The following is a 143,545-nucleotide window of genomic DNA, read 5'->3' as shown; positions in this document are numbered from 1 at the left end:
GAAAAATCACAAGTTGAAGAAACAGGCAGAAGTCTTTCTGGTTTTGATTAGCTGTCTGAATGCACAAACAAACTGGAAGAAAACAACAGCCCTTGTTTCCAAAACAGCACACAGCCCGTGGTGGACAAGTTTGTTAAGCCACAAGACTCCCATTAATTTTAGAGGCCCAGACACTGCAGCTCCACCGGGAGCACATGGGCAACATCTGAGCAATCCAATCCGTCGGCCAATGTGAGAAGAACAAACTCGCACACGGTCAAAAGCATAAAGGAAGTGCAGGTAGTATCACTGTTTGCACTGCAGCAAAGCTAACAGGCCCCAGCTGAGACTATCTCAGGTTTTCTTTGTAGAGTGATATTTGCAAACAACAAAGGTTACCTCCTGCCCAGTGCCCTTTCAGTAGATCTCTTGGTCAGTAGACCAAGACAATCAAGGAAAACCAGCCATACAGAGAGAGAAGTAAGGCATCACACACACTTTTTAACACAAACACAAGGTCTGCCGGCTTACTCGTGACCAAGACAGTACCGCTCTTCTGAGTAAAAAGGTATCATGTCACAACATACCCATCCCCTCCAAGACAGCAATTGCCTTCTTGACATAATGGCTCTGTTCAGTAGTCAGTTTTTACACAACCAATAAATGGCAGCATTTATCATTTATTGAACAAAAAGTATTTTTCTTTGTGTTCTAGACAAAAAGTTGAGAGAGTAACAGAATCCACAGCCACAGTGGTTCCTACGTAATAAGTCTCTCAGCTGCTTTCTCCACCTAAAGCACTTTCATTACCAAGCTACAAAATACGAAGTCAAAGCTCTTTTATTTCTAATTTGTTAGTATTTAATTATTGAACAAGAACTCTTCAAGGTATGTTTACAGAAACCCAGCATGCAAGTACGCAAGTACACTTATCAGAGTATAAACAGCACAAGCATTTTTTTTTTCTTCCCCACAGCATTAAAATAAAAAGGTATTTCTGATCAAGCAGAGGATGTAAAGCAACAACAACAAAAAAAACCATATACACACACACTCAGAGATAAAAAAAATATGTTAATATTTAAGATGGTGGTAAATAATGCATAGCATGTTTTTTTAATTTTATTTTAAAAGTTTATTTATGAGCATGTGTGTGCATTCACATACAGAAAAAACTTGGTGGAAAGAAAGCCAATCAGACCACAAGAGAGCTTTACAGTGTGGTGGTCATATCTTCAGTGCAGGAAAGTAACTCAGTTCACTGGCCAAAGGTACAGGAAACCTTGAGGCAGAACCACACCAGCCTCACGCTCAGGCTCCTCACTATCTTGATATCATGGAGTAACACTCAGTATTGTGGAGTACAAAAACACATTCTAACACTTTCTAAAAGCACCTCTAATCTTACCATGGTCTTCTGCCACCAACAGGATGCCAGCTTCAGCCATTTGTATGCAGATAATGCACTCTTGTGCACAGCACAGACATAAATGTCTGTGGAAATGGTGAAACCAGAACACACCATGCCACACGTATTTCATACAGGTTGCAAATGATGCATGCAAAAACACTGTGGTTATGGGACTCTCAGTTCAGAACAAGACACTACATAATTATGAAAGACCTCTGGATGGGGAAGCCAGCTTAGCATAAAAAAAATGAATTGAGCAAATTATCAAGAAAAGGGAGGGGAGGAAATGAAATGGAAATGCAGTTAAAACCAATTTAAATACAACTGATGGGAGACAAATTGAGTAAAGCATTAAACACAAGGACAAAGGACACAATTATGATGGTCAATAGATTAATGAAAGAGGCAACACAGGCACATACAGTTTTGATGAGCGCCAGATGGAAAGTTATGTTTTCACTGCAAAGATGTGACTTCAAGTCCAGTGAGCCAGCTCCTTGCAACCTGCAGTTTTCATTCAGTTTAGCCAGCCTGTATACCTGGGGTCTGGAGTCTACTTCAGCCTTGTAACCCATACTTCATTTAGTGCTAATCAGGCAGAACATCCTCCCACCTCATGGAAGCAGGCATAAAACAAATCCCCAAAGAGCTCCAATGATAAGCACATTGAGGCCGAGAGCAGGACAGAGCAACGAAGGGCTCTCTCAGCCACGAAACCTAAAAGATTTATTTCCTGCAAGTAAAAACATTCTGTCCCAGCTCTGCTATAAATACAGTTATATTGTACTTGGAAGAATGAAGAAGCTACACAGTATGTTTTCAGTCCCTGCTATTGACAAAACTAATGGGAAGGGTTCCTGCAGTCCAACTAATATTGGCAACTGAACACAGCACCATGCAATTCGAGAGAAGTATGTTGTTTTACACATAAAACAAATTTTCGTTAGAAATACAGCATTGCATAAAATGTCTGTTACATAAATTACCATCAAATTGCCATCATTTTCTCCCTACAGCATTTGACAATTGTCATCTTCACCCTTGCACAGACATGCTGAACTGTAAGTCCTCTCTTATTAATTCAAGCTGTCAGCTTCAAATCAGAAACCCTGAATAGAGGTTTCAAGAGGACTCATCACAATGGCATCAGAATTAGAGGTAGCAGCACTGTAGGTGGTAACAATTGGCTTTTGTTCATGCTCTGCAGAAGGAAATGGAAAGTGCAGAGGTGTCAATCTTTGCCAGTCTAACTTTCTATTTTAACGTAATATAGTTCAGCTGAGGGGTAGAGACAACACGAAAGTCCCAGAACTCAAGCTTGGAAAAGAATAAACAGAAACATTTTGCAAAAATTAAACAATCTCTGTCTGCACGGAGGTTACAGCCACAAACTGCAGCACCTGGAGGTCTCCCCCCTATGCAAATCTAGCACTACTAGATTCAAATTATTTTTTCTGAAGAACCTGATTCGTTTCAGTTTTTTATGTGGAAGCGACTAACACAAAACCAAAGCTGGTACAGAAGCTGCTGAGATAGAATCAAAGAACAGCTTAGGCTGAAAGAGACCTCAAAGTTTGCAGGGGCAGCTACAAGTTGTTCGCGGGTCCGAACCCCACTGTGCTCTCCAGGCAGCCCGTAAGCGCGGGGCTCTCGCGGCAGCTTCTTTCTGGGGCAGCGCCGCCCCGAGAAGCGCGGCACCCGCACGCGGGACGGACGGTCCACAAAGCCGATAGGAACGTCGCCTTTTGGTGGGAGGGGAGGAACGCGGCTCATGGGGGAAAGGCGAGTGAAAAAGGAACCAGAGAAATCAGTCGGTCAGTCGCTCAGCAATCCAGGAAGTTCTGCGCGTTTCACCGCCACTTCCTCGCGCAAATCAATCCCCTCCGCTCACGAAGCGCCCGGGCAGCGCGGGCGGGCTGCGGTCCCCCCAGCGGCACAAGGCCGCGCTCCTCCCGCCTCCCCGAGGGGCCACCGCCGCTCCTCCCGCGCCGCAAACAATGGCAGCACTCCCCGCCGCCGCCGGGAACGGACCGCTCTCCCTGGCGGGACGGCCGCGGCAGGGAGAGGAGAGCGGGAGGAAAGGCGCCCGCCCGCGGCCCGCTTCTCTCCCTCACTCCCTCGTTCCGCCCCCGAGCGCCGGCGCTCCCCTCCCGGTCCAGCCCCGAGTCCCCGCGGGCCGGGCCTGAGGCGCGGCCTCGCGCCGTCCCGTCCCGCCCCGCGGAGCGCCCTGCGGCGCGGCGGGAAAGCCCTGCGGCGGGGCGGCCGAACAATGGCGGCGCGGCGCGGCCAGGCCCCGCGCGGAGGGCCCTGCAGGCGGCGCGGCGGCGTAAGGCGGGCGAGGAAGGAAAAAGGAAAGCGAGGGGAGGAGGGGCCGGGCCGCGCCGGCCCGTACCTGGTTGAACTCCTCGCCCACGTCGGCGTAGATGTCGATGTGGTCCACGCCGTCCGCCATGATCCCGCCCGGCCGCGCCTCGGGCTGCCGCCAGCCGCGCCCGGCTCCGCCGCCGCTGCCGGGAGGGGGGAAGGTGCACGCGGCGTCACTTCCGAGCTAGGAGGGGGAACTTCCGGCGGCCGCCGCTTCTCAGGGGGCCGCGCCCCGCCCCACCCGCCCCCTCGGGGCCGCCCTGGGGCAGAGGGAAAGCGGACCGCACCCGCCTCGGCCCCAGGTGCTGCTTGGGCCTGCGCCCCAGGGCCCCGCCGTTCCCCCTGCGCGCCCTTGCCGGGCCGCGGCGCGAGGTGCGAGGCCCGCCCTCGGATCCTGGAACGCGGAGCACAATGCGCCTAACGCTCTACGCGGTGTGTCGTGTTGTCCGTTGTGTGTGGTGTTGCTCATCCGAAAATAAAGCTGCCTTCTGACAACGAGAAGTTTCTCTTTCACAGACCGAATGGAAAGAGCTTTAAAGACTACAGGTGGATTCAAAATTCTTTTTTTCCGTGAGTGGGAGTGCATCCCAGCTCCTGGATCAGCATCCATGTCCCAGAGCAGCCCTGCTTCATATTGGGTGCAGCACTCGCATGCCTGTCTTGGTGCTCTCACAGTGTAGTTTTATTTGAAAGGAAAGATTTGTGTTTTCCTGACAGAAAAGAGGTGAAAAATCAGCCACAGCAATGGATATGCTGTGGAGTATGCAGTGTGATGGTCCTGCTGTACCTTGGGCACGGAGATGCTCAGGTTGTCCCTGGAGTTCTCATTCAACTTGTGGCACACAAAAAAAAATTGTAACATGTGCAGACCTCTTGTGTTGTTCTAGGTGTTAACAGACAGAAAATCTACAGCTGGGTTTGTACTCGGGTGTATGGGCTTTCCTGATGGAGGAACTAAACCCTCCTTCGAAAGAGCTCTTTGGAAAGGTTCGGAATACCACCTGAAGAAACATTTGCTAAGGTGTATCTAGGCATTGAGTATGGAGATTTAAACCGGATCATGACTGCTTGATGATGATCTTGTTACTTGTAACAACATGAAGCACTTTGATGCAATACTTCTGTCCATCTGTCCAAATTGGACAAAATTACTGAAGAAAAATTAACCCTTCCTAGCCTGACAAGAATTCATGGGAGACAGCAGAAAGCTCTCTCCTGAGTGGCTATCTGGGCACTGGGACAGGCTGTCACAGGAAGAGGCCATAGTCTCAATCACAGAATCACAGAATGGCCAGGGTTGGAAGGGACCTCAAGGATCATGAATCTCCTACTCCCCTGCCACATGCAAGGCCACCAACCTCCACATTTAACACCAGACCAGGCTGCCCAGGGCCCCATCCAACCTGGCCTTGAACACCTTCAGGGACAACCTCTCTGGGCAGCCTGTGCCAGCACCTCACCACTCTCTCTGTAAAGAACTTCCCCCTGACATCCAAGCTGATGGAGTTCAAGAGGTATTTGGACAATGCTCTCGGAAGTGTACTTTGAATGTTGGATGGTGCTGTGTGGAGCCAGGAGATGCACTCAGTGATCTGTGTGCATCCCTTCCAACACTGGATATTCTACGGTTCTGTAATTATATGATTCTATGTTAGGTTGTGTGCACCTAAATGTTTTATGTGCATCTGGATACCTTATGAAAATTGCACATAGATTGTAATTATGTTTCAAAGGGCAAAGAGATTAAAGAATGAATGATAAAGTCATTATGCTCACCTCAGAAACCACCTCAGGGATCACCACTAGCATTTCAAGGACCCTCCAGGGGTCTTTGAAGAGACAGGAAAAGGCATTGCCTCTTCTTTGCTCTGTGAGAGAGCAGAGAGTGATAAACTTGGACTCCCGGCCCCATGCTGTTTTTCTGTGCTCAGGAAGCTTCTCCACTTTGGAGCCTTTGTAAATAGATTCAGCAATTTATTGCACACAGACATGTACAAAATTTAGTATGATTATTTTTGTTCTTGTATACATACCATTAAGCAAATTCTGTAAACAATGTAGGAGACTAAATGTCATGCAAGCTGTTCTATTTACGCTGTGCTATGTTTTCATTCTTTTTGTGAGTAGACTCAATAAATACGTCTCCAAGTTTCTTGTAGTCAGCAACATCTTCTTTATGAATAATTCCCTCTCCATGGAACAACTTAAGATAGATCCACTCTAGTGAAAATGTTAATGCTTCGTATTTTGTGCACATGAAAATCATTTACACCATATGTTGCCTTCTCCCAGTAAAATTCAGCAGGCTGAGCTAGTGTGAGGGCTGAAGCAGAAATGTGGTTGTGAAAGAGATCTTGGTGGCACAGCCTGGTCTTGGAGATGTGTGCTTCTGAAGTTTGTTGGAGACAGCAAGTGATCAAGTGACTGCAAGCCTTCCAGACCCATCTCTGAACAAGAGAGCACACAGATGAGCAGGTGTCTTCAGTCAGTTCTTCTTTCACACTGGTTTCCAACTGATAAAACAGCTGGAGCTTTCTTCCTATCAAAAGCAGGAAGGAAAGGGGGCCCTGACAGCTATGCATAAGAAAGCAGCCCATACCTTAAGTCTGTGTTTCTCATGGATCCCCAGGAGCCTATTTACTTGTATATTGCTCCCTTAGTCTCTGGTGCTGTAATGATGCAAATTCAAGCCTAATCCTGATTTTAAACCTAAAAGCAGCAGCTGGTGCTGTTGAGAGTCTCACTATACATGCATCACCTGCCCACAGACCTTTGTGCTCTCCTCCCAGAGCCCTTCAGGGCCTCTCTATGAGGATGTAAACTGCTGCAAGACAATAGGGAGAAGAAGGCTTTTCCACCCATTTTTATTGCATGTGAATATTTCAAACTGCATGTATATGTACTACTTTTGCTAAGAGCAGCAGAACCAGTTTCAGTAGTACAGAAATTTTAAAAGTGATCTATTTTTGCTAACATCAACACAGGAAAAATGTCTTTTTATATTAAAAAAAAAAAAAGAAGTAAGAAATTTCCCCGAGGAATCAAGACTGAGAATGGCACATGAATTTTCAAACAGACTACTCCTGTAGTAGTGCTAAAGACAACTAAGTGAGAAGTTAAACAATTCAGTAAAATGCTGCATAAATCAACGTGGTGCTCAAAATCAGAAGAGGCCTCAGCCTCCTTGAGATGGACAATGTATGCTTTGTTATATAAACTTATGTCCAAGCTATGTTAGTCCAATGGTACTGAATATATGTTTTGTTTGCTCAGCTGTAGTCCTGAAGCTTTTGATCTTTCCAAAGCTGCCTGGAGCCATTGTACAAGCACTTTTATTGTTGTGTTGTGTTTTGTTTTGTTTTCTCCCAGTAAAATAATCCAAATGGTAGAAATCCGTACAGCTCCAATGGTAAGAAATTGTCTTTTCCACTGAAATTCCTCAGTTTATAAAACCACACAGAGAGCAACTGAGGAGAAAACAAAACAAAGCAAACAAACAAACAAAAAACCAACACAACCACAAATAAAATGCAAATGGGCACAAATCCTTGTTCGTATACTTGCTTTCAAGGGCTGAAATTTTTGGATTTTTTGATGGTAAGATAATACAGGCTGACAAGGAAAGGGGCAGTCATGCTCATGCCCAAGCAAAGGTAGCAACAGCCTGTGCAAGAAAAGAGAGTATTTCCTCCTCACAGGTAGGTGGAGTAAGTCTAACATGAAAGTACAACAAAAGGGCATCCACAAGACCCTCTGCTGACAAAGCTGCTGTAAGAAAGAAGCAGGTGGCAACCCTGCCCACAGCAGGGTATTAGAACTTGCTGATCGTTAAGGTCCCATCCTACCCAAGCAATTCAGTAGTTCTGTGTAGTTCAGTAGATTCTATGGTGCCTTGCCCAGATTTGCCTTTTTATAGGTATTCAGTTCTGTGCTCGGAGTTTCATAGTTTACTCACGCTGCACCTGCCCATCAGTCTGCTCGCTCTCTTGGTTCAGCTACATTCCCTGTAGTTCAGAGCCAGGTTGCAAATTATGGGGAATCAGGAGATGATTCACAAATGGCGTGGATTTCCCAACCCACAAGGCAGGGAGGCGTATTAAGAACAGCAATTACAGGATGAGATATGATAATAGATTTTGTTACCCCATTTGAATCTACCCTGATATAATAAGTTAGAAGGCTCAGTTAGCTTCAGAAGGAGTATGATATAGGATTTTCAGCTTTAAATCACACACTATTTTGTATAATTAGCTTTGTTTAAAAAAATTTCTCATGATTTTACCCTTAAGAAAAGCACTAGAATATTTTATGCAATACCTTATTGCAGCAAATTTCCACTTCTAAATCAACTGAAAGTTTTTAAACTCGTTCAGTGCATTAAACACCTTTGCCTCTGAATGGGCTACACAAATATGCAAATGAAACATCCCAGTACAAGTCACTTTCAGATGTTCGTCGTTTTTCAAAAAAATTTAAGATCAGGAATAACTGAATTCCATGGTTTTTTGTTCATTTTCTAATTTATTTTTCTTAAGGAGTTCATCTGAATTAAATATATACAGATATCTACAGGTCCTGTGGGTGACTGGGGCCATTTTCTGCGACAGTACTATAGTAAAAGAAATGGGAAAAGAGGAGAGGAGAAGAGGTTGGACAGGTAAAAGCCACATCAGGGTTTGGAGGAGTGTATCTCGAAAGAAAATTTTGGGGAAGTAGTTGAGGCTTGCCTGAAATTGTGAGCTAGAGGAAGGGGACTATGTAGATGCAGTGGTACAATGAATTCCTAACTAACATCGTGCCATCCATTATGGCACACTCTGCACATGTGGCACGCTGCTCTACCCATCTGGCTGGGAGCAGGTACCCCACTTCCCCACAGCAGTGCACCAGCACCACAGCAACTTCCACCTCTTGCTGTGGGACATGTCTCCAGCCACAGAAAAATGGCGAAGGAGAGAGAATATGAAGCTAGGGGCCAAAGCTGCAGAAGATGCACCCATGTGAACAGAGGTGAACAGCAGGGCACGGAGGTGTTATGGCTGGGGAACAAGCAGCACTCTGGCAGCTGCCTGCAGGGAGGATGGTGGTTCAGAGGTTTTCCTTCAAACATCCCATCACTATGCCTCCCTTGAGTTCCCTGGGTCAAGGCTGATGGACTCACAGGGGGATTTGGTGTCAGGGTGCTGCAAAGTGAATCATGGCAGTAACACTCCAGGCAGCTTCTCGCTACCCTGCTTGTCAGAGTGGAGGGGGCTTGCGCTAGAGAAGCCCTGCCAGCTCCATAATGATACGTGCACCCATTGCAGGACTAAGGTTTGTCTTGAAAAGGAAGCAAAAGGAAGTCTCTAAGCAGAATTTAAAATATTAATACGTGTGCCCTGGTGACCTGGCACCATTAGACTTACTATCAGAATACTGTTATATAGCAAATTCATATTTTTCAAGGCCATTCTCAAGGAGTGTTTTGATGTTGATTTCAGTTCTCTAAATAGAATGTACTTCTGCTGTTAACAGCTTAGTGGCAGAAATAGTGGCCTTATTCTGACCAGGATTGTTTCTTTAGGAGTCTAACAGATATATTAGGAATAAATAATTTTTGTATGCAATAATTAACTCCTGGTCTGTAAGGGATTCTGATAGCTCAACTTCATTTCATGTTACAGAAGATACACAAATACTCATCATAATTTTGCATTTTTCCAACATTTTACATCTGAGTTTACTACATGCTTTACAAATTTTAGTATACATTCATTAACACTCTCCCTTGTAAGTTAGCTAAGTATATAATGATATTTATTTTAATAAGGGAGAAATATTTGAGTTCACATTTCCAAATACACCTACTGAATTTGTGAGGATCTCTTATCCAGTGTGCCAGCCACTACAGCTGGCATGTTGATAAATCAACATCGATAAATGCTGATAGAATTTAGCACCTTCACCTATTTGAGCTACTCAAAATGAGCAGACATTTTAAGAAACATTGATTTTTCCTTCCTGCAAGTGTGAGGTCGTAACATATAACCAAAGCATATAAGAAAAAGAAGCATCAAATTTCAGAAATACTGGAAGAGCAATTCAAAGAATGAAAATAATAACAAAAATTGTATAGTTTGATGAATTTTTAATGCAAGTAAGTGAATACAAACTCCACTTTTGTATTTGAAATCCATCTGAATGATTGAAGATGAGAAAACTGCGAGAAGAGATGAAAATATATATTAGATTCTTATAAAGGATGATATCATCCCAATGTTAATCTAATACTCCATTAAAACAGAAAAGCAAAGGAACAGCGCCGACAACTAATTTTGTTTCTTATGTGTATCTTTATTCCTTTTGTTTGCCCAGTCTAGCTAGAAATAGACAATTATTGTAGATTAAGCAGAAATATATGAGGAGTGATGGAAAGCTTCAGAGATGATATAATAAATGTATATTTGGGCTTTAAGTAAGTATGCATCTGTAAGTCATTTTGCATTGAAATGGAAATCAAACATGAAAAGAAAGAAAGGAAAGCAAGAGAAATCAGAAAAGCAGGATCAGGAAATGTGAGGTTTGTCAGCAAGATATAAAATGGCTCTAATGGCTGTTTCTATGGCAACTAAAAATGAATGGCTCGGAAGATAACTTCAGTTTTTTTCCTCAGCAGGACGTTAACATTGCTGTCTGTTGTCACACTCTCCAGATGACAAGGTTGGCTCCAGAATTGTACAGGTGAAGACTGTTTTACAGCAATGACCAGCACCAACTGTCACGGATGAGGATGGACCCCTGGCAGAGATTTGGCCAGGCCACAGAGTGGCTGCAGGCCTTGCTGCACCGTCTGACACCCCAACAGCAACAAAGCCATAGCTTGGCAGACCATGGTGAACCAGGTCAGAACAGTGGTCCGGCTCCAAATGACCTTGGCAAAAAGAATAAGACTGCATGAGGCCACGTGAGCCTTTGTGTGAGCAGGTGGGAGTTAAGGGGTCGAGCACACCTGGGGATGGGCTGCTGGGTCTGGGAAGGGTAGCATGACCTCTTTCATTGGCAGTTCTGCTTTATCTGCTTTCAAACACCTGTGAAACTATGGCCTTGCTTAGCACCTCAGTTTGTTATTTGGTTTGTTAAAGGTCTTTTCCAGAAGTTCTGGCACCTTACTTCATGGAAAATGGCCATTTTTTTTTCAGCTCTGTATATTATAAATGTATTGAACAAAGGCTTTCAGAGAAGAGTGCCTTTTGGTTATGTGTTTTCACATAGGCATATTGAAATTTAGGAACAAATTCTTTACTCAGAGGATGGGGAGGCACTGGCAGAAGCTGGCACAGGCTGCCTAGAGAAGCTGTGGATGCCCCATTCCTAGAGGTACTCAAGGCCAGGTTGAACGGGGCCCTGGGCAGCCTGAGCTGGTGGGTGGCAGCCCTGTCCATGACTGGGCTGTCAGAACTAAACAATATTTAAGGTCCCTTCCAACCTAAGCCATCTGTGATTCAGTCATTCTGTGAAACTATCAGCATCAAACCCAACAAGCTGAAGTGAAATTAAATTCTTAGAAAGTCTGATCTGGGTCACAACTGACTTGCAGCATATTTCATGTTAGATGACCTCTCAGTGAACTGTAATATCATGTGTTTCTTTAAGGCTTTTTTTCCATTGCTGAATAAAACTTCCAACAGAAGAATCATTCACAATACCAGTAAGGAGAAGAACATACAATGCAATTCTCTGGAAAGAGGTAATTAGCTGGCTGTAAATCTCCTGTCTTTGCAGTGCAACTGTCAGCTGCTAAGCAGCCTGAGAAAGCAGCAAAGAGACTGCTTTAAAGAAGTAGGTATCAAAAAGCACAGAGAGATTCAGATGCGCTAGCCCGAGGCACAAAGCAGTAGGGGCTTATGTCAGATTTCATGTTCAGTGATGCAACAAGTTGTGACCTGCAGCTGTGAATCCACCTAACCTGTAAGCTAATGCACACATTTTTAGGAAGAAATGAAGTGATACATGGCTGCAGGTTAAGTAAATTAGTGGATCTTGTCTGGAGTGTGGACAGTAATCAGAGCATGCAAAAGCCGTCTCACTCTCCAGTATGAAGATTTCTTTCTTTGCACTTAGAAAACCAAATACAGACAAGAAATGGTGCTATGCCTGTTTATTCATAGTGGTATGTGATGTAATTACAGACTTACATAAGTGTGGAGGGTCTCTGGAACATAATTCTGCTCTAATGAATGTATAGAAAATGAGATGCTTGGATATCACTAACTACTCCCAGGGCTGTCCTGACTACAGCATCATGATAAACATCTAGGCTGCAAAACTGTGTTGGCTATCCTCATTCCTAAGAACTGTTTGTGTCCAGTCATGATACCAACAAGTCAGAAGGCGCTCAGATGGCTCCTCCACATCTTCTTGAACTGGGGAAACTGTCTCTGACTAGCTTCCATCTCTCCAATGTGCTCCAAGTGTCTACACAAAGACAAGGGTTTCACCCTCGGTTCCGCTTTTGCAGTCTCACTGCAGGCACTATGTTCTGTCAGCGTCCTCTAGTATTTACTGGTATTCATTGCACTAGGGCACTGGGGGAGAATGTATATGTAAATGTACAACTTTGCAATCCTGCTGTAGGGCACAAACTTCAACTCTGTGGCTTCTTTTGGGGGAGGTAGGAGGTTAATTTTGGCAAATAGTGCATTTAATAGTACAGAAAAAAATGCTGCTGCAGTGGTTCAGAGGAACATTCATCTGGTGTAGGAGCCTCTCCAACAGCAGCACTCTTGTAAGTTACAAAAGAAGCTGTGAAAGCTCCAAACATGGCAGGTACAGGAAAATTTAACAGCAGGAAAAGTTCCTTCTAATTCAGAATTTTAAAACTGGCTGTTTTTGGCCATTCTGAACCGCAAAGTAATAGTTATAGCCACTCAAGAAGTCATTTTTGTAGTCTCGATGTTTGTCTAGTTTCCTAATATCGCACTCTAACCATGTTTTTATCTCTGGATGTCCCTTCTTTTAATATTCATAGCTGATAGTATTTTGTATGCTCCTAAGCTCATAACTTGATTTGATTTCAAGTGCAGCGGAAAGGATTGAAAAATATGCTCAAGACTGTGGCTGTTACTACAGTAGGTGGCACTACAGCTTAAGTCAAACAAGCAAGTCAGCTGAGCTGGGATCTTACATCCCTCTACACAATAGGACTCTTTGTGCAATTTTAAAGAACATTCCAACAAACAAAGTAAGGATCAGGCCTTTGGCATGCATCTGTGCTGGGACCAAATTCCAATTTTAGGTTTTCAGGTCAAATTATTTCCTTAGGAAAACTCTGAATCATGCATAATATTTCTTTCCATCTGCTTGCATTTCTTCAGTTTAGATTTTTTTCTCTGTTCCTTACAATATTTCACCTGAAAAAAAACCAAAAACCAACCAAACAAGCATATATCTTGTTTTCTTTATTAAATTCTGTGAAAACCCAGTTTTTATTGACAGCATATAACATGATCTAATCTTGCTATCATAACAAAACCAACCACCCCTTGCTGTAATTTGTGAAAATCACATTCTAGAATGATACCACACATACTCTATACTTTGTATAGAATGTATGCTAGAATGTATACCTGACTTTTTTACCTGTAATATTGGAGCACCCTAAAATGATTGCTGTTTCCTCTGTTGTAAAATCTCAGGAGGTAAGATGGAAGTGTTTCCAAGTAAAAAGCCAACAAACAAGAAGGCCAAATAGCTTCACTTCATTCTCGTAGACACCGTGTTACAATGAGTACTTGAATTTTATATGGAATATTTCTGCATTTCAGATGTACATAGAGCGCATTTTTGTTTGCACCCCTTTTAAGCAAAATAGTGCACATTCTTCTACTGTGTTGTTTAGGCTCTTGTGGTGTTTTGAAGCGCTAAGACTTGATCTGAAACGAGTCTTAATTATAAGTCCTATATACTTTGGAAAGAGCCATAAGGATACCAAAGATTTGAAATAAAAATGTTTGCGTAAGGCAAGAGCATTTGTACATGTTTCCAGTATATTAAAAAAAAAAAAAAAAAGAGGACAACACAGAGCTTTAAACAACTCTTTCCCTTCATAATGTGTTTAAAACACAAATCTAATAACTCGAAGGAGAAGAGAAAGAAATTATTCCTCATGAAAGCATAAGAGATGTAAACAATTCCCATGTGCATCGTTTTATTGTTCAGTGTGTACTGAAATTCAGCTGTGGCAGCTACTGCATTCCAACAGGGTCATAACTTTCCTCAGGATAATTTTGGATATGTATGGACTCTTGTTTCTTCAGTAATACACAGGCAAAATAGATTTTGAGGTGCAAAGATTTTGGATTGTGTTCAGGAAGAATGCTTGGTATGATTTACATCATCTTAATTGGAGAATGTCACATTCAAAAGAAAAATGAAGGAAACAGCCTAAATAATTTCATTTTACACTACCAAAAAATTGGTATTTTCTCAGTTGATCTACCTAGACTAGAGGTAGATCTTTATCTATGCTCCTTTATTACGACATTGACTTCAATGGAGAAGCAGTGCAGAAAGGACATGGTATTTTTTATTATATTTCTTGGCATATATATTACTATGTTTGTCAGAGCTAGTTTTTGCTACAATGCATGGACATGTTTTTCTAGTATGAAAAAATGCGACTTAGAAAAAACAAGAGCTGAATCTGGAAAGTCATAGAGAACAAGGAACTGCTGCCTTAGGAATATTATTAATTTAGTAAAGAGGTTGTCACAAAGCCTTTCCAAAAGCTAAAACTTGTGTGATTCAGGTTTACATTAGAGTACGCTAGACTGCCAGAATGAAGGGAGATAGAACATTTTGATATAAACAAAAAACTGTTCCGTAAAATGAGAACTGTTATTCGAAGTGTACGTATTTCTGAAGATTGTTTTCTTTTTCTTACATTAGCAATCGTGTGGGAATTCTCAAATGAACAGTAGTTGAGGACATAATTTGAACCAGTGAGCGAATAGCTGTCAGTGAGACAAATGATTGAAACAGTGAAGTAGTGAATCTAAGTGAATAAATGCAAACTGCAGGCACATTTTTTTATTCCAAAAAGATCAGCTGCTAACAACTATTTTATGAATAAAATCTTACAGTGCAAATTTTGAAGGAAATTATATCCACTATGAAATACAGTACAGTTTGCTCATCTTCAGTATCATAGGTGTCTTCTTTCTATATAACCTGTCTTAAAAACAAACACAGTGAGGGTTTTCATATCATGTCTTTATACAGGCACTGGAAATAAATTTCTCAGTTAGGTTCCCTGAGTTAACCAGGAGAGGAGTCTCACTCACTCCATTAAGAAGAGGCTTCAGAAATGAATGCCTTAGTTCAAACAGCATGACTGTCCTTCTCAGGGTACTCTTATTTCACAATGCATTTTGTTGGAAAATGACATACTATTCAAATAACTTGGATATTAGATGTTACTGCTACATCATTAAGCGACACATACAGTAGAAGACTCAGAATGCTTAGGCTGAGGGTACTGCTTTAAGAAATGTGTCTCTGGCAAATCTATGGCTTAAACCAATTATCTATGTGTGAAAGAATAATCTTGAAAAGACGTTTTTGAAATAGCTTCTTTTCCAGTTCTTCAGCCTTTTCATCATCTGTGTCTGGAAAAAATACTATTTTATGCTTATTCGGTGGGAGTGTAACACCTACACAAAGCCGGTACTGAACGGAGGCCTTATGAGCTAAAATTTTGGCTAAAACACTGAAATGGAGTAATGAATTGGCATGAGTTCTGATCTAGTTTTAATCCAAATAGGTAGACTTTTCTGCCCATATGATTATAGATGTAGTTCGTAGATCAAAATGAAAATGATTATATTTATATCATGGAAGACCAATATTGTCTCATACAAGGATAAGTGTTTCTGTGCCAATAACTGCTTTTTAAAAGAAAAAGTAAATATAAATATTTCTCATTGCATTTAGTACACTTTCCAAAGCATTGAGTTTATAATAATTATTTGATTCCAGGTATTACCTCATGTATGACCAAACTGACCACCACTGGCAGGAGAATTACTGGCATTTTTTTGTTTGTTTTTCTTTACTTTTAAAGAGAAAATCAGCATTTGATTCCTCAGCAGATGCCTGTTCTCCTGTGGGTATGTTGAATTTAACAGACATAAGCTGAACAAAGCACATGCACTTATCAGTGCAAAGAAAAGCTTAAGAACCAAACAGGAACAGAGCAAAATCTCCAGGGTGACACTTGCCTTTGGAGACAGTAGTAACAGGCAATCACATGGTTTCTTGCATTTGTCATTCTTGGTGCCATGCCAAAATGATCAGGGCTGTCAACTGATCTTTTTTCTGACTTCAAAAGAGCTTCCCAAACGCTGAGCAAAGTCTTCAGCTTTAATTGAAAACACCTCATGCCTGTGTTTTCTACAAAGCGAGACAATGTCAAAATATTTATCTTAGAGACAAATTATTGGAAAAGTGGTGGCCTGAAGATAATTTGTTAGGACAACAGGATAATTGGTTAGAAAAAGGGGATGATTATGTAAAAAGATTTATGGCTTGTGCTGTTCTCTGTGCTGGACTGTGGTATTCCCATAAGCAAACTTCTCCTCTGGTTCTGCCTCATGCCGTGTCATTTCAATGCCTATGGTGTATGGAGAAGGGAAGAAATATTGTGAGGAAATAGTGGGCAGTTCTGCAGTTCTGTTTGCTTTCAGGCATTTCGTTAATGCATTTCTATTCTTATAAGTATGAACTTAATTACGAGTGAGATCTCAAAATATGCCAACCACAGAGGGAGCAGGTAGGAAGGCAAAAGCCCAGACAGTGTTCTTCCTTCAACTGTCCCATGAAAAACAAGGAACAAGTGATTTAGCAGCAGTATTTCTAACCCATACAACCATCAGGAAGTAAAAGGGAGAAAAGTTGAGAAGGCAGACACCAGCAGCTGATTAAATCCAGCAGAGGAATAAAAGGGCCGCTTTTGCAGGAGGTAGCCGATACCTCCCAGCTACAGCAAAGTGCTCGAGTTTCTTAAATGAGCTTTTGTTACATTCATGCTCACAAGGGGAATGCTTAACGTGGGTAATCTTTCTAATCACTATGCAATCTGAAAGTTTATTTTTTCTGGAAAGGTCGCTGCTAGAGCTCTGGAGAGAGGATGAAAAGGGTGTGAACTCTGAGAGGTTGTAAACTGAGAAAAGAAGAAAATCCTGTCCTTGTGGGGCTGTTCCCTTGTGGAAAAGCAAAAAGCAAAAAAAAAAAAAAAACAAACAAAAAACAAAAGAAGGAAGGAAGATGAACCAGAGAACAGAGAGTGTAGCAAAAATGTCACAAGCTGCGTGAACCTTCTGTAAGGGAATCAATGGGAGCTGCATGCAATCAGTGTGTAAAGCTGGCCACGGAGACTCTCAGGATAGCAATGAGTGCTGTTAAATCAAGGAAAAATATCTCCAGATGTTGTTTCTTTTCTTTTGCACTCCTCGTTCTTTTGTCTATTCTGATCTCTCTCTCTCCCTTGTGGAGGTCTATATCTTCTGCTTTTATCCTTCTATGTGTGGACAGATGCATTCTACACAGAAAGAATTCACAGCCATACAGAGAGCAGAATTTTCAGTTCTAGTAACTAGAAAGACTAAGATATTTCCCCCCATGAGTTTCAGGGGGACAAAATAAGCTGAATGTGTATCTTGATGTGTGTGTTGTAAAGTATTTACACTCTGTGCATTGTTAGTTAAGCTTATCCTGAACACTCTAATTTCAAAGAAAAGCAGTGCATTATATTTGTTTCATTGGCAGGACTTACAATGTGGCAGTATGGAGTCTGTTTATTTGACGGCAGAAGTCCCGAAACCCCACTGTAAAGGTTCCTCTATCCAATGTAAAGTCCTAGACTTTCAGGATAATGATAATTAAGGTTGGAATGGATGCCAAGAAGCCCAAAGCCCAGTCTCCTGCTCAAAGGAGAGTCAGCCACAAGATCAGACTGTGTAACTCAGGGTTTAATCCAGTTGGGTCCTGAAGACCTCTGAAGATGGAGGCATCTTTGGGCAACCTGTTTCCAGCGTTTGAGTGTTGTCATCGTGAAAAATATGTGTATATGTTGGTGTAAGCCAGTATCCACGTTGCTCTTAAGGAAGGTTTATCAGTCGGAAGTATAAACAAGCACCATTTTAATATTCAAAATTTCACATTCAGATTCCTGAATTACTTTCTTTAACCACGATGTAGGAGTGCAAATGTGTGTGGCTGAAGAGCGTTCAGAAGACAGCTGATTAAACAGAGAGCCACACAAATACCCAGCTGGCTGACAGCCAACCCAGATTAATATTAGGGTCTAAAAAAGCATAGAATTTATACTTTTAGCTGTCTATTTTATGAAATGTCAGGCAAGAAACATCTGTGGCTTCACCTTCTAATGAAAGGAAGTCCGGATTACAAAGCTGTCATAGTAATATACACTAATCTATGCAGTTCATGGAGATTTCAAGGAGAGGGGAACACTGAATGGTTCTCAACCTTCGGAGCTGGGAAGCGATGTGAATCACAACCCTTCAAAACCCCAGAGACAGAACTTAATGTTTCATGAGATTAGTTTAAAAATAGAGATTTTAAAAATAGTAAATGTTCCTTTAGTTGGTATGCTGGTTTTCAGTCCATTTAGGTCACACTTGCTGGCTACAAAGGCCTGAAATCCATTGAAAAGTACAACTATTTAAAAAGCAACTGAGATAGCAACTGAGACCATTGCTTAATGCAGTGGCACTAGGAACAGAATTTGTACTGCTGAAAGGAGCTGTTATGCTGCAAAAGTACAAGCAAGAGTCAGGTCCAAGAGAGTCAAACCAGACCAATACTTTCTACAGCAGGATGTTAAATTAAAAGCTAACATATTGAATTAACGAATCTGACTCAAGACAGAAGAAAGCTTGAGCTGGAGCCATTTTAAGCCACCATTCTGAACTCCTGTTCTACAGATCACCCCTCTTACCTAAATAACAGAGAGAGGCCAGCTGGGGCGGATGTTGGCTGCCTTCTGCATGTTGACCTGCTAGCCCTTGCTGCTCCCTGACTGCAGGGCTGTGTACTGCAGTGGCATTTCTAACATGCCATCCTCTGCTCTGTCCCTGAATTGCCCTTTGCACTGTGACTTGGTGGTGTTATTAGGAGACATCCTTACAGCCGCTTCCCATGATACCTGCATGCACTCCAGAAGCCATCTCAATTACAGAGTGCTTAGGACTCTTCCACAATTTCAATTTCTTTTTCTATTCTATCCCCGTCCCCCGGAGCATAAAGGTTTTAGAGTGCTGATGAGAATCTTGTGATAAAGGGTCCCTTCCAACCCAAGCCATTCTATGATTTTACAATTCCATGATAAACCAAACTTAATGTCCTCACTCAGATACTGTTTAAATTTTACTCAATCAAAACTCCCACTGACTTCACTAACTCTTCTGAGATTTGGCCCTATCATATTAGCACGTTGCAGTCAGCTATAAAAATAACGATAGAACTGAATCCCAAAGAGTAACATCAGAGTAGCATGCATAATTTCCATCCAAGCAAAAAGATCTTCCAAGATTTTCTTTTCTGGACAAATCTAAGCTAAACACATTCCTCATCTGTGCACAAGTCTGCTTGCTTGCCAAGTCAAAACTCACCAGAAAAACAGGAAATAATAAGATTGTGATATATAAAACTAGGTTGCTCTATTCTGTTAATTTGTTACAACCACAGAATGTGTTTTCCATTAGCTTTCAAGTACAGGGTGAAATGTTTAGCTCAACTATCCATCCTTCCATCCATCCATCCATCCATCCATCCATCCATCCATCCATCCATCCATCCATCCAAACATCCTTGTTTTTTTCCTGAGCAGAGCAGAAGTTCAGAGCATTTTTCAGCTATACAATCCCCATGAAAAAGAAGTAAATGAGAATCGAGGACTTCGTGCCTAAAGGTACATCTCTGCTGGTACCAGACCAAACAGTTTAGAAAGTGTGACTTCCTACAGGAAGCTAAAGGCTAAGGAAAATCATTGGAAAAATCTTACTGAACTCCAAGTGCACTGCATTATTTGGATCATTTGCCTTTCATTTTCAAGCTCCTTAACCTGCATCCTCTCACTGGACATACAGTGATCAACCTCCAGATCTCTTCACTTTCTGATCATGTTTTCAGAACCAAATGAAATGATTCGGTTAACTGGTTTTCAAAGACTATTACAGATGTTTTAAGAGTATGCATGCTGCATTTAAATCTTGGAAGCTGTGGCAATTTTGTCTGCCTGCATAGAAAACAGGGCTTAAAAAATGTAACATAGGTCTTTGATTTTGTAAACTCCAAAAATATTTATGATAATGCTGCATAGATGTGGAAAATAGCAGTCATTCCTGAGAATTAATACACCCAAACACTCAATTTTTTAATAATTAATTGTACTAGAAATAAATGGTTATGTCTGGTATTATTTTTACTTATGCATCTATTATTAATTGTGCTTGTAATGATTCTATGGGAGAAGTCAGAAAGTCCCATTTACTTGCAAATACATTAATCCTAAAAATAGAGCCCAGGTAAATCTAACTCAAGTCTTCCTCTTAATATACTAAACTTCTGGACAATATTAAGCCTTGCTAGTGTCTAAAATGTTACTAAACACACTGGTATAACAGAACCCAAACTGTCAAGCAGATATATTTAAGATAACTTTTCTATGACTCTGTAATGCTGTAATGCTATAAGGTGATGGAAAGTACAGCAATAATAGCAGAGTGGCACAATGTTAGCCTACAGCAAATGAGAACAAGTCCAAATGCAGCAGCTGTGGATGCAGAAATGAAGAAAAACTGCTTACATTCAGAAGGCCTCTGGTAGGCATACAGATTGAGTGATTGCAGCAGATCATCCTTACAAAACTGAATGAATGCTGGGAATGCTGAATGTGTCTTTCAACAGATTTCATGAACATTCCACAAAGGATATGGATGTGAGGATATCAAAATACTAAATTATTAATTGCTTTCATTATAAAAATAAAAGCTACAAAAGGACAGAAGCTGTAATGAATTTCAGAACTTCTGAGGATCACACAGTGACCAGACAGTCATAGATGTAATTTTGGAACTGGGTGATGCCAGAAAATGTCAGGTCAGTGAGAAATACGCAGATTTATTCAGGACCAACCTCATCTTTGTCCAGGTGAGCTACAAATGTGAAACCCAAGCTAATTATAGGCTTGGCTTCATGTTGTAGAATAAACTGTGTACTAATATATTAAGTAGATATTTACATCATGGTGCTAAATTTCTCACTGACATGTACAACCCCCTCTGCCAATAACTGAATGCTACATATGGCATTCAGTGCCATTCAATGGCAATTACAGACATGTAATTGCCATTGTTGGTATTGCTAATTTTTAATTCATTAATGATTTAAGGGACAAAACCAAGAATGTTTGCAGCTCATGTGTGTTGCTGAATGCCATATACTTCAAAGAATGTCCAAGAGTGTTAAGCAGTTCTGCAACTCTTTCCAGAAGCGGAGTTGCAAGGTAGGCCCATGTCACATAGATACATAACAGTCTGTTAGGCTGGAGGCAGCTGCAGGAGAAAGCATACAGAGAGAGGAAAGTTGATGCTGTAGAGGCTATCTCATATGGGAGAAAAACAATTACAAGATAGGACACAACCCCAGTGCATAAGCTGAACAGCCGTACCTGCAACTGTGAGCTTCAGGTAGGGCCTGTACAACAGCAGGAGGTCCTTATGGCATGGAAGAAGGCTCTGTGCTCTTTTATAAGACTGGGATAGGATACAGGCAAGGCATTGTTATATCTCTGAGGGTTCCATATTGTTTTCTATTTCATGCAAACTACTCTGTACCTCACCAGAAACAGATTTTTTCCTGTCAAACTCTCTTTGGTGGTCTGTTCCAGGAAGTCTCCCTCTCGTACACCAATGGGACAACCATGGCGGCTGCTAATTCCACTTAAGTCGTGTTGTAGTTGCTGTGGTACCATTACCTTCTTTTAACAGAAATGCCCCAGAGTCGCAATCCTTGGCCCACTACTTTGCCTGGGAGCATTAATGGCTCCCTTTCCATATCTCCTGTCTTTTTTGAAGGCTAACTTAACCACTGATCTGTGAGTTACTCCACCTTCCACATGAATCTGTGCCCCTATGAAGAAAAGAATTAGTAATTTCTTTGGCCAGAGGGAATATCCAGAGAGAGCCTGGCTCTGATTGCAGCCCTCACTCTGGTAAGGCAGGATGCTGCTGGTCTCTTGGCTACCAATGAGCAGTACAGAAGCCATAATAAGGTCAGCATGGGAAGAGAACCTGCCCCAGAGGCTGTTCCTGTGATACTGGAACAGAGACTGATTCCCACGAGCTGCTGTTGCTCCAGACAGTGTCTGAGACTTGCCACTGGGAGCAGCAGGACAGACAGAGGAAGCTGGGAGAAGCTGGGAAGGAGAACACTGGGGAGGGGCCACCAACAGCAATGGGAAGTAACTCGAAATGGCTATAATGACAAAGAAGGCATATCGGAGGACTGAGCATGCTCATCTTCTTCCCCATTCCCTGCCCCTTGCAGCCTCCCCTGACGCAGACAGCAGCATGGCCAGTGGAAAGACATCAGAGACTTGCATTTCATGGGAGACAGCATCAGTGAAAGCCAATCAACATGACACTAAATAAATAAAAAATTTCTCTTCAGAGAGCAGATGTTGGAGTTGAGCTGACTGCCTTGTCACCTGGGCAGCCATCACCCTATTGCTGGCATTTTTGCTCCGTGAACTTTGCCCGCAGCATTAAGGAGGTAAGCGCTTGAACAGTGAGCACGCTGTGCACCAGATTCACACTCTGCAGGCATGTTCCTTAACTGTGATGTGTCTGCCCATTATGCTGGCTCTGTGATTTATTGTTTGCCAGACTGAAAACCCTAATCAACAGCCTTGTGTTCTCAGCGAGTTGTTATGTGCTGGGGGAATGGGAGGGTTCAGTGGAGTTCTTCTTTCCCAATCTTCATAAGCAAGCAGCCTCTTTCTTTCCTCCATGCAAAGCAAACATTCAATTATTGTGGGAAAAAACTCACTGCAGGGACAAACTAAACTTTTTCAGCAAAAAGCACAAGCAAGTCTGACTCTTTGTTATAAGCATTTCATTCCAGGTTCATGCATGGAAGGTCTGGATTCATGCAGTGTGTGAAGCTGAGTACAGAGGCATAGAGAATGAGGGATTAAATCAAAGGGAGGGTGGGGAAAAGAAAACCATGGGAGTGAAGAACAAGTGGCCAAGAAAGACTGGAGGCGTGGAGAGGGGATGGGAGAGGGTACAGACAGCTGAAGAATGGGAACTGGCTAATGGATGATCATATGAATGGTGTGAATCATCCTGTGCTAATCTCTTCTTCCACTTGTTTGATACTGCAGATACCACTTGGCATTTTTCCATGATGTCCTTCCGAGAATAGAAGTATCTCTTGTTTCTGGTGTGCAGGAACTGAACTATTAAAAGTTAAAGACTAGAAAACAGTAGCTTTTGGAAGACATGTGGCACCTCACAGATCTGAAAATAGAGCTGAGCTGGAAACTTCATTAAAATGTTTAAGTCATTGCCACCTGGCAGGTTTCCTACTTTCTGAGGGGGTGGTTGCTGTCCAGTAATATATTTTGCTAAACCGTGGGAAATGATTCATGTCTAATGTGGCATCCCTAAAAGAATTCTTTTCACTGAGTTGCATTTTTGCCTTCTCCTAATTGATTTGAGATGTGTAAATATCAGTATATTATGTTTGTAACTGGAGTCAGTTCCAGACTTTTTGCTAAACTAAATGTACCATCCACCAGACATCCGAGCATTTTCATAAGGAATGGGACGACAAATTTTAAAGGTTTGTATTTCCTCAAGGGCTGCAGGATTTGGCTAGTCCAGTTGCATGTAGGACGTATCTGTCTTTAAGACTTTTCTGGATCTGGACAGGGATCTCTTGTACTTCATCTTCTACCACAAATATCCCCCTTGAGATATATTCATCTGTCCCAGTAGTACTGCCAAGAAGAACTGATTGAAGTAGCAACTAACAGTATTGTTGACACTGTGATTTTAATTTCCAAAGTGACTACAATAACTTTTTTCAGCTGAGCCTCAGTGCCCTTGCTGGCAGCCATCATGTTGGAGAGGATGAATGTGTTCTTCTCAACTGTCAGTAATCTTCTTTTGCCAAATACTTTCTTGATGGTATTTAGAACAGTTTGAATGCATCTGCTGTTTTGTTCTGGAGGATTGGGTTGGAAGCTCTGGAGGTAAATGGATATCCAGATACACGTGGTCTTGGCACAGCATGTCCCTCTGTGCCATGGGGCCCTTACCCTAGCTGCACTCCCCAAGTGGACTACAAAACCGGCAGAATTTGACTCTGTTTTTCTTCTTCTGCTTAATGTAGTGGTAGCTTAAGGTCGAATTTTATTATGAGTATAAAATTTTGAAAAAGTGGTTAGTTAGAGGGATTTTTGTTTTACAGAATCATAGAATCATCAAGATTGGAAAAGACCATTAAGGTAATCTAGTCCAACCATCAATCCATCACCACCATGTCTACTAACCACATTTCTCAGTGCCACATCTTCACGTTTCTTGAACACCTCCAGGGGTGCTGACTCAACCAATTCCCTGGGCAGTCTATTCCAATGTATAACCACTGTTTCAGATATGAAATTTTTCCTAATATCTACCCTGAACATCCCCTAGAACAACTTAAGGCCATCTCTCATCCTATTGCTGTTATCTTGGAGAAGAGGCCAACCCTCACCTCACCACAGCCTCCTTTCATGTAGTTGTTGAGACAAACATGGTCTCCCCTGAGCCTCCTCTTCTCCAGACTGTGCAATCCCAGTTCCCTCAGCTGCTCCCCATAAGGCTTGTTCTCCAGATCCTTCACCAGCTTCATTGTCTTACTCTGGACATGCTCCAGGGCCTCAATGTCTTTCTTGTAGTGAGTGGCCCAAAACTGAATGCAGTATTCAAGATGTGCTCACGTACAGAGGGACAGTCACCACTCTGCTCCTGCTGACTACACTGTTTGAGATACAAGCCAGAATGCCATTGGTCTTCTTGTCCACCTGGGCGCACTGCTGGCTCACGTTCAGCCAGCTGTCAACTAGCACCCCCAGATCCTTTTCCCTGTGCAGTTTTCCAGCCATCATTCCCCAAGCTTCTAACATGGGTTTGTTTTGACCAGTATGCAAGACCCAGCACTTGGTCACGTAAAGCTCACACAATTGGCCTTAGCCCATTGACCTATCTTATCCAGTTCTTTTTATAGAGCCTTTCTACTCTCAGGCAGATCAACACTTCCTCTCATCTTAGGTGCACTCAATCCCTTCATCCAGATCTTCAATAAAGATATTAAATGGGGCTGGCACAATTTTGCCACAGTTTTGCTGATGAACCAGCAGTGACAGCCATTGCAGAGACAAATTTAATGGATAGCAAATACAACACCATAAGTTAGATTACCATTAATATGTCTAAAATATTAGAAGGAATGATATACACACAATATAGGGAGATCATCTAGCAGCCCAAGCTTGAAAAAAGGAATGCAAGATCCGTAAATGAAAGCAAGAAAAGCTGTTTTCCTCGTTTTGAGCACAACTGTGATATGTATTGCAAAGTTCCTGCCAAACAAAAACAAGGAAAGCCCACCCAGGGACTGCTAATAGGATGAATCAGAAATAGCCTTCACAGTCTTTAGGTGTTAGATTTACCTCTGTGATGCTGGAAACCAAAAAGGTATGCAATCTTAGAAACGAAGGTCATGGCATATTTCCAAATAAAACTAGAATCATCAGGTTAGAATTTTTTCAATTATTTATGTCTTCTTCATCAGCTTAGTTTGTCTGAGGTTGCATTTTATCTGTAACTAATTTGAAAGAATAAATAACCTGGATAATGTTGCATGGGCAGGTCTTCCCATAACCTCAATATCAACATGTGGAATTGCCTTAATCCGGACCTGGAACTGTTACCTAAACAGAAATAGTCCTTTTGTTTTTTGCTTTTTAAAACTGATTCCAAATTCCATGTCCTTATTTCATGGAAATCCTACTCAGCTTTCCAGTAAAACTAGAAATCTTTATTTATCATTGGTACTTCATTTCCAGTGAGACACAAGGAACAGTGTCGTCTAAGCCTGCTGTCAGAACTTTTCAAACACAGAATTATCAACACAAATCATGCCATATGTTCTTCGTCGCTGCAAATTGCGTGCCTTCTGACAACAAGATAGAAGAGGAAGATTTATCAGGAGAATGTTGCCAGATGCTGTGCGGAGAACAGAGGCGGTCTGTAGCTCTGAGGCTAAAAGCTTATTCCATACCAAGCCAATAAACTTCTGGCATTGTAATAGATGTGTATGAGTATTTAAAAGTTTGAGAGGGAGACAGTGAATAATAAAGTCTCCTAGTTGAATAGGAATAGTGTTAGCTTTTAAAGCTTCAAAAGGTTTGTTAATTTTGTTTTGTTTTGTTGTTGTTTTTTTGCAGATATTCAAATTAAAGTACATCCCATTATAAAAACAAAACAGAAACCCTTAGATGTTCCAATTATCTATTAAAATAGATGTTTGGTATAATTTGTGGAGGCTGTGAGCTTTAGAAAGATGTTTTGCCTGTTTGGTCCCCCTGATGATGACGTTGGAATAAACAACAAACTAACTTTGAAGGTAACAGCTAAGTGGCCTTCAGCTAGTGATCGGTAAATTGCTAATTATCTCATATGAAAGATCAGGTTTGTTTCTGTGCTGACCATGTTTCTGTTCCTACTAAACACACAGCACTTCCAAAAGATGGAAATACTATTCCCTATTCCCAGCCTAAAAATCACAAGAGATAAATCACGTGAGAAACTAGCAACAAGAATAAGAAAGGCATTATGAATTTGGAGAAAGGTGACTGAGTAAAAGAAATGAAGAAACTTGGGGAAAATATACTTGCTCTGTTGAAGAAAAAAAGAGGCAGAATGGAAAAGCCATTAAACCATTTGCTCTTCTTCCCGCTTTTGTTGTTATCTTTTCATTTGATGTTTTTTATTAAATTTTATTTCTATTTTTTTGCATTTGTGCGATCTGTAACATGGCTTCTAAAACGCTCTGGAAGAGAGAGTGCAGTATGCAAGAATGTTCCCACTTGTTAATAAATCTAAAGCATCTGAAATGGGAGATTCAAGATAAGCAAATCTAAGAGGTAGCAGCATAAAAATTAATAGATCACGTTTAATGATGGTAGCATTATGAAAATCAGTGTGTTTTCAGTTGCGAACCATTTGTGTGATTACGTGCTTAAATAAGATCCTGCAGCAGTCCATACATCAGCTGCACAGTTGATAGGGAAAAAAAAGAAGATTAAAATGAATATGTTCTGTGAGTGCCAACTTGGGTAAGAGTTGAAAGAAATGTGGGTTAAGGATATGCATTTGAAGATTTGAGATGGAGAGAATGAATTATCTTCTCATTGAGCAGGGATACATTTGGCTTTGGAAGATGGAGCTCAGCTGTAGTTGTGTGTTTCTGACCACTGATGTTACAGTCAATTTTGCTGTTTATTTAAGGAGGGACTGTTGATTTAAGTTAAGCTGTTTCTGTCTTGTTATAGAAAAGAAATGGAAATAGTGGGTAATGTACTTAAAATGAGGACTGATACACAGATCAAAAGAAACTCCAACAGTAGCTTAGATTTGTTTAAATGTTTTTTGTTCTATTTTCATCATCTCATATGTGCAAACAGAAGAGAAAAGATGTGATATTATCAGATTGATTTCTCTAACTGAACCTAAAAAAAAATACAAACAGAATGAGGTGTACAAATAGATCCCATATTAACCATGCCATCTCCAAACACATTAAAGTATTTCTCTCAGTAGGGATAAATGGATGTCTGTTATTAATAAGAATCATGGCTAGCAGCTCACTAATATGTAGGTGAAATGTCTGTATATGTAGCAAAGTACATACAGGCAGAGGAGTAAAACATTGAGCACTTTAAAAAAGAGGAGGCACATCAGTTAAGAATAGAAATGATTATTACATTACAAAGTTCCTTAACATTTTGGAATATCTTACATCATTCTACAGCAGTGGGATTAGGAAAAAGCAACACTGTACAGAGTTACATTGAGTATATTTTTTAATGTTGATGAGTGGTAATTGATCAAAAGGAAATATCTCATGGCTAAAACCAGAGGTTTGTCACTTGTGGACGGTAATATTCAAAAATTTACGTTATTTGTACACTGCAATTTAATAAAAAGAGGCATTTGGATTTTTTTCCTTTTTTCCTTTTTTTAATTAAAAGAGCCAACCAGGTAATTTGAGAAATGTACAATGGTGTTTTACACTTCACACATTGCTAATGCTGTCATAAAATCTCATGTTCACCTGCTTGCTCAGGTATTATAATCCAAAACATGTACTTTTTTAACCCTGCTATTTGTCTATGAAGATGGATGAGAGCAGGAGTAAGCTTTCTGGAGAGTTTTATTGGCCAGATATTGCTAGCTCAAATTGCAGATCAACCTGTGCAAAACAGCTGTGAAGACCTGCATTTACAGGTCAGAAGACCTGCATCTCTTTTGATACATGAGGACATATTCTGTAAAAATTTGCTTTCAACACAACAAAGAGATTCTGAAGCCAAATTCCTGTCTGCTAGAATGGGAAGGGCATGCTGGTAGGAAATGGCATTACAAAGCATATAGTCAGAGAAATGGAAACAAAACTGCAGTGTCCTAGACGTCAGAGCAGGCCAGATACCGTCAGCGAAAGGACAAGATTGGCGCAGTGATATGCATCCCAGAAAGGCAGGACAACAGCCCCACTGTAGCTTATTTCTATGAATACAGAGAACTAACACAGTAACAGTCCGTACCAGAAGGCAATATGCTGTGTTAGTGGCTTAAGGACAATATTAAATCTTCCAAAACATACGAAAATCTCCCTGCAAAGCAGGCTTTACACAGACTGATAGAGGATAATTTTATGATAAGGAAGACTGGCTTGTGATCCTTCACAGGAAACCTGTTCAAAAAACTATCTACAGAGTCCTCATCATTACAAAAATATGCAATACCTAACACTGGTTTGTGGCAGCCCCATAAGCCACCACAGAGAGAGATGACGTTCATTGACACAGGACAACTGTTGTGCAGCTCTTCACTCAACGCATTTATTACACGGAATTTTTCACACTATAGATTGCAAGAGCCTGGTACCCTTAAATTAGCCTCAGCATTCTTAGAGTCATGTAACAGAGGATCCAACAGTCTGCCTCCCAGTAGCAGCAAAAGGCCACCCCAACCTCCATGTCAGGGCCTGATCCTGCACTGCAGTGCAAATAGCCTTCTCACAAAGTTGTAACAAAGCATAAACAGATAAACCCTCCCAAATAAAGATCTCCATACGTGTTAAGTCTCCTACCAGCATGTACTTTTCTTTCATTTACCATTTGTAGAGGTAGAGCACTTAACATATGATAAAGTGCAGAGAGCTCCTGCAAGATGAGACCAAACTGATTATACTATGCTTTAGGCAAAATAGTATTATATCCAGCACTCTGGAAAGGGCTATCCAGGTCCTATCTTGGTTTGCCTATAAACAACAGATTCACTATATAGTTGTTATGGTTTTTTTGTTGGTTTTTTTTTTTTTTCCAAAGCATTGAGCAGACCCTTTTGAAATTTCTGTAAAACACCTCTCTTAAGCAAACAGGGCACCAAGCTGAAGTTCAGTCTTTGCTTGCATACACAAACTGAAAGAGCTAAAGGTGTAACAGGGCTGCTGCAAACTCCCTTCTGTGCCTCGGAGGAATCTTACACTAGAATGATAAGGATTTTATTTGACCTTTCAATTTAAAGTCTTTCCTGATTGTGATGAGTGACAGTATTTTCAACAACATGAGAGTTTGTTACAGGAAATTTTAGTGAAGGGCTCTTTTGTTCTGCCTGTACTATTCTTAAAGTATTGTCATATTGAATGCATGTATCTGTCAATTTCTTTTAATGGTTTGACTGAGAGTTGTAAATGGTGATGAAGCCAAGGTCCTGAGCTTTGTGTCTTTTCAAAGTATGAAGTGATGGGTTTGTCCATTTACAGAAAAAAAGAATGAGTTGGAATAGTCAATTCTGGATTTATCCAAGGCTGGGTTTAGCCTTAAGGTCTGAACAAAAATTCACTGTTTTCACCTTGGGTTTTAATACTCTAATATTTCTGTTTCATTAATATTTGGGTATATTTATTTTACTGTCCTTATGGTGTCATTTCGCTGCATATGTCTTGTCATTCTTTAGATTGTAGTTTTTAGTATGAAGACTTTCTTTCTACTCTCAATATTTTGTTCCTTATGAGAATTATGTTACCTAACTATGTGTATATTTAGACATTAATTTAGCCCTTAAAGAACTTGACATACCTCCCACACATTTGAAGGCACTTGTGTCTATTTACAGAAAACCAAATTTTGACCTGCAGTTTTCTTTGTAAATAAGGAACAAGGAACAACAAGGAGCTTAGGTCATTAGTTAAGAACCAAGTCATTAATTGTACAAATTCATTGCAACTATTCCTTTGCTTATATTACATAGATACTTCAAAGCCTTCACATCAATGAACCGCTTAGCAACTCAAGCTTTTTGAGTTTCCTTGATGACTCCTCTGTGCTCAGATTTTTTGCTGGATGGATGGTACTGAATCAGAACCTGAAAACCTCAAATTACCAGCCTGATTGCTGTCTCTGACTTTATAGTTCTCTCATTAGTAACAATTCTGTATTGTGGAAGTATGAAAAAGCTGATAATATTTGGATTTTTAATTGCTGAGAGATACATACAGTATACTTAAAAATGCTGCTTTATTATCAGTACCTCTTCTCTCATTCTTGTTGAAAATTTATCATTTTAAAATGAAACTATCCATTGTCCCCAGTTCATTCAGGTATTTCTTATGCTTTCCCAAGATATTCACTCATACCCACTTATTTCATAATCTGTGCAATTCTGCTATAGTTTTGTATTTTAAGAGCAAATATTCTGTGTGCTAAAAGGAAGAAAGTTCAGTAAAATGGGAGAATTACATAAACAAGGAGAAGATACCACACTTGTGTGAATTCATACACTACAGTATATTAGAACATGCAATTTCTTTCAACTTAGATGTTGAAATTAGTAGCATTAGTAGCTTACTTGTCATGGAAAATCAGTGTCATCTATTAGGTCAGAAAATCCAACTTTCCATTGCCAGTTTTAATTTCCATAAATAGAAAATCTCACATATAGTGGAAATTACATTCTCAATTTTCCTAATTTCCTATGTGTTGTACAGAGTAATAAAGAAGCCAAGAAAGCATTTGTAATGCCTCTCAGCACTGCCAGAGATTTATTAGTGTGGCAATATTAGGAAAAATAGAAATAACTGAGCCTAAGGTCACCAAATGTTTGAGAGATTGCAGCCACTGCTGCACGTGTATATGAGAAGAAAGTAATCTGATCAGTGAGGACCTTGGCTTGCTATGCTTGGCTGCTTCCTAAATACTTCTGAGAAGGTCATCAGATCTTCCTGAGTTTAAGCAGAGAGAAAGGAAAAAATGTTTGTAGTCCTTAAGAAAATCTTAAGAGTGGCCTTACAACCTGCTGGGTACCACGTGATACTTCATAATCAGGCTGAAAAGGAAAAAAAGTCTTTTGAAGATTCTACAGCAAATGGTTCAACTCTCTTTATGTTTTCTATCCTTGTAAATTTTTAAGCTTTTAGCAAATACGACAGGTGTCAGTATTACCAAAATACCAAATACTTGTGCAATAATTCACTTGAGCTAATATAAATAAAGTACACAGAAATGGTAGGGAACGAACAATGAACTGACTAATGCAATGAATCCTGATCATCAAAAAACCACCATGTAGGCATTTAGCACTGTACAGATTTACCTGACATGACAGACAAGAATTACAGTCATTTTACAGGTTCAGGAGTTTGGCCTATTTGGATCTCTTAAGTATTCAGCTGAACACAATGCTGTAAATAGAAATGTAAGTGCAGAACTTTGATAAGCCAGATGATCTTGAAAGTGAGAAGATATTTTTGCCAATGCAGAAGTCACAAAGATATCTTTGAGGCAGATGCGCACATCTAGTATCCAAGTTTTTTAATGATGGCTTCACACAGTGGTACACATTTTCTTTATGTGCAGAAAATAGCTGAAAATGTGTAGGTAGTAGTGACTGACTCAGTGCTCCAGCCCCCTGATTATCTTAGTCGCCCTCCTCTGGACCCTTTCCAAAATCTCTCTGTCTTTCTTGTACTGAGGGCTCCACACCTGGACACAGTACTCCAGATGGGGCCTCACAAGAGCCGAGTAGAGAGGGACAATCACCTCCCTGTCCCTGCTGGCCACCCCTCTCCTGATGGAGCCCAGGATCCCATTTGCCTTTCGAAAGGTCAAGCTGGGCACAGATACTGAGAGCAGATCCCTGAAGTTCCCAAACCTCTGCAGGCATTGAAGTGCTTTGAAAGGCACAGGCATTGTCCCTGATGAACCTGCGGACACAGAGGATAATAAACTCTCAGTAACTGAATTAGCAGTAAACAAATATAACCTTGTTCATGAACTACACAGGGGTTGGTGTAGAACTGAATACTTGTTCTCTCCATTTGTTTTTTGTTTTATTTCTTGCACAGGAGGTTACACAACGAAACCTCTTTTCTACAAGAGCATTGTTACAAAATAGCATCCATGAATCCTTTTCCTGGTCCCTTCACGCATGGACTTGTTAAATGACACTTGATTTTAAGCTGTAAATAAAAGACATAGCTGAACCAAGGGTCCTACTCTCATTTGCTGCTGAAGCTGGAAGGAATTACACGAGATCACAGAGTGCAGACAGAAAACACAGTTATGTGTTTAAGGTTGCTAAGGCTGGTGAGTTTCATAGGATTATGTCTCTGCCTCTGCTATGTGATATGCCTTAGTAAAATAAGACTTGCCAGATGTGGAATGTTCCCTATTTTTAAGGCAAATATAAGGTTAAATTAGCCATATTCATTCTTGTGTATTATTCACATTCCACTTTTATGAACATGACAACAACAAAAACCCGCAAAATAAACCCTCACCAAAAACAAGCAAACAAAACAAAACAAAACCCAAAGCACAAATAAATAAATAAAACAAAAACCAGAGAAAACTACTGATTTGGTCTCCCTACAAGAGTTCAGAATATCTTTTTTTTTTTCTTTTTTTTCCTGGTTGTTAAAATAGTGGCTTATTGAAATTAAGTTAATAATTTAAGGAAATGCATCAGTATCATGCAAAGGAAATTATGTTTGTAGTTCACTCTGAATATGAAAGAGGATAAATACAATCATGTTTTAAACGAGTCAGCTACTAAGTTGGTCAGAAGAGATTTCTCCATAAAAGACCTTCAGTTGTAAGGACAGAAGAATTAAAGTCTCTTGAAAATGTAAGCAAAGAAAATGTTTCTTGTTTAACTCCTACTGAGTTCAGCAAAATACAAATTCATGACTGTCATTCTTTCTAAATGAAAGCAATTGTATTAACAAAATGTTTGATCCCATCACCGGTCTCCACTTGTAAAGGGAACACCCGCAAGACCTCAGATTGACTGATCTCTGACATGAAAACAGGCCACCCACTGAAAAATGAATATGAAACAAAACATTGAATAGTTGATCATCAAGAGGCATTACTTACTGTGTACTCTGACCAAAATAGGCTTCCTGGGTGCGAAAAGCAAGTCAAGTTTGTATAACAACTATCATAATGCAGATACAAAGCATGAAAGTAACTATTTCGTAGTAGTCTTTATTCTGTCATTTATGTCTTAATTTTCAAATGCTGGATTTTTGCCACTCTAACGATGTTGTTTTTTTCCAATTGTATGCATATGGAATTCTATTTCATGTATCAGGAATTCTGTATTCCATGTATCAGGAGTAGGATTACTGCATAAACTGAGATCAGCACACAATACATTGTCCTCAGAGACCTCAACTCCATTTATAGAAAGACATTAGAACAACATTTGTTAACTCAAATAGATGATATTTCAAAGGGAGAAACTAAACCACTGTATTCAAAAATTATTCCTTTGTGCTTCTAGCTATATTAAAATTAGAATCATGACTGAGATTTGCAAAACAGCAGTGAGAAAATGAAAAAACAAAACTCTTCCATTTTAATTAGTTAAATTCCAAGTTAATCAAAGCATTTTAGCCATATATACTATCTCATTAAAGGAAAAAAAGTACTTCATGGAAACATATCTATTTTCATAGCACTTTCCTGTGGACATCTTTGTGGGCATTTCTGACCAGAGAGAGAAAGAATGGGGATGAGAGGCGCTTACATCTTCAAACAAGAGTAAGCAACAATGTATAATCGTATTTTAACCGGATAAAATGCTTGTATGGGACAGGGAAAGTTCATTACATCACTACTGACCTAACAACTCACTACAGTTTTGTTTTGTTTCAGAATAGGGTGTGAGGAATTCATGATGACCAAAATTCTGATCCCGAACCACAAAAAGAAGACACAATGGAAGTGACATTTGCATATGTCCATTTATCAACTTTAATTTTGGGTAAAGTTATGTAAATTCCAGAGTGATGAGTAAACACTGATATTTCTAGAACTGTAAAATTCCCATCCAGGAGAGCTCCCAAGCCCATTTCCTCTCCTGCAAGATAGTACACAAATAATAATAGGTTTAACTGTGATTGAAGTCAAGGAAACTTTTGCATATATGTAAAGTTGTTGGAACATACGGTTGTGTGATTTATGGGCACAAATTCTGTTTACCGCTAGGTAAAGCTGAACAACAGATAAAGATCTTTTTGTAATTCTAGATCTAGTAAAAAGTACCTAAAATACAAAGATTAATTAGGACAACACTGGCTGGAGAGGAAGAAATAAATTCAGGTCCTTTTATAAACAATAAGTGTATGAACTTACACAATAATTAATTCAGTATTTTTTGTGTTTTCTTTCCTCACATGTAGGTAAAAGAAATATCATTTGTTTTTAGACAAAGAAATTAGTCTGATAAAATTATCTAGTACAGTAAACACCCAATTGAATTTTATGAGGAGGTTTCAGAGTACATCTTTCTGGATATATTTAAACTAAAAAGGCCAAATTTAGGAGAACAATATCATGAAATATGAATTGTAGGGAACCATAACAAGTCAAAATTAGAAGTTTGCATTCATGTAGCTTGTATTGCAGAATCAGAAGGTGCAAGTTCTGCCAACTTGGACTCTCCTTTAAATTTGGCCCACTAATCAAAAGTAGCAATATTTAAATGATCAGATTAGGTATTCATATCCATGTCAATCTAGAAGCAATTTTTATAATACGTAGTGCAAGTTAGAGTATTAGCCCACAACAAGATCATTCTAAAGCATAAATAATTCTTTCAATAGTCCAGTATTTTGTCACACAATTCTTTATGTAGTTAAGCTTGCATAGGAGCAGTCAAGGCCTCAGAAAGTTACTGAGCGTGTAATGAAAAGAGCAGACTGAGGATTCATAGTCATCCATTCAAACTGCACAGAATGAAAAAAAAAACATGAAAAACAATGCAGAAATGCTTTTGGTAAGCAGTACATGAAGGCTTAAATTGCATGTAACCTTCAATCTTGCTATCTCTAATGGAAATTTCAATAGAAGTCTTAAAATAATGGCTACCTTTGCATTAACTTCATTTAATGATCTCCACCACAGGTTCTCTGAGGGATTAATACTGTTTGCTTTCTTCATGCTCATTTTCAGGTATCCTCTGTGGGAGACTGCCAAAAGGTATTACTAATGCAAATGAGAAGAAGCAGCTCTTTCTTAAACAGTTAAAAGCCTCACTCCACTCCCAGTGCAGAATTTTGTATTATGTACACGGTCATATATTAAAAATAAAAATGAAGATGTTTGGCCCCCAAGATTTCTTTCCTTCTGAGGCTGGGACGGACAATTTGGATCTTGCTCAGATACCAGGTTGCTGCCTGATAACCATGCGTAAGGCTGTTATAACGTGTGTTGTTGTGACACATCCATCCCAAGGATATGACAAGAATGCAAGAGTGTCTCTTGTCTTGTACATCTTCTCTAAGCATGGATTTGACTGTACAGGAAAAACTACTGAGTGGTTACCTCTAGGGAAATAAAGAGTAGCAAAATAATTATTCTTACATGATTTACTTTAAGTACAAAGCATTCTAAATTGAGAAATTACTTAAAAATATTTCTAAGTAAGTGATACCAGAAGAAGCTTAATCATATAAAGATTCAATTAACCAAGACAAAAATTAAGGCTTGCTGTGTCTTTCTTGCACTCTCAGCTTTCTACGTCTTCTAGTCATTCCGTAGAACACAAAATAGAAAAAGAAGCATCTCTGGTGTCAGTAACAAATTTTTTTAATCACTGTTTTTTCCAATGAAATTATGCATGAACTCCAATAAACCACACTCAGTGCCTGAAGACTGTAAGATATTTTCTGGCAGGTATCTTGCTTGCGAAAAGCTGCCCTTTTGCCAGCCACCATACCCATCTTGGGAGCAGCTTTTCTCCCTGGATTTGAAAACATTTGAGAATAAAAGTTATTATTTTCAGTGCTTATTTGTGCAGTTTATTGAGTTTGCAACCACAAATTGTGTCAAGATAACCTAAGTAAGTTTTCTGTCTGAATAGGCTGCCTTAGAAGTCTTATTTATCTGAAGGATCTAGTCAGTGATTATCCTTTTCTATGCAAAATAAGCAACAGCATAAGACAAACAGGGCTTTCTACATTGGAAATAGCACTGCCTTTCTTTACTTTTTATTAAGTCGGCTAGATAAACACTGATTAATCTATGGTTAAATTCAGTAATACAGTGCCTATGTTGCTAGCGGTGAAGAGTTACAGGATTTCATGTCCAGTCTGTCTGTCAGGAATGAGCCATTACCAGAACTGAGGTGGCTGTCAAGAGACAAGAGTCTTTCTCTTCTGAGCACATCTCACTTCTATGAAGAAGTTCTCTCTTGAGCTACTTTATCAATATCCACCTACCTCTTGCCAGCAGTTCACTTTAAATATCCCATCTAAGTTGCAGATGCATGATTGGTGCTGGCTGATCCAAGGTAGGTTTTTCCCAAGAAGCATATTCTTTCTCCTCTCTGGCCAACTACCCTTTCTACTCCCTCAGCCAAGGCCAGTGCTTACAGTGGATGGACCAGCGACCTGAACCAGGTGAAAATGAAGACAATTTTTGGATTTTGTGTATGTGTGTTTGCTGAATTACCTTCCAGATGAATCAGTTCCCTGATTCAACTGCCCACATGGCTGCTTGCGTGCCTACACTAGGAAATAGGAAGCAGCAGGGCTGGGTGCTGTTATGACTTTCCCAGTATAAGTTCAGTTTTAGGTTAGTTAACTCTGACTATGACACCACACCCTTCTCTCTGGAGAAACGGAGTCTCACGGAACCATACGGTTTAATAAACAACAGTCTAACCAGTACACAGCAAGTACAGATTAATCCAAGAAAGGCTCACCAGCTGCTTTCAAGGAGGTCAAGCAAGTTGCATGTTTGTTTACTGCTTCACTAAACATTCATTTTTTAACTGCTGATTGATAAAATCATAGACATCAATATCTAGAAAGCTCCCTTTTCTTTTCTCTCCCCCAAAGAAAAAGAAAGAGTTCAAAATACTGCTATGTTGATAGGAGACCGCAGTGCATATTGTTTAACTGGTTGTCTGTGTAGAGGCCCAGTTTGCATAAATCAGAGCAGAGAAATGGAAGTTTGGATTTTTTTATTATACAACCAAGTTTTCTAAAGATGTCTTAATTTATTGTTCAGGAAATGGCACCATTGTTTACTTGAAACAGATACGTTGATTAAGTGGCCTGAGGGAATTTTGTTTTAAAGAGACAGGCTAGCCATTAATGTGAGTAAGAGTGTTGCATTCTTCATGACAATGGCAATTAGGAAGATATTTGGATTTGAAGATGGTTAGCAAAAAGGATGAAAATCTTTTCCAAAAATGATATTTCCACATGTTCAAAGCTGAAATTGGTCCAGCTGTTGGGACAGAACTCAGATTTCTCAAAAGTATTGCTTAATATCAGCAAGAAATTATCTAAGGAGAATCTCTGTAATTTCCATGGTATTAACTGCAATGCATTCAATATACAAATTAGGAGACCTGACAGGGTGCTATGTCAACATCTTAAATCCCTCAAGTTTAATTATCCTGTACACAGATTAGCAGGATGTTGGTGAGCAGAAACTTCTCTCAGTTCCTTTCTCCATGAAACACCCCCACTGAATCCTCCCAATTTCTTTATCTGGACAACAATGTCCATAATACTTCCACCTTCTCACCCTTCTTTCCAGATTTTAGTCTTCCCATCTCCTCAAAACCCACACAGACATATCTTCCCTTCCTTTTCCTATTTAGTTCCCAGAAACTCACCAGTTTCCAGCCCACTGATCTTCCCACTAAACCCTCCTGGCTTTCCTCATTGTACTTAGCTACCAAGAGATCCAACATCCTACAGGGGCTAAATTAAATTCTGCCATTCCGGAACTAATCTATTTTCAAATTAGGTCTAATTTTGTGCATTACTGAAAGGGCAAGTATAATAAGCCAATTTAAGAGGAGAAAGATAAATCCAAAACATTTTACAACTGTACTACAATACTCAATGCATAACACCGAAGAACTCTGCTTTGAATGAGGTCATGTTCCCATGCTTTCTGTATCTAAACAAATAAATGCTTTAACCTACTGCGGAGCAGAACTGACCTGTTCCACCATAGCACGACTGTGTGTTGTCATACAGTAGCTCAAAATCTCGGCTGTATGCAGATGTTGCTGTTTGCAAGATTGGAGAAGTGAGAGGCTTGTTAAGCAGCTAGTTGTGGTTCCAGATTCTTCAGCTAATTCAGTGCTTGTCTGGACAGCTCTAAACTATACCAGCTGCTAACAGTCCCCCTTGGGATAATTTTCTAATTGCAGATTACCAGACACAGCAGGGCATCCCTTTCTTCTCCAGGGGTAATCCTCGTGCTGGGATGGAGGGAAGGAGATTTATGAACCGAGTATGCAAGCCTCAGATTAAAACTATCTGCATAGTAGAGACGACTAATAAGCTGGTGAATACTTGAGTGACTTCTGGTGCTTTTGTTCTTTGTCATACAAGGAAAATAACATTTGCCAGGCTAAAAAGCAGCCTGTTAATTCAGCACGGTGGGTGTTGTATTCCACAAGGACTTCATCACAGCTTATTCCGGTGATTGGTATCTGGGTTTATACTAATTCAGGACTGAGAAGTTGTACCAAGTTCTTGTTTCTGTGTCATCACTTGTACTGAACTCACCCATCTGATCCTCCTCACTTGAGAAAGACTTTATCTCATGTCTTTTCCCACACCACAGATCTGATTGTGAGGTTCTTGTTGCTACCTAGACTGAGACTCAAAGAACCTGAAGCTCCAGTCTGTAAGCCTAGGACATTATTTCAGATGAGAAAGTTTTAAAAGCAGCAGCAGCCCTTAAGAAAAAAAAAACCTTGTTAGTGGCTTCTTTTATTTCTCCAAATATTACAAAAATATTTTGAAGCTTCCATTATAGTGTGGGATACTATTTTTTCTTACCAATCTTTGGAAAGTGATGAAATCCTGTATGACAGATGACAAAACACTGAGCAAGATTTCAAAAGCCAGGATCTGTTTTGTGACTGGCTCTCAAAAACCACAAAGCTTCCAGAAATTTTTACTGCTGAGACCCAACCTAAATATATTTCTGTTGTGCGTTCTATAGTGCATGAAGAATTTTTCCTACCTGTTGCTTCTGGCAGGATTTTCTTAACCTGTCACTAGAGGGCAACACAGCCACTCATATCGTTACAATACTTCCATCTACTTCCAAGTAACTGCTGAGATTCACAGGTGAGAATTTCACTTCAAAAATTGTATTTTCTTCCTACAAAATTCATGCTCAGATATCAGTCTTAATAGTTGCTTGTCAAATACATTTCATTGGATGACCCTGAATGTTTCTGAGAGGAGAGCAGTCAATGCTGTTTACAGCAGTAGAGCTTCATTTACCTTGCTTCATTATAGGAATCATTTTCCACTGTAGTGCTGAGAATGATATTGCAGTCAGTTTCAGCCTACGTGGTGCCTGATTTGACACTAGGAGATTCATCACTGACAGTTTTACACAGTATTTGGTGTTTAGCTCTGACTTCTAAGAACAAACTTGTAAACTAGTATATCATTTGCCAAGTTTGGATGAAACTGACCTTCTGAAGAGTAATTCAGGAGCAATAGGTATCCTCAAGCTTTGTACTTCCTATTACAATGCAGGCTTAAAACAATCAAATAAACAAACAAAAAAGGATTCTGATACACGTAACTCATACTAACACCCCAAAGGATGACTTGTCCTATCTTGCGAGCACCTAGCGTGGAAACAATCTATCATTTTGAAGTGTTTTCGAAATTCCTAAAAACTGGAATGCTCTCATTTAACCGTGACTCTGTTGGCTATAGTAAAGAGTGGTGTGATTTCAAAAGGAGATAATGCTGTGCAATTATCAAAGGTGTTTTTACTCATTTCACTGAGATTAATTTTTACAGCCCCCTGTCATTTCACAATGCTGCCAACACCCTAACAGTCATAGTTCTCTGATTTCACGTGATTACAGTGGGATAGTTTCCAAGTGTGTATATGTGGGATTACGAGTGAAATCATTTTCTTTCCTGCTTACTCAAATGGTGTCACCAGATCATCTTTCAAGGTGCCTGTGTATATGTATGTATATATATACATATTTATATACGTATATAAATACACACATTCAGGTCTCACATGTTGAAATGTGAGTCCAATGTACTTGACTTCTACCTCCTGCTTCTCCGAACACATTCAGCCCACACATTCAACCCAACAGCTTCTCTCCCGTGCCTTGTAGCAAATGCAAGTAACTGCAACCATTAACATCCTTTAAGTAAATAATATAAGGATACCCATATTGATGTCTCGTAAAAATGTTCTTTGACAAAATGTGAGGAAAAGTCTTGTAAACTTTTGATTGTTAGAAAACAGTGGAGTTTGAGTGTGGAACAAGGGTTATGGGGCTGCTACCTCCTGCAAAAGTCCATGCTAGAAGGAGCATCATTCAACAGAAGTCTAATGTTATGTACTCTGTTAAATCAAGTAGCTTTAAACATTCTATCCCTTGTCAGATGGCACAAGGTAGTTCTTCCCATGAACTAAGGCTACTTAAGATGCCTGAACACAGATCTCTTACCACCATTTTTAGATGTTTATGCTTGGGATATAGATGCTTGCACCAAAATACACTTTGATGTTTTTCTTAAAGCTTCTGGGTTAAAAAATAAGAACAGGAACAAACTTTTTATTTATCAGAGCCTTTTATCCAGAATACAGGATCTGTTATTTTGGATTGGATCATGCACTGATTTGCTTCTCTAAACTCAGAAGGCAGCAGAGGGCATCCTGCTGTGAGTTGTAAAGAAAACTGTCCTTTGACTTGCTCACCCAAGTTCTCCAGAACATATGAACACTTGTATTCCAGCTCACAGCTGTAGCTATATCGTATTTTAAAAGAAATCTTGATGCCATCCCAACTTTTGATGCAGGAACTCAACTTCAATTTTTTCTCTCAGCCCTTTCCAATACTAAATAAGACAATGAAAGGTGATGAAAATGCGCCTGTGGTGAATCCCAACAACAGGATATCCCCAAAGCAATGTGGTTAGCACAAAAAACAAGAGAAGCACTTATTTCGTAGATATAGTCCAAGCCTATTAAAAACTGATTTTAAAGAAAAGCTGCCAAGCAGAGATTTCGTCAGATTTGGACACCCATATTCTCTTAGGAGTCGCTCTGCACACAGCAGGCGTGGTTCAGCCCCTGCTAAACCTCAGGGGGAGGAAAACAAGGAGCAAAACCGCGCGGGGACACGGTGCTCCCTCAGGAACAGCCCCACCTGAGCCAGCAGCAGCGATAGCCGGCGGTGTGCTACAGCCCGTTTCCCCCCGGCAACCTACGTGGAGGGTCGTGGAAAGGGAGAATGAGATGCGAGGCGGCAGCTCCACGGCGGATGCAGGCCACGCCACCCCCGCGCTGACGGGAGCGGCCCGCCGCTCAGGTGAGAGCCGCCGGCGGGGCGGGTGAGGGAGCTCCCCCCTCCCCTCCCCTCCTCCCTCGGCCCCTGGGCGGGCCGGGGGACCTGAGTGGATGGAACCGGCGTCAGTCAGGGGCAGGGCGAGGCCGGGCGGCGGGGATGGCGGCCCCCGCCCGGCGCTGGGGCTGCAGTTGCGAGGAGCGGTGGCAGCATGCGGACGGGAGCTGGGGTAGGAGCGCTGGGGGGGACACCTGCTCCCCAGAGGGGTGGCGGGCGGGCTGTGCCAGAGCCGGGCACCCACGAGCTCTCCGATCGCCTTCCCTCAGCGGGGTCACGGGTTTTTGGTTCGTCTGCTTCTTTCTAGGAGGCGGTGGGCGTCCTCTGCCTGGTCTCTCTGGTGTTCGCGCTGGACTACAAGTACCACCACAGCGAGGAGCTGGAGGCGTACCTGAAGGAGGTGCACGCCGCCCACCCGGATCTCACCCACCTGCACAGCATCGGCCGCTCGGTGGAAGGTGGGTGCGGCGGGGAAGCGCCGGCTGGTTTTGCTCTACTGGGGACGAAGCAGCGTTCCCCTGCCGAGGAGGGGTCGCGGGGGTCCTGCGCTGACCGCGGGCGCCGGGTGCTCTCTGCTTCGGTCTCTCCTGAGTTTCCTCCGCCTCTTGCTTGAGCGCGAGTAACCAGCTCTGATGTCACCACGGCGCTGCGGCTTGGGTGGAAGCCCTCCCGACGCCTATCTCTGTTGCGAGTAGAAACTACCGAGTGGCAATTTCAGAAGCGGGGCTGTTGCTCAGGAGCTTAAAACGCGTTTATCCCGTGGGCTAAGTACTCGTCTCAGGCGGGCTGCAGAGGAGCATGTGTCTTCTAACCTGTGGGCATATTTGAAACACCCACCCTCTCTTGGCCTTGTCTGTTACTTGAGTAAATTGGGACAGAAAGGAAAAAGGGTATCAAATACCATATAACAGAGATTGTAAGTGAAGATTTAGGATTTCAGTCTCCACCCACATAGGAGAAATCTCACTCAGTAACCACCTTTCTGATCTTACATATTAAAACTTTTTTTCCTCTATGATTGGTGCTTCATTGCAATGCTTTATTTGGGGGTAAAGCTTTATGTGTTCTTTGAATGTTAATCTTTCTAATATCTTTATTAGCAACCTTAACACTTGCCTGACTTTGAGGAAAAAGGGAAAAAAGGCTATGGAGATCTATTCAGAAAACAATCGTGAGGTATAAAACCAGATCATTCTTTGGAAACATCTCTTTCTCTAATCCTACTTTATATTACTACAATTAAAGTATTTGAAGCTTGTTTTGCTTCAAGTTTTTATTATTCTAGGTAGATAACAGTGAAGAATGCTGACAGTTTATTTCTGCACATCCTTCCTTGTGTTACTGTAACTTCTGGTTGAAAAGAGTCTGGTCTATTTCAGCAGGGTAGCAAACAGCTGTCAGGTAGCTATGGACATGTGATCCCGTCTCTGTGCATGTCTACGCTCATTTCTAAGGAAGCCTTTTTATGGGAAGGTTCAAACTAGACAAGGAATCTTGAAGTTAGTTACACTGTGGTGTCCTTGCTTTCATCAAAGGCAGAATCATATTCGGTTATGTTTTTCACTCACATAAGAAGTCTGTACAGTTCCTCATGTACAAACTAATTATCCACATTTTTGTATCCCTACCTTCAGGGGACTTAGGTAATTTTTTTAATTATTTTTTTTAATGATAGAACTTGATTCTGACTTCTCTGACACAATCTCTGTTGGCTTATCTTTCTGCTGCTGGGACAAAAATGCTTGTTCAACCTGAGACTAAAATTTTGCCTTTCATATCTAGACATCTGAAAGCAGGTAACATGAAGTGTTCAACTTGTCTGACTTTAATTAGCATGAAAACAAACTGGAAATGCATCATGTCTTGACTGTGAAAGAGTGTGCCTTGAAACTTTATTCGGACTTCAGTATGTTGCCTTCTGCTTTGCCAAACTGTGGGAGGGAAGAGAATTATGTGGGCTCTTGCTTGCTCTGTCAGCATATCTTCATGATCCCCAAAAAGATTACCGGTTACTCTTTATGCACTTCTTGCACACCTGCTGTATTCCTCTGAATGGAATACATGGACAGTAGAAACATTCTCTGTATCAGGTAAGCAGAGTGACAATGGAAAGAAATAAAAATAAATGAGGGGGGGGGAAATTAGAAAAGTACTGAACTTTTTTAAGCATTAAAAAGATTTCTTAAGAAATTTGCATTTAGAGTCCCATGAAATACAGTAGAGGATGGGACTGAAATAGGATCTTTCAATTCACTTGCTCATACTAAGAGAAAGTTTTGCGACAGCAGTGGTTATATAATTTTGCTTAAAATGAAACTTCAAGTATTGGTCAATGAGCTGAAGTTCCAGTCCCCTCTTCTATGTTAAGCTGGTGAAAGCAAGAATGCATGTATGTATACACATGTTGTATGGATATAATACTGTTGTCAGTTAGCTAAACTATGAGAGCAAAATCATGGATAAGAAACAGAATTTAAATATTAGAAAATTCAGTAGTAAGTCTCTTGTTATGAATTTAAATATAAAATATTATGAATTGGAGAGGTGACTATAAAGTCACTAGATGTAATTTTACTGTTGCTATGAATGACTACTGTTTTCAGATTGCTACTTATTAAATAACATCAGAATAAGGCCTAGATTAATCTAGTATTACATACTGCCATTAAGATTTGAATTATGCCAAATGTGAAGTGAGAACTTGGGTTTTTCAATTTATCTTTTTATTATTTATCTTTGACTTGAGTGGACCCGGAGCTCTGTAAGGGTTTAGGATCTGTCCTTGAAGCCCAGATGTGGAGGAGTGTATCACCTCTTGAAGAGATGACTGCAGGTAGTTCTACAGAAATAGCTGAGTGCTCTTCATGCCTGAAGTCACACGTGCTCCAGACAGGGTAATTTAGGTCTTGAGGCCAGCTACCTTAAGCTAGCCTTGTGGGCTAACTTAAAGTTATGATGCTCAGGGCATTCTCCATTCCAATTATGACCATCTGCTAGGATAGAGATTCTATAGAATCTGAGTACCTGGCCCAGTGCTTAACTACCTTTGCTGTAAAAATAACTTTTCTACCATCTAATTAGTATTTGCTTTGTTGTGTCTTTTTGCCATGTGCCTTTAAGAAGGATCTGGATCCATCTTCTCTATAATCATAGAATGACTTAGGTTGGAAGTGATGTTAAAAATCGTCTAATTCCCTGCCACGGGCAGGGTTGCCAACATAAAAGGCCACCAGCTTGAACTCAGATCACCTTCTTGTCTTGCACGTGCCTTAAAATAACTTCCAGGAGGATCTGCTCCAGGATCTTCCCAGGCACTGAGGCGAGGCTCGTCAGCCTGTAGTTCTCTGGATCTTCCTTTCTCCCTTTTTTAAAAATGAGAGTGATGTTTTCCTTTTTCCAGTTACCAGGGACTTTGCCCAACAGCCATGACTTTTCAAATAGTGGATTGGCAAGCAAATCGGTGTTTCCTCATAACTGTGGGATACATGTCATCCAGTCCCGTGGACTTGCACACATTCAGTCTCACAAGGGGTCTCTTACTTTCACTTCTCTTACACTAGGATAGATTTTGCTCCCTCGGTCTCCACATAGAGGTTCAGAGACATTAATATATCTTCCATTAGGTAGTGGAAAGTTGTTGTAACATCATCCAGGTCAAAGAAGCCAAACTTCATCAGCTTCTCCTCAGGCATTCTTCAGTGTTCTAATCATCTCAGTGGCTCTCTATTGGACTTTCTTTGGTCTAACAGTATCCCTCTTGCACTGAGGAGCCTATAACTGGATATGGTACATATAAATTCACTAGTGCTGATAGGGGAGAATTTTCATTTCCCTCATGCTGCTGGCTTATGTTCTTGTTGATGCAGCCCAGCACAGAAGTTACCTTTTCTGCTGCAAGAGCACTCTGCTGGTTCAAGTTTGTCTTATTGCCCCTGGGGATATCCCTCCAGCTCCCTGCAACTCATAGCTTGCAGACCTGAAACCTAGGTAGTCAATTTGTAGCCTGTGCAAACAGGGAGTTATTGGATTGATAATCCCAATATGAAGTGGTTCTGTTCCAGGAGAAGGACTTTGTATTTGCTTTTGCCAAACTTCATGATTCTTTGGTTGAGAAATTCCTTCAGCTTATCAAGGCCGCTTTGAATGGCAACTCTGGCCCTGCCGACAATGTTAAACAGTATCAGCCTCAGTACTGGCCCCTGAGGAATGCTGTTAATGACTTGCTGTCACTTGAACCACAAATTGCTCGGTCTCACAGTTCAGCCTCTTTTTTGACCTTGCTGTAGCCTACTGATCTAGCCCATACGTCCCCAAGTTTGCAAAGATACTTGGAGGGGTAGTTCTGACAGCTTCACTAAGGTCAAGGTTTAAAAAAATCCAGTATCCAGTCTCTCCCACTGAGCCAGTCACTTGTTCATGACAGCTAAGCAGTCAAGTGTGATTTACCACAGATAAATATGAGGGGAGATTTAGAAAATGTGTACTTTGCCATTTATGTATAAGCATGTCAAATGAACACAACAAGACCAGTACCAAGAACCTTATTGAAAAACAATGTTAAAGATGTTCAGTCTGTTTGCAGTGATTTACATCAACACATGGAAATTCACGGCTCCTCTGCCAGGTTACTGGGAAGAACGTATTCTAGATTAGCAGCGGTCTGTTCAGTCTTCATCCTGTACAGTGGAAGAGATGATGTTTACTTTACTCATTTCACCTTGCAAGCTATTATCTTGGAGTCTGAGGAGAGGGATATGTAAGTGCAGTCAAAAAACTTAAGCAGGGGTAACGAAGGCAATAAATGAGACCTCAATACCTGGCATGGATGTCTGGCTCCTGCAGGTGGAACGTTGGGTACTGTATTCTGGGCTATCTCTATGTATGACTCTTGTGAAAGAGAAGGCTGAAAGAAAAAAAAAAAAAAAAATCTCCCCAAACCTAAATTGATGGAGCAGGTTAGTCAATGGCAGATGACAATTCCCATAAATGCTATGAAGAATCAATTTATTATGCAATTAAGTTCTAGGAAGTGCGGTTCCTCTCTTCTCAGAGACCCATCTGTACAGCAGTGACAGGCACGTATCTGCCAAAAAGAGCATTGCTTTCCTTGTGAAGTTACTTAAGGTCAGATGTGCAAATGTGTGGTGGCTCAGGACACTCTCATTCTTTGTTGCTGATGTGTTGTTTGAATAAGCTTGTAGAAGACCTTTGGCAGGAGCTGTGTTTTCTAATCTGCACAGTATTCAACCTCAGTACAGCATGTATGCTCTACAATAATAGAGAAGACTGCACAGCTGTGTCAGCCTAGAGAATGGGATGCATTGTGGCCATAATTAACCTTGCCTGCCTAATGGCAACCTAGTGGAAAACAAAGACTGGCTCTGTAGCTGATGAATCTTACAGTGTCTTTCTAAAAAAGATGACATTTCAGCGCATGTATTATCCATAGCTTTTTGTTGTTAGAAGTAATGTGCATTTATTTTATTTTTTAGAAGAGGGTGGAGGGGAAGGGTGGGATAGCAGACTTGATGATGATAATTAAGTAGTCCTGATGATTATCTTATTTGGAGAGAATAAGCAACATCGAAATAGCCGAGTGGCTTCTGTAGTAGATTCATGCTCATTAAAATCTTTTCAGATACACTCTGGATTCAGATAAAGTTGATAGCATAGCAATTTCAGCTTGTTTTAGATCTATATTTTCTGGAGGCTAGTCTACATTTTTGGATTTCTAGTTCAATTGGAATAGTTGTAAACATCTTAGGCCACTGAGCAAAGAAGGTTGTATTTGGTTCATGTTACTTCTACACAATGAAGAGCTTAGAAGGCTATCTCTTCTTCGGCCAATTCTATCATCAGAGAAATAAAAAGGAAAATAAACTGGCCAGGTTTTGTTCTAGTTTCACTAGAAACTTTCAGAAATAGGACAGCTTTGTTGCAAGTAGATTAAAGTTGGCATGTGCTTTTGTGTTGTTTTTTTTTTTTTTTTTTAAGGGCAGAACTATGTGATTTAATCATCCTGTTTACTGTTCAGTTACCATTTGTTGCTTTTGAATTGGCACATTCCCACCCATTGATCTTGAGCACATCTCCAACTCGTAATAGTAAACAAAAAAGAATATCTCATTTATTAGCATTCTGCTATCCCTGTTCTATCAAGAGAAGCTGATACTTGCAAGCTATTCTTGCTTGGCTGTGTGTGTACATATGCATTACATATGTCTACATGAAGACATAGTTGGCAGGGCTGCCAGCAGACCAGGTTTCTCGCTGGTTCAGAGGAGGTGCCTGTTGGAGCTCACCACATCGCCTTCCTGCCCACATTCATGTGTTTCCCTCCTGAGAAAATAGAAGAGAATGCCACATGCCCAGGTCTGCATCTCATAAGCAGCTGTCACTCAGCTGAGGAGCACACTAGTAGTGAGTGAGGGCTGTGTAGTACAGAAGAAAGTGTGTGCCTACTTTGTAGTATAGTTGGAGAACCTAGACAGCTGCTTCAATGTCATTCTGTGCAGGTGTCAGTGGGAGTTATGCCTGAGATGTATGAGGAGTTGATGCTGATCTGCTAACTGTGCTGATACTGTGTGATTAATGCCTGTAGGTGTTTAGGGGAGACTATTTAACAGAGGAGAACAAAGTTCTGGATTGTTGCATTCCAGTGAATATATTTTATAAATATTTTTATTATAATAATTATTTATGATTATAATTTAATTAATTTTATAATTATATTTAATTATAATTATAATTATAATTGTAATTATAATTTATTATAATAATTATTTATAATAATATTTTAATATAATATTTTATTATATTAAAATATAATAATATTTTAATATAATATTTTATTATATTAAAATATTATAAAAGATTGACTACTGTGTGATTGACTAGAGACTGTGTAGTCTCTATATTGATAGAATTTGAGTAAAACACATACAGACTACCTGGGGGCAAAATAGGAAGGTATTTTCAGGCTTTTCTCATGGTATAGTATGTAAGGAGCCTGGGTTACTGCCATCAATACTACCATGAGCTGTAAATGTATTACATTTTTATCAGAAACTCTTTAGGTTCCAAATGCTCTTAAGTACTAGAAAACAAGTTTTGCTGCTGGAGGAAACAAGAACAATTCCAGTAGAGCACTAAGGTTTTGTAGATGCATATTTTGGTTTCTTCTGGTTAGTTTCTGGGGTACTGGCACTGTGCTAATAGAGAATGAGAAAGCTCCACCTAACCCAGTATACCTTGAGGTGAGTTTCTCAGTGCTACCCATTGATGTTTGTACAAACCACTGTGAGAACCAGTGCATCTAAAAAGAGGGAGGAAACATAAACATAATAATGACAGCTGTTAATTTTCAAGACAAAAAAAGAAACTGCCTAGAGGAATATCCACAGAGAATATGATATCTTTAAAGAGGGGCTTTTTGTGCGTGTACATAGTGAGAGAGGTGTTTGTGTATACAAGAGTATTAGTGTTTCTTCCATTTGAGTGACTGCTGCAAATGTTCTTCCTCCTGTCTCCAGTCCTTGATAATGTCTCCTCTTCTCTTCCCCCTGCTTGTCTCCCACCCCACAGATTTCCTCAGTCCTATGAATCACAGGCTCATCATGCAAGCGTTGCGTGTGTAGATAATATAAGCATTGAGATTTTCAAAGTTCATTCTAAGAAACAAAAATGAATGGGATGTTTCCCACTCTAATGGACCCATTTAAAACACACTTAAGTAATCTGCTCAAGTCTAGAGTTTCATTTAAAAACAGGCATTCAAAACTTATTGTGATTGCTACTTTTACCCATTCTTGCTTCTTTTCTATTTTTTCCTCTCTCCCCACTGTCCTCTGAGCGCTTCTTCTAGCAGTTTACTTAGCAGAGTTGATGTAACTGCATGTGCCTTACATGTCTGACTACAGAAGAGCCGCAGTACTTCCACCTTCTACAGCATTTTGACTACTGTAATGCGACATTGGTTGTTTGGATGCAGTTAATTCTGATAGCCAAACATTACACTTTTTTGCCTGATAAAATGACCTCATACTGTCAGCAATGCCCTGACAGACTGCCTACACTTCCTACACAATTCTGAAAGAGTACTTAGCTTGGGCCAGTGTTGCACATTTGGCTTGAAAGACAATTAAAACATTGAAGAAGTCAGTCTTAGAGGTGTGGAAACTGACTGTAAGTCTCTTGCAATGAAGGACAAATAACTTGCTTAAATCTCTTTCCTTACCTTTCCTATGACAATTCAGTCCTCTTTGCCTTCTATGTGGTCTCCTATACCTAAAAAAGTAATGATGGAAGTGTGTGTGCATGCAAATGCAACTCAAACACAATTCTTATAGAAAATATGGTCAGAAATGTTTTTTTTTTCTCTATGAAATTTACCAGAAATACTATCTAGGAGAGGAAAATAAGGGGAGGAAGGAGAAAAAAAGACAACTGCTTGAAGGAAACCTGTCTTAGCAACATAGTCCAAATGCTTTTTGTTTAAAAACTTTTCTTGTACTGGAATCATTCTGTTGTAACTTTGGAAAGGAAATGTGATCTACTTATAAATAGTATATAGTTACTGTGAGCAGAGTTTATCTATAATCTGAGCTGTGGGGAAAATCACAGCTTTCCTGCCTCCTCTCTGCTTCTGGACAACTAGAAAGCAGGGAGCAGAATGTATTTGTTAAGCTTTTCTTCCTTTATTTAGAGTAGTAAAGGTGTAAATGTACAGCTATCCTATTTTTCCCTCAGTAAGGCTCTGCAGGTTTCCACGTTTGCTTAGAAGTAGACAGAAGTGATGACTGGGTGTGATTATCAGCAGTAGCAATGCTGGCAGCCTTTTGTGACTTGAAAGTACCAAGTGCAGCTGGTGGGTATAGTTTGATTCATGTCTGGTTACATATCCCTTATCAGGTGTTGGGAAAGTAAGTAGGTAGAAGATGTAAAGTCAAACATACACTACCTAACCCTCCACCTCCCAAAAAAGGACAAAACAGAGCTCAATACTCTAAGAGCTTCAGTTACACAAAAGACAGTTAATTTACCTTTTTTCCCCCCCCCTCTTTACTTTCTGGAGGCTTCTGCTTTTTTGGAGCTGTGTGTGTGTGTGTGTATCTGTGTGTGTGTGTACATTTCCAACCATACAAATGAGAGGGGTGATCTTCACAGAATCACAGAAGGGCTTGGGCTGGAAGGCATATTAATGATCATCCAGTTCCAACCCCATGCTGTGGGTAGGGTTGCCAACTTCTAGGTCATGCTGCCCAGGACCCCTCCAGGGTCAGGAATATCCACAACCTCTCTGGGCAGCCTGCCCCAGTGCCTCACTGCCCTCTCAGTAAAGACTTCCACCTAACATCAAATTTAAATCTGCCCTCTTTTAGTTTAAAACTGTTCCCCCTTGTCCTATTGCTATCAGACTGTGTCAAAAGTCTGTCTATATTTCCCTGAGAATAAGGAAAATTGGGTGAATATTATGTTAGCTCAATGATATGAGCTGAATTGCAACTTACAGTACAAAGTCTTAAATTTTAAAACAAATTCTAGTCTCAGGCTTCCTTGGAAAGAAAGAGGATTGCTCTCTGATGCCTATTCTTTTCCCAGATGATCAACCATTTTCCTCTTGTTTGCAAGGGGAGCACAGTAATGCATCCCTCCTCGCCTACTCCAGGTGATGCAGCTTTGCAGGATAAGAGCAGTACACCTTGCATTCTTCCTGTCCAGGAAGGCACCTAAGGCTAACAGTGTTGCTGATTCCCAGTGTTTCCTAATTAAAGCTTTACTACATGTAGTTATGGCATATTGTGTCCAGCTAGTTCAGTGAGTACAAGTATGAGCATACTTGTATGTAGGCAAGATGCAATTTCTAACCCTGAAGCATTTCTTCCTTAGACCATTCTACTACATTTGGTCATGCACAGAAGAGATCTAGATTCTTTTTTATAAAGCTGGATTTTTCCTTGTGAATGCAAGTTGGATGTGTGCAGTTGCTATTTCTGCTTTTTTCAACTTCCTATGAATTAGGTTGTTAATTGAAAGGAGAGAAAAATGTGTAGGTGTGGTTGTAGCCCTCTTTTCCCTCCCAGTGAAGAGGCTGCCCTGCTGGTAAATGGTTCCACTTTGGGCACAGGAACTTTTACCACCTATGCAGTAATTCAGACAGGACAGAGCTTAGATTATGCTTTAAGAAGAAAGTTCTGCAGCTTGATGTCCAGGGCTTACTTGCAAATTCTTGTTGTTATGGAGAAATTTGGTCTGTGGCAGTTGAAGTTATTTAACGGAATGATTGTAGTGGCTGCATTACATGCTGAGTTCACAGTGGATTTAGGGTAGTGGAGTTATATTTCCTGTTTGTTCCTAGTACATATTTTCTGCATCCTAGGGTCTGCAGTTACCTGAAACATTTGAGCAGGGAGAGCTTGTACAGATCTGAAAAAGTAAAATTTGTGCTAAGGATAAAATAAAGAAAACACCGTTTTCAATAAGAAATAGAGTCCTACTGTGTCATTCAGAAGTTCAGTCTGGTTCAGTATTCTTTTTGTCATGAACAGCTAGAGAAAACTCCAAGAATATGTTAAGCACAGAATACTTCCAAATACGTACAAATCAGGTGTTTCTGACAAAGCACATTTCTTAACTGTGATGACTTGAACTAAGTTACAGTACAAATCTTGTTTCGACGCACAGTTGCATTAGGCTGGTCTTAAAATCCAGGAGGAAACAAAGACCATCAGAACACACTCCCTTGACAAGAGAAAGGACTAAGTTGCTTCATTTGCTGTTGGTAGTCACACTGCCTGGATGTTCCTGTCATGTTTGTTAAAATGGATTGCCTTTCCTGAAAGGAAGTCACTAATATTCCTAGAGAGATTTTTTTTTAACCCATTATGAGAGAATCTAGAAGCAACTGGTTGAACTAAGGTAACTTATTAACTAAACCAGGAGCAAAGGTGGTGATAATAACAATTGTATTGTTTAAATTAATTGATCTTGCATTTTTTCCTCTGCAAACTGTTTGATTAAAAACAAAAAAAGTGACAAATACAATGTCTAGAGTATGCCAAGGATGCCTAAGTAGATATGCTTAGCAAGTTTCTTGGCAAGGTACCTCAACACTGAGGCCCTCATGTATACTAGTAGCTTTCGAGCCATGTAGGAACAACAGCCTATGGTGTCCTCCTGGTTTTCTTCTCCTTCTCTTGACTCTGAATGCCAGGAATAGTTTGGTCTCCTCTGCCTTTGGCATTTAAAAACAAAACAAACAAACAAAAAAACAAACAACGACAACAACAAAAACCTAGGCCAAATAAAACTGTTTAATCAGGATAAATTACATTGAGACCATCCTCCTTCTTGTACCTGGCTTGCATTATACTTTGCTTGTGATAATCCAGTGTATTACTGTGAATTGATAGCATTTCTTTATTTTATGAACATGGTTGCTTTTCTGAAAACTACTAGAGTATACCAGTTTTATACTTCTCTCAGAAAATATTATAAATTACACATCTGTAAATTTGGTTTTAAAATTTGTGCTAATAGAAGCAAGAGTTGGTGAGGAGGAGAAACGTTTTGATTGGTTTCTGGGAGTGAATATGAAAGCAGGGAGTGTAAATAACAGAGAATGCCTGTTTAGGGTAATTCTATGTGTCCATGGAGTTTTCCCCTCAGTGACCAGCGCTGAATAGGACTAGTGTACATGAATTTAAAAACAGTGTTCCCTTCTGGATTGTTTTTGTTTGGATGTTTTAAAAATTTATTTCTATTTCTTGTGTTCAAATACAAGGTGCTATTGTAGAAACTGCTCTGTGTTGGCAATTTTCCATGTTTTTATATATAATGAGTAGGATCAGCTTGATTATGAGAACTGGAAATGGTACTGCATGGCGAGTCATATACACATAGGAAATAGAGGATTGTTGTCATAAGATACAAGTCCCCTGAAATTGTTTAAGCAGCTATAGGTGTCACAGACAACCAAAGATGTGTAAATCTTTAGGTAGATAAGCAAGAACTATGAGCTGTTCTGACCCCTTTCTGTTCTCAAATGCTTTGATGACAAATGACCTGTGTCTGAGGTCAGTCCTGCCATCTTGCTTATCACTTGCTGACTCTAAATTAAATTGGCTGATACAGTCTCTGGAAACAGGTGCTTACTGAATATAGAGAAATTATTATTTTTGTTTATATATAACCTTTAGAGATACGTATTCTTTTCAGATAAGATATTTTTTCATATAAGATTTTTTCAGATAAGATTCAGATAAGATTCAGGCCATAAGCTTCTAAGAAAGGATACAAGGACAGAGACCAGAAGCAAGAAATCAAACAGCATAATCAGCACAGTAACTGTCAATGTCGGTGCATCTCTTGATGGGATGTCTGCATTAGCACTTGAAGATTGACAAGTGGAAATGGAGAGCACAGGGTAGTCCTAGCACCTTGAAACAAAACAGCATGGGTAGGACATCAATTAAGCATTCACTTCCTTATCGATGATTTTCACTCTCGGCTGCAACCTTATTAGGAACAGTGTGTCTAGAATAGTTCTTGTGAAGTATGATCTCTTTGACAGCTTCTCTATTAAGCAGGGTACTTGGGAAAGCAAAACAAGTAGTGAGACCTTTGCTCCCTTTTGCAGGATAAGAAGCGCTATTGATTTTTGGGGTATGGGCTGGGCACAATAATCTGATGTTATCTGAGGATCTTTTGGGTTTGTTCTGCTTATATATGCACCATGCTGAACACTGTTAGTCTTGCACAATTGATGTATGTGACTGATCTGTCTTTAGCGCTTCAAAATACCTTGAACAGTTTCTTATGTTTGAAGTGTCCTAGCTTCTCTTGGGATATCAGTTTTGTCATTCATTACTAATGGAAATCCAGTCCAAGTGTTTAGATAAACCTTTCCGTCAGTAGACTATGAGAATATGGTACATTGACAGCAAGGGTAAACTGATGTGCTACAGTTGCTTATTACATCTGTCCGACCCTCACTTCAGGTATGCAGGTTATCCAGAGTATAAACTGTACATCTAGGATGTGTGTTTCCTGAGCAAACACAGCTGCCTTCTACTGGTTGATAATTTACAAAGTTTATATCCCTGAAGGATACTTTTTTTTTTTTTTTTAACTTACTGTAGCCTAGAAGATACTTTATACAACAGTCTGGCTGGCTTAAACTTGCATATTTGCTCATGTCTATAATGCTATTTCTGCAGTACTACCTAATTTTAATTATTTATGTAACCAAAATCATTCAACATGCTGCTAACTCTCAATTTCTGTTGGAATCTGAATCAAGTCGTGTGTGCTGTCAAGCAATCCTCTTGCAGAGACAAATTTAAAAATAGCTTTAGATGCCCAGCTTGGATTGGTGATGACTAATCTGAGTAGTTAAAGTTTCAGAAAAGAGGTGTCCCATGCCGTTTGTTAGATACCCTGACACAGTTCTGCAATGAAAACTGTCAAGATCAATTAGTATCTTGTATGGTAATAATTTGGACTTACACTAGTGTTGCATATTAGGATGGAGTACCCAAAGACATAGCTGAAGGTTGCCAAATACAGTTAAGGAAATGTTTCTAATATTAGTATGCACTGTTAAAGTGGATTAAGGAGTGTTTGAGGGATTGTGTGGGAACTGTGGTACGTCTACAGAAGAACTTACCAAGGAGCAACTCATACCATCCTGTCTCCCCGCAGTGTTTTGTATAAGTAATACACATGGCAGTTATTTGCATCGTTTCTCTTTCTTCTGTCAAGCCATAATTATAGTAGCGGCTGCTTTTGCAGTGGAAGCTGTTACATCAGCTGGTATGTTTATTTCACTGCTGTTCTCGTCGTGGAATCTAGGCTGAAGCTCTTCTGCTTATACTGGAATCAAATATGATTGATATGATATAAGCTATGCCTAAGGTGTAACCACCACCCCATTACGTTCTCATAGATCAAAACCCTGTTTTTTTTAGTCCCCCTTCTTATCTTGCACTGCTTTGATCGTATGTTTTAGGGACAGAAACATGTGCTTAAGTAATTTGTGTGGTGCGCGATAGAATGAAGCCTTGATAGGTTAAGTTGTCAAGATTGCTGAAATACCAGTAGTGCATAGCAATCTGAAGAAGTACGACAAAATTATTTATGCTTTTTAACTGCTCTATACATACTAAGATGGCTGTCCACAGAGTTTAGAAACACATGTTTACGGATAAACCACCCTGATGGTTTGCTACTTCTTGTCAAACATGAGGAAAAACTTACTACTTCTGCTTAAGAAAGAGGATATGAAATAGAAAGACATGTAAATTGTTGTGGCTTATTTAACATCTCAAGAGTATTGCTTGAGGTCCTTACTTTGATTTGTATAATGACTGGTATCATATTGTCTTTTTTCATAAGCTTGCATCATGTTTTTTTATAGGCAACGGAAATGGATCCACATAGTTTCATACCTGAGGCTTTGATTTAGACATCTAAAAATTCAACTTTCCAGTCAAAGTCAGAACAAGTTTTGCATGACCTATGTTCAGTGCTGCATTACTCAAATTAGCTTTTAGTCAGATTTGGAGCCAGCGTGAACTGGTTTTGGACTTTGTCTTCTAATTAGCATTGGTCTTTCTCTTCTCCCTGCCTTGTGCCTTTTTAGGAAGGGAGTGCCTCATGGATAGGATCTGCAGTGATGCTGATCCATGCTGAGGTGATGTGTAGCATGTATATGGTCAGCTTGGGAGAACTGTAGTCGGCATACTACTTTTCATTAATTAAAGTAGACCTCCATGCAAACATTTAAGCTGGTTGGCTGGGTCTGTGGGTATGGACAGCATATTGTCTAGTTAGTTCATTTCGCTTCTTAGCCACAACTGCCTTTGAAATAACAACTCCGTTTCATACATGGAACCATGAAGAACAAAGAGAAGAGAAGCAGAAGTAAACTTCAGAGCAAAACAAGGAGTGTAACCCAGTCTCCAAGGCCTACAGATAATCTGGTTTCTTTCTCACTTGATCTGGACATCGGTTTCAATTCTCTGTTTTAATTCCCAGTTTTTGTGGGTCTGTTTAGAGTATTGATACCGTGTCATGAATATTGCTGTGGCAAAGGTAGAAAACTCATCAATAAATCTGCTCACCCTACCAGAAGCTGTATAATCGGGCTTTGCTCCAACGCAATTACAAACACAAGTTTGTCTTGATTACTTGCAATATAGTTCAGTGATTAGCTGAAATAATTTCTGGTTTGGCAGTGAGGAATGGTTTCTCAGTGTATGTTCAGTTGATGCAAAGCATGGGAGGTGGCTTAGCTGTTCGACTATGAAAACAGAGTTATCTAGGGCTTACTGATTAAAGGAAACTTTATCTACTAGATCTTCTTATATGCAGTAAATTACTGCTATATGGAAAGAATCTTACATCATCCCTTGTAGGTACACTATCCAGTACTGCAGGCTGAGCAGACCCAGGAATTTATTTTAATTGTTAATGGTAAGCTTAATGCTTCTCACAAGCTGGAAGTGCCAGAAAATAATTGATGTCTCAGTTCATGGGAGTGTTTATCATTTTGATGGCCCTCATGCACACAAACTGTAAACAGTCTAAACATTCATGCTGGAAAGACCAATTTAGATCAGTACTTAATGCTAGTCTATACTTAGCTCTTCCATGTGCTTCCCATGAGGACCATGAGGATGATCAGAGGGCTGGAGTACCTCTCTTATGAAGACAGACTGGGGGAGCTGGGCTTATTCAGCCTGGAGAAGAGAAGGCTGTGGGAAATCCTCATTGTAGCCTTTCAATGCTTACAGGAAGCCTACAGGAAAGCTGGGAAAGAACTCTTTGTCAGGAAATGCAGTGATAGGACAAGATGTAACAGTTTTAAACTAAAAGTGGGTAGATTTGGGTATGTCAGGAGGAAATCCTTTATTCAGAGGGTGGCAAGGCGCTGCAACAAGTTTCCCAGAGAAGCTGTGGATGCCCCATCCCTAGAAGGCCAGGTCAGGTTGGATGGGGTTTTGAGCAATGTGGTCATGTGGGAGGTGTCCCTGCTCTCAGCAGGGGCTGGAATTGAATGGTCTTTAAGGCCTCTCCCAGCCCTAACCATTCTGTGATTCTAAGGCACTGGAAATGTGGGCTTTTAAAAAATATATTGTTTTTCTTTGTTTTAAATCAGAATATATTTCATTTGCAGAAAGCCTTAAGTGACACAGAAATAGCTTGTAGAATTGATGGGTTTTTGTTGCTTTAAAACTACGGTACGGTGCAAATGCTGCTAAAAATAGGGTGCTGTTCTACATTAGCTTGTAAGATACCCTGAAAAGCCTACATGCAATGGATGTGCATGTCAGTCATCTTTGCCCTTGGTCAGATTTGAGATAGCTCTGATGGTCTTGTTTTGTTTGAAAGGAACCAGAGGCAAATCTCAATGTCTGATTATTGGTGAGAAGATCCTCCCTTTCTAGGGACTACAGTACAGCTTGTCTATTGTAACTGGTTGGGTATTTTATATGCTACGTAATTAGATATAGGAAAGTAATCCAAACATAGTTAATATATTGGTTGGCTTGAAGTTCAGATCCCACTTTCAACTGCTTCACCTTTTAGGTCACTGCTTTGTATTCGTATGGGAAATGAAAAACGATTTGAGGAAACGAATGCTTTTAGTTGACGCATATTTCATTTCCTCTGAGAGGGCTTTTGACACATAATACACTCAACCTGTTGGCTCTAAGCTATTTCAAAGACTTGCCTGTGTGCTTGGTGCTCACTGTGATAACAGTCCTGGAGTTGGATGGATCTGTAACCTTATAGAAAGTGTATGCCTCCTCTGTAGGAAATAAGTGATCTACAGCTTAACTGTATTCACCTCCATCTAGAAGAGAGAGCTGGGGCACATCTCTTGTATAGGTCTTCTGCTGCCTTAATCTTACAGTTTCACCATAATCTTTTAGATGCTGGATATGCTTTTTAGCACTGCTGCTTCACCTGACCAACTCCTGGCCAGGGAAGCTGCATGTTGTAAGGCTGCAGGTTTGAGCCTGTGGTTTGAGCTGGGGTGGAAAGGCTGCAGTCAGAAGCAGGTAGGTAGCTCCCAGTGCAGCAGACTGCATGGCAACTGAGAAGCCAAACACTAGGGAGGAATGTCCGATACATATATAAAAATATATATAGTTTTTTGTTTTTTTTTTAAGTTTATTTTCTTTTATTTTTCCAATAGAAGGAAGGAGAGCATGGCTTAGAGGGAAGGACTTTCTTGGTAGCTCACTATGGGTTACCTCTGGATGCAACCAGGGAGAGAATAATGTTAAAGACATGGAAATCAGGTTCAGACTCTCATGCATGCTGGATTATGAATAAAAGCAGCATGTTTTCTTTCAGTACTGCTGTTTTTTTCTAGTTCCAAACATACTTCTGCAGTAAGACTTGTCTTGTTTCCACAGAATTGCACAATGGCTGGGGTTGGGAGGGACCTCTGGGTTTTGGAGGAGAAAAGGGCCAGGGTTCTGGGGGCCGGTGCTTCCGTTCTCTTTTTGAAGAAAGATGTGCTTAAAAGCTAGTATCTGGCTTCTCCACTCTGCTGCTTGTCTAGACTTACAGAAGTTGAACTTTTATTATTGTTATTAATGAAACAGTAGCTCTGCACACAACAAAGCTGAATAGCTTCCTCACTTACTGCAAACTTATTTCTGGATGTTCCGGAGGACGACTGCTTGCTCACGTTGTCCTTTGTAGTGGATGTCAGTGGTGGCATCTCTCAGCCTTGTGTTTGCAAGGATTGAATAACAACGTATTTGGAGTGACTGCAGACAACTAGGGAACGCTGACAGCACTCTTGTTCAATCTGTCTGCTGGCATTGCAGTCTCACTGCTTCCTGATCCTAATTAATCCGAGATTCCGACTCAACCTGTGAAGTGAGCTTAGCTTGGCAACCACTGACTTCAGTTTTAATCATCTCACAGTTATTTCAGTACATCTTGTAGTGCTTCTGGTTCTCTTCAACATTTGTCTCCTGTTTGCTAAGATACTACAATTGGTGCAGCATTCCTGTTTTCTTTCTAGCCATGTAACTGGCTCCTTGCCGCTGGACCACGAGTGTTATGGGATCTACCTCTGGGAAACTGTTGTCTTCCAGAGTTTCCTACAGACTTAATGATCCACAGTAGTGTAGGAAGTAATGCTCTGTATTCTTGCTAATAACAGCTGGACTCCTCCCAGATAGCTCGTGGGTCCCACTGAGCAGTGTGTGAGAGCTGGGGACAGGCAATATGCATGAGAGGTCTGGCCATTAGCAGCCCACAGGCTGTGACTGCTGCTGTCAAGGAACTGGTCCGGTTTCTTTGCTGCCATCTGCTGAAAGCAGTGCTGGCCCACCTAAGGGAGCAGCATAGAGGGAAGCACAGTTGTGTAGAAGAGCTCTGAAATGCCACAATATCGCTACTAATAATAACAACAACAAAAATGCCCTCTCCCATTTTCAATTGGGACTTCCAAAATATTTACTTATTTTATTACTTAAATAAAGCTCAGCTTCCTGTGCGTCTTTAATGATCTTAACTAACACTCTTTCTGTTGCCGCTAGTTCTACACTATGAATTTTTGGGACGTGTTTCTGTGCATGCCAGCTCCTTTTTATTTTTTCCCTGAGCAGTAATTCATGTATGTGTTCAGCTTTTCTACCTTGTCTTTAATTGGGGGGGGGGAAAAAGAAAAAAGTTTCTTCTTTGTGACAAGTATCATATATAAATACTTTACATTTGCTTGGTTAATTTGATTGACAATCTTCACTGTAAAATTTGATTAGAAAAATATATATTTCCTATTTCCTACCACTGTTTAAATGTTCTTGACGTTTCAGGATTCACTGCACGCTTTCAGTTGGAAGACAGAACAGTGGTTCCTATGACTAATTTAACAAGTATTTCTGTAAATAAATCTACTTGAAAACACTACTATAGGATTGTCGGTGCAATTATGAAATATGGGAACTTGTTGGTCTTCTTGATGACCAACTCTTGTGTACTTTTTTTGTTCTTTAAATTCTGTATCATTTTATACTTTGTTTAAAAAATTGTCTTTTCCCCTTCCCCTCTTAAAGGTAGAGACCTGTGGGTTCTTGTTCTGGGAAGGTTTCCAACCCAACATAAGATTGGCATTCCAGAATTCAAGTATGTTGCTAATATGCATGGGGATGAGGTACGTTACAACTTTTGCAATGTCACTTATATCAAATATATTTACTAGAAGTTTAAGGTGAACTGCTCTCAGGTGTGTGCTGCTTATTATCAAAGTATACACATATTTCTTTGTCAAGAAATAGCCTCAAAGAATTTCAAGAAAAAAGTTACCTTGCTATGGCAGAAGTGTTTTGGGAGATCTTTCGTCATTACATTTAAGATCTCTCAAACAGAAAGAGCTTTGTCTTCTCCATAAGAATAAACCCAAAGGCTTTAATTTTACTGGCAATGAATCAGATGTAATTGTCTGCTTGTTACCAGCTGGGCATGAAGTATGACTGATGGAACTCTTCAAATCCAACCTAAGAGTGAAAAATAATTCTTGTGAACCACCAAATAAATTGTTTTTAGGGAGGCAAATTCTCTTAACTTTAAGCTAGGAATAAATGCATTTACCTAAGATAACACAGTGAATACAAAAAGCAAAGCAACTTCAGGTTTGATTTGCCTTGGAAAGAATCATTTATTAATGATAAAGAAGAAGAATGCTGATTGTGAGATTTCCAGGTGTAATATGTAAATGTGAAATAAACTGCAAGCTTCACTCTTCTCTCTGATCTTTTCTTGCCTTCTATTTCTCTTATTCTTTAGCTTTCCCTGCTCTTATTAGATATGTTTTGGATAAAATTGAACTACGCCATATATTTCTATGTAGACTTTAATTTCAAGGGTAAAGAATTCAACAGAGAAGTGGCAAAAACTGTCTTCATACGCTAGACTGAATTCCCTACTCATCTACTTCCCTTGGTTTTGGAAGTGTATCCAGTGTAAAGTATTACTGATCACAAGCTATTTCTATTATCAGTGCTGTGCCTGAGCACTTGCATGCCTAGAGGCACTTGTGACATTCCATGCCAAGAATTTTCCCCGAGTTCAACTAATTTTACCTGGTTCAACAGTGGTCATTTTCAAAGTGCTGCTGGGAGTCTGACTGCTTTGGGATTTAACTCTCGTGTGGGAGGAAGCTGATTCACAGCCTCAAATGGATATGTGGTACTGGATGCCCAAAACAGAGCCTGCAGCTCATGAAACCTGTTGTGTTTCAGCAGGGGAGTGCAGGCTGCTTAGGGATTGCAGCTGTGTGGGACAGTCCCTATGGGCTGCTGGAGAAAGCTTCAAGACTGTGGTTGCAGATGAGCCAGTTTTGGTGGAAAAGAATTGGAGGGGAGAATGCCATTTTGTCCAGAGTGGCTTGCCTTTCAAATCTGCTGCAACTGGACATAAGGGCAGATTCCTGCAGCTACTCCTCTTGAAGCATTCACAATGGGGCACTCCTGGTACTCTTGCTACCTACAGAGATGTGCATAAGAAACTTGGGCTGCGGAGACACTCAGTGTTTACGTGCTTACATGGTTAGGGGTTGCTAGAGAGCGGGCAACCTGGCTTGCTATCTAGGATATAGATTTTGAAGTTAACTTTATAACAAATGAAGAAACCATCTAAGTGCTGTTCACAAGCTTGTCTGAGAAGAGTTGTTCCTTGAGCTAACAGCACTGGAGCTTTAGGTGCTGTATTATGTGACTCTCTAATGAGCTATGTTCTGGCTTGTTCATCAGAACAACCACGCACCTAGGAAAGATTCCAGAATTAAGGCTGATCCTCCTTATCAGGCCCCCAACCTTTGCCTTTCTTTGTGCGTGGACGTCATACTCACTTGGTGTTTGTTTTTTCTATCTGACCATAAATGTGTTTCATATGGCAGGAAATGAATTCCTCATATAGAGCCGCATTGGCGAATTTGAATATTTATTCCCATAATCTAAGATTCTGTTAGACTAGTCACTGGGGAAGGATTCAACTTCCCCTATAATAGATTAAGCAGATAAGTTTTTCATTAACTGTATGACAAGCTCCAACTTGTGCTCCACAGACTTTCATAACTTCAGATTGCTGGATTACAGCCTCATTGATCTCTGAATTCCTTTGGTGCTTCAGTGATGCTTTCCATAAGTGGTACACAGCGAGGAAATTCAGTTCTCTTCTATTGCTGATGCTCCCCCTTTAAGCTGTCACAATAATACAGACAGCACTTACCTTTGATTCAGTCAGTAGGCTTCTCCTAAAAGCACTGGGAAGCCTGAACTCTGTGTGCAGGCTGTTCTCATGTGCTGCTGGAGGGAAACATGGGTTAATTGGGGGACTACTAAAGAGGGAAGCTCCATGAGAGAACATAACACTAGGAAGGGAGCACTTTTTTCAGAATTGGGAAGATTATGTTTAGAGTAAGTTAAGGTTTTTTTTATATATACCATAAAACATGGCTGGCCAAAGCGGAATGATTTTGTCTTGTGACAGCCATTGCCAAACAGAGTGAACTTTTGCCCTACATCCCTGGAGGTGCAACAGGAGACTTTTCCCATTGTTTCTGTGCTTGAATGAAGTTGGACATCATTTTTAGCAGTACTTATTTAGCCCACGCCAAACTAAAACTGATGATTAGCGATCGTTCTGTCACTTGGAACTTGAGTCTGGACTTCTGTGCTGGACTTGAGTCAAAATGCACTAATAGGCTGCACAAAACCTGTAGGCCTGTGAAATGTCAATGAAGTTTGCATTAAAGATGAGGGAGGTTGCCTGCTGCTCTGGGGCCTGTTCATTACAGTGGTAGTCCCTGTGTTTGAATCAAAGCACTGATTCGGGACTTCAAACAGTTCAAAGCAAATTAGAGGTTTGTCTGGTTTGGTTTTCAGCTGTTCCTCTCTGTAGGGAGCAGTGATGTGACTTACTGTGTTATTCATTGTTTTTTTTTTTTCAGTTGCAGCTCATTGTGAGTTAGGCAGCAGCTCTCTCCTGTCCCAGGGCTGTGCTCTCGTTGAAAGAGTTTCTATTCTATGTATGCAGTTGCACATTCCTCTCTGGGGAAAAACTCATTCCTTGTCACACTGACCAACGCCAAATCCCCTGATGCTTTGAGACGTGCAACTTTTGACCAGCAGTACTGCTGTCTGCAAAGCTAAGCTGCAGGATTTCACTAATAGGCTCTTTCTAAACCATTCATATGGTTCTAGGGCAAAGTGTATCCAAACAGAGTGTAAGCTATCTGTGTGATAATGCTTGTTCTCTGTAGTGTACTACATAGATGTGTAGCTAGAGTAGCATGCTTACAACAAGCAGTAGCACCAGTCATCACAGAATTCATCCCTTTTCCAGGGTGACAGTATTCATACCATCCTTCTCTGAAACCATCCCCTTCTAATAACTTAGTGCAGCATTATTTTGTCTCTTTTTCACTGTGTACTGGTGGGCCTGGACTAGACTACATGGAAGGAAAGTGTGTTTCTATTACTGGCTTGCCTCATGATTTAAGTTCATGCAGCTATACCCTATGTTATGGACATAACCATCTCCACAGTAGGGTTTCCAGATTAGAGTAGCTCTATTGTGATAATTGGAGCTTTCAAAAACAAAAGAACAGGAAAAAAATACAGTGAGTCTTTTGTAGAGGGTTGTGACTTCATTTCCAAAAGTGAATAGGAGCTGCATTTGTGCTACCAAAATATCCCCATATGGTAATACGTTATTTTTTTATCACAATGTTGGGCAAAAGGTTGCATCCATGTACTATAAAATCTGCTGTAATGAATTCTCAGGACATATTCTGCTGTCATTTATATGTATTGTACAAGACATCCTATATATGTTTATATTTAATACATAGGGAGCTATTTTCTGCCTGCTTTCAGTATCAGCAGATGCGATATAAAGAAGGTTGGAGGCACGTGGCATTTCAGGATTCCCAGCAACCAGATCTATTTTTTTAACCTTACTTCAAGGAAGTGTGACACTGCTGAGATCTCTTTCAACACTCATAGGGCTGCTGCCTGCCCTCAGTTACCTTTCTGATCTCAACTCTCACCCTCCTCAACGGGAAAAGCAGTGACCCGTGTCTCAACCAGGTGAAAGCTGTGCAGATCAGAATTTGCCCAGGCAGAAACAACTCACACCAGCTGCTAGTTCAAAAGCAGGCTGGTGTTGTGCTGCTACTTTCTTCGGTTGTAAAACAAACTGCAGTCCCCGCATATTTGGTATTTCCATGGTGATCACTGGTGTAGAAAGAAATGGGTGTTTGCCAAATGGCGTTTGTATGAGCAGTGCCTTTAAGACTGGTGGATTTTACTAAAGTAGGACAAACACAGTGGGGTGTGTCACAGCTGTGCATAATAATTAATGCTGTACAAGTGTTAAAAAAGAATGTCTTACATGTGTGGCATCTCAGCGATAAGCCTGAGGGCTGCTGGTTTCTCTACTGTAATGCTGCTCCCTTACGTGGGTCAGTATGGGAGTTGGGGCTGGAGCAAGGAGAGTGGCAGGGCTGTGCTGTTCCAAAACAGGTCCTACCTGATGGATTGGATCTCTTTCAACATAGATCAACTGAAAAAAAAAAAAGAAAAGAAAAGAAAACCAAACAGGCCATGGTTAAGGAAAGAATTTCGATCTTAAAAAATGGGCAGTGTCTATCCACCCATAGTCCCCTGGCATTAAGTCTGTATTATTGGATAATAAAAAAGCTTTAAAACCAGATGTGGTGGAGTGAAGCGTTAGGGCACAGGTACAGTCACAGCTAACCTTAATCTTTTAACAAGCTGCAGCTCAGGCTTCTTTAAATGCTTCAGCACCTGAGCTGGGTGCTGACCCAGCTGTGCCAGAAGTGACTGTCAGTAGGCTTAAGGTACGTGTTTACAGGAAGGGCAGTCACACCCTGCAGATCCATGTCCCAGCACACACATGGCTCTGCTTTCAGGACTTCCCCTGAGGATCACTGAAAGCCTTTTCTGATGATTCTCTCCCTCTGGGGCACGCAAAGAAACCTGGACAGCTGAAAGTGCAGAGAATCTTAACATGTCCCTAAAGAATCTAACTGTCCCTAAAGGTGGGGAAAAGGGCTCATCTGAGCTGTGGCAAAATAGTACACCTGGATGAGAGCCCATTGCCCTTAGGATGATGCAGTTAAAACCAAAGACATGAAATCTTTGCTCTGCTCCCCACATCTATGTATTAGATAAGAGGTGTGTTGAGGTATCTGTCCTTGATGTTACTGTTAGCAGACTGCCTCCAGCATATCGAGATTTATTTGAAGCCCTTAAGTTTAAAAAACAAAAACAACAACAACAACAAAAAAGAACCAAAAAAAACCTTGTAGCTTGGTTGCACAGGTACAGCTGAACTTGTCAGGGTAAATGTTGGCTGGGCATTAAGTGCTTTCTGAGCGCTTGGTCAAAACTGGAGCTACACTTTCTCAAACTAAGACTCCCTTCCCCTTCCTTCAAACACCTCCAGATGTGCTTTGTTAAGAAACCTACTGGGAGTTCTGGAGGTACTCTGGAGCAAAGCAATACTCTTCTGTTGTTCTACCAAAACAGAGTGGTAATACACACAGCTCAGAGTAAGTACCCTCTGTGGCAGGTGGTAGCTGAATTGTTCTGGCACTCAGTACTTGGGTATGGCAATATGCAATAGGATCCCTATGCAAGGGATCCTATAAAATAGGATTGTTTAGTGCTCTATGTGTAAACAAGCCTGGGCTTAACTCTAAGTTACCATGAACATCATCCATTAAGCACTGCTGAACTGCCATTATTTATGAACATTATCCTTTTTCAGCCACCTTCTCTTTCTGCATCTTTCCCTTTCTTTTTCTGCTTCTCTACTTTTTTTTTTAATCTTGAGAGTACTTTTCTTACCAGACATTGAGGAGAAGTACTGTAGGACCAGGGGGCTCTTTCCCACTCCCTCCACAGAGCAGCCCAATCTTGCCTGCAGTTCAGCTTCCTGTGTGGTAGGGCTGTTCTTGTTTCTCTGAGTGCTTGCTTTATCTCTGGTGCCCAGGGCCATGCTCTGGCTGACATCTCTCCCCTCCTTTCTTCCCCCCTCCCTTGCCTGCTTCCCAAGATGTCTATCACCCAGCACTGGAGCTGAGCTGCTTCTACAAGACAGGTTCTGTTGCATACCTTCTAACACCTCGCAGAGTAAATGTAGCAGACCTGTGGAGTGGTCTGGCTCCCACGTGGCTGATTTGTAAGCTGCCAGCAACAGGGGAAGTTAGTATCTTTATCCCCCCCATCCAAGTCTGCTTGCTGTAGAGTCCAGAAAAAGAACCACTAGCTACTGGGACAGTCAATGCATTTGTTAGTGCTGCTTCCCCCAGCAGATTAGTGGATGGGGCCTTGCAGAAGACCTGGAACTGACAGGTAATAATTAAATTAGGAACAAATCTACTCAGAGCAAGGTGGGGAAAAAGTCATTTTTCCTTATACAAGCAGCATTGCAGAATTGCTCATCTTTAGTGTGATGCTTCTAGAGGTGTGAGCTGCAGCTTAGCAGAGCAGTTTGGAACTGCTGCTCTCCCATCCTCTTCCTGGGATAAATGTCAGCTGCTGAATAACTGAGACCCAGTTTGGTCCCACCCTAAGTAGTGGTGCAGCAGTACCGACCTGTCTTCTTGCAGGCAGAGCTCCTGCTGGATAATGTTTGTGTTCCCACTCATGCCTACAGCTGGAGCAGGATTTGCCACTTGAAGTGAAAACCGAACAAGATATTAGTACGGCAAACAGCTGTGAACAACATTTCCTTTCCTCTGATTTCACCTTCATTTATTTACCTTACCTTGTACCAGTTTGCAAGCAAGATGAGGTTGATCAGTTTCCTTCAGTAATGTGGCACCACGTTTCTCAGTTTAGGAGGAGGGAAAGAATCATTTGTGGTACTTCAGTCTTAGTGGTGCAGGACTCATTTTAAAAAGATACTGAGATACTCTGTAGCTTGGAAGAGCTTGCAGTAATTTACCAGACTCAATTCCTGGAGAGGAGTGGAGATAAGCCATCTGCAGAGCACATCCAGTTGCAAGTCTTGATTTGTTCCCATTCCAGTTTGAGATTAGGAACACTGCAGCTCCCTTGAGGCATGGGTCATGTTGCTATAGAAAGCGCTCCCGGAAAGCGTGGTGCAGCGAACGTGCTGTGCTGGTGGATGCTGGCACAGAACAATGTTGGTCTCAATTCTCTGAAATCTGCCAGAGCACACCAAAGGGGGAGATGCCCCAATAGTTTTTGTGACTTATCAAAGTTCATATGAACAAAAAATGAACAACAATGTTCAAATGAACAAAAATGCCACTGCCCTTTGAAACCTAACCTTTGAAAGGTTACATCAAAAAGGCTCTTCCATCTTTGCCAAAGGATTTGCACGTACCCATTCCATTTGCCCAGTGCCAGTGTTTATGACAATAAAATGCCTTGTAACAATGTACAACAAAAGTGGCGTCTCTCTATTTCCCGTACTGGGAATCAGCCTCTCTTAAGCCTGCATTAGAGCTGACTTCACAGAAAAGGAGATGAACAAGGAGAAAATCTGGCTCCTTCCTTCCCCCTCAGCTATTGCTGCCATGGGGTGATGCACAGCACCAGTGCTTGTGTGCAGGACCCAGGGTCCCTCAGGCTTTGGCACAGAGCTGACTCTGCAGAGCCTCTGATATAATGCAGTGCTGCGTTTCCAGGCCCACGTGATCCCTAACAAGCAGCCTCTGCAGTTTTAGGTTTTGATAAGGCTGTGCCTTATCTATATAGGATTTAAGCAGTGTAGCTGACACAGTCAGTTTCTCATCACACAAAAAGTTCTGGTTGATCCAGGTTTAAAACCCTTGTGAAAATCTTCTAGTGACTCCTTGAATCTTTTAAATTACCTTAAATGTAATTGGAGGGAGAGCATGGAACAAAACAGTGTTGACCAGAAGGCTCTTTCACGCCTGTGTAATCCAGTTAAAACTGAAACCATACAAAAAGCTCCAACTATTCATGTATAAGGTGGTGGGGTTTGGAATGTTTTGGGTTTTTTTTTTCTTTCTACAGCAGACATAAGAAAACTTACGCTTCTTTTACAGACTGTAGGGAGAGAAATCTTACTCCATTTGATAGAGCACCTGGTGACCAGCTATGGACGTGACCCGGCTATTACCCGGCTACTCAATAATACCCGGATTCACATCATGCCAACGATGAACCCCGATGGCTTTGAAGCTACAGTGGTGCCCGATTGTTATTACTCACGAGGAAGGTATGGGTGGCTTAGGTGGGTGGGAGTGGGTAAGGGAAATGGGCGTGGGGTAATAATTGGAGTTAGCAAAGAGGCTGAATCATACTGAGTGGAGAGAATAGTCCAGTGGATGTATTAGGGCTAAGTTTGGCCTCTGCTGTTCAGAAGAGTCACTGTTACAGGACAGTTTTTGGAAGAGTGAGTCACGCAGATGTTTGTATGTGGTGTGGTCAGAGAAAATTAGTCAGAAGGATATAACGACCTGACCTTCTGGGCAGGAGACCCAGGCTGTGAATAGAAGTGCAGTGACCTCTTTAGACTTTTAGAGTACTATATTAAAAAAAAAAAAATTGTCCACCCACAGAGATCTTTTTCAGTTGGAGAACTGTGTAACCCTTCTTCGTGTTTGCAGTTCATACTGAATGCAGATCTACTTAGTAAGAGGGAAAACTACAAAAACATAGCTTGCTTTAATAGGTGCTGTGCTAGGAAAAAAAAAGTCTCACATGGGAAAATGTAACCCAGAGTTGCATCTTGCACTACTTCTGCATTTTTTAACATAAACTGCAATGACCAAAAAGGGGAGGAAAAGTTTAATTGGCTAGAAGAGGGGGAAGAAGAGGAGAGAGTAAAGAATTGGAAGAAATGTCAAAGGGATGAAGTTGGAATGTATGAGCTACTAGTTCTCCTGGAGCTTTGGCCATGGCAACACCAGGAGCAAGGGAAATGGTGCTCTAGGTAGAAAGAATTCTGAGTTCTCCAGGTGGGTAGTGCTTGCAGAAAGCATATTGAAATCTATTTTCTGAATGCTTGAGGAGATACATTTCAATGGCCATCTTACTTGCTCGCTGAAGGCACCAGCGTGCCCCAGTTCTCAAGTTCTGTTGGGCTGGTGCTGTTGAGATGCCTATGGGCAAAATGGTAACAGGAGTGCCTTCTCTCTTTCCTAAGGTACAATAAGAATGGAGAAGATCTGAACAGAAATTTTCCCGATGCCTTTGAAAATAACAACAATATCATTCAGCCAGAGACTCAAGCAGTGATAAACTGGATAAAAAATGAAACATTTGTTCTTTCAGCAAACCTGCATGGGGGTGCCCTGGTTGCCAGTTATACATTCGATAATGGCAACTCAGGTAAGCCTGGAACAAGTTCTTTCTTCCACAGTTGATTCATTTTAGGAATTTTTGCTCTACCAATGCAGAATGTTTAAGGTTTTCTACAAGGTATTTTTCAGCTTTTAAGTTGGGATGGGCGGGTTTTGGTAAACATCAAGGACAAAATAGGTTATTGAAAGACACTGCGTGCTTTGACTATCTGTGAAGTTCTTATCCTGTGTAAAAGATGGTGCTGTATGTTTTATCAGTAAAGAGAATTACAATGGCTGTCTTCATTCTGCAGTTACTGGCACATCAAATGGTTACAGCAGGTCTCCAGATGATGATGTTTTTGTTCACCTGGCAAAAACCTATTCTTTCAACCATGCCAGCATGTACAAAGGGACTGGGTGTGACAGCAGACAGACCTTCCCAGATGGCATTACCAATGGGTACTCCTGGTACCAGCTGGAAGGTAAGAATGTCCATGCTGCTTTTTCAGCTACCTCAGATTCCTTCTTGCTTCTGCCACCTGATGATAAGGGCAATGACTGCAAGGATTGATTGGAGTAGCTAGTGAGAAATGAGGAAGACAACCCCAACAGGGATTATCTGAGAGGACACAGGTTAGCAGACTCCTCATCAGCAGTGACAAGAGTGAAATGAGACAGTTTCTGCTCTGGCTTTGTCTGTATCCTTTCTTAGGGCATATATTACACACATATACTGCCTGCTGCTCCGGCACCAAGTTGAGAACCTCTGTTCTCCTTTCAGAAAGAAAACAAATGTTTGGCACTTATATTACCCTTAGGAAAAAAAAAAAAAGATTACTGAAATAAATCTTTTTCATTTCTGTTTACACATGGCCAAATAGAATATGGGTCCTGTAAACTCTGGCCCTGAGTGCTGCTTTGGCACCTTAAAGGGCTCCTGGGACAGCTCAAAGAGGCAGACTCAATGCCAACCCCTGAATCAATCCATCTCCGTTGGGTTGGGAGAGCCTGAAAAGCCTTGTGAGTTTTTGAGTCAAAGACCTACCCTTCTTCAACATTAAATGTCATCATTTCCAAGACACCACTGTGCTTTAAAAAACAAGAAACTCTACAAGTATTTGTGGAGTTATTAAGCTGCTTTTCCAGAGGAAGCAGTAAATACAGGTATGGCACTGAGGAATAATTTGTCTGTTTTATGTGCTGATTTTCTTACCGGTGTGATGCAATTAGCAACACTTTTCATTCCCCTTTTTCATCTTGCTTGACCTTTGGTGCTTCTTTGCAGTTGAACACTTTGCTTTATTTTCCCTTTAAGGTGGAATGCAAGATTACAACTACGTCTGGGGACAGTGTTTTGAAATCACACTGGAGCTGTCATGCTGTAAATATCCTCCAGCAGAGCAGCTGGAGAAATTCTGGAGAGACAACAAAGTTGCTCTGGTTGAATATATAAAGCAAGTACACCTAGGTGGGTACCAAGTGGAGCAGGAGATAAGGCTGAGGCTGGGCTGGTGGGCAGAGTAGGAATGTTTCAGCAGCTGGGGCCAGTGGTGGGGCTCTTGGCTATGGCACAAACCTTGGGAGCTCCTGCATTCAGGAAAGGACCTGAATGATGACTGCTGCAAGGCCAGGGCTGGTACGAGAGGACAGCTTACGGCTGTGCTGGGTGTGGGGCAGCAGGCGCTCCTACAGTGCTGCTTGGGGTTAAATGTGTGACTGGGCAGGAGGAAGGGATGGGCCTTTCAGGGAGCTGCCCTGGGACAGTCCAAAGGTCTCTAAATGGGTACATGCAGGCACTCAGTGTTTCAAGGATCTCTGCTGTTTGGATTTTGTATTTTTAAGGCCTTTTTAAGTTGGGTCTGCACTTCACAGCTGAAACAGAGAAAATCTGCTTATTGAATTGGAGATATTTTGCAGTGAGTTAAAGGGTTTGCATAAATCTGTTGCCGATGTCGCATTTCATTGCCATGAACGTCCAACTGTTTTGCTTATTGATGGTGCTCACTTTAGGGTGGTTTGTGAGAATGCATCCAACAAGTATGTATGGTGCTTTCAGCAAATGAGGTTTAGAAGCAAAGCTTACTGGAACAGGTTGCCCAAGGAGGCTGTGGATGCCCCATCCCTGGAGGCATTCAAGGCCAGGCTGGATGTGGCTCTGGGCAGCCTGGTCTGCTGGTTGGCGACCCTGCACATAGCAGCGGGGTTGGAACTAGATGATCATGGTGGTCCTTTTCAACCCACTCCATTCAACGATTCTGTGATTACAGTGCTGTTTTCTAAAGTCAGAGGAAGCTACTAATGACAACAGAAAGGAATTTGTTTTAGTTTCCTCCAGTAAGATTTAAGTACTGGTGATATTATTACATGTACTTGAAATCATTGAAGTGGCCTTTAAGTACATCCAGCAGCAAACAGTCCGACTTTGCCAGAGAGGGCGGCTTGTCACATGTACACACTGTTATCTTTCCTCCTTCTCTTTCATAGGAGTCAAAGGTCAGGTTACTGATAAAAATGGGAATCCTATTCCCAACGCAATCGTGGAAGCCAAAGGGAGGCCTCACATCTGCCCCTACAGGACAAACGAGCACGGCGAGTACTTTCTTCTCCTTTTGCCTGGGAAGTACGTGATCAACGTAAGTGTGCTGCCTGCTTGAGTTATTCTGATTGTGCTTTGAATCCTTGAGCACAGCGAGGGTTTTGAGTAAGCTGGACTTGCTTGAGTCAAATACAGGAGTTGTCAAGACTCACTGGCACATTTTTCTTTTGAAATAATCTTAAAATTTGAGTCAGCAGTAAGAAGATGTTTAGATGTGGTAAGATTTCCTGTCCCTGGGATGTCCAGAAATAGCACTCCACCGACTGGATGGTGGAGCCAGCTGAGTTCCTGGATTGTGCTGGGGCTGGCCTGAAGTGTTAGAGCTCTGAGGCAGCAGAGGCTGGAATCCATATAGCCCCAAGCAGCGGCAGGCTGACAATGCCATTGGTGACAGCTGTTCCCCTGAGGGTGGTGTCAGGAGACATTAGAGGGCATTTGTACAATGCAGTCTCTGGCAGGTGCCAGCCCAGGATCTGTCCTCAAGTGTGATTGCAGGATTCCCTCTTCCATACTGCCTGAGGTGCTCCTGTGGTCTTTGAGCCAAAAAAAAAACCAAAAAAACTCCACAGCTGGTTTGCAGTGAGAATCCTCCTCTGTCACTTCCCAGGGAAATGACTTCCCTCCACTCAAACATCAAGCTGGTAAATTCCTCCTTGGGCTTCAACGTCACCTGAGAGCCTCCTCCATGCACTCCACTTCCTGTCCCCTTCACCCTTCACTGCAGCCTGCAAAAGGAGTATGGCAGCAGTCCTTCACTCAGCCCCCAGAGGCAAACAATCTCCATCAACAGCGACAGGGGGCAACACCCTGACCCAGAACATCGTTAAGAAGCAAGATGGTCGGTTCATCCACTGAGAGGCACTGACCCAAATAAAGCAAAATTAGCAGAGCCATGGGAACTGTGGGGAGAGAAGAAAAAAAAAGTGTTCTGTTAACATTCCAAGCTCAGCTTTTGTTGTTTCCTCTTGTTTAGATCAACTTACGTTTAGAACATTTTTCCTATACCCTGAAACTGTAAACAAGTTTAAAGTGGAACTCTGTGTTTAAAACACGAAATCTTTTGTGCTCGTTCCCAGGCTACGGTACCAGGGTTTAAATCGATGCTGAAGACAGTGGACATACCTGACAACACCGCTAACTTCAGCGCTCTGAAACAAGACTTCTCATTCCCAGAGGTCTCTGTCAAACCGAGACCTGCTTCGTGCCCCAGAGCCCCTCTGTACCAGGAGCTCGAACGCTCGTCAGCTGCAGTGAAACCAACTCTACATATCTTGGTTTTAGTGATGGTTGCAATTTCCATTTTCAAATGAAGTCGGGAATTACGTGACGTGGCAAAAGCCTCCTGCACAAATATGGCTTCTGAAACAAAGATTGTGTGCAAGAGAATGTTTCTGTAAAGCTGAGAATTTGGTTTATAATCACGTTTATTGCATTTTGTAAAATACTGCCTTGACAATCAAATGTTATACTTTAATTAGACTGTCCCTTTTCTACAATGATACTTCAAAGAAATACTGTACAGCCTATGGAGATCATAGCTGTGGATGTTTGCTGCAGTGTTACAGACACACTTTAAAGAACTTGCCAGAGGTTCAAAAACAGTTTGGGATTGTGCTGCAAATGTTTCCCAGTGGTGCTCTGTTGGACCAGCAGTTTGTGTGCCCACACACGTGTAAGCAATTAGATCCATCCTAATTTCTCATAATAAAGCCACTTCTATAAATGAAGAATGACACTTTTAACTGTGCTCTTTCCTGTCTAGACAAATGAGACTGATCAGGACTGAAATAACATCAGTAACACCCGTTCTAAGAAAGGATGCAGAGAGGAAGCAGTGGGAGGTATGTGCCAAAAGGCTGTGTGCTGAAGGCTTGGTGCCAGCCTGTGCCACCAGGCAGAGCTCAGAGGGAACACTGGTTTCAACAGTTCTGCCTAAAGTCTCTGAAAAACATACAGAAGTAGTCTTCTACAATTGTAGAACAATTTTTTTTTTTAAACTGGAACGAACTATAATTCCAAATGCTTCAGTATGAATGGTTGCAGTAACAGCATCAGCTGTGATTTGGTTTGTTTAGTTAAGAGCACGTTTCACCGCCCTGTTCCCTTGCTCCTCAGCCCCTGTATGCCATACAGCAGTAGCTGGAAGGTTCAGCTCTGCCAGGAGCAAGCCTTGAGCACAGGCACTGAGGGCTGTGCTACCAGCATGGCACAGTGCTCTCTGCGTGCACCACTCACAGATTCCTTTTGCTTCAGCAGCTGCAAATAATTTCCAGGCTGCTTTGAAGCTGTTCATCGTTTATCAGGCTCGTTAGTCTCACTTCATGTGTTTATTTTAAAACTTTATCTGCCCTTTTCTTAAGCAATTCAAGTAGTTACAAGAGATTCTATTTGGAGATGCCTGTATTTTCCTGTACAGTCAATGAGATTGGCAGGAACACAGCTGTCCACTGATGCAAGTACAGCACTGTAAACACACCACTGTAAGTAACCTGCACTCTTATCTCTCCCATTAAGATACTGCAATATGGCTGTAAGTGCACATTGCTACAGAAACCCCAGTGCAGATTCAGATTGACATGGGTGTATGTATGACAGCAGACTGTCAGTGCCCTTGTTTGCCATACCTCTTGGGTTGTCTACTTTTAGAAGTTGCAGAGCATTTGTAAGTCAGAGGACAGTACCAGTGCACAGCCTTGCTTCTGATTTTGTCACTTATGGTACGAGGAACAGGAGTGTGCTGAAGTCTACCATCTCCTCAAAACGTGATGCAGGAGTAGACTGTACTACCCAGCCCAGGAACCTGCACTGCTGTTCTACAATTACAGAGATGCATAAAAATCAAGCAGCACTTAAAAAACATCAAATCAGAAACACGAAAAGAGCACTGAGGAGGATATAAACATCTTTATTTAAAGCTTTTAAACAGATAAAATGTTCAGTTTCACCAGAAAAGGAAAAACTTGAAACACAATGTAGTACATGTTGGAAATTCTTCTCGTCAATGTAACTATACTCTGTGCAACGAGCGGAGAGCTGTATCTCACTGAATGATCGACAGAAGTACACCCAGTAAGTCATGGGGGCAGCCTACAGGAGTGGCAAAATTGCATAGTTTGTAATCTCACACTCAGCTGTCTATTTAATAATGATTTCAGCTCTGCAGAGTCAGACAACAAAGTAAGACTCCGCTTTGGGAAATGCCATTTGATATTTTAGGTGTTATGGCATCAGGGTGGTGACTGCCATTAATTTAGCTCAAAAACAAGAACTGCCCCCTGAAAGCAACATCTAGTGAAACAGAGGAGACAACACTTCCTAAAGTGTCAACAACTTCTACACATACAATATATGCGACAGAAAGACGTTCTCTTTTTCAGTGCACCTGTGGTAAGCAAGCATACGTTAGTTGGAAGCAACACTGCAAGATGCAACCCTTAAATATTCCAAGAGCCCCCATGCACCTCTGCCTGCACTGTGAGTAACAAAGGCAGTGAGCAGAGCTGGAGGCAGGCAGGAGCTGTGCCACCCTGCAAGTCATTACAAGTGCATGTGCTCAAAGCTCTTTTCTACTGCCACATAGCACAGCATCAACTGCCCTCCCCTTTAGGCTGTGTTGCACAGCAAAGCATCTCCTCTGCCTGGGATAAACACAACACAACTTCTGGTTAAGATGAGAAAGTATGTTTCAACCCAATCCTCATTTATTTATTCACCTCATTTTGTTGTTTCATTATTCATGCTTCTAATAATTTCCTACTCTCCCTCCTGTATGATCACAGTTTACTGAAAATTATTCTTGTTTGTGCTTTCTTTAAGAATGAGGAATTTCTTTTTGTCCTCATGTTGGTCTTGTAGGGGAAAAGAGCCTTAAGTCCTTCCATCCATACAGAAATTTCAGAGTGACATCTAAACAAACACATGGGAATTGGAACTCCGTGACAACGATGTACCAGGCTGTTAGAAATAAATGCAACACATCACCAGTTACCCTTTGTAACATCCTTACCCTCTGTAAATCAGCCTCCTCACTGAAGCTACAGCCAGAGCCTCAGCGTGGCAGAGATCACACTGCTCAGTGCCACAAACAGACAGTGCTCCATAGGAGCTGCTCTACAAAACCAACCTTTGCAGCACAAACACTCGCTACCACCAGCAACCCAGTTACCTGCTTCATTCCCACACACTTCTAACAGAAAGGCAACAGACTTCTGTTAGAAGCTGCTTCGAGTATTTCACTCCACACTTAGCTTTCTTGGCTAAAGGGAATGAAGCCTTTAATCCAAAAGTGGTTTTCTTGCACTTAATTAAAAAAAAAAAAACAACACCACAAAACAATGGTGAGTTCTTGCAGCAGTTGTACCCAATTACTGCTTACTTGAAGCTCAGAGACAGTGACCGGAACTGGGCCCTCCTCTGTTCTGTTGGTTCCCCCATCTCCCTTGGTCACCTTCATAAGGGTGAGGGCAATCACTCCTAACACAGATATTCAATACGATGCCTCCCACTGATCAGTTCTGGCCACCTTGCAGACCTGCCCTCCGATGTTAACAGAGCAGTGTGTGGCTGCAGTGGGAGACAGAAGCATTCCTACAGAAACCACCACCCAAGCAGTTTCCCCGTGTTCATGTCGCATTAGCTTTCATCTCTATTCAGTAAGCATTTTACAGTTTCAACACCAAGATGGTTTTAAGGGAAGGAAAAATGAAAACAAAGGCATGCGTCTTCCATCTCTCCACCTGAATGTAGTCTGCATCTCTGTTTTAATGCTACAATTCCTTAAATATCCCTCTTGTAGCTGTGACTTACCAAGCACGTGTGTTTATCTGTACAGGTACCAACAGACCAATCCAATAAATTAAAGCTCACAACACTAACTATAAGCACAAGAATATTTACAAACTGCAATAAATTAATGATTACAATGCGTACAATATTAAATAACGATCTCAAAGACCTCACCAAGTAACAACAAGAGTCCACTTTCATGCTACAACGTCGCCAACTTTTGCACCCTTACAGGAGGAAGGGCAAAGGCTGTCTGCCACAAAGAGGAGAGCAGCCAACAGCTCACAGTCAGCGCAGCGCAGGGTGACCGCATGGTGACCAACCCAAAGGTTCCAGCACATCCGACCAAACGTTGCTCTCAGTTGGGTCTTGGTCTGCCCTGCACTGTGCGCGTCCCCAGCAGCTGCTCCAGTGGGAAATGAGACAGTTGCCAATACCCCACCACTCCGCTCCCTTATTTGTAAGGCACGCTTTTAAAAAAGAAAGGAAAAGACAAGAACAAACAAACAGCCAACCTTCCCGGCTGTTAAAAATAACATTAAGCCAGAAAACAGAATTCAAAATCAAAATTTACTCTGAGAGAGCAATATGGCCAAGGATGCAGGCCCCTGAATTACCTGAATCTCCTTGGTACTGCGTGGAGCAGCGAGTGTTTCCACGGCTGCTCTCCACAAAAGAATATGTGCTAAAGAAGTAAAACTTTAGATCACAAATGGAGAAGTCAGCTGTGCTGTATGCTCCCATTTTACCTTCTGCCAACACAGGTTTAATAGAAAATGAGACGGAACTGTTTCTGAAGGAAAATCCCAAAGCTGAGTGCTTGCAAACACCAACATCATTGCTGTGACTACTCAGGCATTATTAAGAGCTGATTTCTTTTTTTTTTTTCCCAATATGGAGATCACACAAGGGAGCTGGAAGAGAATGCCCAGAGCAGAACAGCACAATTTGTCCCAGCAGGAACTGGGTTAGTGGCAGCTGCTTCCCACAGCTGGGGTTCTGCAGCAATCACACTGACTGCAGAGAAGGTATCCAACTGAAAAAGACATGAACTATTCGTCCATTGCAGTGTCTCTCAAGTACACTCCCCATTTCATCAGTGCTTCTCCCAACTACACAAGTTGGGAATTCTCTGCCAGCTGCACACTGCAGACCAATCGGACTGCTGATCAGTTCTGACCTGCAGCAGCACTGAACAGTCTCTGTAAGCTTCACTGTGCTTCAATTTAGTAAATACAAATGCAGAGAAACGAAGAGGAAGCAGTATGAATGGAGTCAGGATCTGCACGTAAAGCAATTCTTTCTTTGAAGAAACACACAACTGAGTTCTCTGTTTTGTTTAGTTAAAAGGAAAAACGGTGAAGCTTCAGAGCTATTGCTATCCTTCAGCAGTAGCTTTCAGCAGTCAGCTCAACTGTACAAACATCACTGACTCAGGTAATTTGGGAATTTCTTTGCAGTCACACGTGTTTACCAAGTTTCTGCTGTACACTTTTTATTTCCCACAAGGAAGTAACTAGGAAAATTCGCAGGTACTTCCCTGTATTCCTGGTGCTTCCAGTCCTGGTTTCCAGGTACTTATAGTGGAATAAATATTTCAGGTTTTTGATGTGGAAGTAATTTTAACACCACAGGCCTTTGTGCACAGAGGCAGTTTTGGACTGGCACCACGAAGGTAAGGAAGCCACTTCTCTGAGGGTTGTGAGATGGTAAAACACAGCACAACTTCTGCATTTAGATCTCATCTCCATTCTTGGAGCTCTCCTGACTCCAAGACTATTTGTAGGCCCCTGCAGGACAGCTGAACTTTAACTACCTGTCAGATTAACAAGCTGAGAACACCCAAATCCTCTTAGGGTCATCCACAGGAAGAGACAGAAGCCACTTGTGCAGGAATTCTTCATCTGAAGATCAGATCAGATGAGAAATCTAACTACATTTTTAGACACTTCAGCTTACAGAGATGCACTCATGTTATCTCCTTTGAATGCATCACAGACCAAAGTCAATTAGCAGACTTCTTCATAAAGAAACTGATACATTTCACGAGGGTTTTGTGGAAGTACGCTGAGGACGCAAGAGCTAAAAGAAGGACGGATCCAACTGAGACAAACTCTTATCTGGCCAAAAACTTTGCAGCAGGTTTTCAAAATTCTTGTGATACACAAAAAAAGACAATGGCAAAAGTTAGAAAGGCTGCTGAACTTAACAATCTGAGCACAGCAGAATGACAGAGCTTCTCTCTCTCTGCAGGTGGAGGTGGACTTTTTTCTTACTATTTTTAAGCAAGTGCAGAAAAAAAAAACAACACCAAGCTATAAACATCCCCTATTGTTGGTGCTTTGCCTTACTTTTTAGCTAAGTTCCTCATTTTTCTCTCCAGTTCACATCTTTCACACTCTGCTAAAATGACGAGGACAGTACAGACCACCACATCCACACCATGAGTCCAAAGTCTCTTTCTCAGGACATTTAAGAGGTAACCGTAAGACTGTAACTGCTCAGTGACTTCTCACAGAGCACTCAGACAGCCCTGAAGTTCACAAAGTACACTACAGAAACAAAACACACCGTACCCTCTTCAATTTCCAAAACCTTGAATGTTACTTTCTACCACAGCTTCCCTGGTTTCCCAACAAGCATCCAAAAAATCTCCTTCTCAAAGCGATTTAATTTTTCGGGAGTGAGGGAAACAAGGCTCTATTTTGTTCTTTTATTGACTTACTCAGATGGTTCTGATTCTGCCTGGTGCTTTCGCTAGGCAACAGATTGTGGAATGTAATCTTCTTTCTTCTTAACTGATTTTAAATGAACTCTTCAAAATGTCCCTCTTCTGATCATCGCTGAACAGGGGCTTGCAATATTTGTAGTCAATATCATAATAGAGACGTTACTGACTTTTATGCACAGTAAAACACCTGGAAAGTCAAACACTGACCAACAGGAATTGGTTACTTCTACTGAGACAGATATAAAATGTTCAACGTTAAATTAACTAGCAAATATCAGGCTAAACTTTACAACTCCAGTGCATTTACTTCAGCAATGACTTTTCATAACAAACATAAAGACACCCAAAATATTCATCTGCAATAAGCATATAAAAATAATTTCTTACTCTCTTATTTGCTGTACCAGTTTATGAGTTCCTTTTGTTGCTTTCCATCACCCTAGCCAAAATAAGTTAGTACAATCATTTGGATGGGCTGCCTGCACACTGGGCAGGGCTTGTTCCTCTTCTTCAGTTTTCTTGCACACGTAAAACATGACATGAGATGTCCTGTTTTGCCATGTACTATGCAGCCATTTTTTGGCCTGCTTTGGCATATGACACAGGGCTCTATGCTGCTAACAGGCAGACTGGTCTCTGTACCTTCCTCTTTGTCTTTCATTTCTTTCTTCTCAGGTTCCTTGAAGTCCTCCTGGCTGCTGCAAAACACGCTACTAGATGTAGATGGCTGAGAATAATCTTCACTTTCCTGGGACTCAGATATCTGTACTGCTTTATCTTCATTCTCCTCCACAGCTGGTTCTTTATCTTCATCCGTTTTCACTTTCTTACAGTCAGGAACATCAAAACCTTCGTCAGATTCCAGGTGGAAAGAGCCTTCTAATTTGCTCTTCACCAGTTTATCGCTCTTCTCATCAGGAAGCCAGTCCTCACGGAGGGCCCAACATCTGTGGCAATGGCGTGGAAGCGGAGGATTCATTTCACTGCATTCAGGGCACTTCCAGTAGTCCTTTAGTAAATTAAAGGATGAAACAGTTTTAGCCACTTAGAATGCTCATTACTGAAGTATTCAGAGATCATTAAGAATTCATTGCTGCTAAAATAATAGCGGTTTGGAGCTATCAACAATTTTGTGTAAGAATTCCAGTCAGTGTCCAACTCTGCTTTATGGTCCTGGATTAAAACAGCCTCACTGTTATACGACTTCCTATTTTCTTCCCTCTTACAGTAGGTTTACAAAATAGAAGTGTAATAACACTGGCTTACTGTTTCTTAACCAAAATTTGAGAAACCTCTTTCTGGCAAAATGGCCGTTGATCCCATGAGTTTCAGCAACTGGAAAACGGTGGAGACTGAAGGGACGCTGAGCTGGGATGCTGAGCTGCTGGTGTGCAGAACGGCCAGATGAGGGCACTCTGACACAGCCGGGCGTCGCTGTGTCCAGCACCAAACACCAGCCATTAAAGAGGAGTTGCATCACTGCATCTCAGAGCTTCCTCCACACCATTCCAAAAATAAGCCACCACCTCACTAAAGACACGCCCTGCTTGTAAGGGCAAACACCTCCTTAGAATCAATACGCAGAAGGGGAAAAAATTAAAAAGCTTCTTATTTGGCACACCTGAAACGCTCTCTGCTTTGAGCTCTGAATAGCATCAGCAACATCAAAAGCTTAACAGCCTAATCCCTAAAAACGGAGTACAGGTGTTCTTCCACACACAAGCAGTGCTACATTTTCAGATTGCTATCTGTAAAACACAGGGCAAGCTAAGTCCCCCAGTCTACAGACCATTAAAGAACAAACATTTCAGGTAATTCTTCAAAACAGCATTCTTCAAACTTCAACTATGAAGAGCAACAAAATGAAGACGCTTTTAAATTACAGCAGGTATTTTTTTCATGCCTGTACAATTTGCTCCAAAATCCTGAACTTCCTCCCCCACTACAGGAACCTTCTGACAAAACTTAAAAGCCATCTAATCAGTTTACAGTACTGTTCTGCAAACAGGTGTGTACTCACATCTCCGTGCTACAGATTGGCTCTCAGGCTGGACAATAAAACTAGACATTATGACTTAAAGGAACAGCATTTTTATAATATATTATGACTTCATGATTTTTTTTCCCCTTTCTTTGTTTTTCCGTTTTGTATAAGGCAGATCTAGGCTCAAAATAATTTCCCCCCTCTAAGACACAGAAACTGTAAATTAGTGTTTTTCTTAATGCACCAGGAAACTTACTAAAAACATTTTTCACAACATCCATGTTTTGGATTCATCTACATGCCTCCACCTACTGTTAGTTCACCCAACTGATGATGCTTTGCCAGTCAAGATTTTACTCACAGCTAGAGAAATCTCTGGATCTTCATTGAATGAATCAGAATCACTGTCTTCATCTTGATAAATAGTCAGCTGATACACCTATTAAAAATACAAAAGCACTGATGTAACTGACACTTAGTATTCAACTAAAAATCTGGTTTCTGATAGACTACTTTTAATAAAATGCAGTAACAAGAAACGATGCACATACTCTCAATTATAAAGTACTTCCACAAAATTTGATGACTAGTTGGGGGATGAGGAAGAATCTTTCACATTAGGAACGAAGAAAAATGTAGAGCATCCAGACAGGAAGAACCACTCCTAAAGAAGTGGTTCTACTCATTGCTGGTAGGGCCACACCTGGAGTACTGTATCCACTCTGGGCTCCAGTACAAGAGAGACATGGAGCTGGGGCAGCTCATCCTGGTGTAAAAGGGGCCCAGGGTGGGGACAGACTCATTCATGTACAAAAATACCTAAAGGGAAGACATGAAGATGACTAAACCAAGTTGTTTTGGCTTGTTTTGGTTTTTTTTTGCCCAGCCATGAGTACCAACTGGAGCACAGGTGACTGACTGAACACAGACACTGGCTGCCCAGAAAGGCTACGGAGCCTTCTCCTTGGAAGCCTTCAAAAGCCGTGTGGGTAAGCAGCTCTAGGTGGCTCTGCCTGAACAGGAGGATTGGACAGGGTCATCTATAGAGGCTCCTTCCAACCACCAGCTTCCTGTAACGGTCACTACTGACTGCTCTTGGGAGCAGGGACCACCTCAGTCCTTTCCTCCTCCAAAGCAAACCAGTCTTTTCTCTCCACAGCACTCTAACTCACTGTAAATCACTACAGCCAGTCCCATTCCTTCTCTCCCAGGAATCATGCTTATGTATGCCCCTGTCTGATTCTGCCTTTGGTACTTACCTGATCTTGCCATGAGCCAATTCAGCTCTTAAGTAAAAGAAAACTAACACAGGAAAAAAAATATATTTTCCTGCTTCCCTCGTGACAGTCCAGGTATCCAGATCTCTCAAAAATGATGACAACACCTATAGCACTGCCTTCAAGCCTCCTAAAGAAAATTTCTAAAACTTTATTTAAGCATGCCTCTATGAAACGTATGTATTCACTGAAGCAAGAATTCTTTAGCAAACCATTACGAGGAAAGTTTCCATTCACTATGAAGTGTTGTCAAAAGTCCAACAGTTCAAAATGAATGCCTCTAGAATTAATTATGTAAGAATAATCTCAACCCCAACTAGTGAGTTGGAATCAAACATGTGGATGCCATTTGTCATGTAGCACACCTGAAGAATTACTGTTGCTTCTTGTTGGAATCTCAACATTTAGTGTTCTTTTTTTTTTTTTTTTTTAGAGCTGAGGGAAGGAAATTTAAAGTACCTCATCATCTTCATCTGTGAGCTCCTGTCCTTCTTCATTATGGCTATAGTCTTCTGAATAAATAGATTCAACTTCAAACTCTACACTAAACTGGTCTGAAACAGAACCGTGGTCAAACCAATCAGAGTTTTCACTTAGCGAACTGGCATCAAGATCCTGAATGAAACAAAAGAAAACACATTCAATCTCACTAGACCACGTCCATAACCATCACTGTTAAGATGAGATTATAATAAAACATAAAACAATGTAGTAGCTATGGAAGACATGAGAACAGCTGCTGTTAGATGGAACAACACTTAGGAGACAAACAGATTACAGCTGGCTAAACAAAGCTAGCTGAAAGCTTTCTGTGGCCTCTGGAATAGAGGAAGCAGTCAGCCCATGGCCACCATGGAGACTGCTACTATTATTCCACAAAGGCTCTCCTAACAAGTGTAGAACACATGCTGTCTTTTGGCACGTTCATTAAATTCTCTATTTTTCATCAGCAAAATAAAGCATTAGCATACAGTCTGCGCTCAGTAATTCAGAATCCAGCATATGACTAAGAATACTACCAGCTTAGGTCTTCAGCAGCAAAGCTGTAGTGGAATTACCAGCAGCCTATAGCTATGAAGAATTACAATTTCAATTCCTCTTTCATCACTCTAATACTTATTTTAAAACAAAAGGTATCTGACATTTCTCCCATACTGTGCCAAGTAGTAAGAATTTGCCTAGTTTTTAATGAATATTCAGATGAATGTTGGTATTTTAAAAATGCTCACTCCAGCCTTGTCAACAGACCTATTAAAGATCCCATTCCATCCACCCATCTCCTAACTTCTCTTTCCTCAGACTCAGACAAATTAATTACAAAAGTGATGCTTATCTGCACTTGCAGTAACTACAAACTGTACCACCAAATGAAATAAAATCAAGTACGTATTTTGACTTACAGGAATGGAAACAGAGTCTGTGGAATCACTGCTGTTGCTTCTGTCCCGGCACAGCCCGCTGACTACACACCATGAGAGACTTTCATCAAAGGTCAACGAGATGCTGTCTGACTTATGACGTTTTCTTCTGTCACTATGCAGATCATCTGAAGAATTTTCTTCTGGGCACATTCAAGAATCTTTATTACTCCAAAACATCTATGCAGTGTGCAGGTTTGTTTTGTTTATTTTTTTTAAACAGCAGCTTAAAATACAATTTACATAAGAAGAAATTTGAGAAAACTAAAATCATCCAGAACTGTAAAGGCACCAGAAATTAACTTAAGACAACACAGTAACACCATGAAAGGTGAAACATTCCTGAAACCAGCAATTCAGGGGCTGGCTTTCCCTATTTGTGCCACCAGTATAGCTTTCAAGTGGCAGCCTCCACACATAAGAAACAAAATAACTGCACACCTGGAAGCATTTTTACCTCTTTTCACACACGACACTCATAATAAGACTATTAACTTTAAGCAACACAGATAGGATTGTAATTGCACTAACCCCCTCTACAGGCAGAGGACAGAAAGAGGTTTTCAGGGGGCTTATGAGGCCACCCCAGAATTTGGAGGGAGATGAGTAACTTGCTCCCAGATCAAATGTGTGAAGAGGACCTCATGCTAGGCCAATTTGGGTTCAAGTTTCAGACACCTCAAGCAATTTGACAGTTAGTATCAGCACTAAATGTAGTTCTATTTACTCTGAATTCTTCAAATACATCATTATGCGAATGAGTTGGACAACACACAAACAAGAAAATCTTCAAGGCTAACGTACTATATAAAAACTGAAGCATGAAAATACTTCAAGTTGTACTTATTAAATATGCTTAGTCTGAAAGCCAAAAAGCAATGCTTTTTTACATACATCACATTTTGATACATCAACCGACAGCAGCATAAGCAGTAGGGAGACAGCACTTATGGGGCAGGCAAGTCAAAATTCAGCTCCACTGACTTTTAGAATGTTTGATAACAAAAAAATGTGTAAGAAAGCATTACAAAGTCAGTATATATGCACAGTGGAGTGAAAGTTCCCCAAGAGGACTGACAACTTGGTTCAGCAGACCTCACTAAGAACCTGCTGTCCCCTACAGACGCCCTCTGCGCGCCCCCTCTATTGTCCAACTTCAACCTGGCCCTGCGAAACACACCAAAAAATCCACAAGTGTCCAAGTCTTGAATCTTTCATTGTAAAAGAAAAGAGAACAAAACACTTGTACATACTTTGAGACTTCTCTTACTTTCCCTTGGTGCTTCTTGGCTCAGCCCCTTTTCTTTTTCCGCCCTGAGAGCCCCACCAAATTTGGTGCCCCCAGGCCCAAGGGTTGCTCCTCTCCATCGTTGTCCTCATTTAGTTGCCATGGCTCCATGCTGTACTGATACTGTACCACCACAAGTTTGCTATACACTATGAAAGCGGCTCCAAGGGAGCCGCTACCATCACAATTTAACAATAACAGTGGTTTAAAAGGAAGATTTCCTATAAATTAGAAAAAAAGTGTATATAAAAACACTATATTAAAAGAACTTTTAAGGTTGTAACAAACTAATAAACGGATGCAAAGGCAAGAGTTAATAATCAAACCTACAATAAGTAAGCACAACACAGGACCTTACGTGCTCTGGGTCATGCCTAAATATTACAGGTGATGATGATTAACTGTGACTTTCCATCCCTCCATCAGATTTTGTTGCAACATTAAAATGTTCTTTTAATTTAGTGCAAACCGCTTATCAAAGCAGCACAGTTCTTGGACCAATAATACAGAAGTCTATGCTGAAGACACACACACACACAGAAAGAAAAAAAAAAAAAAAACACTACACAGAAACTAAGGAACTTTAAAACGTTCCCAAGCAATTGAAGAAAAAAAACCACCTATGCAATGACAGGAGGTTATCACTGCCCAGTTAGTTCAAGTGTCAGCTCATGATGTAATGGAAGTGATGAAACAAAGTCGTGTAAGGAATCCCAAAGGGCGGCACTTAAGTTCAACTGCACACAACACCTCCATGGAGCAATTTAAAGTTACACAGGTTTTTGCTGACCAACTTCTTATTTACTAATTATCAGAAGAAACGCTCCATGGTCTGCAGATGTATTTACTAATCATTATTAATTAACTACAGTAAAGAACTGGAGACAAATACAATGCTTATGTGGCCAGACTGTCATGAAATGCTTATGGAATGGTCAGGTACCTAAATACATCCAACTGCATCCATTACCAATGAAAATCCAATGAGAGCTGCTTTAAGAGCAAAGAGAATGTGAAGTGTTGCAGCTGTCTACAAAGAGACCTGGAATGCACCTGACTGCATTAATAGAAACAGAAGTGCCCTCATTATGAAGACAGCACAAAAGTCCTGCTGATGTGAATAATTTGGGTAGATCCACAAGGCAAATTCTTCTACCTCGCTAACACCTCCTAGTAATCCAAACTGTAATGTGATACTGGAGCAGTGCAAGGAATTGCCTATCTCTTCCAGACTGAACGCTCTGGTTCAGACAGAGAAACACTGTTAGCATCTCTCAAGGCCAATAAGGCAACAGGATGTCCTTGTCATGACACTCAAAGCTCTGCATCACGAATCTGCACGTACCAGATTCACTGTGTGTTCTCCTCCTAGAAGATGTTGTTGGCTGCGAAGTTGCATTCGATGAAGTCTGCTTCTCTTCTAACTCTTGCATGGACTCCTGATTAACAGAAATACAGAATAAGCCCACACAGGAATATGAGGCGAGGGTTAGAATTACTCTAACTGCATCCAAACAATTGACAATATAGAAATGTAACAACTTACATCTCAGAACATAAAAGACAATATTAAAGGTTACCTTTAGAACAGTTTCTTTTTCAAGCCGAAATCTGGCATCGTCCTCAGGTGGAACAGCCAGTGTAGAGTCTGAAAACAAAGCAGTAAAGCAGCACTGAATTTGGTTATTAATTCCCTTCAATGAATGTACCTTAGCTGCAATTCTGCAGATGAAAGAATATACGTACAGAATATTTTTACATTCCTATGAAGTATGTTTTACTAGCTATCATCTCACACGAACACTGAATTAAATGATATTCAACAGAAGAAACACAGACTGTTGTTAATTATGGATCCTTATGACCAGGTAGACTATGAATTAATCAATTGTCTTCAAAGAAAAATTGTCTAAATTTAAGTTTGCTATCATAAGGACTGATACCAACAGCCCTTAAAACAACATCCCCAGCAGGTGGAAGTGCACCCTTAGGAAAAATTAAAACCAGTGAGTGCTGTAGTATGGATTTAGAAGCCCATTCACAAAACAGCTTCCACTACTTAACTTCTGCTACACTACTTATATTAGCCAGAAATTACAGCTAACGTATTTTATGCTGCAGAAAAGTTATCAATGTTTTAAGTATGGTTTTTTCCTTAAAACAAAAAACCAGAGGACTCAGTGTTGACAGTGTTATCTTCTAAATGTACGTCACTCCATTTTGGAAATGAAAACTGAACACTAACAGAACAGAAAGCATTTGCTCTGACTTCACTGTTGGCACAAGATCACAAAGCTCATTTCTGGAATTAAACCTTTAACACCACAAAGTTTTAGCCATAAGAAATGCAAGCAGCTTTTTAATCGAGTCCTGTTTGTGCTTCACCTGGTTCAAATCCCACAACATTATCCAAATTTTAGTATAAAACCTTCCCAATCCCCCAAAGGAATACTGTTTGCTTTAATTTGCCTTCATCTGTGAGCACTGCAGCCACCAGTGCGTAAGGACCAGCAGCTAATTATGGAGAGGCAGATGCCATCTGATTACCAGACAAAAGATGCACTGACATGAGTTACATTTTCTCTTCTGCTATTTCCCCAAACTAGCTTACCTTGTTGATTGATTGCTATCAGATTTCTGGAAATCATGGAATATATTCTCCTTAGATGGGGATAAAGAAAGATGATGCAGGTTAGCTACTTTAGCTTTACTTATTCATACACACATTCCACACTTCGCTGAGAAGTTCTTCCTTTTTTTTTGTTTTCCCCCCCAACTGTGATAATTGGAGGTTGCCCAAAAAAGCAAGGCAATTCCTATGACAAGTGTAGAATACAGTTGTTGTAAAGTGCTGAAGCACTTTCAGCATTGTTTCACTCAAAGGAAAAGGAAGAGCTTTTATCCATCTCAGTACAGTCGAAAGAGCATTAGCTTCTAAATGCTCAGTCAGAGAGCAGAAAAGTCACAATCCTTTCCACAAAGAGCCCCTAACAAATCAACATTTATTTCTAACGAGAGGAATTCTCAATCAGTGCTTTTTGGATGGGACTAATCTGCACAGTCTGGCAAGACAAGCAATTTACTCAAAAGAAACGTTAAAATACCATAGCAAGGCTTTATTAGTGGCTAAGAGAACACACTGTGATTACATACTACTGTTCTCTGCTGTTGACTTCCAAAGCCTACATTGCTTCTCACATAAATCAGGCCAGCAGTCTGGTCTTAAATGTTTCTGCAATCCCCTTGCAGCTGTTACATTACAGAAGAGAATTTTCTTTCACCTTGGGATGGTCTGCCTGAGGCTACTGCAACACTTGCGAATGTGTGGAACGTTTGGGATTTCTTCATTACAGACACAAAGGTTAGTTCAGAGAAAAAGACCACATCAAGTGACAAATTAGGAAGGAGAGCTTACCATTTGTCAAGCTATAAAGAATTAATACAAGGCCGTACAAATTGCGGTCTCCATTATTTCACAACCAGATTCTCAGAAAGGAATTCCACTTTACCTGTGTTCTTTTACTGAAAAGCTCGTTACTCCAAATAAATCCCCAAGAAGATCATTTGCACAGTGCACAATATGCTGCTCTTTTTCATCGTATAACTGTTTAGACATAATATATTGTCCAAGATAGAATATTACCTGTAAAGCAAACCACAGACATTATCACATACAGAGGTTTTGCTCTTTGAAGATCAAATACAAGATAACACATTAAACTGTGATTTGCTCCCCTTACTCTGATTACCCAAAACTCCACCAGAGCTGCCATTTTCACCTATTGTTCCCTAAGTCTGTTATTCTAAGGACAGCCAGAAGTTTTTGTAGATGTTGAGAAACTTGGGAAACACTGCCTACCACCTGAGCAGGAAAATTCAAGCCAATACCTTGTTTCAACACTGTTTGTGAACCTCACTGCCTCCCCACAGTCAAACCAGAAAAACAATCTCCCTGTATTTACTGCAATCTACCTTTATTAATTAAAAGTTCTCACCTCCTTCATAGTAAAAGTGTCTTTTTCTGCACCAGCTAACTTCAACAGCTTCAACAACAGTGGCTTTGGTTTAACCTGTGTGGAGATGAAAACAGAACAGCATGCAGCAATTATTCACTGAACAGCTCTACAGATCAACACAGATTGGTTTCCCTCTTCTACATCAACCTGACATAAAAGACACACGGTACACGATAACCTATCCAAGGCTTTGGCTCTGCAAAGTTAAACTTAAGACCTCTATGACTCTCAGGTTCAGAGTGCAAGAGACAAAGCAAAGATCAGGTTCCCATGACACTGTATGAGGCTGTGGTTTCACCCGTGGCAGCCAGCTCTGCCCCTGAATCTCATCACCAGGGACAGGCAGACAGACCTCGTCCTTCCCATTGTAGGATTTCAGTCACTCCTACACCCACAATGCCCTCCCACAGGCTGGGCCAGCATTTCTCTCCACAGCCAATCTGTGAACAATTCCTGGAGCAAAGGGAGAAAACGCTCCCAAGTGATTCTTCCCCCTCCCCTTTTTCCCTCCGGCTGATCCCATTCATGGTGCTGTCCTCCAAACAGCTGTGCCAGCACAATGTAGGGGATGAGAACCAGCTGCAGGGGAGCCACAACTGCAAGCATGGTGCCTGCATGAAAACGGCTGAAGTCCCTGGGCGCTGCCACTTTAACAGCACTGCCACTTTAACAACAGCACAACGATTCTGTGTCCAGGCTAATTTTAGTTATCCTAAAATATTCCCCCAATACAACATGAGACAAGGAACAAGGGAAGCTTCCCTATATTCCATTTCAAACATTTGCTACAATTAACACCAAGCATTAGTGCGTTAGCAAGAGATCAGCTGCAAGAATCATGCATAGAAAACCCTGCAGACTACACCGTGTGCCTACTCACTCCCATTCTAAAAGCTTCAGCTCCTTGGAGCACGCAGGACACGGCAGCTTCACAGAGGAAGCTCACACTAACTTATGGGGCGAGGAAAGAAAACGTGCGGGAGTGTAAACGCCTCTGGATCCATATAAGAGCCTGCTATATAAGCAGAGAAGCCCCCCACGTGGGGAGCGCACAGCCGGCATCACCCCGCTGCAGCCCTCCTGGGCAGCGCCGCGCATTGCTGGGGGCTCGGACTAACGCTTCCTTACAAAGCCTGGCGTAACCGAAAGCGAAAACGCCAAATTTAAAACCCTCAGTTGCGCCTCGATGGCTTTCCCACACCCCGAACGACACCCATCATCCAGAGCTCATTACCCGCTTTGAACCGCTTCGCCAGGAAACTCGTATTCAGCTCGCCCAATCCTCCCAAGCAAGCAGCCTGCCCGCCACAGAGCTCCGGGAAACAGCGCCCGGCTCCCCGGCCCCCCACACGCGGGCGGTTCGGTTCTGCTCCGCTCTGCCCCGCTCTCACAGACGGGACCGAAATGCGCCCGTGTCCCCGCACCGCCACCCGCGAGCACTGACCAGAGCCTCCTGTTCCGAGGCGCTGACAGGAGAGCCGTCCGTCAGGGAGGTCATCTCGGTATTGCACGTTTGCCTGCAGTCGAGGGGACAACAGACGCAGCGTCACGTCACGATACGTCACGACCGCACAGCGCTGCACCCCGGGCTCGGGACAGCCGGGCCATGCGGGCCGGGCCGCCCTTATATAGCGCTGCCAGGAGGCAAGTCGGGGCTTGGCTACGGCCGCCACGGCCCGACATGTCCGAGCATGACCCGGCGCGGCGCTGCCGAGTCACCGCAGGGCGGTGGAGCGCCGCTGACTCACGGCACGGCGCAGCGGAAGGCCGCCCCCCGCTGGCCCCGCTCTCCGAGGCCTGCGGGCGGAAGCCGCGCCGCTCGCCTAGGCCGCGCTCCGACCTTCCCTACCCGCCCCCCTCCGTCCCGCCCTGAGGCGGCCGCCCGAACGGCGTCCCGGCTCCCGCGGCTAGCTAACCGAGGCCCCACGCACCGCCAGCCGCGCCCGCTTCGCCGCCCGGCCCGGAGGAACGCGGGCCTTACGAGGCCGCAGCAAGCTCCGCGCCCCACGCCGCCATCTTGGCCGCGCGGCCCCCCCCGTCCAGCGCCCCCTAACGGCCGCGGGGCAACGGCCGCGTCGCGCGCAGCCCTCAGGCGGTGCCCCAGGAGCAGGGCTGTCGGGGCGCCGGGGTCGCGGGGCGGCAGGAGCGGCGCTGAGGGAAAGGCTGTTGTAGAAGGCTTCGCTCTGCCGCCTTTTCCGTCTTAATAAAGGCAGAGGGTCCTGCTAGCAGCCCTGGTGCGTTCAGGGAGATAACAGTGTCGTGCCTGGCTAAAACGCAACCGTGCCTTTGGGTGATGATTTGATTAGCAGTGCTCACTTTGGCCCCTTTTTTTTTTGCTGATATTTAGGAAACTAGGGGGAAATTTTACTTCCCTAGAGAAATGAGCAGTGTGAGCTACGTTCCTGTCCCCTCTCACTCTAATTTTGAACATGAGGCTATTCAGGAGCATGTCATTGGGGTGGATGCTCATTAGTGGCCACGCTTCAGTCAGCACTGATTGGTTATCAGTCTGTCTCCCTTTTCTCATTGTCAGGTTTATTTGCCCACAGTGACACTTCAGAATTATCTTTGAAGAGAGAAAAGGTTTGTTAAGGAACAAGAATGCTGCAAATGGTGTGTGAAGATGGGCAGCAGCAGAGCAGCTCCGTGAGGCTGCTTTCCCATGACAACTAACTTGTTCTGACAAGCAGTGGGTAATTGCCTGGACTTGTCCACTGGCCAAACACAGATTTCCAGCAACAACAGCACCTCCGAAAAATTCCAGCCTTGGTTTATTGCACTGAAGTGTTTGTGTGATGAGAGAGAGCAAGCTTGCTGTCCATGTAGAGTGTAAAGCTCAACGCCTAGTGAGGGACGGCTGAGAAGCTGCAGCAGGTCTGCTCCACGTGCTCGTCCCTATTAGCATCAATGCAAACAGACCTTGTTTTAAGTGCCTTGTCCTGCCATCAGCAAAGTTAGCTATCTGATTGCTTCAACACAGCACACAACTTACTCAGATCCTTACTGAATTCCTAGTCTGGTCATCAATAGAAAATAACTTCTCTGCAAAAATGTGATAGAACGGAATGGCTACGGTGAGTAGATTTAATGCTGAGTGCTGCATCTCGTCCTTATGTGGCAGACAAGCAATGTACATACATAATGTATTTTACTGAACTGAAAAAAAGAGTATTTCATAAAATGAATTGCAGAACAGCCTGGGTTGGAAGGGACCTCAAGGATCATCAAGTTCCAACCCCCCTGCTGCAGACAGGGTTACCAGGCACTAGATCAAGTACTAGATCAGATTGCCCAAGGTCCCACCTAGCCTGGCCTTAAACACCTCCAGGGATGGGGCATCAGGCACTTCTGAAGACATATCACATTACTGAACCATCTTTTAAACATGACATCATTTTGCTCAAGGTGTGTGGTAATAAAGATTTTTTTATATTAGCATTACATTTTCTACATAAATATAGCCCAAGATATATTGAACTGGTGGCTATTATTTTGTTTCTCCACTTCTCCTCCAACAAGCATCTCATGACCGGTGTATTTGTGATCAGGTTGTGATTCTTTAAGGAACAACTTTTCTTACCACTCTATTAACAGCTGAGACGGGGAAAAAAGAAAAGCAGTTTCTGTCTAGAATTGTTATCTGGCTCCAAGGTCAACCTTGCCTCTTTTCTCAAACAGACTAATCTCGAGGAAGGAGAGGCTTAAGTAGGTAAAATATGCTGTTTATGCTTTGCTAGAGAGATAATGCTATTTTCTGACTTGTAATGCTGCACCACTTTTGTCGCATTTGTCACTAATACAGCAGATGCTGTTTCACCAACATGCACAATTATTTTCTTACACCTGATAGTTCTGGACAAGTATAACTAAAAGTTTTATGAAGGGTGAGTAATAAGCCTGTATAGTGGTGAGAACTGACTTCCCCACTATGACAAGGTCCTAAAAAGACAAGAAAAGAAAGGGTCTACAATAAGACCCCATATGCCACAGGTTTTCAATATCTCTGTAATTTATTTCTAATGTTACAGATAGTATCTGGAGCAGCTGTAGTTAACTGAAGATACCCACTTCACATCACTGGTAGCTAACATACTACGACATCCATATCAGTATAAATTCAGGTTCTACATACAGATGTTTCATCATGTAATGCTTGCAAACTAAATCATTTTTTTCTGAGTTGGATCCGGTCTACCTATAAGCACATTTCCCAGAGGAAAGATGGGTTGCTGTGCTGCAGGGATGCCCAACTCATAAGAATAGATGAGCCATAAAAAACTTCAGTTTCAGATTTTTATTCCTCATCCCAGTTGATTTATTTTTCCAACATGTCCTGACTCTTTCCTCATGTACTGCCTAGACAACACTCAGCGTATGCCTGAAATGGCCTGACATTCCCACAAGATGGTCAGAGGCACAGGTGGTCAGGTTTCTTCAGTTCTGCTCTGTAACCCATTTGCTGCTGCTTGGCTATCAGCTGGGCTAACCTCTTGTGCCATCCTTCAACTGCTCCCAGGCCAAAACAAAAAAAAAATTCTGGAGCTTCTGCTGATGGGTCCTTTCTTAGCATCTCTGTTAGTGTGCCAGGAACCTGTGATCTGACTGTCAGACACTGCAAGGGAAAGGACAGAGGAGAAAGGATGCTGAGATGGTGCCTGCAGCAAGGCTCACTGCAGGGCTGCCTGCCACAGCCACGACCCTGCGTGCCGCTCAGTGGGTCCACGCACGGCTGTGTAAATATCAGAGAAAGAATTCTGTTGTTTTCTTTCCTGACATTCCTGTTCTCTTGTATAAGAAAAAGCACACGTAGGAAACATGGTTTAGAGAACTCACCCTAAGTCTTGCTAAGCCAAGACCTGTACTGGTACAGAGGTCAGTCAGTACCATCAGAAACTTTGTGCTACAAAATGACATCCAAATTTTGTGCAAATGAAAAGGAGATGCAGCCTTCTGTGGGGTAATTTTGAACACAGTAATGCAAAGTGGAAATCAAGGGGAAGGCTCAGCAGCTGGGAGAACACAGACAGCACGGTCAGTGCTCTTGCAGCTGTTAAGCAGGGAAGGCTATGCTGTATTTTGCTGTTAAACAGGAGCTGTGCCAGATACAACCTTCCACATTTTGAAAACCGTAGCCTTACTTCAGGGGGACTGACAAAGGCAGTGCCAAGCAGAAGGTTTTTCTGACAGCTGGTCAGGAGCTCTCACTCCCTGCAGCCAGGCAGCACGGCTCTTGTGAGCACCAAAAGCAAGCAGCCCCAAAAACACCTGGAGCTGAACCAAGGCCACATCAGAAGACAGCAGGTTTTGGTTTTGCTTTTGTTTACTCGAAATACACATTCCTCCATGCTTTTGGGAGACCTGCATAGCGTCTGACTGCCTGCCCAAATCTGATTCTTGTTTGGTAGCAGCTCAGTCAGCCTGAAGCAAAACTAAACAGAACAGTAATGTATCCTGTCAAAAACTGGCAAAATTATAAACCCATTATCTGCAACTTCTACTGAGCGGTGCCCAATGTCTAATGTGGAATGCAACTTTTTATTCTTCTATTTTTCTCTCTCTAGTATTCAGCTCAGTCCTCCCTTTTGAAAGGAGCTCGTGGAGTGATTCTGGAGAACAGAAAAGAAGAAGCCTAGGAAGGAGTTCTGTCTCCCAGCAGCTTTGGTGACAGCTATCACTGAGTGATAGAATAAATCCATTTTTTCTCCTACTCTTGTTAACCAGGGGTGAAGTACACGGCTGGGATGTGACCACGTCCTGCTCTCCCAACTTGTAGCTGTGAAAATTGATCAATGCAGTGACCTCTCTCTCTGTGGGACTTGTTTGCTTCTAATTACATCAGAGAAAGCCCCGTTTAAGCAGATTAGGACGGCGCCAGTTGAGTTTAGAAGTGTTTCATTAATTCGGTTCCACGGTCATTCTGATGTCAGCCTGTTCAGGGAGTCACCCAGAAGGCTGCATACGGAGCTCGTGTGAAAGATGGATGCTTTCAGGAGCTCCCAAGGAGCCCCGCAGTGCATCCACGTTCTGAAATGTTCTCAGGGGAGCCTCGCTCCAGGAAAGGCTGCCAACAAAGTGGGCAGAACAAGCGCCGTCTGCTCGAGGTGCCGCGCACGGGCAGAGCCATACAGACAGACAGAACTCTGGCTGGGGATGAGGTCAGCCTGACAGTGCTGTTTTAGTCAGGCTGCAGTTTGGGTTGGGGGGGGGAATTATAAACGGATCCTAACTGCCTGGCCGTGATTCCAACTGCTCGTTGCTAACAACAGAGGCCCGCGGGGCGTTACATTACATGACACAAGCAGCTCCTTAACCAGGCCCTGCATTGTGGTCTGGCCGTGGATCTCCTACCGTTGTCCAAGCCCCGCTGATGTATTTGTCCACATGTCTCCTGCCTGCTCTCCTTCTTGCTTTCGAGCTGTGTATTACACAAGAAATAGTAGTCTTTATTTTAGAACTTAACATTGCTGTAACTCCCTCCCTTGCAGACCTGGTTGTGTTCTGCTCCACAGTGTCGTGTTTGGTTGGTGCAGCCCTTTCGCTGTATGATTTTACATTGCACACAATGAGCTACCCATTTCTGAAGAAGCCTCTGCATTTCCCTTCTGCTAACGATAGATGTGGCATGTGAATTACAAAGTCACCATTCTCCTGGTATCAGACTGATCTCTGCTTTTGAAAGCATTGCTTTACAAATACAACTCTTAACATACATGGAGTGAAACAATACCAGCAGTTAGCCAAGTCGTTGGGAGCACGTTACTGAAAGCCTTACCCACCCTAGGGCAGATTCCTATTGAAATCTTGAAGGTTAATGTGAGTAATCTCACTCAGGAGTCCCTAGCCATCACAAACCGGCTACCTTATGAATCTACAGAGCGTATTCCAACGCCTACGCTGGAAATGGGTTTATTGAGATAAGTTTGCTCTGAACTTGTTTGAGATTAGGACTCCTCCAGACCAGGCATGGATGCATAGATATCCTGAAATAAAATGTTGTACCCAGCTTAGTCATCCTTTTGAAGCGTCACCTTGCTTTCCTGGCTATCAAACCTACATCTTTTTTTATCTATATTCAGGTGTATCCTGATGAAATGTCACCTCACCATCTAATTGCTACAACTACTTGTTGCTTAGCAAGAAGAGAAGTTTTTTATGTTGTCCAGTTGTCTGCCAGTGAATGAATACCTGCTTTAGCACAAACATGAAACAACCACATCTAAGTAAGGAACACTGTCAGGCCACAGAAGTACAAAGGCTCTCTCTGGGCTGATGGAGCAGTACCATCACCACAGGGTGTGAGAGAAGGGTTCTGCAGTTCTGCTAGGAAGGAGCTCTTCCAGTGCTAGTTCAATCATTTCAGTGTCTGTAGTGGTATGGACTCTTCTGACTGATGTTTTGTTCACCTTGTGAAACTAGCAATCTAAATCTGCAGATGTCCTGGAACATCCTGAATCACAGTCAGAAAATCAACCTGAACTCCAGCAGAGACCCAAACCAAGAAGATGGCAATTTATGGATTGCTAATAGTAAGCTTGTGAGCTTGCACACAAGCAAAAAAATGCATTGCTTTCTTTGTCAACAAGCAAACTATCATGTAATTCTTTGTCCAGACAGTGGTTATTCCAGTCTTGCCCTTTTCCCTTCAAAATGGCGTCTATTTGATTTGAAAGACACAGAAAAAGGTAGGCTTTCTACATCTAGAGTCAGCATAAATACAAAAATGACAAGAGGGGAGAGTACAAAATAAATTCAGTGATGAATCCCAGACAATTATGGACAAACTTGCACCAAGTTTTCCCTTTGCCTCGTTGGCAAAGTAGGCTGTGATACAGCGCTTTGTACCCCGGGCATCTTGAGCTTTGCACAGGAAGCAGGGTATACTGGAGAGGCAGTCTTCCTGAAGCACACTGTCTTTTATTCTTTAAATTTGCAAACCATAATGAACATGCAGTAAAGTACTGTTATTATTAATAATGATTGTTATTGTGTTTCCAGTGGTGTATTAACATTCTGATCAAAAGAAAGACCTGAAAAGGAAGAGAATGTACATAGAACTTATTCAACTGCCCCAATATTCATACAACCTTGTTATCATGTAGTTGCACTTTCACCCTGAGTGATCCTTTCCCAAATTTCTTCTGGCAAAGGGTTTATATTTCTGAAGTCTCTTAGAATTTGCATCTTTCATTTTTATTTATGGCTGATGACGCGGTTTACTTCCTGCATCCTACACGTACTTGGATCTTCACAAAGAACATAACTAATCATCTTGCTCTCTCTTTGCCAAAACCTGCCAGGATTGTCTAAGTGCATTATCAACACGGTGTCATCAGGTTAGTGAATGTTAAAGATGTGATACAAAGATTTATTTGCTGATGTTCTTAATGGGTCTGTTTGGGACCTCTTCCTTCCATCTGTCCTCAGGGTTTGTCCCTTGCCACTAAAACATGGAAAGCACCTATTTAGCCTTCACTTGAATGTCATTTGTATCCATTTCCCATTCTGCAGCTGCTCACACCACATCTCAGAGTTCCTTTTTCCTATTCAGGTGTTTGCTAAGAAAGGGCCTGGGAAGCAGGGACTGAACCTCATCTCCCAGAATTAAGGAACCATGACTGGTGAGGAAGAACAAACCAGGAAATACTTTTGTTCTATAACAGAACATGCAAATGTCCCTGAAGATCTACAGGTTTCTGCAAAAATTATTTCTCCTTCAACAGCAATCTAACTCAGAATAAAACCATTTTTCTGTTGGAAATGTATGAGGCCATGTGTGAGGGGATAAGCATGGTACCCAGGCCTTTCAGCTACAACTGCAGGGAAATGAGGTGGCCAAGAATACAGCTGGGTGTTCCTGGGAGGCCTTCTGAAACCTTCATAAACACAGTTCTGTTATTGCAGCCTGGATGATTAATCTGCTCGTGCCAACCGGGGTGACAAAGCCTTGGTATATGACAGTTACAGACTTCTACTGAATCACGGGGGAAGCTCTTGTATATGTTTTCCACCCTCAAAGCTGCAGTGAGAAACTAAGCAGGATTTGCGCATTCTGGAGATCAAGTGATCTTTTATGTACACCTCAGAGTTTCTCCACTTGCCTCCTTTGGTGCCTCTCTCATTACTTGCATATTCTTTGTCTCTTTGTCCCCTATATTTTGGTAGTATTTTCACAGTCTGTTTAAATATATGCCCTCTCAACCCTTAAAAAGTAGTTTCATACCAAGAGCTTGTAAGCTGATTTACTCTCATGCAAGACTAACTCTTGCATGTCCTCATTTCTCTAGTTACGTCTGAAAACGTTTCTACAATTGGATTAACTCAGAAGTACAATGCAGGAGGGTTTATTCTTTTTTTACTGTTTTAATGTCCATATATTTGACACCTTGCCTTTATTTATTTATTTTTTTTACTGTGGAGTCTTCACAGCTCCTGTCTGAAAGTCACCTGGTGCTGGCTGCCAGTGTGTTGTATGTTTTAGCCCAGGGAGGTCTCTGATGAGCCCAGCTGTGCTAGAGAAACTTGAACAAGACGGGTAGTAGTTGAAGGGGACTTGGTTTTGTTCCAGAATAAGTTTTTGGTTCTGACTAAATATGAAACAGGAAAATGAAGGGGAATCCCCACCCTTGCAGTTCTACAAATTGAAACCTCTTTCTAAAGGACAGGATAACATCCACAGTGTTTATCAGCAAGGCAAGGTTTGCAGGGAAAGAGGATATACAAATCCAGCTGGTATATGCATTTCTGAAGGGTGTCATTAAGGTTGTTTTTCTGCCGTCTCCCCTGGCTACATTAGCTGATCTAACAGCGCTCTATTTACAAAGCTCGCCTCACTTAGCCTTAGAACATGCAGACTTTCGAAGTTTTGTCCGGAATGGCTTGTGAGTGATTCTGCCATCTGGTGGAGAAAGGTTGTTCTTTTTTTTTTCTCCATTTTAAACACGCAAAGAAAGGCTCTTGGAAATAAATGCAGAAAACTTTCACAAACCCGCTGATGCCACTGTAAAAGCAGGACACGAACTGAGCTCTGCAAAAGAAAAACTCACAATGAATATCTGTTCTATGCTTTGTTTTAGTCTATTAAAGGCTTAATTTCTCAATTCTCTCTTGCCTTCCAGAGCAAACACGTCCATGGACATTTTGGTATTCTTTCACTCAGCTGATTTCACAGAGTCTGTCTCAACACCCAGATTAGATCAGCCATCTCATTATTTTTATCTATGGTAGCTTTGATTCTGTGAACTTTTCCTTGGCAGATCCTTCTGCCTTTCTTGTGTATCAGGAGAGATATGCAGGCACTGGATTTTGACTTTTGACCCATCTTACTTATCTTAAAATCACGTCATTTAGAAACGAGCCAAGGCCAGACGGCACAGCATGAGAGAACATTCTGAGAGAAATGGACCATGGTAGTGCTACTCATGAGGGAAAAGTTCCAAACCTGCCTCTGGATCTGAGAGAGATTCCTACATCATGACCAGCTTGGTTGTCAGAAGACAAGCCACAGTTACCTTGCATAGACAAAATAAGCCTCAAACACATTCAGAAATGCAGTGCAGTAATGTATGTGTGAGTGCACATAAGTGGCTTTCTACACCAACAAACAGTATCTAGAAGATTCATGAGAATATTTGCTTTTCTCCAATTTTTACTGAAGAAGGCCTGGTGGAATACGGACCATCCCTTTTGGCAAATACTTTGCCTTTCCTGCTCTTTAACTCTTGCAGTGCAGGAGATGCCACTATAACTAGATAGGGCAAATAGAGCTGCCGGGAACTATTGACTTGGGCTTGTTGTCCCTGATCCCTCATCAGCCACACTATCTGCATGCCACCTCTGCTCATCGTATTTTCAGTTAGCTCAGATCCCTGATGTAGTCCTGAGTAGTTCCACAGTGGCTGGGCCGGGTCACAGCTGGGATGGTGGCAGACAGGTGGGCAGGGAAACGGCAGGATCTGCTTCAGCTAGCTTAGGCGTAGTACTAGTGCTGCCAATATGCAGACAGCTCGATTGACTTCAAAGCATACCACTGCAAAAGGGAGCTGCCCTATTCCCTTCCTCCTCTCCTCACTGCTGGCTGTTGGATTGACACAGCTATCTCCCTTAGTTAAGTGATGCACTGAAAACATGTCCTGAGCTCATTTAACGCTCCACACAATGGTCTTGCCAGGAGCTGTGAATTCCCAGCCAAGTTTTTCTGGGAGCTGGCTTTGGCTCATTTGACCACAGAGCCATCTGATTCAACAGCAGGCTGTTTACTTTTATTTGCCGCCAGTCAGCTTGCTTTACCATGCAGTCAGATAGGCATGAGACATCACCAGGAACAAGCAGCTGGAAGCAGAGACCAGGAGATGGAAATGGGCCCCAGGAATAATCCCTTCTAAAGGCAGAGAGTCATTGAGTGGTCTTTCCCTTATCACCTCACTGCACTCTGGGTGTCCTGCCACTACCTGTGGTAACAGTCACTGGGGCTGATAATCCCTGCGGTATCTCATGAGATTGAACCAAATTCCCAGAAGTTGCCCTCAAGTGCTGTGTAAGGAGAAGACTACATGCTGCCCTACCCACCTATTCCTGTGTTGCAAGGAAGCTGAAAGCTTTCTTTGCAAGGAATGTTGGGCTGATTATACCTGCAAAGACACTTCTGATGGGAATTTGCAGACTGTTGTGTTTTATAGCTCACTCTGTACTTCAAGCTAAACCTGTTCTCTTCTCTGAGAGCTTCTTTGGCAGTGCACATCCTGACATCCAGAGAGCACGTCTCAGCTGTGTGTTTTGCATTTCACTTGCGCAGCTGCTTAAGAGAGTTTTCTTACTGATAGCAAATGCATACATATTACTGCAGCAACTTAACAAGAGCGAGAAGGGAGGATCTCTCATCACGCAGCTAAATCTTTGCATTGCCTTCAAAGCTTTCTCCCCACACAATTCCAAAATTATGATCTTGATATTTCTTTGCCTAGTAGCAGGCAAGATTTGCTGTTGTTAATATAGCTTTGATCAAGCAGCTCGAGCAAGTAAAGCTGTTCCAGTTCCAGACATCACTTCCCTCTGCTGATTCCTCTCTTAGCAAAGCTTACCGCCCCCACAGCACACTACAGGGCGGGATCACTGCCCACATCCCAGTGGGCTCAGATCACAGTCTGGCATGCTAAGCTCTTGCTCAAGTGGCTGCATCCAGATGAAACTATGGCACTGGCACACATTCCTCCGTGCTGACGTGGATGGGAAAGGACAATGGTCTCTAGGAGAGGAGAAGCCACAAGCAGCTGGGGAGCAGTAGTCACACATCACTGTCCACTTGGTCCACGCAGCCATATAACTATTTTAAAGAAGACCAAAACTATAACTCCAATAAGACTAAGAAAACTTTATAGTGTTCTCTATACTATGCACGGATATCAGCCCTCCATTTTTGCTAGGTTTTCTTTCTAGTTTTCAACACAAGTGGAGCCTCTCAGAGCCCACTATCTATTGCTTCCTCCCCTGCTACAACCCAATCACAGCAAACCACTTTTGCAGAAGTCTGTCCCAAAGTTTATTTCATTTGTTCATAGCCCCAAGATGTTAAATTCAGCTAGTAAGTAAGGATATCATATCCTAATGTAATGTATTTAAGTATCCTTGTATATATTGATTTGACTATTTTTAAAAGGAAACCTCCAAGTGCAGGGGACTGCTTATCTTGCTTTTACAGGGTTCTGAAAACACTGAGAATACTGAACTATAAGAGATTTAAATCCCAGCTTGCCCAGGGACAAGTAACAGCAAGTAGAAATTAACCAACCTTTGACAGGAATACCTCACTGACTTCCTGCTTATGTGACACAATGTGAACTATTATAGGCTGTCACATGAGTAAAGCTGTCTTCAGGGAAGGAAAAGCAGCTGATGCAACACAGACTTGTTCTGCTAAAAGGAGCAGGCTGAAAACCAGGACCAGCATCAAAATGCCTCATGCAATGTTGAGGTCTGAATGACAACCAAATACAACTGGTTCTGTAATCTCACACCTAGTTCTGCAGCACCAAAGCACTGCAGGTGCTGAGCAATGCATGCTCCATCACTCTCCCCACTACACATGCGCTGTGCCATCAGCTGGACCACCTGGGGCTGCAGGTTAGAGCATGGCCCAGGATTTGCTTAGGGTATGACAATGACCTGTCCACCCCTAATAAAGGCAAACTATCCATGAATCAGAATAGCCCTTAGGGGGAACTTTTGCTTGGATTGTTTGTAAACAAGTCTCCTGCATCTCTCCCTACTTTTATATTTATAACATGCAAACCAAAGTCTTGTGCAATGTGAAGAAGTGGGTCTCCAGAAAATGACACTAGCAGAAAAGCATGGGAATATTGTTTATCCTAATCAGAAGGGTCATCTTGCATTTAGAAAAGTGGGAAGATGTTTTCAGAAATATCATTGCCTAAAACACATGTGACCTCTGCTGTTGGTTTCTCCTTTTAGCTGGATTAACAGAGCCAGCATTAGCCTAACCATCACAACAAATATATTTAACAGGCAAACCAGCCTGGACTCCAGAAGACCCTAACATCCCTTTGTGCTCCTTGGACAGCAGCATTTTATCTTATGACAGCTGATATTCTAAGGCACAGTGGGCTTCTCCCACTCAGCTAGGGGATGGAAACATACACATCTGTACATAAACTACATCTTAATAAAAGCTTTTCCGATGCAACTGCAGCGTACTGTAAAACAAAACCTATCCAGTCCCTGCATTTAGCTACTCAACAACAGAAAAAAAAACAGTGCTTTTCCCCCCAGAGAGAAAGAGAGTAAGAAAGTGAAAAAGAAAAAAATATTACAGAGTAAGGAAGCAGCACAAGGACTCTGCCTCACTGTTAAACAGCATAGCTCATTGATTTGGAGACCAGAAAAATGTCAAACTTGTCAACTATGCAGCTTCACTTCTGGAAAGGCTGAGCACATACCGTTCTCCATTAAGTACAACAGAAAGGGAAGAAGTTGACCCCAACAGATCCAGCCCTGTTATTCAAAATCCTAATGGTGGAGTTAGGTACCTAAACTTAGACTCTATACTCATAAACTTGCCAACATTCCTATATGTATAGTGTATCCATACGCTGTAAACTTCATTCAGTTACCTATTAATCCAATCTTGTTTTCTCTTTGTTATTATTTCTTTTTAAACACACAGTCACTCCTGTTCTGGGCATGCCAGGGCTGCGATAGCTCTGTGTGCTCCACCCAACCAGGGCAGCTCCTTTAAACAAACTTGTCTCTCAGCCTCACCTTTAAAGAAGAAAAAAAATACAACTGTTTTCTGTGCCAACGTCATTAAAAATACGTTCTCACATTGAACTTCAACCAGAGATCTCCTCCCTGTGTTTCCTGGATGTGACACAGCCGTTTAGAGGTCTAAAAATAAACCTGGCCATTCCGAAACACTGCCAGCCTGCATGTGTATCCTGTATTTATATGAGCTATGAATACAATTTCTGTCTCAATTGCCAAATTCCCTAGAAGATGGCATAGCTACACTTCATACAAAAGGGCAGACTGCAACAAGAAAGGGAGTTTTCTTATGCGCCTCCTAAAAGGAAATGGCAAAGGCTGCATTTTGAAAAGATGGGTAATTGCCTTTCAACACTACCAATGAGAAGGGAATGCATTCGACTTTTGTTAGTTTCAGTTGTACCACAGATTGCAGCAATGACCCTCTGGGGTGGATCCCCTACAGCAGAGCTGACTGGACACTGAGTATGTTTTATTCCCCAGAAAAGATCCTTCAGCCATCAGAGGAAGATAACAGCAAGACCCAAGTCAGCCAGATGAAGGTAGAAACAGAAACGCAGCAAGACAATCACAGAACTGTAGGGGTTGGAAGGGACCTCCAGAGATCATCGAGTCCAACCCCCCTGCCAAAGCAGGTTCCCTACAGCAGGTCGCACAGGTCGGCATCCAGGCAGCTCTTGAACATCTCCAGAGAAGGAGACTCCACCACCTCCCTGGGCAGCCTGTTCCAGTGCTCCGTCACCTCACTGTAAAGAAGTTCTTGCGCACATTTGTGCAGAACTTCCTGTGCTGCAGTTTCTGGCCGTTTCCCCTTGTCCTGTCTCCACACACTGCTGAAAACAGTCTGGCCTCACTACTCTGCCCCCCACACCTTAGATATTTATAGACCTGGATCAGGTCCCCTCTCAGCCTTCTTTTCTCAAGGCTGAACAGACCCAGTTCACTCAGCCTTTCCTCATAGGAGAGATGCTCCAGGCCCTTCACCATCTTCGTGGCCCTCCGCTGGACTCTTTCCAAGAGATCCCTGTCTTTTTTGTACTGGGGAGCCCAGAACTGGACGCAGTACTCCAGATGAGGTCTTACCAGGGCAGAGTAGAGGGGGAGGATCACCTCCTTTGACCTGCTGGCCACACTCTTTTTTAATGCACCCCAGGATGCCATTGGCCCTCTTGGCCACAAGGGCACACTGCTGGTTCATGGCCAACCTGTCGTCCACCAGGACACCCAGGTTCCTCTCTGCAGAGCTCCCCTCCAGCAGCTCATCCCCCAACCTGTACTGGTGCATGCAATTATTCCTCCCCAGATACAAGATTCTACACTTGCTTTTGTTAAACCTCATCTGGTTTCTTTCTGCCCAGCTCTCCAGCCTGTCCAGGTCTTGCTGAATGGCAACACAGCCTTCAGGCATGTCAGCCAATCCTCCCAACTTCGTATCATCAGCAAACTTGCTGAGGGTGGCCACTATCTCCTCATCAAGGTCATTGATGAAGATGTTGAACAAGACCAGACCCAGCACAGACCCCTGAGGAACACCACTGGTTACAGGTCTCCAACCAGACTCTGCACCATCGACGACAACCCTCTGTGCTCTGCCAGTCAGCCAGTTCTCAACCCACCTCACTGTCCACTCATCTATCCCACACTTCCTCAGCTTTGTTATAAGGACGTCATGAGGGACAGTATCAAAAGCCTTGCTGAAACCAAGGTAGACTACATCCACTGCTCTCCCCCCATCCGCCCAGCCAGAGACAACATCATAGAAGGCTACCAGGTTGGTCAAGCATGTCAGACAAGCTAATAGGGAAACAAGATGTTTTCGTTGGACCAGTGAACGAGGCTGAAAACAGAGGGCAGCTCTCAGGCACACAAACTGTCTTCTGTACTCACAGCACCACCGAGCGAGCAGGAGGTGGAATAATAGCTCCCTTCTCAGGAAGGTTATCCACATCTGCAGGAAGAGCCTGGCAAAGATTTGATACTGACTGAATCCAGCTATTTATTTCTTTTTTGCACGGCATCCATGCATTCAATTATTATTAACAGCTCGTTTAAGCTCAGGTTGTCAACTACTACAGCATAGCAAGAATTCATACAACTCAATTTTCGCAACACCCATCAGGAGGTAAACCGACAGCTCTCCCTTGTGCTTAGCATGGATCTGTCTGGTGAAATGACTCTATGTATTACAGTAGGATTTCTCACTACCCAAGATGGTATTGGCTCCCGTTGATGGCTTTTCACTTCATGTTCTATTCCTTCTCTATCGTTGCAGCAACTGAGCTACCAAATGGAAGGCTGAGATTGCTATCAAAGTACCAGCAGGAGGAGAACCTGTCTGCAACAGAAATGCGGTGCTTCTTTGTATCTACATGACAATACTGGAGGGGCTAACAGAACTGCATGGTCCCAGTTAGAGTGAGGTTTTGCAAAACAAAGGGTATCTTCACCACTTACCCACTCTAATTCTCCTTTACTCCCCGTTCCTCTTTTGTTTCTAATTAAACAAGGAAGTTGGGTTATGAATGGCTACCAAAAAAATGTTGAGAGGCAAAAAAAAAACAAAAACAAAACTCAGACGCCCTAGGTCTGTAAACCAAAATACACTTCTTTCGAAATCCAGGTGAAATAACCGACTGCACACCAGGGAGCAGAACAGACATCCTGGGAGAAAAATCTTAAAACAAAAGGTAAATTGAGGGCTTGTTCTCTGAATTCCCTTAAACTGCAAGTCCCACGTTTGTTGTCAAATCCCAAGAAGATACAAAGTTCTCTCACCTATCAGAGCAAGTCTGCTTTTTCCCTTCTCGAGAAGGCTGCTGAATTGCAGGATGTTTATAAATCACTGCTAAAGTTAAGGACAGCATGCCAGTCTTTGGTAGCACGGTACTGCTCAGGAGCAAGTCTCTTCTCAGCAGCTCAACCCTATAAATGCAAACAGCCTATTAAGAGAGCCAACATTTCCTTCTGATAGATTTTGCAGATAATGCAAACTAGACATTGGTTAGACATTACCTGTACTCCAAAATGCTATAACACAGTCTTCTGAATCTCCTATTACATAGGGCACTACTTTCAAAAAAAGTTTATTAATATGGGCAGCCCAAACAAGGTTTTCAGGCTGCTTTAGCTGTTGCTGGGCATTCATTTCATGGAATGAGACAGAGAAAGGATGCATTCCTGCTGAATTGAAGCTCTGTCTTGAAGGTGGATTTCCTGGAGAACAAACCAGCCTTTGATAGGTTTAGCAGCAGCACACCACCCTCCTTCAACCTCATGCCTGAAAGAGAAGCTGCTCACCCAGCAACAGGAAAACTCTGGCACGGTGCCTCCCAGAGCCTGCAGGAACACACACAAAACCAGATGCAAAATCTGTCAGAAAAGTGCTGAGTTATCAAAGCTAGTGCTAACACCAAGCTTTGTACTGAGAATCTGTCCGTTGGTGAAGGCACATTTCCTATTGCTTTGGGGAAAATGAGAAAACTTGGCATCTGCAGTATTTGCAGGGACAGGGTTAGTGAGCAGAGATAAAATATGAGTCACTGGTAGGGTAAGCTAATTGGAGTCATCTGTATCTGCTCTCATTTTCAAATGCCACCCTCGTATCTAAGCTAGTTTTTCCCCTCCATCTATAGTTAGTGTAGCTTTTTAAAAGAGAAGAACATTAACCTATGCAGCAAAGCACCTGATAAGACCAAGGTGCAACTTGTATCTACAGGTTAGTCTTCTGTAGAACATAAAAACAAAAGCAGAAAGTAAATACCACGGTTTGTACAGTATGGCTTCAAACGTGAAGGCACGCAGAGGGTGACACTACACATTGTTAATGATGCCAAACTCTGGTTTCTCTTTGATGAAAGTCAAAACTGAATTAAATACATATAATTAGCAGGAAAACAAAGCAGTAAAAACCAGAGCAAGCATCTCTCCCCCTGGATAAGTACCAGTGATTTTTCTGCACCATTCTTCACGAGCACCATCCAGAGAGCATAGGGCCATTTCTGCAGTGGGATGAGGATGAAGCCTGAGCAGTCAGGAAAACACAGACAGTATCTCCAGAAAGAGAACCTCTGCACTGGGGATCTTTGTGCAGGACAGAAAGGAAGAGAGGACATGCAGGGACTGGGCATTCAGAAAGGATTTGGGGGGGATGCTGAGAAGGGGGTGAATAAAAGCACGCAGGCAGCCTGTATGTGTGCAAGCACGTGCATACATATGTGTGTGGTCCACGATCTTGCACAGGGAGGGGAGGCACACAGCCCTTCTCATGTGCCATGAGCTCAGCCCCAAAACATGCAAATTCCCCTTAAGTTACTCAGACAGAAACCCAAGCAATACTATTTTGTTTTACACACTCTGAAAGCACAGATGGTTCAAGCAGGAGATGAGAAAAACGAGGACAGTTCTCCTCAATATGCAGGGATCAGTCAAGCGTTAAAAAATTTATTTCCACCTTACACATGGCATCCAAAGAAACAATACATATAAAGAGATCACTTACCCAGCAATTACACAAGCTTCCCACAGTTAACATTTTGAATTATATGGCAAAAGTAGTTCAAGATACTTTATTAGTTAGGGACAATAGGTACATCTCACGGGAGAGTTCCTGAACATACGGAAACAATCACGTCACATAGGTGACTGACTTCACTGACATGTCCCACAATCAGTCTGTATTAGTAAAGTTCCATTTTACACAATACCACTCGCTTTCTCCTGTGGATCTGCTCCTGTCCCTACAGAGTCTTTTGTCTTTGCAGGCATTTTGTTCTGTTCATTCTGCCACTTTATGTGTACATCAGTCCCATCTCACACGCTGCTGTCATACAGACTTCTAATTCAGTCGCCGTTCCCAAACTGTAGGAATCTTTATGGCCTGTCTACATTTTAGAAGAACTTGTGCACAGCACAAATTAATGCAAATGGCTTTCTCAGAGCACTTACTGAAAGATGTGCATCTAGAGACTGTCCTGAACACCTCTCTCAGCAGTCGAGGCTCCATTTTAAAACTAATTATAGAATTACAAAAACGTATACAAAAATTTATCCTTGGACCAGAACAATGTCTAAGAAAGAGTAGAGGTGTAAAGTTATCCAGGTATTTCTAACTCTGAAATGTTACAGAGTGTTGCAGTGCAATTCAGGTTACACAGAGTAATATTTCTTTCTAAAATGGAGAACTGTGTAACAGAATAAGTAATTTCTACTCTTCAGAAGATGTATGTTGTTTCTTACACAAAGACCTAGCTCCTAGGAATGACATATTTTTGTCCACAGTTGTAAACGTCCATACCTGTTTGTGTTCATGTAATTCCCCTCTTTAAATCTGCTAGAGGTAGATGAAGACGAAATAAAGCCCAAGATGTAAGAAGATACTGCAAATCAATTCTAACCTCACAAATCTAGAGAACATATGCTTTCACCAGATTTACTGAGCGCATTTATTTTTTATGTCGTATTTAAAATAGAACAGTACTCAACTTCTTCCTCCCATGCTGTCACATCAGCGCTTGGTACTGGCACAAAGTCGTTGGCAAAGCGTTCCTGAATTAGCACAGAGCCACCAATCCCAAATCACGCCCTCCAGCCGCATCAGTGCGCTTCAGGGCCCGCATCCCCAGGCTGCATCTCACCGCGCTCAGTGACCCTTCTCCATGTTCCTCCACGGGTATTCTGAGCACGGCTGCTCACCTGCATGTGCTGCAAAGCATTTGGCGACCACCACGAAATCAGGGATCCTAGCAGGCTCGCCATCTCACCTCAAGCCTTGTTTTGGCAAAGAGAAAGTCATGAAGCGGTATTTTCTAAAAACACTAATGAATGAGCTGACTCCCTGACAGGTTAGAAGAAAAACTGAAGATAGCTGTTTAGATCTCTCTTCATGTTTATCTACAGCTTGGCCTGGGGCTTCAAGTTTTCCAGCGTCTCCCCTCATTTGTCAGCGCATTCAAGTCAAGCATACAAGAAATAGGAATGAGCTCAGAGCCCTCTTTACAACAACAAAACGTGGGAGATTTCCTCTCTGTCACCTACCAGACAAAAGGGAGGAAGCATCGCCAGGAGCCAGAACATGTGCATTACAGTGCCTCCAAGTTTCTTCAGATCACAATACAGGCATGATCGCAAATGTGACATTATTTCTCTGTCTCATAACAGCAGCCACCACCATCTCATTTGGTATGCAAAAAATACAATGATTGCAGTAACATTTCCACAGCAATTTGAAGCGTGCCAGGTTCTTTGTTAAGTTACCACTTAAATGTAATGAAAACGATCGGACAGAGTGAGATAGGAGAACCCTGACATTTCACATCATTCAGTTTGTTTGCTTTAGTTACAGAATAACCATCCTGGCAGTAAAATTAAAGCCACCGTTCTAAATGAATGAGGCAATTCTGTGCATTCTAGAATCAATGCAGATTTAAGTACTCGTTGTCCCTCACAACATAACATTACTAAGCCCCAGAAAGCCCTGCTTTATGGACGCTGAACCAATTTACTCTTACTGCTTTCCTGCTCGCTAAGCTTGAAGTGCGTGTAGGCTAAGATGCCAAACAACGTGCACAGAATGCCAAGGCCTTGGTTAACAGACAGGGGGTCCTTAAACAAGAGGCACCCTCCCAGCAGGGTGATGCAGAACTTGAAGTGTCCGAACATGTTGTATCTAAGCACCTGTTAAGGATTACACAAAATCACACTGGCATTTGCAGTTAACAGAGAACGTTTAGGAATTTGGTTAGCTGTGCTCAGGGCACACAAAGGTGTATCACATTCAACTCATGTAGGATCACCATCCCTGGAGGTGTTAAAGAGACATTTAGAGGTGGCACTTCAGGCCATGGTTTAGTGGGAATGGTAGTGATGGGTTGATGGTTGGACTTGATGATCTTAGAGGTCTTTTCTGACCATAACAATCCTACAGTTCTATGAATTAAGCTAAAAAAAAAGGAATGTGCTTTCCCAGCTTTATCATATAAGAGAAAGCAGGCAGGTCACAAGCCGGTTTTCCCACAGTAAATCAATCCAAATGAATGCTAGCATAATTGATATGGAAACAGGAAAGGCAACTACTGTTACAAAGGATACGTGACAGGCGATGTGTTCCCAATGATCCAGTAAATGGACAAGTTTACCATAAAGGCTATCACACCAGACAGCAGTACCATTATCTGTGGATTAATGCACACAGTCAGCAACCCCACATACTTCTGACCACCTCTAGATACCTGTAGTTCCTTTACTTTCAGATACAACATATCAGGAAAGAGGAACACATCAAGAACAAAAATAAAACAGTTTCGTGTCAGTACAGACAAAAGTGGATGAAAGCCTTACCACGGCAGAAAGCGTCCAGGGCCCAAATATGCCCCCTTCTCCAAAGACTGGTTCAAAGAAGGGAATGATGAACAGCAGCATGGCCAAGGACATGGGTGCCTGATAGTACAGCAACTGCATGGAGTTTACCTGCAATTCATGCTGCTTTGCTCCGACCCACTAAGACCAAAAGAGAAGGCTGTTAAACATCAGGAAAACAACCCACAATTTGAGCAGAAGCAAACCACCTGCTAGCACAGAGGGCGTCTCATCTCACACGGACAACACCATTTAGACAGACTGGTGAGTGCTACCATCCACCTTTGCCAAACCAGATATTTGTCTTTTGTGACTACAAGCACATGGAGCACAGCCACGTGAGAAGAAATTTGCCTTCTGAGTCTACCTAGCCCTGAAGACACTCAGACAAGCTCAGACAGGATGGGGCTCTGAGCAACCTAGTCTAGTTGTAGGTGTCTCTGTTCACTGCAGGAGAATTGGACTAGATAACCTTTAAGGGTCCCTACCAACTTGAACGATTCTGTGATTCTATGAAAGGGAACACAGTGAGACCCCTCTCAGCCAAACGCCTGGCACCTCAGCCTTCTCTTCCTTCCTGACAGGAAGAGTTACACTTCATGATAATGAAAAAGGAACAGAGCTGGGAAGAAAGCACTAGCTCCCCTTTGCTCATGGCAAATTCAAGATCCTGCCTATGAAAGAGGCACCTTGGTCAGGGCAGAGTTGCAGTACTGCAAGGGCTGCCTCCTACACTACATTCTGGATATATAAACATGCTTGCATGTATATTGCCTTCTAAACTGCTGCCTCTTTGAACGCAGCACAACTTATGCTCATTTCCAAAGTGATACATTTACTTCCACAGACAAAAATGGTGCTGTTTGTTGCCAGGAATATTTCTAAAGCTACATTAAAATATTTGACTACCAAACATGGTGACCTTTCCTCCTTTCACATCTCATTAGTTGGCAACATGAATTCCAATTACATTTGCTATTAAAAAAATAAATCCTCAGGTACCATCACTTCCCCAGCCACCTGAAGCCACTCTCCAGCATCTCTCTCTCCCATTCTGCCCCAAACAGGACAAACCACCACTGTCTGTCATCTCACATTCCAGAGCACTCTGTGCCTACTGCAATCAAAGGGGCTCAAGTTGAGACATCATCTCATTAGCAGTACGGGGGCTGCTTTTAGAACTGTGGCAGACTGATGTGTTGAAAAACAGCAGCGGAAAGGGCTGAGCCACTCTGTGTTCTTCTACCACAACTGAGTAGAAGGTTACACTGGGCATTATCACAGAATATCCTGAATCTGAAGGGTCCTGTAAGGAGTCCAGCTCCTCATGGGAACACCCAAAATCACAACTCCAGCACTCGGGGCCGTGCCCACTGCCCTGGGCAGCCCGTGCCATACCACCGCATTGTGGTGAAGAACCCCAACCCAGCTGCCCTCCCCTCACACAGCTCCATGCCGTTCCCTCGGGCCCTGTCGCTGTCACACAGAGCAGAGCTCAGCGCTGCCCTCCGCTCCCTGTGAGGAGCTGCAGCCGCCATCAGGCCTCCCTCAGCTCCTCTGCTCGGCGCTAAGCACACACAGGGACCTCAGCCTCGCCCTCCCGACCCTTCTCTATCTCCGTAGCCCCAGCGCAGCCCCTGCGGGAACCACGGAAGGATGCTGACGGTGCGTCAGCAGATCAAGGACACTCCGCAGCTGCCGGCAGCGAGAGCCGACCGCCGGGCACCCCGCGCGGCACTGCCCGCTCCGCTCCGAGGGGCGCGGCCTCTCCCGCAGCGCAGCCCGCCCGCGCCCCCCGGCCCCGTCGGTACCGACCACTTGATAGAGAGAGGTGACCAGGACGCCCAGCGTGGCGAACACCGTGCCGAGGGCGCTGAACTTCACATCGTAGTAGGAGTTGAGGAAGACGCCGAGCGTGATGGGCACCTGCGGGACGGAGAGGCGTCGTGGGGCGGCGGCGTTGGCTCGGCGCGGCCCCAGCCCCGCGCATCCCCCGCTCCCCCCACCCCCCCCGCCCTCACCAGGGTGAGCTTGATGCGGAGCGGGAAGCTCTTGCCGTAGGCCAGGCTCTGGATGAGCACGATGACCGGCGTGGTCATGGCCTTGGCCAGCTGATAGGTGCCGATGGTGTTGCTCTGCAGCGAGAGGTTGGTGAAGACGACGAAGCCGCAGAAGCTGAGCGCCAGCGGCAGCACCTGGGCGGCCCGCAGGCTCTTGGGGGCGAAGGCGCCGAGCGCCTGGCAGAGGTAGAGGCCGAGCCAGGTAATGGCGAAGTGCACCAGCGTCAGGCTGAGGTTGGGGAAGCCCAGCCGCACGTACAGCCACTTGTTCAAGAAGACGATGCAGATGGAAGCGGCCAGGTTCACCAGCAGCCCCGCCGCCAGCCTCCCCTGCGCCGGCACCCAGCCCATGCCGCCGGTACGGCACGGCACGGCACGGCACCGCACCGCACCGCACCGCACCGCACGGGACGGCACGCCGCGCCCCGCGGGGCGGCAGCCCCTCACGGCCCCTCACGGCTGCAGCGGCCGGACCGCCACCAGCCCCGCCCCGCGACACGTGGCCACGCGCCTTCCGGCGGGAGCGGCGGGGCTGAGGGCCGGGCGGCTGAGGGCAGGGCTCCTCCCGGCAGCGGGCTCCGATCGCGGGTGCGCCGCCCCGAGCAGGCGGTGCAGTTGTCAGCAGGCACGGATGACGGGGGTGGGCCTTTGTCAGGCGGCAGCGAGCGCTGAATTAGCTGGGCTGGTGCCGCTGTCTCGCCCTCTGCCTCTCCCTTTAGGGGAGAAGCTAGACGCATTTACGCATGTAAACGTGCAAGATTTCTAAACGGAACGCAGAACCTCGCGCTCGCTTCCGGACACGATCGCTTCTTCCCCAGGTCAGGATTACCTCAACCTTTTGAGCGACTGAACTGAGCCCTTCAGCAGCGCTGCTTCCTCTGTTGGACGTTCCCCTTCGCCCACTGCTTCTGCCTTCCCCTTCCCTGCTTTCCACACGCTGCCTCACTTTCCTTTTCCGCTGCACCCCCGTGCTTTCTTGTACTGCTGAATAACGCTTCTCCTCTACAGGCAGCTTCTCAGCATGTACACGAAGGAAGTCCGCACAGCACCACCTTTCTATGTGTATTGGCAGCTTAGATGTGAATGAACAAACATTTTCTGTTTGTAAAGCACATTTATTAGAAAAAAAAAGTTACAAAAGAGACTGTGTAACAAATATCCTCTTGTGTTGGCCAGGACTTCGAAATCTGTGTAACTGTGTTTCTTGGAATAAAGATCAGAATTAATTACACAACGAACCAAAGTTGATCAAAGTGTCCAGACTTAACGTTCAAAAGTTTTGCAGATATCTAAAAGAAATTCTAAGACTGAATTTCATATCCCAAGGGATCAAGATCCTGGTCCAGAAGCATCAGAGAAGATTCTCTCAGCTTCTGTAAGAATTTTCGGAGTTCTTCCTTTGAAAATACCTAAGAATAAAAAAAAAGTACATAATTGAGTTATATTTCTTTGCAAGGAATTGCACTGGTATCAAAGTGAATGATGGTTTGCTGAGCTACCCAATGTCTTCACTGATTTTTCATCTAGAAGAGTGCCCACAGCAGATCCATATTTCAGAAAGGTATTTGGTATGGGACTGGGAGCAGTAGCAGTACTCAAACCCCACAAGGAGTGTCCAGATACTCTGTCTCAGCTACTACACAAAGTACTGGGGAACTGACAAGTTTAATTTTCCTGTTATTGCTGGCAGAGATATTATAAAGGCAATCCATGCAAATGCATCACAATGTTTTTCTTAGGCTCGATGTTTCCTATCTGGTTTCTAATCCTCTACTTCCATCCAACGTGGATGCCTTTTGGGTATGTGATCTTTGTGAGGTATGTATTTAAGGGGACTGAATTTGGGGGTCTTGGAGGGAGAAGGTTGGGTAAACCAAGTGCTCCCAAGTGAAACCTGCTTATAAAACACTCTGAAGTGTAATGGAGAAAAAAAATCAATTATAATGAAATACAGTTTTATAGTTCAATTTCTTTCAGTTCAATTACTGTTATCGAAAAATTGGTACTCAGAAGAACTATTCTGCCATCACCTTTGGTGTTTCAAAGTTAACGCTCAGATTCCTTTTAATCAGCATAAAAAGAAACTCTTTACTACTGCAGTGAATGGGAAGAGACGAAGAAACTTAGGATGTTCAGTACCATATGGTGTCTTCCTTTCTGTACGGAAGCTTCTTTCACAGCCAACCCACGGAGCTTTTAATTAGAAGCCAAGCTGCCTGCAGCTCTCAGTAACTCACCGTATAGAGCTTGTGTCGCTCGGATGCCACCATGTCAGCCAGCCGCAGGCATTCCTGGTACTGCCCAGTACTGTGCAACACCGTGTGCAGTAAGAAGCACATCATTGGCAGACACAGCTTTCGCAGCAGAATCATCTGATGTGTTCGTTCGGGGTCCTCCTCAGCATCCTTACGAAAGCACAATATACATTAGCATTAAAAACACCCACCTTTAAAAGGCAACATAATCAAGATATTTGTAGTGTCAGAGGAAAAATAAACAGGACTAAGCCTAAACTAGACTGCCAGATCTGGTTTATACCATACCTGAAGGGGAAGTGACCTATAACTGGTGACTGCAAGGCCAGAGAGAATTATTAATAAGTAAAGAGAAGGACATGGAACTAAAGATGACAAGGGTACAGCTGGATACAATCCAGCACTTTGTGGCCCATGGCATGACATTAAAAATTATTTTACCTCTCTAACATCAACCATCCATCCTCCATCAACAAACAGCAACACGTTGTACATTTTCTCCTTGACATCACTTGTAAGACCATCCAAGAAACTTTTCCAGATACCATAGTCCACCTGGCAAAGAAACAGGAAATTATCTTCTGGACAGAGTGATTCCAAGGCTACTGTAGCAGAATCTTCACCTCGTGCATAACAGCCAGCACTGCTGTAATTTAGATTAGAATCTTCAGCCAGGGAAGAGTTAATAGGGAAATCAAATACTCAGATTTATTTATAACATTGATAAACAATACATTGTAGTGAATACTTAACCATTACATAATGCAGTATTGCAAATAAATCTGAGTCACACAGGAAAAAAGTATGAGAATTTCTTGTGCAGTGGCTCTACTACTGTACTGTTTTCTACTCCCTCTTTTGGCATATCAATACAGTACTTTATAAATAGAGTTCTTAAGCAAAAGGAACGAGCAGACTTCTGCTTCGTTAAACTAAGACTGTCTCTTAAGCAAGAACATAAATGTTGATAGTAAATAACTTTTACCTACCTCGTATTTTTTTTCTTTATGTTCATGGGCCACTTTTTCAGTGAAACTTGCTTGTGGCAACAAAGGCGGCTTCTGTGGAGCTGAGTTCATGTGCTGAAACCATTTATTGAAGATTTCATGGGCTTCCTGCATTGCATTGGAAACAATGTTTGGACATCTGTTAATTTTGAGTACAGAAAGGAGCTCTCACTGTTCTGTAAACTTTCAGGTACAGTGTATCCAGGAATCAGAAGTTTATTCAAATGGGTAAAGCTTAAATTGTCACCAGCAAAGCAAAGCCACCATTATTTACATTATCATCACATTAGTATTTATTAATAACTCGGAACACAGTTTATTTAAAACTCACCAAATATGCCCTTATACATAAGTGTTCTCTTATAGCATTGTCGTCTTCAGCTGGAAGAGAGGCTTCTATTCCCTGTTCTTCCCACTGGTTATATATTTCTGCTATAGAGTCTTGAGGAATCTTCACAAACACGTCTTTTGCAGCTTCATGCTTCTTGGATGCTGTAAGAATGTGAACTGAGCATCAACTGCTGTGCAATTTCCATACTTTACCTACATAAACTGACAAACTGTATCACAGTTAAGTCACTATAAGGAAAAAAGATGCACTGTACAGTGCTATACTCTATCACACCCATGCCTTTTAACAGACAAGATGCAAAGCCAGATCAAACATATTGCCAAAAGTCAATGAGAACAAAACCAACACTTAAAAAGTCTACAGTATTTGTGAAGTTGAGTACCCAAGAACTTCCTCATGATAGCGTTGCTTTGCTTGAGTGCTTCAGCCCTCTGTGCAGGATCAAATACGAGCCAGTCAATTACATCTATTTTCAGCCGATCTGCCTGTAAAAACCAATGTATTTATTAGAGTTACTAACATTTAAAACACACAGGTGGCATTAAATATAATAAATCTACTCAAACAAATACTCAGGCTTCCAGAGATCTTTGGACAGTCTTACAATGTATTAATAAGAATCATTTTATTCACACCTTTTGTATCAAAAGATTAGGAAACCTGGTTTAGGGAACCTGGTTGGCAGGGGGGTTGGTCTCGATGATCTCTAGAGGTCCCTTCCAACCCCTACAATTCTGTGATTCTGTGAAATAATCTCTGTGGTTTAAATTCATCCAAAAAATCCATTTTGAAATACCTCCAAAATTTTCAGACCAATGGGTAAGCATCAGATCTCAGGAACTTCTATGAATTACCAAGTATGGAAACCTTAACATGAAAGCACTGTATAAACGTGGTTTATCAAACCCTTGCCATAAACTTTAGGATTACACTCATCCTGAGACCAGTTTTCCAACTGTTGCTACTTCGTTAGCTCAGAGGGCAAGAGTTGAATTTCTTTTTATGAAATAGCAAAAAATTTACTCCATGTTTACAAGGTATCAGGGCTTTCCAAACACTATTCTGGAAATAGGTTAGCTATTAATAGTACCTCCAATAGTAATTGTCACTTAAGTATTGAATTGGATCCAGCTGACATTCAGTGGTGATGACAAGGAACCTGTCAGTACAGACTATGTCTGTAGTAGCTAGAATGTATAATTTGAACATGGAATGAAGTATGTCTGACATCCAAACCATTAATCCTCATAATTCTTAGAAGCTACAATAATACTCTACTCTCAGCTACAACGTATTTTGTCACAGGTATTTCACAGGCTTCACCTTTACTTACTGCTCTCACAGTGACCTGCTCCTAGCGACACACAACTCAAGCCCAGAAGATCAAAGAGATGTAGAAACAGAAGTTAAGAGTTCATGCAATTCATCTCCTTGCTTGGCCACATGAAAGGCATGTTTCTCCCACAGACTCTCTCAAGGCAATTTCCAGCAGTGTTTAAAGAGAAATATGGAACAGATGTGGTGAAGGACTGAAGGACTCTGTGCTTGACTGCAGATTGGAATAGCTCCCCAACAAAGCACACTCACCTCTGTTGTGCCTGTGTCCAACATATGATCATGGTGACTGAAATCCCCAGCATCCTTCTTGCGGATGTTCTCAACAACAGTTTTTGTTATGGCTGCAACATCCAGGCCTAGGTGAAAAGAGAATTGCACAGTGGGGATCAGAAATTCAAATTTCCTGCTGAATGAATTTCAGACTGGGGCTGTGGACCTTATTTCTTACATTACCTGTAACTGTTACTGGGCTGGTCACACTCTCACTGCCACACTAAATTATAGGCTTTTGAGATACATAATTTATTGCACGTATTTTAGATGAATAATATCCAAGGTAACAGAAAACACCAAACAGTCTGTGCTGGGGACCTGCATGCAGATATGTTTGTCAAACTTCAGAGCATATATTTAAGACGGGCAGTTAGCATTTAATTTCTGCTATGTTTGGACATGATCCACAAGCAAAAGTGGTATTTAGCTTGTTTTAGAAATAGAATTGCTATTCCAGACTACAGGAAGAAAACACAATACAGAGCACATCTCACCTGCTTCTTTTGCTAACTCAAGACAGTGGTGGCGTTGATCGCTTTCAGTAACATCTTCTAGAAACAGAGCATACTGGGCAACAGCCAGCTCTGGGGGCAGGTGGCTCACATAAAAAGCTATTAAGTCTGTGTGCTTCTCTGATATCATCCGCTGAAGAACAGAAAGCAAATATTAAAAAAAAAACAATGTTTCTCTGTGTACACACCTAAGTTATGAATATTAAATAATGTGTAAGCCAGATGCCTAATTGTGTGGCTTTTTTTTCCCCCTTGTACCGAAGACTCCACTTGTTTCTCAGCTACTAAACAAGGGTCAATAATCTCCTACGTAAGCATCTCTGACAGAAATGCTGTATACTCAGGCACCTCCATGCATCTATTAGGAGAGCACTAACTCTTTCCACCATGTAACCTTTACTCTCACTTTTTCCTCCTTTATGTCTAACCTCAAAGAAAACAAAATAGAATTCTGAAGGCTTACCTGAATGTAGGTCTTTAGGACTTCAACAGAAACTTCCTCCTTATTGCAAACAAATACAAATTCAATTTTAAATGAGATAATGTAGCAAAAAACAACACCAAAAAACAACAAACAAACAACCCCTGAACACCAGGAAATACCAAGGACAGCCTGTACAACGCAAACAGCTTTAGCTACAAACCAAGTGTTGATTTCTGAGCCATCATTTTAGTTTGATATGGTTATCTTGTGTCTATGCAGATTTTTAAGCAATAACAAATTAGTGTGATATCCCTCACCAAGGGGTTTTCAGAACTTAAAGAAACATCCACTGGTATGTATTTAGAATTCCTGTTCAGCCCACAAGGTGAGTTTCTCGTTGCAGCTAACAACTACAAAATCTAAAGCCATTGGATCATCAGGTGCTGCAATAAAGCACATCTAATTCACAAAATAAAGCGAGGTGCCAGCCCACCTTACATTTAATTGATACAAATATTAGTGCTGCTGACTCCAGTGCTACTAGTTCATAAATCTACTGCATTCAGTCATAATCAGTCTGTAAGCTGGAAAATGCTTAAAACCATGCAGGCTGACTTTTGTCAAATTCTTATTATCATCTGTGAGTAACGCAAAGCACTGCAGCAGTCAATAAAAACAAGCTTGCCTTACTTTTGTCTCAGCACTTTGATGAGTGCTGCCAGTACCTGAGGAGATTTCTCTAAGTTTTCTCTACAAGCAAGAATACTAAAAGCACACATAAATGACATCAGGGATTCTGATCTAAGAATTTATTTGAGCTGTACTCAAAACATCAAAACTAACTTCAAAATATATTTTGGCAGGGGAATGAAGCAATGAGCAGACATTAAAAAAAAAAACAACAAAACAACAAGCACAATAACTGAAAGCTGAGTTGAAATCAGCTAGAGAATATATTAATCTTTTAGCAAAAGAAGAACTTAGTTCATATGTATGCTTCCAAATTTTAAAGTAATAGAGAAATGGGGCTTTAATTACTTGTGATTGCCTCAGGAAAGAGTAACTGCAGCTCTGCGACTCATCCTTCTATTCAGCACAAAGTGGCTAGGTAGCTAGCAAGCTGTGCATGGTATGTATTTGTGGAAGATACAATGGCTTTGGCTAGGACGAAAAGGAACTAATTGCCTCAAACAAATGCATTTATGAGCATCCAGCAATAAATACAATTCTAAGGGCAGTGCCTGAATCAGGTTATTTTGGCTGCTGTATGTAAATCTGACCTTGAATTCTGAGTTAGGCCCTTTTTTCCCCACACAGGCTTCTAAATAAAATCTGCCTTCCTCAAACAACATTTTTGAAGCTGACCTGGAGAGGAGGAGATGCTCTTTTTAGGATCCAATATCAACAAACACACTACAGGCACGTAGCTCCTCACCAGCCCGGTAGTAATTTACCATGACAGTACAGACTTTGAGTATTTAAACGCATTTATCCTAATTCAAAGAGCGGACACTGCGACAAGAACTTCACACTTACCTTAGTCTGCTGGCCCAAAGTGCGGAAAAACAGAATAAGATGTGTCATGAAACGAAGGAGGTGCCCTGGCAGCACACTTCTGTCTTTGGAAAGCCATCTGTTGAATTCTTCCATCAGACCTGTAGCCACCAAACACATGTCTGTATCAGTCAGACCCCAGGAAAAGCACCTAAGAAATAGTTCAAAACTACGCATCTATTCAACTAATATAGTTTAGCCTAAAAAGCACAATAAAACAGAATTGCAACAGCTCGGCTAATATTTATGTTTGGTTTTAATATCTGCAGAGCATTCTGTAATTTTTAGACAAAGTTGCAGCATTATTCTCACATATATTCTGAATCATTTACACAATTTCATGACCGCCTCCAAAACTGTTTTGTAGGTCAAGCTGCAGAAACCCCCTGTAGTTCTCAATTAAAGAATCAGCCTTGCTTTTAGGTGGAGTTTGCCTACTGTGCATTTCTAAAACCCATTCACAGAGAAGTTTCTGGAAACATCACCAGAAATAATGCAGCTGGTTGACATTTAAAAGTCACTTAGAGAAAAGCTCACCATCCACGTCTCCCAGTATAATGAATTTCTGAATCACATGATAGTGTTCTTGATTCTCCTCTATAACTCTCTGGGGAGGAAAACAGAAAGTCCAAACTGTGAATAAAATCTCATGGCACAACATGTTAAAAAAGAAAAAAAAAAAAAAAAAGCAAATTTGTAAATGAAGCAAAGGTTTCTTAGAGGAAAAAAAGCAGCTCTCTTATTTCAAAGGGCGTTCTACATAAAAAAAAAAAGAAGATGTACCTGCTATGTCCATGTCAAATTATAAGAATACTGACAAACTGAAAGAGCTAGAATATAGATCTGTGATGTTAATGCTTTCAGAAAAGAGATCCAAAAACAAGGGCTTTTTGCTTTGAACAGAATAACAGTGTATCAGAACAGGTTCTACAATGTCATCAAAGATGCAACATTTTCTGTGAATCCTTAAAGCAAAGGCCTGTGAAATATACTTGAAGACATTTTTCTGCAGGGAAACTAAAGTATGAAACACACACAATTCAAATGAACCAGTGAAACTGGCTGGTGGGAATAGCACCAGAAAGGCCATGACAGCTGAGTGCATCTGGCGAGCTGCTTCCACCTGTACACTCTTTATTTGACCCCACCAAACACAGTTTCAATTTAATCTTTATAAAAATTAACATATAAGTTATCTATTCCAGCTTAAATGAAATACTCCGTGTTAAGGACAAATACAGTATACTAAAAAATATGTGCTTTTCAATTTTGAAAGACCTGTTCTGAAATATAAATGCAGACCTCCTACAAAGAAAACCACAAGCAATCAATTTTCACACGTTTTATCAGAGTGTTAAAAATGTGATTTACACTGTCTGCTTCGCACGTCTGACAGCAATTTGTGGTCCACTGTTTCTTTAGCACATTCAGTTAGTTTGGCAGATAAGAAACAAGACAAAACCTGTACCTTCTTCATCATTAAAAGGTGGCAGAAAAATCTATTTGAATTAAGTGTACATTACAGGGATGGAAAACCTGTCGCTGTTTTGTGAAATAGCGGAGAAGCACAAACCATTGTGTAAGTAGAAACAGCAAACAGTGAGGAGAAACTGTAAGCACTATATACCATTTTGTCTGTTGCCTGAAGTTCTTCAAAAACTTTTTCTGAAGTCCAGCTTTAAAGTAAAAGAGAGAAGGTTAAAAAAAAAAACACCACCACCACCACAAACATTACATTGAATATTGTGAAAGGATCCTTTGTTGAGGGAAAGAACATAATTGCTACCTAAAACTTACTTGGTTTCTAAATACTCTCTAGGGAGCTCTTCCATCTCCTCTGCAGTTACTACTGATGTTCGTATTTCTTGCTCCACAAGTGTATCCACCATGACCCTGAAATATGCCCAAACTGTGTCCTCCCAGGTGTCACAAACTGGAAGAAGCTGTGTATTTTCAACAACAGAACAAAACAGAGCAAGAACTGTTAGAGATGGAGAACCATCAGAATCCAAACACATCAACTGTAACTTAAGCTCAGGTTTTTTGCTGTCAAAGCAGACTAGAAGCTATCACAAACAGCAACCTTTCCTTCACTAACACAGGATAAAACCAAAAATCCTTTCACTAAAATAACGGTCCAGTTCCTTGATTATTTTTAATCAGAAGTAGTCAAAATAAAAAACCCTTTTACCTCCTTTAACCGGTGGCATCACTGTGACACCATTCCCTCTTTTTTGTAACAGTTCAGAAAACCAACCCAGATGAAAACAATCCACTCTTCTGCTGTGACATTTTCCAGCAGGGCCACCTTCCCTCACAGCTTTATGTCATGGCTGCACAAGTCACAGTGCAATAATGAGTGGGGAAGGAATGAAGGAAGAGCTCTGTGGCAATGCCATCTTGGAAGTGTTTGAACTGTGTTGCTTTATCCATATTCTAAGAAAATACTGAGAAAACTACCTACAAACATTCCCATTATACTTCTAAAATTATAATAAAGAAAAAAGTCCATCTGAGAGATCACTGAGCAAGAGAACCCAGATAGTGCTATTATACATAGAATAACGCACTAAAACTTTGTATCTAGTTCTTATCCAAAACTTACTAGGCTCTTTCAGAAGCCCTGGGACAAGTTCCAGATGCAACACTGCACTTCAGGAAACATTTCTCTCTTACAGCAATTTTAAAATTACTGAAGTTACAGAAAATACTGAGTTTCATTAAACGTCTCTCCTTTGTCAAAAGGAGGCAAGCATTATCTGCTCTGTACTTCAGTATAACTTTACAATGCCTCCTTCTGTAAAAGAGCTCATTTCAAACTTCAATGAATAAAAGAACTGTAAAAACACACTAGTAATCCTTCTTTTATTTTGTGAATCATTTTTATTTCTAACTCATTGTTCCAAGACAGGGAGGGAAAGGAGGTGCCGAGCTCCTCAAGTACAAGACTACCACTGACTAACAGCAGGTAAACTTTCATTACATTGGCTGTAACTTTCCTCATTACCTTTTCATACGTAACCCCCCCCCCCCCCACACACACAGTTTTGTGCTCTCTTTCTCCTAAATAGTGATTTATTTATATACATGTATAAAAAACATCACTACTAAAGAGGAGAGCACAGAAAATACCTGGAAGATTCAAACTAATAAGAGGAGAGAATTACTTAAGACTATCAATAGTGAAATTTGGTTACAGACTCATGTCTAGATACACCAACTTGTCTAAGGCTTGCAACTTAAAACAGTGACAAATCAGAATATGGTGCATGAGCAGAACAGTGGCTGAACAACCTTCTAGATAATACTAAAATTTCAAATCTAAAGCAACAAAATTAGAACTGGTTGTACTGATAGTCAGCAAGAATAATACTAAAAGGATATATAAATATACTAAAGTATATTTAATTAAGGCACAAAAATCCTACAGAGAGCATGTCTGCTAAAGCAACACTGCTTGCTACTGTCATGATTATTAAGCTCTTGAAAGCATATTAAGAAGTATGTCTTTATGCTGTTATTATCACATACAAAAACAGAATGCACAACTGTCAAACACCAAGTACTAGGAGGCTTGACATACCTGCTTGAGGTTTCCACTGAGTGCTGCATAGATTGCTCTTTCATATCTGTTAAATTGCTCCTAAAATAAACAGTCAAAAAATTACCCGTGAGTTAAAAAGCACCCATGCTTCCTGATCAGTTACATTTTATTAGAGACTAACCCGTTACAAAGTGTTCCATGCACTTAAAAAGAAAAGTTGGAAAACGATGTTTTTTTCCTTTCCCATTCAACTGAGTCCAGGTGGAAGCCAGCATCAGCAGCTTCACTGTCAACCAAGTAAAAATGACACATCCAAAGCCTTAAAGATTGATGCTGATTGGGCAGATTTCTCACTACATGAAAAATATATTATTTCACAAGTCCTCTTAGAAACATGAACTGCAAATCCCACAAACAGTAAACCAAAAAGGTAGGCTTACTTAAAATCATGTTACTGAGTTCAAAGAAATTCAGCATGAGCGCCAAGCAAATTAACACTATCTTACCTCTTCAGCCATACGCCAACAACATATTTTCCAAATGCATCTGTATGGATTCCCTTCAACAGGCTGTACCTCGTTTCCTACTTGCAGAGGATAATAATAATAAAAGAAAGTTATTAAAAAAAGAAAGCAGTAAGATAAAAGTCTATTTTCTGTTATTAACCTTGTTTCAATCCTTTTGAAACTCTTTCCAATGCTTATCAATGATTATCAATGGATTGTCCTGCAGGGTAGCTCTTCTGGCAAGTCTGGTAAATGAATGTCTGAAAATGACACTACTTTAAGCATTTAGTTGCAATTTAGCCTTAAAAAAAAAACAAAAACAAAAAATCCACCAGGCTTTGACCACATTTGACCGCAATATAGGTAGACTATTAGTGTTAGAAAACACAAAGTTAGGGGGCAAGAGAATTTTTAGTGAATTTTTGTATTTCAAGGACTATAAGCATCTAATAAATGCTACTGCTTCAGTGCTGCTGCCACGCTGCATGCCTCCGCATGACAGTGAGCATCACAGGAAAAAAGCCAACACCTAACAGCAAGTACGTAGGGAAAAACAAGGCTAAGGCACCAGTGAACTCTACAGATAAAAATAACAGGATATCAGGATTTGAAAAATAGTGAAGCACTATGCCTTCCTGTCTCAGGTGTGCATAGCACTCAGACATGTTCATAAATCCTCTGCTACATCTAGCAGAGTCCAAATGCTGTAAAACCATGTATTTTTCCTCCATTTACCTTTGCTATACTCTTTAGTCCTATTATATCTTTTGAAAGACAGACAGAATGTTTTGGAGTCCATGCAATAACAAAAAGATGGCTTAATGACTTTAAACTGGAATGGCTTCAAACTGGAATGGCTTTAAACTGGAAGAGGGTAGATTTAGATCAGATATCAGAAATTCCTTACTGTGAGGGTGGTGAGACACTGGAACACGCTGCCCAGTGAGGCTGTGAATGCCCCCCTCTGGACACATTCAAGGCCAGGCTAGATGTGGCTGTGAGCAACCTGGTCTAGAGGGAGGTGTTCCTGCCTACAGCATGGGGTTGGAACTAGAGGATCTGAAAGGACCCTTCCAACCCAAACCATTCTGTAATTCTAGATGGCAGAAGGTTTTCTGATATTGAGAAAATACGTACTGAGACATGAATGGTGGTGGTGAAGATCTACACAGAATTCCTAGACATCTGTTTTCCTAGCTGTTATGCTTATATTAAAAAAAAAAAAAAAAAACAAAAAACTGACTTTACTATGCCAAGTGGATTTGGTGAACTCGTACCTTCAACTAAAACCATTTCATACATGTTAAATGTGATCAACAGACATGGCAGAAGTATTTTAGGCACGAGAAAGTCCCTTAATATTAAAAGAAAGAGCTATTTCTGTTTGCTAAAGAGAAAGCCCTCTGCTTATTTTCACAGTTCTCAAATGCAGGTGGAAGAAAATACCTCCATTTATGTTGGGATCATGATACAATTTCCATCCTTCCAAAGTTGCAGCTCTCCAGGCCTGACCACATCGTTTGCATAAGCGCTGTGCCTGAAAAATAATGGATTTTTTCTGCTATTGACTTCAAGGGAAAAATGTAAACACTATTAAAATCATTAATTTGTGTCGAGATTGTACGAGGCAAAAAAGAATCTTAAACTCAAAATAACGGAAGGATTACAAAGTAAATAAAATGCAATCAAGTGTGTTTTTCATTAAATGTTTTAGTTTCTATCAATACTTACGTATTGATGTCAAGTTATAAGTTAGTACTTACGTAAGCTTAAAGTACCACCTTGTTGCTTAGATCCCTTAGCCATCTCTTTACCTACTTTTCTAATTGACACAGCTTGCCAAACCCCTCAGTGCTGCTAAAAATAGCAAGTCTAACTTTCCCATGGTAGCAGTAGCTACTCACTAGCACAAAGAGCTTTAATTCAAAGCTGTTTTGAATAGCATGGAATGTAAAACAGAAACTGTACATGGAAAAATAACCCTAAAACAAAGCCTGCTTACAATTGTTCCAATCCTATACTCCTGGAAGAAAAAAACAAAACAAAACAAAAAACCCCCCCTGAAGATTATCTGATTAGTCTGACTGGTATCGCTCCAGTACTGACAAAAAACCATGAGCATCTGCAGACATTGCAATGTGTGGGCATGGTTTGTTTTGTCCTGCTCCATTCTCTTCATACTGGAAAGGCTGCAGACAGTCAGCCATTTTAGGAGTGGTGACAAACAGAAAGAAGAGGCAAGCTGGTTAAGCTCACATAGTAAGTATATTATCTATCTATTGTAAGATAAATAAACCAAGGCTGATTCTTGCTTTTAACTTAACCCTTTCAGTAGTGAATAAGAGACTCCACGCTTACTAGGTAATAGGAACACTGTAGTGCAACAACTGAAATAGTAGATTTATATTCATACCTCTCTGAAGCAATGTGGACTTGTGCCCATAAAATCAAACAATGAATGGACAGGGCAACAGAACACCAGCAAGTAGCCATTTTTCTAATCTGAGGTCTTGGACACAGGAATCTGAAGTCCCTTTTTCCTTTCCATTATCCAAATGTCATTAGATAAATATTAGAGCCTAGTGTAAGGGACTGAGCTTCCAGCTGAGGCCTTCAGACCACACCACAGTACAACTATTTACATTAAATCACAAAAGCTGCTTTACAATTGGGAATCTTTATTCAGAGCAGCTTTAGGACCAGAACTGCCAGATGTTACTCAGATAAGGATTAAGGCAAAGTATACACATTGTGTATTTGTAAGAGCAGGCAAGAAGCAGAATTATTGTAAAAGGGTGAATGGAGAAGAATAGCATGCTTTCTAGAATATTCAGATAAAGTCTATTTGAAGTTTTTCCTTGTGAAGACACCTGGCCACACAATAAAGGTTAAAAAAAACCCCAACAATAAAAGAAGCCAACAAAAAGTAACATGCTAGCCATGACTCTCCCTCAGCTCCATTCAAATCACGCAGCCAAGGGGACATTAGAGGAGCAGAGCAAGCAAAGGCTGCTTAATTAAACGCTATTTCTAAGGAAAGCATACATAAAAATCTCTCTTTAGTTACAAGTGCAAGCATGTTCCACTCCAAAATATTAACTTAAAAGTTAGTTTGTAAGATAATCTACTAATTATTAGACATGAAATTGGGAAGTTATTTGAAAAATCTCATGTGTTTGGCAGCATTTTGTACAAAATCACTAAAGTAAAGAAAAAAACTACATTATCAAATAACCAAAATAAATGTTCAACTTTTTCCATAATGTCTATTTTACACCCGAAGTTACTTAACTACAAGCAATATTTTTCCCACCACTGATTTAGCATCACTGTCAGTACTGACAGTTTGTTGAAAATTAAATCCCTACAAGACAAAATTAAATAGACATTTTACTACATAGCTTGTCATTAGCTTCAATAGTAAGATTTTAAACAAGTTAAACTAGTTAATCAAGAATATTCTTTAACTCTCTTTGCCTTACCTCATCTGTCATCCCTGCTCTGATAAGAGTGAAGAGATACTTCAGTAATCTTGCATCATCTTCTCGATCCAAATCATCAAGTGGCAGTTTCTGCCTTATGGGAGCATCTGGATCCTGCAAGGAAGAAAAGGAACCATCCATCCACTCACATAATGCATATCTGCCTCTTCCAATGATTTCCTGACCTGCTTTACAATTTAGAGTCACATTTTCATATTGGCACAACATGTTATACAGCCCACATAATATCTAGCAGGATACTTCCTTGTGTTTCCTATTTCCTTTATTTCTCTTCTTCTGTCACTGTTCCTACCAAAGGGAGACACTGCAATCCCTTTATTTACTTTATCATTATGCCTTTGCTTCAAATCTCTCAACTTCCAGTTTTCTCACCTTCAAAAATCTTCTCCCCTTCTGCCTATCAGCCTACCTGACTATCTATCCTTCTCCAACTTCTCAGCAGCCTTTTCATAGTAGTTGTACTTGCTTCTATTTGATACAAATATATCAAGATCCGATAATTTTAATCATTATGCTACTCATCCAGCAACTTCCAACTTCGGCATTCACTAATACTCTCTCATCAGCTAGCTCCTTACTGCTTCACAATTTCTGTCCTGATTTTCCAACTGAATGCCTCGCGATTTTTAGATACTTCCACAATTTACAGATAGCAAAAATCACCCTGTCCCACCGATTTTTAGAAAACAGCACATATGCTCTGTGTAAAGCGTTCTGAATGGTTTTTATGCCCATCTTGAAACCAAGTCTTACATTTAAGTAACACTTACCAACTCTGTAACCAGAGGCCGAGAACTTCCAATGTACGCACTCAGCCGTCGCTGCTTCAGGATATGCAGCGTGTTTTCCCTGGGAGCAGTGAAATGTTTTTGAGAAAAGGAAAGGATTTCTAGCAAACATTTTAATAAGGCGTGAAAATTAAAAAATACCTCTGGATTGGTAGAATAGGGTTACAAGAAAGACATATTTGGTTTGGTTTGTGTATCAATGAACAGTGTTATGTAGTAAAAATGTCAAATTTCATTAGAAGTGCAATATTAGAATCAATTCACATGATTTTGAGTTCTTTCAAAACCAGTTTCAATGTATATGAACGACTGATTGATTTCTGCACTAATAAAATTTCCCACTAGCATTCAGCGTTGTCAGTCTTAGACAGAAATACAACTTAGGATGAACATATGATTCCAGAAGCCCGTATTCACCTGTCTTTAAAACAGTGCTTCTAATAGGAACTAGAATCAAGGCTTTGCTCTCTCCTGCCTTAAAATCCTTCACTGATAATAAAGATGGCAATAATGACTTCTGGTGAAAGATCAATGGCAAAAGCAATGACATGAACTTCAACAGGCAAAAGTTCAAGCCAGACAAAGAACTGAGCACAGAAGAGAAACACATGAGAAGAGTTTTATCCAGGCTGATCAGCAGATGACCATCTCTTATCGTGTCTTTTTATGAAAAATTAAACTGTCATCTGTGTGAAATTAAATTAAATTGTTTTGACAACCTTCTGTCATCCTCTCCTCCCAAAAGTAGTACCTGACTTCTGAGAAGTCATACCTGAACTGGGGTTCAGGTTTTCCTTAAGTTCTAAGAACTTAAGGAAAAATGAATGAACGGACCAACTTTTTAGGTGGCTCAGGACTGATTCTGTGTCTAGTTCTGTGAATATCACACTTCAGGAAGCATGGGTACAATCACAGTAAGTCTGAACTTACCAATATACAGATTTGGCATAAAACTCAATATTATCAGAGAAGTTCCCAATTTCATCCTTGGCAATGCTCTCTAGCCAATCTACCACCAGCTGGAATGAAATTCAATAGTTTTTTTTAGAACAAACACACAATAAATAATATTCTGTCTTTCATCTCTGAATCCACTTGTTATCTACATAGTAATCCAAGGTATACATATCCTAAGACAACTTCACTCTAAGTACCCAGTCTGAAGGCTGCTTTTGCACTTGATGTATTTCTCACTAGATGCTGCAGTTACTACTGTGCTATTTAATAGTTCCTTAATTACCAACAACAGTTTCAGATGATCCACATTAGAACAGTTCTCAGCCTCCCATGCTCTCCAGCCTAGCCTGAAATATTTCTGATCTTTAGAAATCAAAGAGCAATATTTCTGCACATACAGAAAATAACAAGCCTAGATGAATATAAAGAAATAACTACTTGAAATAGCTTAATAAAACACACAGAGCTCATATTTTCTAAAGCTGCCGTAATATTAATGTCATAAGCACTTAAGTGTTGACTCATCTATCAGCATTTTCACCATGAAAATTCTGTCCTACCTGGCTTTGTCGAACAAGTGCATCTTTCTGAAACAAGTTGTCTACATTTGTCTTTTCACTTGCATTTAAAACCTATTCAAGAAAAAGTTCATCACCACTTCACGGAAAAGAAAACCACAAAAACATGAATATCAAACTGAACACACATTAATTTCCAAATTGGCTGTAAGCTCGGCATGCTCCCCTCCCCTGTCCCTTTTCAGAAACAGAAGATGCTACACATCTGTTTTATTTGGATCAATCACCTACCTTCTGTCACACTAAAATCTGTAAAAGACTGATAATATAATTCAAATATATGGCCACAGAAAGATTTTACACAGTAGATCCACTGATTCCAGTGACTGCTCTCATATTATCACAGATTCATTATTTTGTATGAGCAAAAGCCCAGACATTTTCCCAGAGCTCACATGAGCACTAAACATGAACAAGCAGAAAACAAAACAAAACACACAGACCAGCCCCAAACCCTGATCCTTTTTCCTGCTCTCCTGCATGAAGTTAGCCTTCTTACAACAAAAGCAGAAGAATACAAGCGTTCTTCTAAGTAAGACAGATAGGAAGAGACTTTTTGGCACAGCAGAGTTTAATTTAAAAGCACTGACAACTTTGCAGTGGGAATCATAGAGGAAGCTATTTCATGACTGAGAAAAAAACAACTACAATTATAAATTTTACAAAGGCTGAGTTGCTTTACTTGTTTTGTCTTCCTAAGCATATTCTGGCAGCAAAGGCTGGAAGCACTGTATTGAGGCACACAAGACTACAGCTGAAACAAGAACACTCCGAAAAATTTGATTTCTCTTGAGATAAATCAGGATTGCAAAGCACCAGACAGCTTGAGACCACATGCTCTTCTAGGCAAAGCAGAATTATCTCTGCCCCGAGAATATTATCACTACAGATGCAACTTTTAAAAATAAATATTCTGTAATTTCCAGTGGATTTTCCAAGGGCATGAGGAATTCTTAATGAAATAAAGCAAAATACACTTGATAAAAACATTTAAACTAGAACTTTCAATTTGGAATTGAATATATTGTGTAAGGTGAATTTAACTATATGTAGAATAATTTAATATTTATCTTGATAATAATTTAAATCAATCTCATCTTGGTTTACCTTCTTTTACCTCTGAATTTTGAGTGGCTGCAATACTGGAATTATTAAAAAAAATAAAATGCAAGGGTGTAGCCTTAAAACTTATCCTTTAAAAACAGTAGTACTATTCTTCACCCTCAAACTTACTGTGATATCAAAGGCGGTTTCATCTTCCAATGCAGATTGTATTCTGTCCCTAGAAATGAAAATGAAAAACCTTAACTACAAAAATAAAGCTGAAACAATTCAGGAGAATGCATAATAAAGGCAAAAGCACTTACAAATCCTTTCAAGTGTTTTATAAAAATACTACAAGTTAAGAAAGTAGCAACTGTTCACAACTTTCAGCTCCCATAAGTAGGCAGTAAATAGGCATCACAATCAGCAGTTAGTTCCACAAACAAATAAAAAAACAGGCACTTAATTCCTTTACTCTGTACTTAGTTTGCAACATGTCTAAGAAAGTTAGCTCAGTGTAAAAAGGCAATGGGCTTTTCAAAGAAATTACCTATAAAGTGAGGACAACAGTCTCCACGTTACCATCTCCTGCTTGAGAAGCCACAAGACACTGGCAGTTTTTGAAAACTTCTGCTGTCCAGGAGTTGCTCTGTAAACTATCTTCCCCAGTATGTTCACCTGAAGTAAAGAAGCAGATACAGTCAGTACTGTTCATCACTTTTATTTTTACAATCCCTGCTGATAATGAACCATCAGTCTACTGTTCATTATTTAAAAAAACAGACTTCTTAAATGTGATGTTGAGAACTCTACTGCCAATTTGTTAGGAATGCGGTAGAAAGCTCTTAGATCACCAAAGTAAAATGATTTTATTTATTTATAGCTCTGAGAAATGTGTGTTTTTTAACCCAGCTCCCTATCACTGACAAAAAAAATATCTATACACCACTTCATGCTTGCCACTTGCAGTGAAATGGCAGTCAGATGACATTTCTGGTATTTAGTAAGCTGCACAACAGGCATTCCTGTGCCAAAGCAGCGGATGAGCAAAGAGGGATGCTATTCAATGCCAGTGCTTGTGACTTATAAGACTTCAACCAGCTGGAAGATTTAAAGTGTCTACGTTAAGCACTGTGACTTTCTCAGAATCAGAAAAAAGGCAGCGCGATTTCCAGAAGGGACGGGAAATTCAAACAAATATAAAGACCCATCCAAGCAACTTATTTACCTGATTATTACATATACTTTCATACTCATCCACAAGATCGAAAATGGTAGTTGATGTATGTTTCAGGAAGGAATGCAGAAAATCTGAGTACATGCTCATAGTAGCTAGAATACACAGAAGAAAGCCATATAAGATATGATGTGGTCAAAAATCCCAACATTAAAAAGAAATCCTTCTGATGCCAAGGTATCTCATCATTAATAAATGTGATCAAAGACAATGATGATATGAACTGTTTATACTTCACAAAGTCAGAAGAATTTACCAGCTAATATAAAAAGATACATAGAGGCTATGAGATAAGTAAAATAAGTATTAAACATTTGCTGTAAATCTGTCATCTGAATTTTAAAGACAAACTTGCTTCTATGCCTCCACAAAGCTAATTCAATATGTGTATTACATCACCAGAGCATGCCATTCGTGTCATCAGGTTCCACAGAGAACAAACTGGCAAAGCTCCAATAACTGGAAAAGCTAACTTCCTGAATTCCTTAAACTAGACTGTTTCTGGCATAGAAGTATCTAAGTGAGAAGATACAGGAAAACAAGGCCATGTATTTGTTCAATTGTGATGAAAACCTCAGATCATCTCACCAGCTTCCCCAGGATCATCCTCACGCAACAGTACAGCACTCGTGGTGACATCTTCTGTCATGTCTAGATTTGTAAACATTCCTGTCTGCTGAGGTGAGAGCATTGCTGTCCAGTTACTTTCATCCAACTAAAAGCAAAACAATATAAAGAAAATAAACAGCAAACTCAGACTACTACAAGGCTAGCTCCAAGGCTTTTTCATTCCATGTGAGTGGTACAAACAGAGCAACTCAAAAAATCAGTAATGAAATAACTGCCTTTAAATAAGGCATAACTATAATTTCAACAAAGTGTTCTCAAAAGATTAGAATTTTAATCTGGAAAAAGAACACTCTCTTTTATTTCAGGAAATAACAAGTGTGTATGCTAATCTAATCAGACCCTGCATTTTAAATTCCTCTCTACCATTTTTCACCCTAAACATATATAACTCCACCCTTTCACAGTCTGTTATGTTAAACTTCTTATTAACTTAGTATTTTGTTGACTAAGTTGTAAAGCAACTGTGAAGAATTAAGCAAAATAGATGAAATTTTTATCAGAACCGTTTATTTCAGTCTTTCAGTCTTCTTAGTGAATTGCTCAAAATACTGACTGAATGAAGCAATACATCTTTAAAGAGAAAACACAAGAATATTAAAGTGGAGAACAAACTTTCTTAGGTGTATTTTAGGGAAAGCCTATCTGACAGAAGGGAGCAAAATGGCCAAAAGAGAAGATAGACTCTACCTACAATGCACAAACAGGATAGCTCCCTACATCTGTTCTGGTGACAGCAATGGTTTCTCAGCAGCAATTAATGACACACCAGGACCCAGGGATACGACAGTGGTTGATTATTTTTCCTGGCTGTTAAAATGCTCCCAGTCCAAACCAGAAAAAACAGACAACCAGATGACACTGCTGTAAGTCTCTTAAGCACATCCAAAAAATGCGGGCATATAATGTGTTGTTGATCTCTTTATGCCCCAGCTTCTAAGCACAGTGTTTTGTCTGCCTGATTTCTCTCTGCCATTTTTGCCCTCTATCCAGCCAGAACAGAATGCTGCAGCACTCCAAAACGTTCAGACAACTGAGCAAATATAACTCAATTCCAGAAAAATTATATCAGCTCCCTGAGGGAAATACGAGCCTGATGAGTGCTGTAATCTACCAGCAAGTGCATTGCCACAAGATATCCTTTTCCCATCAACCTCCTGTGAAAGCTTTTGTCTAGTCCTGAACTTCCTCCTGCTAAACTACACTGGATTCAGACCAGAGCACTAAATACTCACAAAACGCTATTTACAGAATATCAAGAGGCTCTGAATCACAGGCAGAGTGCTACTACTAACAGCTTTATCAGTGCTGATCAAGAGTCAATAGGATCCAGAGCCATACATCTCAAAGAAACCAGTGGGCTGCCACAAACTAAAGAAACAGCCAAAAGGAAGAACGTATTAAAATTCATATACAGAAAAATATGTTGTTCTGAGTCAACTTAAAAATAAACAGATAAAATAGTTCAGATGTACCTACTGACATTTGTTTGACAATCATTTGTTTTACCAAAGATGTAACCATAGAAGATAACGTCATCTAAAAAGTAATCAGAAAAGCTTGCTCTTTGAAGTTCAAACATTAACATGCAAATGAAACTTACTCCAGAAGAGTGCTAAAATAACAAAAAATTCTCAAGGTTCAATTTGCTGACAGAACAATCATTCTCTGAAGAATCTGTAAACTAGCGAAGTCAAGATTTTTGCAGTCACAAGCTGATGTTTTAAGGACCAGTTTAAGATATATGGGGTATTTAAGAAGGCCTAAAAACTCTTCAGTCCTCAGTACATCATCACAAAGAACACCACAGTAATAAATAATACTAGTATCAAACTTCAACAGAAGCAGTAATAACAGTAAGCTTGTTCCACCTGCAGTTTGTCCCTGGTGTAAACTACACAGAGACACAGTAAACTTGTAGCTTCCTTGAAGTTTCATAGGAGCTAAAGGGAAAAACGTGCTCTAACTGCCTTACCATAGACTGATTGCCAAGCAGACCAGAATTCTGCAGAATCAGGGGAGATTTCCCTGCTGCTCCCAGGATGGTAGATGTGTCTGTCTGCTTCAGAGAGCTTCGAGACAGTGCAGTAACTGGAAGACAAAAAGCTTTCTTTGCCAACAGTCTTTAAGACCACAATGCTCTATCATGGAACTGTTGATAGCAATCTTGTAACGGAGACTGAAGTGTTTATGAAATCCTACTCAGTCATGCACCAGCCAGATCGGCCAGATGGAGAAATAATTTGCTTTTGTCCGTAAGTATTTTCTTTCCATCACAAGGCTTGAAACCCAGAAATACCAATTAGAAAAGAAATACGAGTCTCAGGCCTAAGTATTTTGAAGTGGTGAGGTTAACCGTGAATTATGGAACTTAATAGTCTACACATAGTTATGCTAAAGCTATATGTGTATGACTAAGTCTGGAGCATTCTCAAGCACTAATCTTCCAAGCAGAGTACCCATAAACCTGAAGACAAAGCGCACCTATTGCCATTTCGGTTCCACTGGAAATCACAGAATGGTTTGATTGGAACAGACCATACAGACCACCCACTTTTCCAACCCCCTGCTGCAGGCAGGACTGCCATCCACCAGAACAGGTTGCCCAGGGAAAGCCCCATCCAACCTGGCCCTGAACATCCCCAGGAATGGGGTATCCAGACTTTTCAGGGCAACTGGTCCCACTGTCTCACCACCCACTGAGTAAAGAACTTCTTTCAATGTCAATTCCAAATCTCCCTCTTTTAGTTTAGAACTGTGGTCTCCTGTGGACTTGCACCAACAGATCCACATCCTCCTTGTGCTGGAGGCCCCAGAGCTGAAGCAGTCAGTTTATAAACATATTACTCCTTTTAACTATGTAATAAATAACAAAATAAGACTTACACGGCTGGCGAAACAATGAACTGGAAGTTCGGGGAATCATCTGGCCTCTGGGTGTCATACTTCCAATACTGTCATCCAGGGATGTAAGAACTGATTAACAAGTTAAGAAACACTCTTTAGCTCTACCCAAAATGACTGTGGCAGCTTGGAAAAGAAGATCATTTTAGTGGGACTCAAATTAATAAGAAAGACACGTTTCAGACTAAAGTAGAAAGTCCCATTCACTTATCCTGAATTATATCACAAAATGCTTCAGCAAAAGGTTAAAAGCTGGAAGGCTAGAAGGGACACTCCAAAATACGGCTCAGAAACATCAGCATGACAGGTATGGGTTGTCCTGGTCCTCATAGTTGCTTGGATCAAAGAGAACACTGTTCCATGAAGTGCTGCTACATCCTGTAAACCATAACAATTAAATCTCAATGCATTAGGAAAGGAATTTTCTCCCCATTCCATGACATCAATGACCTTAACTACAAGGCAACGGAGTTCAATGCTCTACATATGGCTTACTTGGAATTGTTGGCAGAAAAGTTTCAGCCCCATTTTATATCAGCCTTCAGGTACCTTGAGAACAACAATACGATCAGGGCCAATATTGTGGTTGCAAGAAACTCCCCCACAAAATCAATAACAAAAAAAAGGCCACCAAACTAAAATGGAAGGATGAGCTTTGAGCTTACGTACTGCATTCCTTTGCTATCATAATCAGAAAAAAGAGCATTATATTAGGTGCCAATTTATTAAACGTTTCTTTTTATTGTATATAACTGGGGAGAAGAAAGTTCTGTGGAAATCTAACCGTATGTACTTCTCTTGCTGTCATGGTGCCTGGAAAGGTATGGTGCCCTGAATAAATACATCCTGATGACGTAAAGTGTACACAAAAGATCATAAAAGCTAAAATATTTTAACAGAGAGATGAAAATTCAGAGAGGGAGTTGGCTATGGCTCACATAGTTCTCTAGGCTGTCATCAACCCAACTTCATAAGCCCACGAAAAACTGTAAAACACCATACTATAGAAAGAGTGAGCACAACAACATCCCTGCCATCAGAATGGTCCACAACTGAGAAAAATCTATCTAGACATAGTCAAGAATTGACTATACAGGCATTTTGACTCTTACTCCTACTGACGTTCACTGAATAATCCATTCCAAGATATAGCCATGGCAGCTTTGACACGGTTTGTGATTTATAAAAACAACAGAGGGAAAAAGGAGAGGAGAGAGAATTTCCATTCAGAAGAAATACCACACTGTGACAAGGCAAGTCACTGCATCTCTTGGCTTATTCCTAAGCTCTCCTGTAAAGGCCAAGTAATGCACTGTGCTGCTGAAAGATGCAGGAATATAAGGACATTATGAATACAGCATGCAACAACTGAACAGAAAATAAAAAGCCTCTGCAGAAAAAGGATACTAGAAACTCTTTTCTGAGAGCTTTGTTTTCGGCCAGGCTTGGCCATCTCTGTACTGAGGGGTGACAGTACCTCTCCAAAACTGCTTCTGGAAAACAGAAACACAAAGTAAGCAAAACACATCCAAGCAAAACATACAGTATAACGTTGCTCTCTTTAGCTAATCTTTTCTTTCAAATGCTAATAACTTCACAGCAGTGATTCAAAATCCCAGTTAAAAAAAAAAACAAAACATTCCCAAGTAGTGATATCTTAGGTCCAAATGTCTTAGGTCCAAAAATATCATAGGTCCAAATGTCTATCCTATCCATTAGCAAGAATTACAAACAAATCCAACCAACTAACACAAGAATTTTATGCAGCGCTTATTGTGCTGGAGAACGAGAAGGATCAAACAATCTGGATATGAGCCAGTAGTATGTGCTTGCAGACCAACTATGTTCTGGGCTGCATTAAAAAAGTGGTGGCCAGCAGGGAGAGGGAGGTGATTTTCCCCCTCTACTTGGCTCTTGTGAGGCCCCATCTGGAGTACTGCGTCCAGGCCTGGGGCCCCCAGCACAAGAAAGACGTGAAACTCCGGAAGCAGGCCCAGAGGAGGGCCACTAAAATGATCAGAGGGCTGGAGCACCTCTCCTATGAAGAAAGGTTGAGGGTCCTGGGTTTGTTTAGCTTGGAGAAGAGAAGGTTCCGAAGAGACCTCATTGTGGCGTTCCAGTACTTGAAGAGAACATGTAAACAGCAGGGGGAACGGCTGTTTAAGAGGGTGGATAGTGATAGAACAAGGAGGAATGGTTTTAAACTGAGGAGGTTTAGGTTAGATATTAGGAGGAAGTTTTTCACACAGAGGGTGGTGATGCACTGGAACAGGTTGCCTAAGGAAGTTGCGAATGCCCTATCCCCAGAGGCATTCAAGGCCAAGCTGGATGTGGCTCTAAGCAGCCTTGTCTGGTGGTTGGTGACCCTGCACATAGCAGGGGAGTTGAAACTTGATGATCATTATGGTCCTTTTCAACCCAGGCCATTCTATGATTCTATTGATTCTACAAATTGCAAGGTTTGGAAGCGACATCAAGAGATGATAGAGCTAAAACAGGGTTCCTACAACAGGTCACACAGATAGGCATCCAGCCAGTCTTGAATATCACCATAAAAGGAGACTACACAATACCTCTAGGCAATCTGTTCCAGTGATCTGTCACTCATACCATAAAGAAGTTCTTTTGCATGTCAGTGTGGAACTTCCTATGTTCAAGTTTAGGTCACTGCTCCTTGTCCTATCACACTGCACCACTTTGAAGAACTTGGCCTCATCCATTTGCCTCCGACCTCCACTTCCCTTTAGACATTTATAAACATGAATGAGATCTTCCCCTCAGTCTTTTCCCCAGGATGAACAGCAGAAAAAAACCATAGAATCATAGAATGGCCTGGGTTGAAAAGGACCACAGTGATCATCAAATTTCAACCCCCCCTGCCATGTGCAGGTCACCAACCACCAGACCAGGCTGCCCAGAGCCACATCCAGCCTGGCCTTGAATGCCTGCAGCGATGGGGCATCCACAACCTCCTACTGGGCAACCTGTTCCAGTGCCTCACCACCCTGTGTGAAAATACCTAACCTAAACCTCCCCCGTCTCAGTTTAAAACCATTTCCCCTTGTCCTATCACTATCTGCCCTTGTAAACAGCCATTCCCCCTCCTGTTTATATGCTCCCTTCAAGAAAAACGCGCAAGAGGGAAAAAAAAAACCAAAAAACCAAACAACACAACAGCATAAAGTTGAATCTAAGTCTTACATAAACACAACGTATAATACTATCCCACTGCACTACATGAGGTTGGCACGGCTCCTCTGGATGCCGCGGGGAGGATCAGCCGCACGGAGGGCCGCGAGACGCCGCCACTCAACCCGCCCGGCGCTGGTGACGGCGGAGGACAGCGGGGAACCGGCGGCCCCGCCGCCGCTACTCACCTGTCCATGGCTGCCCGGCTCCACTCGAGCATTCCCGCCTCCGCCGGCCCTCGGCACGGAAGCAGAGGCCGCGCTTCCGGCCGTGAGCGCCGGGGCCGCACTGCGGCTGCGCGCTGAGCCTGGCTGAGGGCGGCAGGGCGGGGCGGGGCGGGCGGCTGTGATGCTGTGGCGTCTTATGCCCGTCCGCGGTACTGTGGCCCCGGGTGGGTGAGGCGACTTAAAGAAAAACGCCCTTAGGGCTGAAGTTGGCCCGGTATCACGTAACCTGCTGTGAAAGTGTGAGGCAACAACCTCCGTGGCAGGGGAAAGAAAAGTCGTAGGAGTTGCACAGAACTGCAACGTTACACGTTTAACGTGCTTTAGTTCTGAACGCTTCCTCAAAAAACGGAGTAACGTCGGTGTGAAGTACGAGCGACGCACACGTTCGTATCTGGATCGGTTGTCTGGCGCTAGCCCAAACTCCAGGACTGGTCCTTGTCCAGGGCAGAAAGCTGGAAGCGAACGAGAGACGAGGAAAAGAAAACGCTCCCCTCAGCGCTGCCTCCATTCAAAGTCCGGGCATGAAAACTGAGCAGAAGAAATACAGCTGAAGAGAAACTAGGAAGGCTCTCAAGAAGCAGAGCATGCATTTCTAGCACGATATAAGGGAGTTAAGATTTAAATCATGACATGGATTTCTGAATTGCCATTAAGTATCACGTTTGCATCAACGCTGATCCTGACCGCAGCCACGCTGTCATAATCTTCACAGCAGAGCTCCACACGGACAGGTTGGGTGAGCAACGAGACCCCATCAGCTAGCACCAACTGCCACCAACAGGTCATCCCTAAGGAGCGTGCTCCCCACGATCTGTACAGAAGGTTCATGCAGCGTAGAGGATGTACGAGATTAAAATGAGCAAACTATCTAAAATAATTATTAACTTGAAATAGGAAAAGATTAAGATGATTTGTAACTGTCACAGTCTGTCTGAAAAGCACAACAGTAGTGCCAAAGATCTGTCGTATTGGCCTCATTACAAGCACTGAGCCCGGTTTATGGGAACTGAGTTTAACATGTAGATTTTTGTACTGTGTGCAAGTGGTTAGTGTATCTTCCTTGCTAGATTTATTAGTATAAAGATGCCACGTAATATGAAAACATAATGATTACTAACCAAAGAAGGAACTGTAAATTCCACTTTGATTTCACTCTGTATCCAAGATTCCAGGAGCACGCCCTTCCGGCTCTACCCTTCCACGTTACAGTAGCCAAAACAATTGCACAAATTAATTACAAACCACGCTGTTCTTCAAATGAAAGAATTCACCTCACACCACAGTCTCAAAGAAAATAAATTCTGGTGGCAGTGAACTTTCTTAAAACAATGAAACTGTGGAGCATGTTATGCAGAACTAGCATTTCTTGAGGCCAAAGTGAACACAGCAGAATTATGAAGACATTCCTTTCTCCATTCACAAGTCTCTCCCTAAAGAACAACTCATTGAAAACAGGAACCCACCCTTTGCCTGATGACTCAAGGATCACAAAAAAATAAATGGTTTTGGAGGATATTTAAGGAAAGACAAAGCACCCACACTTCTGATTTTTCAGGTCCAGATATTGCAACACTGAGAACACAATACTGCAAAACATTTTTGCTTGTACTTCCAGACTGAGGAGAACATAAAGTTTGACAAATAAGCATTATTTCAGAGTTTACTGTAAAGAACAGAGCATTAAAATTAAGCTTAAAGAATCTTCAAATTGTTCATAAGCCTTTCAAAGGAAAGTCTAAAGTGCTTGATACTCAGAAATAAGCTTTTCTAAAGCTACCTTAGGGAACTACATACAACTACGTTTTGTGATGTATTTGAGTAACTTTTTATTTGCCTTCATTCTTCTCCGCATACACAGGCAAAACAGAACAGCTATAAAGTGAAGTATAACTTAATGCTGCTGGAATAGCAGATACAAAGCTTTCTGTCTGTGCTGATGTTTGGCTGCATCTGCATATTACAATTTAAAAAATAGGAACTTTAGACACCTGTATGCAGACTGCTCTCACATTCCAAGACCAGAAATAAGTTTCTGTTGTTCCTAAGTCTAAGACAAGGCCTATCTAGTACCAGTTTGTTATTGTGGGAAGATTTCTCCCCTTCAAGCTTCCTAGGAGACTTCAGGAAATATTCATCAAGTTTGATCCACCCAAAATTTTAATTTTATAAAAGAAAATCCTCATCTTTAGTGTTTACCCATGAGGAAACAGCAACTCTAATTACAACAGTACAGGCGAAAAACACAGCTTTAATCAAAATTCCAACAATATTCTGTTCCCACCTCCTCTTTCTAGCATTGTAGTATCAGTACACATTATGAAACAAACTTAACATCTATCTCTACAACACTTTTCCAGAAGTTATGGTTTTCTTATGCAGAAGAGCAGTAGTAGTTTGAGTTTACAGTGCGTTCATTTGGGCTTCTGAAAACATCTTACAGTCTCAAAATATTCCTGTAACTTAGGCGAGTAGACATTCATTTCACAGAATAATTTGAGAATGAAGAAGGGCATAAGCAACAAGTTACAAGAAATAAATGTAGACTGAAAAGTCCTAATAGGAAGAGTGCAATTTCATT

At 41.6% G+C, this 143,545-nt stretch overlaps 5 protein-coding genes and 2 long non-coding RNA genes across 16 annotated transcripts in view; 3 read left to right on the top strand and 4 right to left on the bottom strand.

The window, feature by feature from the left end:
- CPSF6 (cleavage and polyadenylation specific factor 6) overlaps positions 1-3,878 on the bottom strand; it is a 24,953-nt gene extending 21,075 nt beyond the window's left edge. For all 4 annotated transcript variants that reach the window (XM_042872440.1, XM_042872441.1, XM_042872442.1 and 1 more), the window contains exon 1: positions 3,783-3,878. In XM_042872440.1, coding sequence (XP_042728374.1) covers positions 3,783-3,842 — 60 coding nt within the window. In that variant the 5' untranslated portion in view covers positions 3,843-3,878. The remainder of the gene's footprint in view (positions 1-3,782) is intronic.
- An 18,453-nt stretch (positions 3,879-22,331) lies between these two features.
- LOC122180767 lies at positions 22,332-36,443 on the top strand. 2 transcript variants are annotated; one of them, XR_006179223.1, is made up of 4 exons: positions 22,332-22,585; positions 34,112-34,196; positions 34,311-34,419; positions 35,610-36,443. It is a non-coding gene; the product is annotated as an uncharacterized LOC122180767 (long non-coding RNA). The 2 variants fall into 2 exon arrangements; XR_006179222.1 differs by lacking the exon at positions 34,112-34,196.
- A 5,687-nt stretch (positions 36,444-42,130) lies between these two features.
- On the top strand, positions 42,131-74,704 carry CPM (carboxypeptidase M). Its single transcript, XM_042872370.1, has 9 exons — positions 42,131-42,199; positions 42,335-42,485; positions 61,110-61,207; positions 69,125-69,297; positions 70,228-70,412; positions 70,678-70,848; positions 71,682-71,834; positions 72,851-72,999; positions 74,039-74,704. The coding sequence occupies exons 1-9, from the start codon at positions 42,182-42,184 to the stop codon at positions 74,270-74,272; spliced, it is 1,332 nt and encodes a 443-aa protein (XP_042728304.1). The 5' UTR covers positions 42,131-42,181; the 3' UTR covers positions 74,273-74,704.
- Positions 74,255-92,028, bottom strand: MDM2 (MDM2 proto-oncogene). 3 transcript variants are annotated; one of them, XR_006179193.1, is made up of 11 exons: positions 91,906-92,027; positions 90,441-90,515; positions 89,955-90,088; positions 89,057-89,106; positions 88,026-88,093; positions 87,791-87,884; positions 85,140-85,300; positions 84,199-84,354; positions 82,824-82,901; positions 80,473-81,487; positions 74,255-74,321 (listed from the first exon to the last, which is right to left on the bottom strand). XR_006179193.1 is itself a non-coding variant. In XM_042872369.1 (10 exons), the coding sequence occupies exons 1-10, from the start codon at positions 91,957-91,959 to the stop codon at positions 80,918-80,920; spliced, it is 1,437 nt and encodes a 478-aa protein (XP_042728303.1). In that variant the 5' UTR covers positions 91,960-92,028; the 3' UTR covers positions 80,447-80,917. The 3 variants fall into 3 exon arrangements, 2 of the variants coding, with proteins under 2 accessions (XP_042728303.1, XP_042728301.1); XM_042872369.1 differs by lacking the exon at positions 74,255-74,321 and having other exon boundaries at positions 80,447-81,487; positions 85,140-85,297; positions 91,906-92,028; XM_042872367.1 differs by lacking the exon at positions 74,255-74,321 and having other exon boundaries at positions 80,447-81,487.
- A 17,119-nt stretch (positions 92,029-109,147) lies between these two features.
- SLC35E3 (solute carrier family 35 member E3) lies at positions 109,148-114,529 on the bottom strand. Its single transcript, XM_042872595.1, has 5 exons — positions 114,110-114,529; positions 113,904-114,014; positions 112,071-112,229; positions 111,822-111,904; positions 109,148-111,399 (listed from the first exon to the last, which is right to left on the bottom strand). The coding sequence occupies exons 1-5, from the start codon at positions 114,497-114,499 to the stop codon at positions 111,213-111,215; spliced, it is 930 nt and encodes a 309-aa protein (XP_042728529.1). The 5' UTR covers positions 114,500-114,529; the 3' UTR covers positions 109,148-111,212.
- A 217-nt stretch (positions 114,530-114,746) lies between these two features.
- LOC122180746 lies at positions 114,747-120,108 on the top strand. The gene is made up of 4 exons (XR_006179219.1): positions 114,747-114,966; positions 115,888-115,966; positions 117,434-117,600; positions 119,068-120,108. It is a non-coding gene; the product is annotated as an uncharacterized LOC122180746 (long non-coding RNA).
- On the bottom strand, positions 115,243-141,014 carry NUP107 (nucleoporin 107). 4 transcript variants are annotated; one of them, XM_042872612.1, is made up of 28 exons: positions 140,929-141,014; positions 138,959-139,044; positions 137,534-137,623; positions 136,623-136,738; positions 134,609-134,735; positions 134,012-134,115; positions 133,334-133,461; positions 132,973-133,021; positions 131,722-131,793; positions 131,135-131,223; positions 130,187-130,265; positions 129,396-129,509; positions 127,360-127,450; positions 125,914-125,993; positions 125,447-125,506; positions 123,661-123,806; positions 123,491-123,539; positions 122,401-122,470; positions 121,846-121,964; positions 120,349-120,387; positions 119,868-120,018; positions 119,350-119,456; positions 118,145-118,247; positions 117,742-117,902; positions 117,393-117,518; positions 116,845-116,958; positions 116,386-116,553; positions 115,243-115,557 (listed from the first exon to the last, which is right to left on the bottom strand). In XM_042872612.1, exons 1-28 carry the CDS (start codon positions 140,958-140,960, stop codon positions 115,450-115,452), a joined length of 2,778 nt encoding a protein of 925 aa, XP_042728546.1. In that variant the 5' UTR covers positions 140,961-141,014; the 3' UTR covers positions 115,243-115,449. The 4 variants fall into 4 exon arrangements, with proteins under 4 accessions (XP_042728546.1, XP_042728548.1, XP_042728547.1 ...); XM_042872614.1 differs by having other exon boundaries at positions 123,491-123,536; XM_042872613.1 differs by having other exon boundaries at positions 125,914-125,990.
- Between the last annotated feature and the right edge of the window lie 2,531 nt (positions 141,015-143,545).

Source organism: Lagopus leucura, unplaced genomic scaffold (assembly GCF_019238085.1).
Source record: "Lagopus leucura isolate 7727_CA_CO unplaced genomic scaffold, USGS_WTPT01 Super-Scaffold_100008, whole genome shotgun sequence".
Classification (NCBI taxonomy): domain Eukaryota; kingdom Metazoa; phylum Chordata; class Aves; order Galliformes; family Phasianidae; genus Lagopus; species Lagopus leucura.
This window is presented reverse-complemented; position numbering and strand designations above follow the sequence as displayed.

Excerpts from the sequence above, each read along its gene's own strand:
- CPM (XM_042872370.1), top strand. Across the intron at positions 61,208-69,124 it reads CTAATATGCATGGGGATGAG|ACTGTAGGGAGAGAAATCTT; the intron begins GTACGTTACAAC and ends CTTCTTTTACAG. Across the intron at positions 71,835-72,850 it reads TATAAAGCAAGTACACCTAG|GAGTCAAAGGTCAGGTTACT; the intron begins GTGGGTACCAAG and ends TCTCTTTCATAG.
- MDM2 (XM_042872367.1), bottom strand. The coding sequence starts at position 91,959 with ATGACCTCCCTGACGGACGGCTCTCCTGTCAGCGCCTCGGAACAGGAG. Across the intron at positions 90,089-90,440 it reads ACACTTTTACTATGAAGGAG|GTAATATTCTATCTTGGACA; the intron begins GTGAGAACTTTT and ends TTTGCTTTACAG. Across the intron at positions 82,902-84,198 it reads TCACAGATGAAGATGATGAG|GTGTATCAGCTGACTATTTA; the intron begins GTACTTTAAATT and ends TATTTTTAATAG.
- SLC35E3 (XM_042872595.1), bottom strand. The coding sequence starts at position 114,499 with ATGGGCTGGGTGCCGGCGCAGGGGAGGCTGGCGGCGGGGCTGCTGGTG. Across the intron at positions 112,230-113,903 it reads TCACCTCTCTCTATCAAGTG|TGGGTCGGAGCAAAGCAGCA; the intron begins GTCGGTACCGAC and ends TTTTGGTCTTAG. Across the intron at positions 111,400-111,821 it reads GGGAACACATCGCCTGTCAC|ATACAACATGTTCGGACACT; the intron begins GTATCCTTTGTA and ends ACAGGTGCTTAG.
- NUP107 (XM_042872612.1), bottom strand. The coding sequence starts at position 140,960 with ATGCTCGAGTGGAGCCGGGCAGCCATGGACAG. Across the intron at positions 134,116-134,608 it reads GGATGATCCTGGGGAAGCTG|CTACTATGAGCATGTACTCA; the intron begins GTGAGATGATCT and ends TGTGTATTCTAG. Across the intron at positions 116,554-116,844 it reads GGATGGTTGATGTTAGAGAG|GATGCTGAGGAGGACCCCGA; the intron begins GTAAAATAATTT and ends TGCTTTCGTAAG.